This window comes from Arvicola amphibius, chromosome 7 (assembly GCF_903992535.2).
Source record: "Arvicola amphibius chromosome 7, mArvAmp1.2, whole genome shotgun sequence".
NCBI classification, from domain to species: Eukaryota; Metazoa; Chordata; class Mammalia; order Rodentia; family Cricetidae; genus Arvicola; species Arvicola amphibius.
Genome location: NC_052053.1, coordinates 34980447 through 35124625, shown reverse-complemented (window position 1 = coordinate 35124625; position 144179 = coordinate 34980447).

Below are 144179 nucleotides of genomic sequence, written 5' to 3'. Positions count from 1 at the left end.
ATATCTCTTTTTATTTTGTTGAATCATCTGACAGCCTTATTCAATCTTCATCTCGTTGATTAAAAGGTAGTGTCCAAAAGAATCTATGAAAGTGATACCAGGTGCCTATTAACACAAACTCCCCTGTAGCTGGTATTTGTCAAGACTGCAGATTATTCTAGAAATGAGGCATCTTAAGGGGATGTTAATGGATTTTGTCTTTTATCAAAGAGAAGCAATATGAGTGATGGTGGGATAATATTATATTATTGAGAAGGCCAATATATTTTTTGTATTTTGTGATAATTAAATGATGGGGTAATAAATTTCCAGTGTTGTTCTTCACAAATAGATATGTAGCAGATATCTGTAGGGCTTTATACTTTAATGCTATTCTTGACAGCCTAAGAAGTGCTCACCTTGCAACATTTTGTTCCATTTTGTTACAGTGAAGGATTCCATGTAATACACACAGAACTCAGACCCCACAATTGCTGTGTTTATTAGGGACCTTAAACAGCTAGAAGTTAGCAACACCAAAGGATATCTGCTGTCATTGTCATTTGGAATTTCTGTGTTAACCTGAAGATTTGAAAAGGTTTATGAATGTAACAAACATTTATTCTAATAGTATGAGTAAAGTTGAATGACATTCTTAATCTGGTAGTGGTCATAAGTTTGAGTAGTGATATTCTCAATGACACTTTGAATTTATATATACACATATGCACAAGAGATGTGAAGAAAAAAATTTATTTTCCCTGTTATTTTAATTATTGTTTGGCCTTCTACATTTAAAAGTTCACTTTGAAATTGCAGATTTCCATTAGTCTTGTTGGAGTTTGTTACAAAACTTCCGACCATTAGACTGTCTTGTCAAAATACAGTTATTGGATAAATAAATTTTAGTTTTCCTCTTGGAGTACAACCAGAACAGTGGCTTTAATTTCCCAATTCACAAAATTCTTGAGTTCTTTCTGACCGAATGGTCCCCAGGAAATGGGCCATAGTGGTGAGAAATGTGTTTTTCGTGGATAGTTAGACTGGTCAATTGGAATTTCTCTAGCGCTCACTTTGTGGCGGTCACAGTCAGTTCAGTCACACTTGAGAGTCAGCACTAGACAGAAAAGCCAATTCTGCCTCCTGAATTACACAGCTGAAGATTCATAATCTTAGGTGGAGTTCAGGAATCCTGCTGAGGGGGAGGAGAAAGGAGTGTAAGAGCCAGAGGGGTCAAAGGCACAATGGAAAGGCTCACACAACTAACTAACCTAGCTAGACTCATGGGGACTGAACAAGGGAGCCAGCAAGGGACTGACCTAGGCTCTCTGCATACATGTTACAGTTGTGTAGCTTGGTCCTCCTATGGGACTCTTAACAGTGGGAAAATGGGTTGTCTCTGACTCTTCTACTGGTTTTGGAAACGTTCTTGCTCATGCTGAGTTGCCTTGCTCAGCCTTAATATATGGAGAAGTGCTTAGTCTTACTGAAACTGGATTAGTCAGGTTTTCTTGATACTCATAGGAGACCTGCCTGCCCTTTTCTGATTGGAGACAGAAGAGGAAGGACTTAGGGTGGGGCTTGGAGACTGGAACAGGAAAGAGGGACTGAGAGGGGGAAGATGGGAGGGGGCTGTGGCAGAGATGTAAGATAAATAGATGATTTTAAAAAAAAGAATCTAAGGCTGAGTACCTTTGCTGAGAATCCTGATTATATCTTTGTATATATATTGATTCTTCATTCCAGACATTATCAACTTTTGTTAAAGTTTTTAAAGCCATTTATAATAATGCACTCTTTTTCCCTAGTCAAATTCGGTTTCTCTATTTATTTCAAACTGTTTTTAGTGCATTTTAAAATTAATGGTAAGTATACCTTTATTTTTTAATTTAAAGTTTAAGTATTTATTTATTATTTTTATTTTAAAATTTGTGTGTGTGTGCACGTGCACACATGTGGGTGTTTATAAATATGTATATGAATGAACTTCATGCAAGTACAGTTATTATGGATACCAGAAGAAAGTGATGGATTCCCTTGGAGCCTTGGTCATAGGTGGTTGTGAGCTGTGTTATATAAGTATTGGGAACCAAACCCAGTTCCTCTGCAAGAGCAGTATGTGCTCTTAACTGCTGAGCCATCTCTCCAGACCCCTAAACTTAAAAAAAGCATGAATGTAAATGTAGTACATAGATGAAAATTAAATTCAATATACTGTAACGATCACAGGAGATGGCAGTTTCTATCACTAGTAATGTCAACAAAGAAAAACAATAGGACGATTGTTCAATATCAGTAAGAAACAGCTTTACATGTAGGTAAATTTGGCACATCTTTGGCAACAATTAGGTGATATCTAGCTGTTTTGGATAAACTTGGCAATTTGATGTGTTCAATTTTATTTTGCTCAGTAGAATAATAATTCTCACGTATTGTGTGGTATCCTGTCTCATCTAATTTGAATATGTATGACTTATTTTGATATTTGTTGTTTTGCCTTTGCTTTCATTTTAAGGAGCCAGTGATAGAACCCAGGGCCTTGCCCCTGCCAGATGAACACTCTGCTACTCAGCAGCAGTCCCAATGCCAGATATATATGACTTAGATGCAACTGATTGTACATAATTTTGTCTTGCATGCTGGAAATGATTATTCTCAGTCATGGTAACTTGCAAAGCATAATCATAACATTAATACTTGATTAACATGCATAGTGTGTTCTAAATAATTCAAGTAAATATACTTAAAATCAGTTTTGATAATTGAGTATTTTAGTTATTTAGCAAACACAAACTTAAATGTTTTGTAAAAAACACACTACCATGCATGAAACCATGTATGCAGGCTTAATCTGTTGTAAGGTACAATTCAGGAAAATTAGGTTGATACATTAGGAGTTTCCTGCTCCTTCCCTGTTTGTTTACTTATGACTCGTTTGGAATAAAAATTATCACACTGAGCAGATATGACTTTGAGCTAGAGCACAGGGAAGTCTCATGTTTTTAGTACTTTGAATGAAAGTAAAAAGATACAGTTTCCAAACTTACCAGAAGAACATCAATATAAGCATGTACTGTGTTTACCTTGCACTGAAATACCGCAAGTCATTAGGAGTGATGTCAGAGAAATAAGATGGCCCTAGAAGCCCAAATGATGGCATATTACTATGGAGTTTCTTCCAGATGTTAAGCTAAACTCTTCTGCAAGTGTAAGAGGATAAGAACTGTCCACACTGACAAAGAAGTGATGTGGAACAGTTATTTCAGGCTGCATTTGACTCAGGAATTTAAACTGTGTTCTTTCCTAACAGCCTAGTAGTTCATAATACTATAACATATCTGATCATTTTTACATTTTGATGTCATGTTTGGCTCCATTTTGTAGCAAACTGGCCGCCTCTACCACTATCTCATTGTTTCAGAGATCTGTGCTCAGTGAAAATAGTGCATTCCTTTTCTGAAAGCGATTATGGGTTCCCTAAACCAAGATTCTCTCTGATCAGACAAACTTCAAGTACGAGTTCATCTTTGAACCAATATTTTTGTTGTAGGATGAGTGATGATTGGTCTAATGGTGATCAACACGAACAGCATCGTTCAGACCAAACCGTACACTATCTATCCAGGCACTGCTGAAAGCTAACTCAAGATACTTTCAGAACATTTGTTCTAAAAGTTTATAAAGGATTTTCTATAAAAACAGTCCCATTGTTTAACTTACTAGCACTTTAAATATTACACACACACACAATATAATATATACCAATCCGGATTCTTGCCAAAGATCCGTGAATATTATGGAAGAGGGGTAAGAAGGAAAGTAAGAGTTGGTGTTGTCAAGCCTAAGACTCTTTAGTCTTTATAGTGTCACATTTGACTTTTAAAAAGACGCCATATCATAAAAAATCTGAATTAAATACAGACATGTACTTTCTTAAATGTGCATTGCACTTTTATTCTCTGTATTTCTTATTGAATACATTTCCTGCTAGTATAGAGACTCTTCAACATACTTAATTCTCAGTAAGCCCTGAATAATAACACTGCTTAGGAAGCCCTGGTTCCTCTAAAGTGCCCACTTGCCCCCTTCTGCTTTTTTTCTGGTAATGGAGAAATGCAGCTGCTTCAGGCTGAGGTGAGTCCCTGCATGTTAACTTTCCTGTATATGTTTTTTTCCCGCACCCTTCTACTTATTATCCTTTCTTACTTTCTCTAAGAAGTAGGCAACTTTTGCCCTTTGAAAAATAAATTCCTCTCTTCAGTTTGTTTTCTCTTTTATAGCATGTATAGTCTGAAAATTGAGTACAGTCTCTGATCTGTCTTGCTTGCTTAACTAGTGTATGAAGGATCACATTTCTTTTTTTTTTTTTTTTTGTTTTTGTTTTGTTTTGTTTTTCGAGACAGGGTTTCTCTGTGGCTTTAGAGCCTGTCCTGGAACTAGCTCTTGTAGACCAGGCTGGCCTCGAACTCACAGAGATCCGCCTGCCTCTGCCTCCCGAGTGCTGGGATTAAAGGCGTGCGCCACCACCGCCTGGCAGGATCACATTTCTTAAAGAAGAAATAAGATACTTATTTCTTCTTATTAGTTGCATAAGATACTAATTGATATTAAAGCATGATGGTCAATAAAATTAAGACATTAATAGTGCAAGATTCACAATGGAAAGCACAGCGTAACTGACATCTTGTTTTGAAGTGGTTAATAAGGTAATAAAAGAACCTATTTCTTTTGAGCATTTTCAGTTATAAGTTGCATAGTCCATACTATGTAAAGAAGAAAATCAGGAAGTTTGCACTGTTTGTCTCTGCAATGAAAAGTAGTTAGATATTCATGTCAGTTAGTGAGTAAAGATACTTTGTAGTGATAACTCAATTTCAGTAGCTTGGGTGATGTCTCCTATTGCTCATGTTGAGGATAAATTACAACATGTATGAAGATTCTGCTTTGCATATTCCTCACACTGATATCCAGGCCAAGGGGCATCTGTTCTCTGGATCACTGGTGTTGGAGACAGAATGAGGGCATACAGAAGGCATGTATCTGCTTTTTCCCATTGTCACTGCTATGCAGTCTACAGTTCATAGTCAAGTCCAAAGTAACACAGAGTCTCACAACCTACTTAGAAAGAGCAGGGAAATAGTTAATGGACAAAAACAACTCCCATCTTAATGAGTAAACATCAAGCAAATTCATTGTCAAAAATATACTAAAATAATTTTTAACCTTAAGAAGCCACACATAAGTAAAATACAGAAGAAATTTTTAATGTAAATATTAGTTCTGTCTACCTCAAAATTATACATACACATGCACCCACAAATGCACACACATACTCGCACATACACACATATACACAGACATACACAGACACAGGTACTAACTGGTACTCATACACATAAACATTCACACACAAGCACATACACACAGACATACATATAGATGTAAACACATGCACGCACACAATTTCTATATCAAAGCTTCTGGAGTACAACCCTATCTCCATAGATGGCACATCTTGGCAGCCATTTTGTCCACTACCATCCTACACAAATATTATTATAAAACAATACCTAATCAAGCTGCTACAGCTTTAGAATTTTGTCTGAGGAGCTAAAGCAATGGACAAGTGGCTCCAATATTTGGGAATGTCAGCAGGTTTCCACTCAGCTTGCTGTCAAAATGCATGATAGATATTTGAAGGGTTTCCAGTGAGTTGGGTGCTGGAGGCATAGACAAAGTTTTGACTTCACTTTCACCTTCTAAGTCTCGTGAAAATAAGTAAGATAATACACCTGGGTATTGGAGTTTTATCAGAAATGGAGGCTGGCATCTCTCTAGTGATGAAATCTTTTTGAATAGGGCCTTCTGTATTCATTAGGCTCACATGGCAGGGAAACAGAGTAGAGAAGAGATACATACATCTTACAAATTTTGTTTGGAATTGTATACACATGAGGGGTGTTCTATTCTATTGAAATAGGAACAAGCTAGAACATTGGCAGCATGGGATAAGGGGAGGCTGCAGCAGCAAGCCAGCCTTTTCATAAGGGGCTTTCATGACAGGAACGTGTGAATGCTCTTTGCATCCCATGGAAGCTTCCGAGGCCTTCTATGTCATGGGAACTGCACCCCTAAGAATCTGTTGGGCAGACAGCCAAAGGAAGGAGATGAGAGAAAGGAGAGGTCAGCCATATAGTGCATCATCCATCCACAAAAACCTCAGAGACTTGGGGGCTCAGAAAAGCCCATAAAATGATCAGATTTGGATGCCTGCCACACAGCCCTTCACCAATGTTGACACCCAAGGGAAATCCAGAAATAGCAGAGAGAAAAGCAGAGAAAGAGCAAAAGCAGTGAGCACAAGCAGATTAAACCATGTTTCCTTCTCATCATGGGATCCAAGACACAAACCAAGGTATTCTACTGTGCATGTGAAATTAATGTTTAGGTCTAGATTAGATGTTAAATAGGAAAGGAATCAGACGCTTGTAGGAATTCCCTTCAAAGGCAAAGGAAAGAAAAAATTATAGGTTAGTTAGGTAGAGCAATTAATGGAAAAGCTTTAGAATTTTCCTATAGAGACGTTTTCTGTACACATCTTTTTTCCCCTTATTTTAGTGTTTCTCCTATAGTATTTGAAGAACATGATTCTATATAGAGTGACTGAACTTTCCTGGGCTTGACATCAATGTGGGTTGGAGCTGGCCTACAAGAGAAGGAGCTCAGCCAAGGTAACCTTACTTATCATGAGCCTAAAGTCAAACTCTTAGAGATCAATAAAGTTGAAGTGTTAATCCAAGATAAGAGATAAGAACAGGGCAACAGGATGAGAAATGGGAAAATCAACTCTGGCAGATGTTTCAAAGAGAAGATGGGAGGAACCAGAGAGAGAGAGAGATTTCTGAACACTAGAGTGCTGTATGCTCATTTTACTCTGATCCCCACATCTGTAACTTTTAAGGCTATTGAACCATCTTTAATGGCACCTGGCTAATAATCCTGCACTTATCAGTTCAATGTAGTACCTCAGACCACACCCTAATGGGCCAGTACCTAAAAGGCTATTGACTGAATGAATTCCCACAACACCACCCCTTTTTTTCTTTTTTCAGCACTGAAATTTTATTCATTTTCCACAAACTACTTCATACCTTCTTTCTGTGCTCCTCATGGGACGGTACCTCCCTGCCACCAGTGCCTAGTCACAAGTTGATATTTATGCTTACATATTATTGTTCCCCTTTGTCTCCACTAATTTATGTTAAAAAGAGTGACGGTAGCATTTTTTAATACACAGGAAGTATTTGGAAAGTATTTGCTGGGCGGATATGGCTGTGAAAATAAATTCACAACTTAGATAATTTTAAGCATTACTTTTTAAGTTGCACAGGAAGTTCCAGAGGACATCTACATCAATAAGTTATTCATTAAGAAATTTCATTTACATATCGACATAATAAGTAGCATGGCAAATAAGTGAAATAAATAATTCGCAATTCTCTGAGAGCAACTTTTTTTGCAAGTTCCAGAAATGAATTGATTAGCAACACACGTAGATTTTTTGTGAGTGAAGAAAAGAATAAAACAAAAAAGTAGAATAACATCAAGGTCTAACAATCAGGAAGAGATCAGAAGTTATGGGGTAAGTTTTTAATGACAGTTATTCTTCTCCATGATTTAGTCTATTTTTGCTGGGAAATGTTGACTTTAGACAAGTCCCTTTCCAGGATCCTTTTCCTCCACTCTTCCTTCTGGCTTTCCCTTCGCTTTAGCCTCCCCCCTTCCCTTTTTCTGCTTTCTTCTCCTCCTCCTCTTTTGTAAAACTAGAGTACTGAAGTACACAAGTGAGTTTCCATTCCACCTAATAGTAAACATTTTCCTGCAAGTTCTCAAGTCCTTGTAGAGAATTGGATTATTAAAAAACACTCAGTGCACATGTGGGAGGTAGGGTGCGGGTCTCAAGGTTAACATCCAATATCTTTTCAAATTGCTTATTTTTGAGACAGTCTCATTGAACCTGGAGCTCATTGATTTGGCTAATCTGGCTGGTCAATGAGCTACAAAGAGCCACCCATTTCGTCCCCCTTGAGGTTGAAGGTGTACAATTTGTCTGGCTTTTTGCTAGTATTGCATCTGAACTTGGGTTCTCACACACAAGCTGTAGACACTTTACTAGTGTCACCAGATTCTATATTTTGCAATGAAATGTTCGTTACTTATAGAAAGCTAAATTCAATGGATGTTCTTAGTTTAACAATCAAGAACAAAAGTAAGAAAATATAGCCATTCTGCTAAAGACAGAACCAGACCCAAGGTAGGAAAAGACCAGATTGGAGTCCACTTGCCATCATGCATTTTGAGGGTACTCTGATACTGATTCAGATCTGACGATTCATTATTATGCACTTGGCTTTTTCTTAACCATTTGTTTATACAATGGTGCAAGTTTAGGGTACTTTAATATGAGAACATGTCTTATGAATATCCTTTCATACTTAGGGATTAAAATAAGGCATAAGAAAACAGAAAGCACCTTCCTTGGGCAGATATCTAGAATAGGAGTGTACTACCAAGCCCCTGAAGTTTATACTTTGAAAATATTGTAGGAATACCCTAGCTTACACAGAAGGATCTTTATTGAAAAGTCAGTTAGTATACAGGTCTTCTATGTTATAAAATGTTTATTGTCTTATAAAACTTCTTTGGCCTTCTAACAGAGCAAAACCTGAGAAAAGTGGGATTTGAAAAGATTTTTTTAATGCTTTCACTTGTTCTGGCTCTCAGGATTGAGAAGGTCAGTATCTGCAGAAAAGAGAGACAAGGGACACTAAGGCTTTCCTCCAAAACTATTATTTGAAAAATTCTGTTTTGTTTGACTACCACCAAAGACCACACTTCTTTCTGCACATTCTTTTTGAAGTAGGACATACCCCAGCTTTATGAAAGTCAGCACAGAAGAACAGCTCTTGTTCTCAAGCCAATTGGAGGAGGGCAATGCTCAAGTCATCACAAATATTTTTATAAACAGAACAGTGACATTGGCAACATCATTTGATCTTGGTGCCAAGGGTGAAATTAATGTCATATGCTCACCCCAATGGCTCACTGAAAACAAGCTTTTGCAAAACACTCTTGAAAGTGGTGGTGTCCGTTCCCACTTCCATTTTACCTTTTGTTAAGTCAGACTTTCCTTAAAATGCCACTGGCTCCTGGGGGGTTAGGGATTGCAGAATAAGACAGGCAGCTAAATCATTATTTCAATTTAGAGAAATTTGGCTCTTTGAAGAACAGAGAGGGACAAACAATGAAAAGCCTCTAAAGTTATCAATATTTATAGGACACAAGGCTGCCCCTCTTCTTCCTCCACTTTCCATGATTATAAAGGGTGTTATCGAGGTCCTGAAAATGTATTGAGATGTGGGTCCTTGGAAGTTGGCCAGGTTCAACTGTGGCACATTCCTACTGTTCTCAGTCTGGATTACTGTGCATTTATCATGCTGCTCATAAAAGTTCTCTACTTCCCTTCATTGCTCTGTTATGGAGAAAAGTCTCCAGTGAACATCATGTTGCCCATCTTCACCTTCAGCTTGGAATATACCAGCCCTCCCTAAGGTAAATAAAAGGCGAGTGCGCATTTCGGTTGGATCCACATGGTTTGTGTACCCAAGTTTTCTATTTTGTGTTTTCTCCCAGGCCAGGCAAAAGCAACGTCTCAGGAGAAACTGTGCATACTCACAATGGAGAAAGCACAAGAGAGGTGCTTGTTTGGTGTGCAGGGACTTCCAAAGGGAGCTGATTAGCTGCAGAGTGTGGTGGAAGAGCTGGTCCTGCTCAACAAGCAAAGCTCAAAGACAGTGACTTCCAACTTAGGCGCATCTTCTCTGAGCCACTTTGGTTATCTGTTTGCAAACCAGCTTCCTCTGCAGGTGAAAAACAGCTGCACTGTGTTCAGCCTGTGGTAGCTATAAATTGAATTGTGCAACAACTGGCACCACATTTTGCCTGCACTGCACATTAAAATGAAATGTTCACTTGCCTTTTGGAGGCAGTGCATCATATAATTCTACAGTGGAAAGAAAGATACCAGTGTCATGAATTCTGTCATTTTGAAATTTTTAATTAAAAATACCATTGGAAAAATCTTTCCCAAAAACCCCTCAGCAGTCACTAACATCCGGGACTGATAACCACACTTGTGCATGGCTCTTCTTAAACATTGGCAGAGTTGAGGAAGCCAGCGGTGGAGCTGGAGGGATTCGTTGGAGGTTTAGGGGAGTTTCTTCTGAAGTCGCTCTGAATTAGCAGCTAATGGGGACCTTGCTTTGATAGTACTGTAATAATTAAGTGCAGCTGGATGAAAGTCAGCCTCCAAAGGAACTCATTTGTTTGTCATTACTCCTGGCTTGGTTAGCAGATGTTTTCAGAGTACCCTAGTAGCCAGTTTAATTCGTGTCTCTGCACAGTAAAGCAGGTAAACGTTGATTAATAAACCAGCAAGTACACGCCTCCATTTCTTTTCTGAAGTTTTGCTTCTGTAACTCTTAGATAGCACATATGTCAAATCCGGAACATGCAGGGATAAACACTCGGTTTCTTTTTATATATGTCAGGCCAGCTGAAATGGAGGTGTCAGTCGGCGGTGAGCTGGCTTGTCAAATGTTCATCTTGAAAGCTGCAGCAGCATCATCGTGTGTTAGTAGGCTAGTGGCAAAGATAAACACATATGGCATATACATACCCGGCTCCAGAGCGACAGCCCCGAAACGGTAATCACCATTGGTTTTCCAGAAGGTGTTCAATAATCTGCGGCAACTTGGATCCTTTATGAGTTGAAACATTAATTCATCTATTTAAAAAGGGTAATTTTGACATATCCTTTGCTTATAATAAATGCCTCCTCCACTTTAGCAGGCTTCCTCACCACCCACTGTGTTCAACACACTCAGGCTCTGCACTCTCATTCAGCAAACCCTACCTGCCTCCCTTCTCCGAAACCCCAGAGTGTACCTCCCACATTGCTTAAAGTCTCCTTCAAAATCACTCCCCTCTCTCTTCCTTTCTTCCACACCTCTATCAAGGGCAGAGTGGTGGCATTTTAAAGAATCAGTTCAACAGAGTTTAAACAACCTCATCTGTGATCCTTACTATTTTTGTCAGTGATGCAAGGCATTACTGTGACCCATGGATCTCCAAAAAGTACAAAGTACAAGTGACTATGGAGCAGCATTCATGCCAGTGTATTCTTTCCCTTTGGAGTCCACGCCTGTGTTGCCGCCTCATGTTGTGATGGCTACATCAGCTGTTAGCTGCTTCAGTGCCTGATACTGAACACTGAAATTGTCAGTGGAACTCAGATTTTTGGTACTGATGTTACCATGCCAGATATTATTGAGTTGTTAATATATCTGGAGTTTTCTCTAGATTCATGTATGCAAATGGATATTTATGTCTAAGCTCATGTTCTAACCACTTTGCTGCACAGATGTCAAATAGGCTAATGCTGGCAAAAGATATGAAAAAAAAAAAAAAACATGGCAAGATCTAGTTCTCTGTAGGTAAGCACCCAAAGATGAGATGCCCTCTTCAGCATCATCTTACTTCCTGTTCTCTAAAGTTTCAGTTGATTTTGCTTTACTACTTTCTTTCTCTTCATTTCAACAAGGATCCATTGTGCAGTCCTTGCTAGCTTGGAGATCTCTGTGTAGACCAGACTGGCCTTGAACGTGAAGCGATCCTTATGCTGTCTTCAGGCTCAGGGCTTACCTATGTGTTCCAGCATGGTTGGAATGCCAGGCGATTTCTGTAAAATTGTATTTGTGTATGCTAAGGGAGACAGGAGGAGGGAGAGCTTTCTGATTGCCTACAGGCCTCAAGTCCCTTACTGGTAAAATCGGGTGCAATAGCATCGTCTTGTGATGATTATAGATAAATATCTGAAGGTCTGCACATGTAATAGTCTCAGCACATACGTCGCCAGAAAGATGTTATTTCAACAGAAGAGGAAAAGCAAGTAAAAGTGGCCACCCCTGTACTCTGTGCAGAAGGGTACAATGGCTCTCTGTGCTCCTCTTCATGATGAACAATATTCACTGTATATGGCAAATAAGCAATGAATATACCATTTCATGGAAAACTAACTTAAAATGTTGAAAGGTAACTAAATATAATTTAAAGTCCCTTCTTTGTTATGAAAAGATACACCTACCACCAATTGTCATTTAACCAACATCAACCTATCTGTGGCAGGTACTCTTCTAATTGGGTGGCTTTTTCAAAGAAGCTTCATTAAAAGCCCAGTCTTTAGAACTCCTTTGAAGTAATTGTCCATATTAGAAGTGTGAAGATAATTAGTGCAATCACAAGCTTAGGTTGGCACAAGGAGCAAGTGTATATTGCTATATTTATGTACCTTTAAAATAGTGAAAATTCAGTTGTGATTTTCCTAACCTTAGCTTTTTAAGCTCTCTCTGGTGGGAATCAGTTTTTATATTCATTTTCCTGGGGAGGGAAGTGTTTAGGAGCGGTGCGTGGTGGAGGGTCTTGAGATAAATGCAGAGGAAGGAGAGTTGAGGAGATCAAACCTGGTGTCACAGAGCTATAACGGGACTGCAGATCAGTCAGTTCTGAAAAAAATAAATCTCAGAATTATTACCCTTGAAAAAATTCTTCATTTGATCGACGATCCATATTTCTCATCCACTTGCTAGTGATAGTGTTACCTGACAACATTCAAGTGGAGGAGCATATGCCATTATAAAGAGGTGTGGCTTATGAAGAGTGTGGCAGACTCGCTGAAGGAATCTGTATGCTGATGCATCTGAGAGCTAAGCATGGTGGCTATTCCATGAGAACCAGTATTTTTTATGTTTTTTTTATATTTAAAAATTTCCATCTACTCCCCTTCTCCTCCCCATTCCCTTCCCTCCCCTCCACCCATACCCCCCTCCCTCCCTCTCCAGGCCAAGGAGCCATTGGGGTTCCCTATTCTATGTTAAGACCAAGGTCCTCCCAACTCCCCCCAGGTCCAGGAAGGTGATAAACCAAGCTGAGAAGGCTCCCACAGAGCCCATCTATGCAGAAGAATCAAAGCCCAGCACTTTTGTCCTTGGCTTCTCAGTCAGCCTCCACCGTCGGCCACATTCAGAGAGTCCGGTTTGGTCTCATGATCCATCAGTCCCATTCCAAATGGAGTTGGTGATCTCCCGTTAGTTCTTTCCCACCGTCTCCATGGGTGAACGCACCCCTCACGGTCCTGGCTTTCTTTCTCATGTTCTCTCTCTTTCTGCTCCTCATCAGGACCTTGGGAGCTCAGTCCGGTGCTCCAATGTGGGGCTCAGTCATTTTCTTCATCTACCGCCAGGTAGAGGTTCTATGGTGATAAGCAAGAAATTCATCAGTATAGCTATAGGAACTGGCCTTTTCAGGCTCCCTCTCCTCAGATGCCCAAAGAACTAACTGGGGGCGTCTCCCTGGAAACCCGGGATGACTGAGCCATCAGCTAGATGACAAACAATGCATCTAGGGCCCTCTTTATAGATATTGCTGGATCCATGAGATCGAAGTCATACTTAGAAGTAGCTAAGATTCAGTTCTGTTTCTTTAATTTTGAGATCAAGCATATCTCTTGTGTTGGATAAGGCCTAACTTTGAAATCTGAGAATATTGTGCCATATCTGGATGGAGCATCATTCTTGGCTCTCCATGTTTATTAAGGTGATGTGAATGAGCTAAAAGTTGAAAAAGAAAGCAAAATATGTTGTTAGGTGTTTTACGGGTATAATGGCTTAGATGTTGTGACTTGGGCAGTTGAAGGTTAATTATCGTCATTTAAGTGAAATGACTGTCAAAGCACCACCCTATATGCTCTTTGTTGAAAAGGGAGGTTTAGAACAGATATTTCAGTTTTTGGCATTGTGTAACGGCTTTGTTTATTTCTGAAATTTTAATTTAGCTACAACATTTCTCCCTTTCCTTTCCTCTCTCTAAACCCTCCTCTATATTCTCCTTCAAATCCATGGCTTCTTTCCACCAATTGTTATTGCATATATATGTGTGTATATGTATGTATATATATATATACATATTACTAAATAAACCTTTTCTATCTGTATAATGTTACACGTATATATGTTTTCAGAGCTGTTTGGTACTGGACAACCAATTGGTGTGCTCTTCTCTAGGAAAATCCACCTCTCCTGCTCCCAGGTTTCTTCAGTTGCCTATAGTCCTTTGTGTAGTGTTTGGGCCTTGTGGGCATCTCATCCCTCGGTTTGGCGTGTTCAATTGTGCAGTTTTTGTCCAACTTATATTTGAGTAGTAATGTTTAGGAGAATGTGTGGATATTGCTTCTGATGTTACTAGAATACCCAATCTCATTTTTGTAATATTTATTATGTTCCTCAGAGTAGTGTTTCTTAGAATGTATCTAGAGAGAGATTTATAGCCTAGAGCAGAGGGGTTTCTAAGAACATTGGCATACAGAGAATTGAGGTCAGGTATACAAGGGATCCCAAGGACATTGGCAAAGGTTGTATGTTATCTGCAATTAAGAAGGCCTTCCATCGGGTACTAATGAAGGTAGATGTCTAACATCCATGTTGTTGAGCATGATATCTGGAAAATTAGGGACTATACCATGTGAGCCAAAGAGAATCAGAGCATAATGGGTATCAGAGAGAGCAGCCAGGCATGTGCAAAGGTAAAGAGCTTCTGTAGGGGGTATTTGTTCCAAACAGGCAGATCTAGCCAAGGTTTGATGCTGGCAGTGTTTAGCTTGCTCTTTGTGCTCTGTAGGGCCCGGGTCTGCCCTTGTTCCTGGGGCTCACCTTGAGGAGGGTTTCTGGTCAGATGACTAAGCAACCTGTTTGTTCCTGTGCTCCCTCTGCCCCGCCTGGTGATTTGTTGTAGGGCATTGTTGACTCTATTGTTGGTATGGTAATTTCCCACCTGCCTAGGTGGAAGTCCTTGTGCAGCAGTTAGATATGGTAATTTCCCACCTGCCTGGGTGGAATTCCTTAGGCAGGAGTGGGGTATATAAGATTTTCCCCAAGGCTAAATAAACGACATTCCGCTGATCTCCTTTCGAATGACCCAGGTCTCTTTGTGTGTTCTTTCAATCTCCAGGCCCTTGTCCGACTCGCTTAAGGCGCGCGAACTGTACCGAGGGGGTAACACAGAATCGGGTGTTACAGTGCTCCAAAGGAAAAACTGTCGAAATGGAAGAAGACTGATCCTGAGACCTATGAGTAGTACTTACAGGTGACTTCTGGTGAAACATGCCTGCTTATACCACATCAGAATCTTAGGTCACGTATTGTAAGGTGTTTCTGATCCTCTATTCTTTCTCTCTGACCTTGGAGTTATTCAGGGCACTCAGGTTGGAATGAGCAAGGAGGGGAATATGAGAGGGTTTGGAGGAAGGAAAGGGAAAGAAAAAATGTTGTAATCATATTATTATCTCAAACACAAAAATAAATTATTTTTAAGTACGCATACTTGCACACATGATGGACACTTCAAAGCATAGTGTCTATTCTTTCAGTCAAAGGTCAACGTTGCAGTGCTAATTTAAAGGATTATTTCTTAGACTTGTATTTATTTCTGATTTTTACCCAGAATCTTCTGTGAAAAGTTCAACAACAAAGGTCTGTAAAGGAAAACAGAACAGATAATGGAAACGTATGTGTCTAGTCACTGGGTCCCTAAAAGCAGCAGTAATGTCAGCGCCTTAACAGGATCATCCGTTCTCTTTGAGGCTGAGTCCATTTTTCTTTTATCAGAATTGTCACTGGTTGGTTTTGTTTATACTTCACCGAATACCTCGTGGTGTGTGGTGTGTGTGTGTGTGTGTGTGTGTGTGTGTGTGTGTGTGTGTGTGGTGTTTGTATTATAATAGTTAATAATAGTTATCATTAAGGACCTGCCTTTGTTTCATCTTACAAGCATTGCATTGACGATTTGAATAATACAGCCGACTGGTTTCCTCACTAAAGGTTGCTCCCATAATGGAGCAAATTTATGTGCTGAGGTTCTCATTTTCCTTATTAGATAATTGAACAAAATGCCGAGAAACTGCTACTAATTGAACAATCATTCTAGCTTTTGTCTCTATTGAGGCTGGACAGGTTTTCTGATGTGTGCGGAAGAATTAAAATGTCCACCAAACCTTGCAACTGGCTGCCTCACCCGGGAATGCTTTCATTAACTTTAACAGAATCCCTGGGCTTAAATGTGGCTTATCCTAGAATTTTAACACTCACCTTTTATAAGAATCGCATATTGGAGGATGTTTCCATTTTAGCAAAAAAAAAAAAAAAAAAAAATAAGTATGATCAAAGACCAGGTCATATTGGTTCCTTCCTTGTGACTTCTGGGCAAATGGGCAAGGTTCAGATCAGATGTTTTTTTGCTAGAAAAGCATTCAATAGGTAACAGTTGCCTGAAGCAGGGCATAAAAGAGTTAGGGGAAAGAGTAATAGAAACTGGAAAACCTTTGCAAATCCACATAATATTAGGTATTTTGTGAATCAGAAGTTGAAGAAATTTCATTTATAGGAGTGAGCACAAAGGCACAAATATGCTATTTCAGCAGATTTGCTGTCCCCACCACTCTACACACGCTCACAGCTCCAGTGCTGCTGCTGTGTGCTGGGTCTTCAGGGATAATTTTATATTCCCATAAAGGAATCTTGACCTTCATGAAGTCTGAGTCTTTCTGATGGCTTACAGATTCATTCTCATAAAGTATATTTCTTGAGCCTTGTGGTGCTTTGAATAGCTATGGTCCCCATTGACGCATGTGTCTGAATGCTTGTCCCATAGGAAGTGGTACTGTTAGGAGGAGTGGCCTTGTTGGAATAGATTTGGCTTTTTTTGGAGGAAGTGTGTCACTGTGAGGGTGGATGTTGAGGTTTCACATGCTCAAGACACCACCTACTGCTGCCTGCAGATCAAGATGTAGAATTCTCAGTTGCTTCTCCAGCACCATGTTTGCCTGCATGCTGCAACGCTTCTCAACATCATGATAATGGAGTAAACCTCTGAAACTGTATGCCAGTCCCAATGAAATGTTTTTCTTTGTAAGAGTCAAAATGTCTCTTCACAGCAATAGAAACCCTAACTAAGGCTGGGCGGTGGTGGTACCTGCTTTAACTTTTAATCCCAACACTAGGGAGGCAGAGGCAGGTTGGATCTCTGTGAATTCGAGGCCAGCATGGTCTACATGAGCTAGTTCCAGGACAGGCTCCAAAAACTACAGAGAAACCCTGTCTCAAAAAAAGAAAGAAAGAAAGAAAGAAAGAAAGAAAGAAAGAAAGAAAGAAAGAAAGAAAGAAGAAAGGAAGGAAGGAAAGAAGGAAGGAAAGAAGGAAGGAAGAAAGGAAGGAAAGAAGGAAGGGAGGAAGAAAGAAAGAAAGAAAGAAAGAAAGAAAGAAAGAAAGAAAGAAAGAAAAAGAAACCCTAAGAGAAACTTGTTACTAATAAGTTGAAAAGAAGTCAACCAGGGGCTAGAAAGAAGGCTAAACAGTTAAAGCACCTCTTCCATATGACAAAGGTTCTGTTCCCAGCACCTACGTGATGGCTCACATCTGTCTATAACTCCATTTTAGGGGACCTGACTGCTTTTTTTAGGCCCTTGTAGGCACCATACACACAGACACACATGCAAACAATACAACTATATATGTAAAATAAGAAAACCAAATCCTTTAATCTAAAATAACAAAACACTAGCACATAAACTGATCCTTTTAAAGCCTGACCTCTTTCAGAGCTGTTTGCTGGTATTTATGGTGCACTGATATTCCAGCTACACTTGGGTTTCTCCTGCAAACCCATTTCCTTGCTTCTACATCTGTGCTCATTTGTTCCTGAAGCCTGTGCTCTGAGCCTTTGCATTTCTACAAGTGGGAATTGTACCTGACCTTCAAGATATACTCTGGGATTTGGCCTTTGAAATACTTCAGTTATCTTACCTTTCGCATTCAGGCCATGTGGAGTCTTCTTTCTGGATAAGGGTGGAATCTAGTGACTATTTTTTAATGTTTAAAGTTCAGTAACATAGATGGGATGTCACTTCTTGGGTTAGATTGTGTAGACTGTGACTTAGCAGGATGGTTGTTCTCAACAGTCAGTTTGATAGAATATAAAATATTCCAAGGAGGTGGCTTTTGAGCACACATGTGGTGTAATAGGTTACCTTGATTAGGCCAATGGAGCCGAGAGACCTGCTCACTCTGGGTGTCACCATTCTCTGGAAGGGTCCTGGACTAAATAAATAGGAAAAGTAAGCTGAGCATCAGCATTCGACATTCACTTGGTGCTGGACTACCTATATTTACGCTCTTATCTCTCCAGCTCCCAGCTTTTCGCAGTTGCCTATAGTTCTGAGCATAGGGTAGGAGGAATCATGGATTTTTCCAAGTCAACTTTGGTAAGTCAGTTGGTGTCTTCCTTGCTCAGCTGATGTTTGGACAGTCATGTTGGTAATACTTAATGGGTATGGCTTATGATTTTTAAAGCTAACTTTCAGCATTAAATTTGCATTAATTATCTATACTTCCTAATAGTAAATCTAAGCTATTCATAGAATTGATTTCTGCCACCCAATTCAAATGAAGCATAACTGGATACAAATGCCCCAATATCTTTTAAAAACTTTTTCATCAAGAATACTGACTTGGGTTCACTATCTTCTAAAGAGTCTCCTAAGGGTCTGCTCTGTTTTAAGTCACTCATGAAGCTCTTCATCTACTAGTTGGGACCTAAATTCCTCATTGATCATTGGTATATAAGCCCCCTCAGATCCCTGTCAACTAGAACTTTCAATAAAAATAGTGCTCCCAATAAAGAAACTTGCTTTTCCTTAGAGAATAATAATTAGAGGGTGAGAGAAGAAAAAAGAGGGGGAAAAGGAGATAATAGATGATATATAGATACATATGTAGATAAACAGATGATAAAATAGATATGGATGGATGGATAGGTAGGAAGGTAGATAAACAGATAGTAGACAGACAGACAGAGACATGGATATGTAGAAGACAGATAAACAGATGATAGATAGATAGACAGACAGATAGATGATAGATAGATTGATTGACGATAGATAGAAGATAGATAGATAGTAGATAGATAATAGGTAGACAGATGAGATAGATGAGATAATGACATTGTATCCAGCATCAGAAGAATGTTGACAAAGAACCCTTAATAATTGTCCTACCTTGATTTAGTTTCTGTTTTTTCCCCTTCTCTAATTGTATGGCCTTGGATGAGTCATTTAATTTCATTAATTATCAACTGTGAATTTGGAGGTGTAATAATGCCCATTAACACTTCTGGATTGGTTATGTGTGCTAATTGCTGTGATACTTAAACTGTTTAATATAATTTAGTTATCATGCTAGCCTGATATGCATAAATCCGGTTCAATAAGTTTCATCTATTTAGAATATAATGAAGAAGGAAGAAATTCATAAATTTTTCAGTATATCCATGAATCTCTTTATCCTCTCTCTTCAGACTAATATTTTATATATTCATGTACACATATTTACTTAATAGGAGTGAATATATCTTTCCATACATATTTATGATTTTTCTAATTAGTCTTTAGTTATATTCAATATTTGTTCAATATTTGTCAAATGCTTGCACCTGTGTTTGGATGTGTTTAATAAATGACAAATAAAGCTTACAAAATAAGAAATTCCGCAGTGGTCTGGGCAGGATCTTTGAACTTTCAGACACAGGTTGCAACCATGGCAATACTTCCAATACTTCTCCTGGCTCATCTTCATCCTGTAATTGTGCCTTTCTCATCCCCAGTATTTTCATGTATACAGTGAGTTTTGTGGGTTTAAATGAGAATGGCAAGTGAGTACATAACTTTTCTATCTTGCTTTTCTCTGAAGTGCCAGGGACCAAATCTAAGGCCTCAACTGAGTTGCAACCTCACTCCTCAATAAAATTTTAGTGATTGATTTTTATCTGAGTACATAATGAGCCTTCTATTTTCAATTAGTAAGTATAACTTTTTTTGTACCAAAAAAGTACTACCTATTCCTGTTTCATACTTAAAAATAACACATATTTTACCAAGGACAGTTATTTACATAACATTTTGAGGTGTCAGTATTAAGGTAAATTAAATTAACCTTTACTATGATAGTGCATACTATCACCTCAGTACTTAATTAATATCCCTCCTCCAGGAAAAGAATGAAAATTTGCTGAGGTGCTTGCTGAAATGGAGGAAATACGAGATGGGGGATAGAGGAAGATAGTTATAAATACCAGAAAAGGCCACGTGACCAGTTGCAGAACCAAGGATTATAATTGACACAAATATTTCAGTCCTATTTTGCTAAGAGTGTGTTTGTATTACTGTATCTCTATACATATGTAACAGATATTGTGTTTTCTTTTCTCTGTCTTTGTCACATTGTGATAACCGAGATAAGAATCAGTGGTATTCAGCTTAAGTTACATGACACTAAAAGAATGTTCCTCCAGGTACACCGCTACCTATTCTAAAACATATTAATGTGTTTTTAGTAGCATGTTTGGTAGTTGCATTTATGGTTGTACATGGTCGTATGTATTAGAAATAATTATTACTTGACCGTTGTTTTTCAATTGAAAAGTAAATATGACATAGGGAGATATGAATGTGTGTCAAGCTGAACTTACGATGGCTAATATTGATTGCCAACTTGACTACATTTGGCAGTAACTAAACCTAAGCAGCTTGGCATACCTATGAGGGACTTTTCTTGATTGGATTATTTGAGTGGGAGACCCACCCTAAATCAGGATAATTTGTTATCTGAAGACCCGCTCTGTATCTGGGCTACACCTTCTTGTGCCATACCATATAAAAGGATATGAAACAAGGGTCTTTCCTGTCTGCCTGCTTACCCTCACTCTTACTAGCAAGTTCATCTACCTCGTTACTGAGCCTTTCCTTTGCCGGTGTTAGAACCCACTTCTTCAGGATTCCAATGTGGACTGAAACTTGGCATCTCTCTAGGATTTCCTTGGTACTCCAGGGCCAGATTGAGACAGTTAGCTGAGACATCCAGTCTTATCAGTTCCTTGGAGACAGCTGTTGTTGGATTACTTGGACCACAGCCTGTAAGCCACTCGAAACAATCCCTCATGAATGCACTAGTCCTGTTCCTTTACAGAACCCTAACTGATCTAATTATTCTACTAAATAAAAGAAAACTTTGAAAGGAAATGAAATAGTCTTGAACTTTTTATACATACACAAGTGATGCATACGTTGTGTTCTTAGTTCACTTTCCACAATATGCACACATTTTTAAATGTCTTTGTGTTCTAGCCCTTGTAGACTTGAGCTGTCCCTGAAAAGATGACAGGAATTTACTCAAGGCCTGTTCTGGCTTCTTTGAAATAGGAGGCACAATGTCTTCTTGGCTTACCTATTCCTTCTATCTTATCTCCTCAAGGTTGAACTTCTGTGCCTTCCAAGGTTACAACCATTTTATTAGGATAAGATATCCATGTTGTTAGATAAGGCTGAAGGCAGTTTCCAAGGCCTTTCTTCTCTTTCAAAGTAACATAGTCTAACAGTGACCTCTAGAAGTTGAGAAACTTACTTTTGTTTTTTTGACTAGTTTCCTAGATACAGAAACATTCATGTTATAGAGGCACAAACCTTTGGGAACTATGTTGTGGGTGTGTGGCTCCAGCAGTTAGTCCTGAATCATGGGAGAGGGAGCCACTTCTACTCATCACAACAATATGAGCCTACAGATCTCCCTGATGACATCAAAGCATTCAACATTGTTTGAAAACACGTTCTAATTCCTACAGAAACTGGATTTTCTTCTTTGATAACTGCATCAAAAGAAATGGGTGATTTCAGCCAAATCTCCAATCTTCTATTTGGCAATAGTGAGATTCGTTCTTCCTAAGTATCTGTATCATTTCCTTCTTACGGTACATAAGCCTGAATTATCAAAGAGTTAATTAAGATGTCCATGAATGATAAGCCCTGGTAGGTAAGATGATCGATTTAGTGGATATTAAACCCACCATGTAGACTCCTCAACAGCTGAGAAAAATACCATACAAAGGGGATCTTTGGGATTGTTCTCTGCATGGACACAGGATGAACCTTCGAGCCACAGTAAATTGAAATGATGACTTGGTACCACATAGTTTTAAATAGTGGCTATTAGCAAAGTTTGTCCTGTTAGCTAACTCTAGCACTTTGTGCTGACGTTCAGGAATGTCTCCTTTGTTTCAATGTATTTATAAGACTGATTAGAGTAGATGACATTTTCAGGTCGTTCCCACCTTCTTTTAATTGGCTGTTAGAACATCCCTGTCTTCCATGAGCCACATTCTTCTTTCATAAATCTTGTTTTTTATCCCATCACAAAAGCACCGATTAACTTCTAGATTTGCTTTCTAACTACATAGGAATATTTATATCAATTTATTTTATAATTTTAGTTGTAAATATAAACAACCACCTGGCCCTAATAATATGAATGGCTCATAACACAAACTTCTAATTGGTTTAAGAGTCTTCCCCTGTCTCCAATTAGAGACATCACCAGCATTGACTAAACCTTACTCAGATCAATATAGTCCTTGAGCATTTGATTTTCAACATCTTCACACAAGCAATTCTGAGTCTTTATACCCTGTGTTCATCATTTATAGGTAAAGTATTATGTTAACTTATTATAATCAATATAAAATGCATAGCAATTGGTAGTGTTGAAAATATTTGAAAGATATCAGAAATATTTAGAAATATTTAGTTTATTTTTCTTTTCAAATAAATTGCTATAAATTCGTAGAGAATTCCATCTTCTGAGTTCTCCTCTGAAGGCCAGTGTCCTCAGATGTGGCAAACTGTAATACTCTTCCACAGGTTTATTTCAACATCTAGAAATTACAAGTATAAAGAAAGGACCAGAGGGTTGAATGAGGCCATGTATAAATATCAGTAACTAGAAAAAGAAATTAAAAAAAATTGGACATTGTGTTTTTAGATACATATATAATATAGTGTTATGGCAATCAATTACAGCTAAATAATTCTGTACAACAACAAATTGTATAACAATTTGGTCAATCGTAGAACCCATATATATACATATACATATATATACACAATATATATACACAATATATATATATACACAATATATATATATACACAATATATATACACTATATATATATATATATATATATATTTCTTACAAGACTATGACAGAGATGGAAGATTCTGAGTTTTTAGTAATTTTATAGTGGTTTCTCTGTGCCTTATGTGAAAACGTAGGATAAAAATAGAATTAAATAGAAATACTATTTTATTTCAATGCACTACACTGTTTTTGTAGCATGCTATATGTTGATGTGGCATAGGGCTATAGCTGTCTATACCATTTGAGGCTTCTGTAAGTGTAGTGCATGATGTGTGCACAAGGATGGTGAAATAATTTTCACAAGTTTATGAGAATACGTCCCTGTAATTATAAACTAACAAATCAGTTGTGATGTTCAGTGTGATCTTAATGCATTTTCTAGGCTGTGAATGGCTTGTTCAAAGGCAGGAGTGCCTCAGACCTACAAGTATCACAAAATGTCCATGCAGTTTGTGTTTCTACAGCACCCTAACACAAACCCAGAAGATTCAACTGTAAGAGAGAAATATATTGGGTTTTTGTTTAACTTCCTCTCAGACATAAGAAGTCTAAATTCAGAATAATTCCAGATAATAAGACCTACATTAATTACCAATATCATATAAAGAGAAGCAACTAGATTTCAAACACTAAAGAAATCACTAGAAGTAAATATTCAGTAAACTTGTTTGTAAATTTAGCATAAATGTATAAAGCATTAAACAAAAACAAGTTTATACATTTAAAATATTATATATAAATTCTTATAAGTATTATATATATAAATTATTATACTGTAATACAGTAAAATAAATCAGTACAACCAAGTACTACTTAAAAGTAAAAATACATAAACAGACTATTTTATGGAAGTCTGAAAAAAGATTTGATGTCTTAAAAATTATCCTGTGGGACTAGGTGCAACAATTCGTATTTAACCTGTGAGTATGCTTTACTAAATATTTTCAATGCTTGAAAAAAATCTTTTTGAACGTATGTCAGTTGAAGAAATGTTGAACTATTATACAATATAATCAAACATGTTCCTCTCATTATCTTAATTTCAAAAATATCATTTCTGTGATGATCTTAAGGGAACATTATGAACATTATTTTCCTGGAACAACATCCAGCTCATTCCTCATCTTGTGTAGCTTGCCTTAAATGAAAGCATTTGGAGGTTCATCTTTGCTTTCTCTGTTTTCATCGCATATGGAGCATAGATGTAGAAATCAGTGGAGTTGTCACTTCCTTGTTTTTGTCAGTTTATTTTCTGCCTCCCTAGAGGCTTATTCTTTAGACACCTTTATATTTGTAATTTTAATATTGGATATAAGCCTCTGAGTGGAGACGATGTTCACTCAACAAGCAGCTTCACCACTACAGATGGCTATTGATCTTGATTTGAAGGACTTTTACATTTGTCCTGTTTATCCTTACCAGACAACTTTGGAAGTTTTCATTGCTTTGAGTTATGCTCTATAATCTTTTAATATTGCCTTTTTTTCTTATTTTTGAGATCATGATATAATCAAAGCATTTCTCATTTCCCGTTTCTTTCTCTACACCCTCCTATATATCCCTCCCTACTCTGCTTTAAATTCATGGCCTTTTCTTTTACTAATTGCTATTGCATGCATATTTGTATTTTTATATACACATAGTTCTTAAGTACATCTTGGTCAGTCTATGTAATGTTATTTGTATGTACATTTGCAGTGCTAGCCATTGGGCGCTAGGAGACACAACCACAGAACAAACTTCCAGACCCTCTGGCTCTTACAATATGTTCACTTCTCTTATGTAATGTTCCCTGAGTGGAATCGTGTTTCATAAATCTCACCATTGGCACTGGGCTCTACAGCTCTGAATTCTGATTGGTTATGATTTTCTGTAGTGGTCTCTATTCATTGCAAAGAGAAGTTTCCTTGATAAGTGGTATTTCTTATATTGTTAATACACTCTTTCAAGTTTTATTTATTTAGAAATGTCTTCATTTCTCCCTGTTTGAAAGACAGTTCTGCATGAAAAAAATAATTTTTTTCTGTACTTTTAAGTATACATCATCCACCAATCAATTGGTTAATTTGCTGATACTGATAATCAATGTGCAAGATCTTTTTTTTTTGTACTTTGAAGACTATCTTTATTCTACAAGTTTATTGCATTATTGGATAAGCATTGTTATATAATGTTGGGATATCTTAGGGCTGTGGTTGAATTTTTTTATTTTTTATTTTTACTCTTTATGGGCCAGCCACCCAGCTTCCAAAGAAATACATGAAGATTTATTCTTACTTATGAATGTTTAGCCTTAGCTTGGCTTGTTTTTAGCTAGATTTTAAAAAATTGTAACATCTTCCTTTTGCCTCTGGGCTTTTATCTTTGTTCTATCTACCTCTCTTTCCTTCTTATTCCATGGCTGTGTGACTGGGTGACTGGCTCCTGTTATCCTCCTCTCCTACTCCTTTTCTCACTCCACCCCTCTTCTCTTCTTTCTCCTTCTATATTTTCTCTCCTAGCAGCCTACCTATCCCTCTTCTCCCTAGCTATTAGTCATTCAGCTCTTTCCTAGACCAATCATGTGTTTAGATGGTAAAGTAACACAGCTTCACAGAATTAAACAAACACAACAATAAAAGAATGCAACAATCTTTGCACCATTAAACAAATATTTACAGCATAAACAAATGGAATACATCTTCAACTAGTATTCCACATTTCCCCCTTTTTGTCTAAATAAAGCTGAAAGGGTTTTTACTTAAACATAGTGTGATTATATGCAATATAAGAACAATTATCAAGTAAGGATTACATATACAATGATCAATCTATTTGTGTCTGACAAATTAAGAGAAAATACTCCAATATCTATCTTCTCTTAGTGATTCCAAAGTTATAGCTAATATACTTTCTGTCATAACTAAGAAAATCTATATTTCTAACCTTTAGTCTTTAACTCCATCAAGAACCCCAAAAGGATGTAATATTAACAAACAACAGAGACATCTGGCAGCTTAGACAGTTGCCCAAAGTTCCTTTGCAGTGTTGGGGCCTCCATCTTTGGCCTACAGCCTAGAATACCTGTCAGATTACTCACTGAAGCAGGAAATTTGAAGGACTATTGGCCTTGTGTTGTTAATGTGTGTCATTTGCTTTGTTTTGTGCTCTGTAGAATGTCTGACAGACTCTTCTGTGAAGTAGGGATTTTGAAGGACTGTATTACCTTGTCTTGGCAAAGTTCAACATTCTTTTTTCTGTGTCCTGCCACATTGAAAGCAAACTCTATATGGAGTTTCTTTGATGCCTATCACCCTTTTATGAAGTAAATTGGTGCTGCTAGGAACAGATGTGTCTCATTGTCATGAAAAACCTTAGGTTATTAGATACCTTAAGTGCCATATTCTTTAAGTCTTTGAAGTGTTTGAAAATCATTGATCCACCTAAAATGTACCTGTTTAACCTTGAAAACATACCTAATGTGACTACAAGTTTGGTTATTATAGATTAACTGCTATACTCATTTCTTAATTATATATTGCAATTTTGAATGAGCTGCATAATCACAATGCCCCAAACAAAAGTATATATATATATACATATATATATATATGTATATATATATAGTATTAAAAAATCTTTAAATTTGTATCAGTATACCAAAATTCATGCCAATGCAAAATATATGAGATTTATAGTTGTCTTTTTATCCTACATTCTTATATTCCCCTAAATATAACAAACATAGATAACCCACCAAATAACCAACAACAATCCACCCCACCTCTTGGTAATATGGGTGCTATTTTCTCTAGACTACTTCTTGCTGTATGTAGGTAAAGGCATGTATAGGGGCCCCTGAGAAAATTGAGATAATGGCCAAGTCATGTGAAGACCAACTGTAACCTTTGTTGATAAATATCACCTGTCAAGATTCAGGAGGTCTTCCTTGATTAAACTTGGTCCATATCACCCCTGAAGAAATCTATACCCTCTTATTTCCTGTGGAAATAAAATTAAACCCCTTCTCCAAAGCAATTCTTTTTCAAGTTTCTTTTTTTTTGAGAGATGGTTTCTCTGTGTAGCTTTGGAGCCTGTCCCATAAAAGCCACTGCCCAGCAAAGTTAAGGCATTCTTAAACTATGTAGGCTGGTTTATTTCAGTAGTTCTTTCTCAATTACATGTCTCTTAGCAGCTGTCACTTGCTTATCACCAATCAGGAAATTCAAAGTTAATACAGCAATATACAAGATCCAGACTCCCTGAGTATTTTACATATTTACCTGGCTTATTCTTTTATATTACCTTTATTCTCTTTAAAGACTTATTATTATTTTATTATAATTTATTAATTATAATAATTATTAATTAAAATAATAAATTATAATGTTATTTTAATATTATTGTTTTTATAATTACCTATATCCTTTCACTTTTCTTAAGCCTAAGCATATTGTTAGACTCACTGTAACCTGTTAGAGGATTTTCCATCTGCACCTCTTTTACTGCTGTTTTTTGAGCCTTTTTTTGACTGAATAACTCTTTAAATTGCTAAGTTTGGATCTGGGCTGCAGCATTGGAAGATGTTTTTGCCCACTTTTGTCCAGGAACTGCATTCAGTCCCTCAGGTGTGAAATGCCAGTTTTTTTTGTAATTATTTTTTTAAATTTAATCTCTTGTTTCTACTTAGTTTGCAAAAGGCTGTTTAAGTACTTTTTTTCTGTGGCAGAGTTTCTTAAAGGAGCTGTAACCTCCACCATTTTTATATTCTGCCTTCTCAAGCCCTACATAGAAATATGAACCCATGCTGGAACACCAAAATATTGTTCTTCTTGTTGTTATTTCTTTACTATAGGGTAGCCTGCGACTGAGCTCACAAATAAATACAGGGAGACTAATTCTTACTTATGAATACCCAGCTTTAGCTTGGTTTGTTTTTAGCCAGGTTTTCTAACTTAAACTAACCCATTTTTCTTCTGGTTTGCCTCTGGGCTTTCTAACAATTAATTATTCTAAATGTCATTCTTCCCTTCTTATTCAGTGGCTGGTTGTGTGGCTGATTGACTGGTCCTTACTGTCCTCTTCTCTTTCTCCTTTTCTTGTTCCTCCCTCTCTTCTTCTATTATTATCTCTGCCTGGCAGCCCTGCCTGTCCCTGTTCTACCTATCTTTGGGCCATTCAGTTCTTTCCTGGACCAATCACATGTTTTAGGTAGGCAAAGTAACACAGCTTTGCAGAATTAAACAAATGCATCATAAAAGAATGCAACACATATTTGCATCATTAAACAAATATTCCACAGCATATTTCACATATTTGTGGAATAAATATTCCACAAGTGTAACACATCTTCAACTAATATTCCACAACATAGACCATTTATTCATCTAATGCCTATTCTCTCTCTCCTCTTCTCTTCTCCTTACCCTCTCCTCTCCTCTCTTCTCCTCTTTTTCTTTCTTCTCTTTTGGGGGTATATACTGGTTGCTTTGGTGGCATTCCATTAATATTTAATTATCTTTCACTTTCCTTTTTTCTTACAGATAAAGTAATTTCCAATAACAAATATTATCCTGATTCTTGTGCTTGCCATGAGACTGTGACTGAGCCCAATTCGCAAGTCTTTCAGCTTATTTTTTTGTGCTTATAACTCAGAATATGTCTGTTTCTTCTATAATGTATCTAATTTCTTTATGCTAGTTGAATTCTTATTTTTAGTCTACTCATTATTCTCTCATCTCTCATCAGTCTTCTCATGTAATCAAATGCAGTTTTCGTGATTCCCTTTAACTTTTCTGTTCACCCTTAGGTCTCTGAGAATATTTTTAAGTCTTTGTACACTTCTTATTCTCTTTCATAAAGAAAAACAAAAACATAAAATGAAAATCAAAATAATAAAAAAACAAGACCCCCATCAAGATGTCAAATGAAACAGCTCACAATAGAAACAAATAAAAAAAACTCAATATGGAATTTGTTTTGGAAAACAAAGGTTCCTGGAAAAGGGGAGCTGGGGAAGGGAAAACATGATCAAAATATAATTAATAAAAGAATTAATTAAAAGAGAAAAGAAACTCCTAACTTTGAAACAAGTAGAAGGAGGTGGAAAGAAGGAAGTTTGGAAGGAGGAAGAGGGAGGAAGGAAGGAAGGAAGGAAGGAAGGAAGGAAGGAAAAAGTAAATCTTTGTCTCATAAGCCTAAAGTCTCATTTTTTTCCCATGGGCAATTTTTGAGTTTTATTTTGGATAGACCATATATTACAATTATTTTTGTATGTTATGTGATTGTTATAGAAATTTAGCATTAAAGAAAATAGCACTAGTCTCTTCACACGAGTGTAGAATAGCTCTCTGCTAAGACTTGCCTGATCACTTCGGTGTTGAGACTCCAGGTCTTTAGACTTTTTTTTGTGTGTGTGTCATCAGCCAACCTATGTGCATGTCCCGTCTAGGCTCCCTGTTTCCACGCTACATCATTTGTGGACACTGGTTGTTCTCCTTTATTCTTTTGTATTTATTGCATTGTTTTCAGTCCTCTGTGCATCTCTAGTTATGCCTGCTCTTTCTCCCAGGTTTCCTCACCCTGAGATCTGAACCCATTTTATCAGAACTTAAGCTGCATATACAGCAGACCCTCTCATACTCACACAAACAGATTATAAAGAGGCATTGACTCAATCTTTTCTTTATAGTTATGAAAGGCTTGGGGGATGATTGGATTTTTGATCTCTACACACTGTGTTAAGCAAGACTAACTACACTGCCATGAAAGTTCCAAACATTTCAAATGTGGCTTTTGTGGCTTTTTATAGTTGTTTGCTTGGCTGTTTCAGAATATTTACTAATTTCCAGAGCTCATTTAATTTATTTCACCAGTTTCTAATTTATTTAGTATTTCCTTGGATAGGTGGGTGCTTGCTGCTTTGTGGTCTATTACTCTAAATTTCCTGATTTTAAAGCTTAAAGTCCTTTTTGAATTGTACTAGGTTACTTGACACTTCTCTGGACATCCTCTCCTGTCCTGTCCTGACTTCTCCTCTCTCCTCCTCCTCCTTCTGCTCTTCCTCCTCCTCTTTCCTCTTCCTTCTCCTCCTGCTCCTCCTCCTCCTCCTGCTCCTTCTCCTCCTGCTGCTCCTCCTCCTCCTCCTGCTCCTCCTCATCCTCCTGCTCCTCCTCCTCCTCTTCCTCTTCCTCCTCCTCTTCCTCCTCCTTCTCCTCTTCCTCCTCTCTCTCTCTCTCTCTCTCTCTCTCTCTCTCTCTCTCTCTCTCTCTCTCTCTCTCTTATGGTCACCAATGTACTAGATCTTGTGAATCTTCACTACTTGCAGACAAATTTCAGGGTGATTAGGCCTGCCTTAAAAAAAATTTACTGACTTTCTTCCAAATGCAGAATGATGGACCTGATTAGGCAGAGACATTAACCTGATTCATAAGATTTTGGCAAACAGTGTGTTGGGTTTGTTGGAGGTGGGGTGGGTTGTCATGTGTGAAAGAGTTCATGTGAGTGATTTGGGTGCTTAGGAGAACTACAGGGGCAGAATAGTGAAAGAGACCAACTAGGTTACAGTTAACGATTTTCAAAAATGAGGATTAAAAACTGGAGAAGTGAAGAGGTGTGGTGAACAAATTTTTTATTATTATTATAAGTTTTAAAATGAAGTTATGGCTCTTATTCCCACAGTGTGTCCATATTACAAAATAATATGGTCAGCCAAAATAATAAACATTACAAGAACAGTCCGTGGAGAACTGGTATCTGATTTATTTATATAACACTGATTGCTAGTTGGGCATATCAACACATATTAAACAAAACTATCTGTAATATATTTTAAGATCACAATTACAAATATAAACCTATAATATGTATTATCCTACAATAACACAAGGTTCATTGTCAAACAGCATTACATGAGCTATCCAGAAACATATGAAAACTATTACAGATTGATGTACACATTAGAAAATAAAGGCTGTGTAGTTTTGAAAAAATTGTTATTTTTTCCTGGATATGCAAATATCTCATTCTTTTCTCTTGTCCATCATTCTGTAAACTAGTTGAATTGAGGAGGGTTAATTACATTCTACAGTCATTGGAACTATTGCAAATCTGGTTCTAAAAGAATGAATCACAGTGGTCTTCCTCTGTCCAATCTCATTAGGTGTTGTTTTATTTCCTCTGCCTGAAACTGTGTTTTTTCCTCATTTCTGTTCACCTTTAAGTTTGGTAAATGAGATATGAAGAAAGTAGAAGTAGTGTCCAACTTAGTGTTCTATTTTAAAACAGTGGAAAGAACACACCTTGATCATAGCACCTAAATGCTAGTCTTAGGCCATTCATTATCTTATAATTTAGTACTGTTCAAAGAAATTCATTTTTCCCTCCCCAGTCTACCATATAAGTATAACCATTTGTATCATTTAGAGAGGCATAGAGTTTGTGGGGAAAGTCACTGCAAAATTTGAACTATTGAAATTACCTTCCTTTTCACACTCTTTTTTTTTTGTTTCAATATTTTGTTGATATAAATAGCTACTTTAGAGATTTGGTGTAAATACTTGGGGGTACTACATTCTTAAGATTGTAGCTCATGAAGAGAATGCATGGTCAAAAATGAGAGTTTGTGATTAGGTCATGCCCTTCATCTCTCTTTTTCCTCCAGGGGATTTTTGATATACTTAGTAGAACACCAAGCCCTTCCTTCAAAGACTTTTATTTCTCTTTCTCCAAACATTTCCTTTCCCCTTCTTCATACCCTATCATTTTTGCTTACTCAGACATCTCAAGATCATGTCTTGCATAATGTCTACATTTTTCTGGTTCATTGCTCATATGATCTTAAAGCCTAAATAGTTTTTGCAACAAAAATTCTATTTCCAGGTAGTTTTGAGAAGACAATTCTTTCAAACTGTTCATATTTTTATAAACCATATTCTGTATCTTTCTAACACTATTTTACTACTTTGTTTTTTGCTTACATTTGTTTTATATTTGTTCTTTTATTAAATTGTACCTTATTTTAGAATGTGAGCTCCTGGAAGGCAGGTCATGTATCTGTTATAATTTCAGCTTTCTGATTTGTAATTGGCATGTTGTGGTATTTAACAATAGTTAATGCATAACTGACTGGCTGAATAAATGAATGAATGTGAGTGCATATTTGTTAAACTCTAACTAAGATTTGTGCCATGTCTACAATTCTAGAAATGTGCTATCTATTGTAGATGAAATACCTGGTCACAGTTCATAGCACTTAGCTTTTAAAAATTTTTCATAATAGCCTACTCTTTTGCTCTTACCTCAAAGGCCTGGACTCTTCTTTTAAGCCATTGCTTTAAAGGCATTTGTATATTTTTCTAAAGATGCTTAATGAGTTGGAAATAACCATGCATGAAGCCCTTTTAGTATAACCTTTACAAAGTTAGCATTTGCAATTTAAAATTCTTGTTAGATAACTTGCTAGAGGAAGATGTATTCATTTGTATTAGATTGTTTCGACTTCAGATCGTTTTGAAGTCACTTTTCAAGTAACTTAAAATATGAGGTTATAGCACAGTGGCATGTGTAGATCCTGAAAGACAAATTCAGACTTCATTTGTGGGGTGCTCTGTGGACAGTTTTGCTTGCAGCATTACTGCAGAGACAGAAGAAAGAGTATGGATACAAGAGCCAGAGACCTGGCAGTGACACGTTGAAGATGCTGAAGGACGAAAAGCTAATTATCACGAGTAGAATTTTAGAATTTAATGTCCTGAACATTTCTGAGCATCGCTGTTCCACAAGAAGAGGGGCAAATGGGGGAAAACGGTGAATTATCGCAACTGCCACAGAGTTGTGTTGGCTTTGGCTTTGCTGCCAGAATGCTGCTGAGCTTCCGATGACTGGAATAACTTTTTAGCTATAGAGTATGGCAAAATGTGCTGATCCACAGGGTAAGGCATAGAGGAGAGATGACTATAATGCTCTATTTGGTAGAGACCAAGTGCCCATAAAAAATGTACTTAAATAGAAACAATTTTTCTTCTTAGTTAAAAGTAGAACTATAGCCTAGAGGGGAAAAAGCCCTATTCTCTAATCTTATTCCTTAGTTAAAAGGCAAAATGAGGCCTGGAGAGTTTGTAAAGGTATTTCTACCTTCGAATTTATGTTTTCAACAGTGTATATATCATTAAAAACATATTTCTCTATAGACCATACCGATGCCTTCTAATAATTGAGAAGTGTGATTTTTCTGTCTGGCTTGGCTCAGAACCACTTACCCATATTTTCTTTGTTTGCTTCCTTCTTTGACAAAAGACAAACAAAAAAACTTTAAAGGCACATTAGCCTGCAATGCTGGGACTTTCTGTGCTGAGCTCAGACGCGAGGATGGACAGTGAGGCTGCAAGCCAATCAGGTGCCGCCTGTGGAGATGCTGTGGTTTGTACCACTTTCATGCATAGTCACTCGAAAAAGCTGTTCCTTCACTGACGTGGCAAAGCCGCTTCCTGCCTTGTGCTGGGATCCTGAGGTGCCACTGTGACAGGGGTGGAGCATTTGAAGTCACTTGAATCCGAAAACTAAAGCTTTGTTAAGATGGAAAGTTAAATTTAAAAATTCTTTTCCCCTTCTGGAAAAACAAAAGCAGCAAGAAGAATAAGCAAAAATAATAAAAAAAAAAAAAAAAAAAAAAACTTATGTCATTATTTTACTTTTAGGAGTTTGAGACCACTAACTCAAGTATATTTCTGTATTTCTGCAGGGAAATTCGAACACCATTACTGCTTCTTATGACAGGCAATTCATACTTAATGCTAATTGACTAACACAACTAAAGTGTAGTTACATCTTAACCTTCCTAAAACAACTTAAAGGCAAAGTGATACACACAAGCTAACGTGCTGCTAGTTATAATGGTCCCTGAAATAATCCGCATCACTCAGAGCTGACCTTGATGCTCAAAAGCTACTGTTGGATGCTCATGCAGGGATGCATGAAGACCCACTCTGTGGCCCTGACCAGTTCTGCCTCTACCTTGACCTGCTGCTTGACTGCCATGTCAGGGAAACTCATGGGGCTTCATCTTCTCCCAGCAGTAAATGAGCAGAGCAAACACTGGCCTTTTTCTAAGACTTTCTATTCTCATCCTCAAATCAGTTTGTTTAGGGAATTTTGCTACATGCCTGGGTTGGGTTTTAAAACAACATATTGGTGAAATTTTGCTATTTCTGCTTTAAAAAAAATTAAAACATTATTGGACATTTTTACCTAGTCAATGAACTTTGTTCTCATAGAGGTTAGAAGAAAACAGTTCTCAAACAAAACCCGAACATAAGCCCAAACTAACAAACTTCATTTGTTTTCTGTATTCCAACATGTTTTATTTGTGAAACTCCAGTTCCTCATGTTGTCCCTGATAGTACTTACTCTGGTCATTTGTATAATCATTGTTCCAAAGGAGTCCTCAAAAATAGTTGAAAATAATAATTAATTGTGTGGCAATATTTGTTGAGGATTTGATGGTCTATCCTTGTGGATCTTTCTCCCATTAAATAAATCTGTGTATAAAAGATTAAAATGGGAATAGGTTGGTATTAGCATCCCAAGAGGATATGTGGCCATCGATGGGCAAAGGACAGGAGAGAGAGAGCATGAGCGTTAGGGGCACTACTGAAGGTTAGATGGAGACCACCTGGAGAAGAGGCTGTAGTGGGAATGTGTGCCAGGACAGAGATAAAAGTGGCTGTAATGGAAAGGGTGGCTAAGCAACATCAAAGAGGCAACTCTTCTGTAAACAGAGTAACTATGCTCTCATTCTGGCAGAGTTACAAGTGGGTGGCGTTTGAGGGCCTCTGGTAATGGTCATCACAAAGGCTAAGGAAAGGGTTCAGATTTGGTCTAATAATTCTTTTACTATAGGTAGTCATATGCGATTAAGGCATGATAACATGAAGTAACAGGTCATACTGTAATATTCCAGTTCTTTATTTTCATGTTTCTTGCTTACATAACACTAATTGCTATTAATTTAGAGTTATTCTCCATTATAAATTTGTTACTCTCTTTGTCTCTCCGCTGACTACAAAGGCATTCTTCCTGACAGCGATTATTTTGGGGTTCTACTATTGAGTTCTCCAAGCAGAGCTCAGGTAGACCAAGGAGTGGAAAGGAAATTCATGTGATTAAAACAAAATGCTGCAATGTTTGGCTTAAGAAGAAAAAGAACATAGATATAAACATCTTTAGACATTTGTTTATAATTAATTGCTAATGATAGATTGAAAGATTTGAAAGCAACAGGAAGTGTAAATAACATAGGGAGAAAAAAGAGAAAAGAATAGTGTTAATAATAACAATTGCAGATGGTTAGCATTTCTCTGGAAAGTATTGTTTTTAACTTCTGTTAAATCTTGCCAGATCCTGAGAGATTGTTTGTTCGTAGGTAGAATATGTTACCACTGCTGCAGCCATAGTAAATGCTGCTGAAACATCTGTGAAATCTAGGCTAACACGTTCACAGTATATGCATGCACTTATATGTTTAGCTCATAGGCCTCTAAATCACCCCAAAGTTACTTTTGTATGGCTATATTTCCAGAAGAGCAAGTTGTAGTCTTTAGAGCATTCATATATTATTCATGGCTTAAAATGTGATTTTTCTTGGCTAGACAAACGTTTTCAAAACGTTCATCCATTTGCATGTTGTTCTTATGTACATACCTGCAATCAACCCCTTCTTTGACTTCCTAAACAATGAAAGCAGAATCTGAACTGTCTAAATCATCACAGTGGCAGTGATTCTATACTAAAAGATGTTCATAATATTATTTCAAAGGATATGTTTCAGGATGTTCTGTTGCTTTTCGGTTACATGGATATTGCTTTTCACCTAATTATGGATTTATGAGACCTTCATATTTATTTTGAAGTTGGAATTCTTAAAGTACCTAAAATATTAGAAAAATATAATATCTATATGACCCCAACTTGAACAACTAAATAAGAATACGGAATCAAAATTAATTGATATTAATGCATGTCTAGTGTAAGTACAATGGTTAAAAAAAACAGAAAAAAAGCAAAAATACAAGCTCAACAAAAGCAGAGTGCTACACAATGATATTAGACTTTTAGTACAGTCGTTTTGCTAAGAGGAGTTGCAGACATACATTTAAAATCACTTTAGCTCTCTAATTCGGTCTATTGGAAAATCTTAACCCCTTCCTGAAAAAAAATTGGTACTGAATAGAGTTCTGACCACTGATTTACTAAAGGTTCTGAGAATGTGTAGAAAGCAACTATGAAAGCTGCGTGAAAGCATGAGAATCTGTTCCATAGATACCCTTGGAGGTTTTGGAAGCTGATTTCACAGTTTATATTTCACAAATTTATATTCCCTCTGTGATCTGTGTGGATGAGCTCCATCTTCCGTTCAAATCACGGGTAAAGATGTCACTCCAATCAAATGCCATTCATCAGATACTCCGAACTGCTTCTGAAGAACACAGAGATCTATTTAATAAGGTAGAAAGTGCTTTTAGCCTAGTTCTTACGTGTTTAAGGCCTGTGACTCCCACAGATCGCTCTGCCCTGATGTGGTTTAATCATGAGAGGGAAAAACACGGTGAGGTTACGCCTCAGACGTTATGAACTGAGTCCAGGGAACCTCTTTCACTGGCCTGGTTGAGCTCAGGCAAGAACCTGGTTTTTTTCTTTTCTTAAAACAATGTTTTCCTTCTCTGAGAAGTTCATACAGTGTAGTTTGAGTTTTAGTCACCTTCCTTCTCCTTAGTCCTCCCATAATTACCCTCTCAATCTTCCTTCCAATTTTGAGATTCCCCTCTACTCCAGCAGAGTCCAGTTTGTGCCCAAATAGTCGGGTCCGACCTGGGCTACAGTTGACTTACCCAGGAGCTTCGGATAAAAGTAAACCAACTTTCCTTTCCCCAGCAATATCAAGTGGCAACAGCTCTTCGGGTAATGGTGGGATTTCTTGTCTACTTCCCCTTCTAAGCTGGAATTTTGTGTGAATTGAGTGTGCAGAGGTCTTATAGACTCTATCACAATCGCTGTGACTTCATATGCACAACTACCCTACTGGTGTCAGGACAACGCTTATCTTGATGTTATCCACCACCTCTGGCTCTAACACTCTTTCCTCCCCCTATTCTGGAAAGATCCCTGAACCCCTGGAGGGTTCATCATGCTTATTTAAAGATCTAGAAATAATGCAGGTAGAGTTTTTCTCAGTTAATTATTTATTAAATATTTTATGACTCTGTAATCAAAATGAAAAAGATAGTTATCAAAGTGCTGATTCCAAATCCTGCAAACATTTCTTTTCATTTTGCACCATTTTTTCTTGTCATTCTTAAAACTCCATGCTCACTATCAATTGACCAATGGTTCATATATGAAGTTGTATAGTTGCCAAAAGTGCCAAATACCTTAATAGCATTTCATTTTGAGTATGTAGGCATGTGGAATTTCACAAATGGTTTTCTTCTATTTCTTAGAATTTCCTTTTCTTTTCAAAAGAGTATGTATACTTTGGTAGAATCTCCACAAAAAACAAAACCTTTGTGATTTATCTTTAAGACCAATAATGCACCTAAGATTCAGAAAATTAGACTCCCACTTCCTTGTTCATCATGACTTTTCTTTTAAGCAGTAATTAAAGAGAGAACATGTATTTGAGAACAAACCGAAATGTGTTGGACTAAATTTGACAAAATAGCCTCTTTGCAGCAAAGAGGCTACAGGTGATCTAACTCTGTGATAAGCATTTAGACGTCACATTTGGAAAGCCCATTTGAAAAATCTAGGTTGTCATTCTGTTCATGTTATATCCACAGCCTTCTGCCTGGCACTCAGTGGGCTTTGTAACATGACCCTGATGTAACGTTCCCAGTTGTTCTTGTTTCATCTTCTTGTTTTATGTCTGATGAGATTCTGACTCTCCTATTATTTTCTAGACAGTTTTCTTGGTTATCAAATTACTTTCTTGCTCGCTTTTTATTTTAAACTTTCTCTTTCAAATTCCCCAATTTTGATATCCTGATGATTCTTTACTTAAGAATATCTTGAATGTTGTTCTCAATCTAACAGCATTTGGCTAATATTTTCTGAGGCATGCTTCACAATTTGTGCAGTCATATTTCAACCTTTAAAACTCTTTTTGATCCTTGTCCTTCTCACTGTGGCAATCATGTATTTCTATTAGACAAACATTTTAGAAGTTAAGTTGAATCATCTCCATTGATAGCTCCTATTTACATAAGACTCTAGGAAATTATTCAAATCACGGACTCATCTTGTTTGCATAGACAAAGGTGGTGTACCAGGCTCTCCCCATTATATTACCTCATTAAGCCTCATTCACCAAACATGGGTTGAACACCTAATAATTGCAGGTTGCCATGTTTCTCTGTCCTATAAATAGGATCAAATATAATTACATAATCATGTATCCGAAAATATATAATTATATACATCTCACATATTCAAAATAAATTTCTAAAATAAAATAATTATACCAACTTGCTATCAGTTACATCTTGTCTAAACAAAGACAAAATACTCCTCTTTGTTCAGTGTCGTGTAAATCCTGATAAAAAGAATTAATCCTTCCACTTGGGAGAAACAGACACTGAGACATTCATCTTATTCACTAACTTTTTCACAAATGAAGAAAAAATTGTTTCTTCTCAGCTCTTTGGTTTCTTTTTGTTTCCGAATCTCTGATTTTAGCTGTTTCTTAGAATTGCTCCTAAACAGGAGAAGAAATAAAGCTGAGGTCTCAGGAGCAGCAAACAATTGTGGAAAATCACGAGGTAATATTGTCCTTGCAACATTTCCGGCCTACTTTTCAGGACCCAGGGGACGCCGATAAGCATTAGATGCGCGTCCAAAACAAACCACAGAGGCCTGTAAGCCACTGCCCACCCTTGGTATAACTTTCACAAGCAATTAACTTAATAGAATATATTCCTTTTCCGTGGTTAAAACAACCAGAAGACGAAAGCAAGTACCTGGGCGTGTGTCATCTGACAAGTCACTGCCTTCTTGTAAATATCCAGGTGGTGCTGCCTTCCTACGATGACCACACTCTGATATGTAAGCCAAAAGACATAAGCAGTGCATTATGGGTAGAGAGTTTATTTTCGTTATTCTTTTGAAATCCTCAGCTGGTATGGAAAACAGACCCTTTGAGCTAGAAGAGCAGTTGTGCAGGTAGACTTCCTACTTTGGGAAAAGACCTGGTCTTTAGCTTATGGGAATCGAGCCGAGCAGATGTGAAAAGTTCAACCAAAGGAAGAACAGATTAAATGCACTTTTGTGGTTGAAAAACCAAAACAGATGTTTTTATTAAACCACAAAAACCTGAACTCACTTAAATAGCACTAGGTGTCTGAATTTTAAATTCGTATTTTAAATAATTAAAGTCATAAAAACTAGTGTGTGCCCCTAAACTCTTAATCTTCAAATTAAGGAGCTTGTATATTAATGAAAAAAAAAAACATAAAAACCATCCGGGAACACAGTGTCACTGCCATTTGCTTGTCATCTGAAAATGAGAAATCATCTCAAATTTGTAACAAAACCTTTTAGTGAATTTTATTATTTTATTCATAATATTTGAAAGTACATTCATTAAATAAAGTCGCAACCTCTTTGCAGACTAATCCTGAAATGTGTAGATTACTGTTACTACAAGGTCAGTAGTGTGAACAGAGGGATCAAGTCAGAGAGAAGAATGGAGACAAGGCTAATAATATATGGATCCACAAGCTATTGGCCAACTTACTGGAATGCTTTCCCACTCATGACAACACCTACCACGGGAGACAAGATGATGTGGGAAAGCAAACTCAAGTCCCGCAAAGCTGTGCCTACTCATCCACATACAATTTTGCTTTTCCATAGTTCCCTGTTAACAGTCTAGTCCTCTACTTTAAACCAAAGTTTGAAAGTCTAAGTTAAGATAATTCAGAAAGAGAGTGAGTGAGAGAGATAGACAGAGAAAGAGACAGAGACAGACACACACACACACACAGATAGAGAGAGGGGGGTCTCAAAGTTAGACAACTTTAATCATTAATCTAGATATAGTTTAGTCACTGGGCCAAGAGGGATGAATTTAGCTAAAATGGACATTTAGAATGTAGTTTTTCACCTTTATTTGGAAAAATGTCTGTTACATGATGTGTAATAATCCAGGAGAGCTGGGAGGATGCCAGGCTTCTCTGTCAAGCAGTAAGTGAATATTAGGGGATAGAAGAATCCTTAATTCTTATCCAGTCTCACTGGAAGGATCCTCTTCTCCACTGTGACTTTAAAATTGGGAAATGAATGAGGGTGACTTCCAAATTGTCTGGGGATATTTTTTTTAAATTGCACATAATTTTCTTTTTATATACACTTTTCAAAAGTTCCCTGAGGTTGTCTTGGCTCCCAGCCCTCATTTCCCCGTTCTGCCCTGACCTCCCTGAGAACTACAGTCTTTATTCTATTTTCTTCTTAACACCTCCGTGAGAATGACCACTGCTTCACTTTCACAACCTACAGAATGATCAGACCATTAAATCATCCATGGCTCATGCAAGAATGCAGTGCATCGTGTTGGTTATACACTGAATTCATAACAATTTAGCTATGTTATGTAAAATAAAATGTTATTCAAACAATTCCCTTGTTTCTTTTTGTTTTTAAAATGTGACTACTAAAAAATTTAAATTTAGAATGACTTATATGACTTACATTTGTGTATTGTAAAATGTTTTTATTGCATAGTTAAAATAATAAGAGTATTTGATTGCTTAAGAAAATAATGTCTTTACTTTTAGTCAGAACAATATTGAATATAAATGAATTTCATTTAAAAAATAAGTTGTTGCCAATTTTTTTAAAATTTTGTTTTCCTGAGACAGGATTTCTTTGTAGTTTTGGAGCCTGTCCTAGAACTAGCTTTTGCAGATTAGGCTGGCCTTGAAATCACAGAGATCCGCCTGCCTCTGCCTCCCAGTGCTGGGATGGATTAAATGCTTACACCACCAACGCCCTGCTGTTGCCAATTCTTGGAATGGCAAGAGTGTTGACCAAATTGATGATGGTAGAGAATGGAAACAGCACTTCAACTCTGTGAGGGACGACCCTGCCTGGCTGTGTAAAGAACAGTTAGCTTTAGAGGGGTAAGTCACTGTCTCCAAAAAGTTGCACACATACAAAAATAAAATAAAAGTGAATCTTAAAAGCGACCCTAAAAAATATTTTCCCAATGTTAAGCAAACTGTTTCTTACTAGCCTCTTGTTCCTTTCAGAGATCCACAGCCCCAGGGCTGTTGCTTTTGGTTCATACTCAACCCTTGATCTTCATTCAATATGAACTTAGTTTTCTGCTTCAAACTAGCTGGTGTTTGATACCCAGATATACAATGTATATATTTAATGTGATTTGCATTTGCATTTTCAATTCTAGATTATTGAGATGTGTTTGTATGTTTACTCTATATTGCCAAATATGCTATCTCTTTTAATCCTATTGTTATTTTGAAATTAAATCTCTCTCTCTTTTTATCTCTTTCTGTATCAATTAATACATTTTCAAAACTGAATGAATCTAGAGGACTATAAGTGTATGTTAATATGCAACTGGTGAGCTTTGTCTCAGCAAAAAATAAACAAATGGTTATAGTTCCTTTTATGAGATGAACTTAAAGTATATTATATTATATTCCCTGAAGAATACAAACCAAGAGATAGGAGAAGCAAGAGAGGTAGAGAGAATAGGGACGACCAAATAAATGCCTCTTGGCTTTAATTCTTGCTGTGCTTCTACTTTTTATGTTGGTTTGAACATTTTGTCAAGCTGAGTGTGTGTCTGGTTTTTAAGGTTTGTTTTTGGATATTTAATATAGTTACCCAAAGAAGTCAGGCTGCTTGATATGTGTAATTGTTGAGAAACAGCTGTAGAAAAAAAATCTCACTCTGCTCTTCTTATTGAGACATGTTAAAAGAATTTAAAGGGCAATTTTGAGATCAAGTTATTCTTATGCTACAAATAAGTTATGAAAGCTTCAGCAACACACAACTCTTCTTAGCTATAGCGTAACTGCCCAGCAACAGCCAATCACCATTTTATACGTGAGTCCGTGATACATAATTTCACAGGGGAATCAGGATATATTGTTACTGTGGTATTTATTAATCTCCCAACCCAGAAACTTTCTCATAAAATAAAGTTGTCATTGAAACATGACTTATTACCTTGAATATTTGTTAGTTGGCTGGCTATTTTCTTCTTTTAGTTGTGAGCAGAAATTTTGTTTTTTAAAGCCACTTAGTTTTGCTGTGCTCTTGAGTCCTTTAACAACTGAGCAGGTATTCTTATTGACCTAAATGTTTTAGTGTGGAAGTGGAGGGCTGGGTGAAAGAAACAAAATGTGAGCCCTCTCATTTTGGGAAATAGTCATTGTCAGGTTTCTCCAACTCCATTCCTCCAGATTCTCTTTTCTCATAAAGCAAAGTTCATATAGTTTTCATGACCCAGATGAAGATTCACTATTTTCATTGAGTTTTCTCTGAATGATAATATGCTATGCTAAATTTCCCCCTCATGATATATGTATCACTGAATCATTCCTTTATTTTTTTTTTGAAAAAAGTTGCTTTGTAATTATCTGTTTATTCAGTAAATATGGATCAAGTGTTTGCCCTAGTTCTAGTATATTAGGCCCCATTATAGAACTGGAGCAAAAAAATGGATAAATAAATAAAATAAAAACTACCATGGGCCTGGTCTATTATCAAGATAGTCCACTTAAAAATGCTGTCTAGTGTAAGCAGGGAATTCCTAGAAGCACAGGGAAAATACAGATTACTCTCTCTTCAAGCTGGAGTTTCAAGGACCGTTTATAAAGCATCCATGCCTGTCTTCATGCCTGCCGCCTGATTTATGTGCCCTTTTACAGTTCTCCAGGCAATTTAAATATGCAAAAATGTCAAAGAAGCCTGAAAAGGTTATGCTTATTTTCTTAATAATAATATTATTATTGTTAGGCTATGCAAGCAGTTAGCAAGTTATAACCCTGAGAATCTTTCCCTCCTTCTGAAATCTTACAAGTCATTTAAAGAAGTAAATATTATGCCTCAGTAACCCTCAGCCTTATTAATGAACATCCTGCACTACCAAACCATGCCTAAATATTACCTCCAGGTTTTCTTCTTAAAAAATAATAATTTTCTGGATAGAGTTGCATTACCAATTTAGACAAAATGAGAAAATTTTGTGGCACCTAAGCATAGAAAATGTAGATAATTTATGTAATCACCCAGAGGTATACCCTAAAAGTTAGCTCAAAGACAATATCGTTAAAGGTATAGAGGATAACTGGAGGATGGAGTTTTCATCCTTGTACTACTGTACTTCTGCAATTGTCTATTTTCCCATCATACATCATCCTGTCTTTCTAATTTGCCATGTGAAAATACACAAAACTGATAAACAAGCAAGCAAAAACAAAAAGGAAAAAAAAAACTTCTTAACTATTTTTTTTCTTTTGTCGATGTGTATCACTACTTAAAAGACAGAACTCTTAGGGTGATAGCAATTTAAGATAGGACAGCACAATTCAAAACACACCAAAAAGATAACAGATTTAGTGAAACTGACATATGTTAGTGATTATGCAATCCTTCATTTCCCACAGATTTCTTTTTATAGGAAACTTTGGAAAATCCCAGAAGAACTGACCGAGTCATTTAAACCACAACAGGTTTCTTTCAACATCAAAACCCTGAGTAGGAGTCGGCGAGGCATAATTTAGCTTTTTCTTTTTTTTCCTCAAGGACAGGGACAGCCTGGTTCTGAGTGTGCAAAGCTGTGGCTTTGCCTCCTATGGACGCCTTCAGAGCATGTATCTGACTTCCTTCTCAAACTGAGGAGTCCTAAAAACATCCAAGCCGAGGAAGCATATTTTCTCCATGACATGAGAAAAGGGCTGCGGAGATCCAAATGAAAACGGACATTTCACTTGAGTGACTGTTCGTATCCACCTTGGCTTGTGCCTAATTCAACAGGCACTTATGGTGGCTGAAGAGGGAAATTTTTGTAAAGTGAATCCAGCTCTGCGTTGGACACAGAGCCTTTTGACAGGAGGCCGAGTTCCTTGTGCTAGCTGGCAAACTAGCACATTTCTCTTCCAGTTATTGCAGGGGTTTGAAACATACCTCATTTCCTGGCAACAGTTTTCTTTCTCCAGGAGATAAAGGAAAGGAGTCCTTCCTTCTCCACCATAGAACACTCTATATCGTTTCGGAAACTGTTGTTTCAACCCGGGCTGGATGGCTTGAAACACTTACTCCCAGCTCTCCATGGCCTCTTGACAGCTGGCTGATGACCAAACAGGTCTCAGCAAAGGACTCCTTTTCTGATTGTCGATGTCGATGGGAGTCTGTGGGCTGTCATCAGGAAGTTCATCTTACATATATGACCATGGGGGCTGTGTGTGTGTTCAAATATGTGTGTATATGGTATGGGAAGAGTGCCTAGTTTGAAGCTTTCATGCATACTCAACTGACTGAGAAGTCAGAGCTGAATGAAGGTGGCATTCACTCCTTTGTCGCTCCCTAGGAGGACGTGCTGTGAAATCTTTAGTGACAGGCCGCCTCTTATATTGATGGTAGACTGTGTTAATCACAAATAGACAACCTACCCTGGTGGCAAAATAAATTAACAAAATCGTTCTCAGTGACATTTTAGTAAAGTAAGTTGAGAGCTTTAAGATGTCATATCTGTACTTTGGAATAGGTTTTAGGTTTATACACCACAGAATATAGCAAAGATGCTGAAGTTTAAAACAAGATGTCCTAGTGAGCTTGGGTCAGCTTGGCACAAACCAGAGTCATCTGAGATGAGGATAACTCAGTTGAGAAAATACCCATAGCAGATTGGTCTGTAGGGCCTAGCTGTGAGGTTTCAGATATAAGTTTGAGAATCCCTTAAAGACTCTACAGGACCATCTGATATTTTGAATTAAGAATTCCTAAAGTGAACTGGGCATTGGTGGTATACACATTTAATCCAAGCACTCATGGAAGCAGAGGCAGGCAGATCTCTGTGAGTTTGAGGTCAGCATGGTCTACAAGGTAAGTTCCAGAATAGTCAGAGATACAAAGTGAATCCCTGTCTCTAAAATAATAATAATAATAATTACTCTTTTTTAGGCATAAAGCTTTATTAAAGGAGAGAGGGAGAGGGATAGGGAGAGGAAGAGACAGAGAGGGAGGGGGCAGAGAGAGAGAGAGAGGGGGGGGGGGAAACAGAGGCGCGTGTGCACACGCAAAGGGGCAGTGAGTCTAATAATATTTACTAAAGTGAAACTTTTGCTTTGCTGGGGAAATTGCTACTGATCAGTTGAGTCTGAAGAATCAGCTGTAAGATGAGACCAGATGATGTGGGAGAGTCTTCTGTTTGATTTCATTGGCTAATAAAGAAACTGCCTGGCCCATTTGATAGACCGCCCCTTAGGTGGGTGGAGTAGACAGAACAGGAAGAGGAAGTGAGGTAGAAGGATCAGTAAGATGCCACACCTCTCCTAAGTTAGTCAGACTGCCTTGCCTCTCAGAGAGAAGCCAGACGCAATGAAGCTCCAGCTCAAGATGGATGTACGCTAGAAACTTCCCGGTAAGGCACCACTTTGTGGTGCTACACAGATTATTAGAAATGGGTTAAAGCAAGATGTGAGTAAGAGGCTGAAAATAATGGGCCAGGCAGTATTTAAAAGAATACAGTTTCCATGTAATTATTTCAGGTAAAGCTAACCAAGAGGGAGCCGGGCGGGACGAAAAGCAGGCCTGCCCGCCGAGCTCCACACTACAACCAGATTTAAGGAACAATCTTCCATCAAGTATTTCTTCTGGGTTAGCTCTCAGAGGCCCGAATACAGAGGTAACCGAGGTCAAATGCTGTGCTAGTGGCTGAGTTTGGTGTTGTGTAAAAGACTCACAGGTGATTCTGGCATGAAGGTTCATGCAGACCAGCTAAGGGTTGGCACTGTTCCAGGCCAGGAGAGGCTGTTAGTGAAGGTGCAGCTTGGGTCACAGCAGAAGCTCCAGGACTGAAGGGGTCATGAAGAGAAGCTGAGGCCCGTGACAGTGTCAGGTCCACAAACATGTTCCAGTAGAGGCTGTTTTTGAAGCAGAAACCCTGGCCTTTTGGAGCTGTTAGTAGCATGGGACACCACTGAAGAAAGCAGGAGGTGTGGAGTGGGCCGGACCTGAGTCTATAAGAGAAACTGCATTGGTGGTGGCAGAACCAGAAAAGTAGATCCGCTCAGGTCTTTTGGGCCTCAGTAGATCTAAGTCCCAGAAGTGTCAGTGAGGTCTACACTGTTGAACTTTGGTTTTGCTTTGCTTTGAATGTAACTTTGCCCTTGTTCTTTCCTGTTGAAATGAGAAACTATGTAATTTAATTTTGATTTCACATTATCTCACAGTTGAGAGGCTATGAATGTAAAAATTTGGATATTTTAAAGAAACTGAGCTTTTAAAGTGTTTGAATTATTCTATGTGTCCTTTTTTCCTTAGATCTTTCCTCTTTTAATTTTTTATTTTTTTTAAAGAAAGCAAACTATCTTCTTTTAAAAAAAAATTAAATAACAATCCCAGTTCCCACTCCTTCCCCTCTTTCCATTCCCTCTAACCCCACTCCCCACCCACTCCTCAGAGAGGGTAAGGCACATTGCTTTGGGGAAGGTCTAAGACCCTCCCTACTATATCTAGGCTGAGCAAGATATCCATAAAATATAATAGGTTCTCAAAAAGCCAGTATAAGCAGTAGGGATAAATCCTGGTGTCACTGCCAGTGGCCCTGCAGTCTGTCCAAGCCATACAATGGTCACCCATATTCAGAGGGTCTATTTTGGTTCTATGCTGGTTCCTTCCCTATTTGACTGGAGTTGGTGAGCTCTCATGGTAAACTGTTCTAGTGAGTATCCCCATTATGATTTTGACCTCTTTGCTCATATTCTCACTCCTTCCACTCTTCAATTGGACTTTGGGAGCTCAGTCCCAGTGCTCCCACTGAGGGTCTCCTGCCTCTGTTTCCATCTGTTGCTTGATGAAGGTTCTTTGGTGACATTTAAGATATTCATCAATCTGACTACAGGCCAAGGCCAGTTTGGCCACCCACTCCTCTGTTGCTTAGGATCTTAGCTGGGGTCATCTTTGTGTACTCCTGGGAATTTCTCTAGTGTCAGGTTTCTTGCTAGTGAAATAATGTCTCTCTCATTCATAGTATCTCTTTCCTTGCTCTCACCTCTGTCCTTCCTCCATCTTGACTATCCTGTTTCCTCAAGTTCTCATCCCCCTCTCCTTCTGCCCTTCTCTTCCCCTACTATGCACCCTTCTCCCCCCCACTCTCATGCTCCCAGTTTTGTCAGACAATCTTACTGGTAGCACAGACACTGAGAGCAACAATAAATAAATGGGACCTTCTGAAACTGAAAAGCTTCTGTAAAGCAAAGGACACATTCAATAAGACAAAAAGGCAGCTAACTTAATGGGAAAAGATCTTCACCAACCCTACTTCAGAGAGAGCACTGATCTCCTAAATATATAATGAATTCTGTTGTAGGAAGGGGGCCATTTGTTGGTTCCCGGCTGCTTATCCCTGAAATAATCACACAGAAACTGCATTAATTAAAATCACTGCTTGGCCCATTAGCTCTAGCTTCTTATTGGCTAACTCTTACATTTTACTTTAACCAATTTCTATTAATCTGTGTATAACTCAAGAAATTAGACATCAAAATTCAAAGAATCTAGTTAAAAATGGGGTACAGAACTAAACACAGAATTTTCAACAGAAGAATCTCAAATGACCAAAAGACACTTAAGGAAATGTTTAACATTTTTAACCATCAGAGAAATGCACATAAACGACTAGGAGATACCATCTTATACCAGTCAGAATTGTTAAGATCAAAAACACCAATGATAGCTTATATTGGAGAGGATGTCGATTAAGGGGAACACTCCTCCATTGTTGGTGGGAATGCAAACTTGTAAAATCACTCTTAAAATCAGTATGGCAATTTCTCAGAAAATTGGGAACCAACCTACCTCAGGACCCAGCAATACCACTGTTTGGCATATACCCAAAGGATACTCAATCAAACTAGAAGAATATTTGTTTAAACATGTTCATAGAGCATTATTTGTAATAGCCAGAACCTGGAAACAACCTAGATGCCCCCTCAATCAAAGAATGGGTAAAAAAATGAAGTACTACGTAGAAGTGTAAAAAAAACATCTTGTAATTTGTGTGCAAATGGATGGAACTAGAAAAAAACATCCTGAGTAAGGTAACCCAGACATAGAAATATGAGCATGGTATGTACTCACTCATAAGTGGATACTAGTGGTAAACAAAGGTTAATGAGCCTATAGTCTATGACCCTAGAGAAGCTAAGTAACAAGGTGAACCCTAAGAAAAACATATAGATCCATCTATGTGTCTTTTATGTCATAAAAGACCTTGATCTCATTTATTTCCTATCCTTTTGCATCTACTCTCTACCCCATACCCCTCCCAAATAAAACAAAATTTAAGAGAAAAAAGGAAAAAATAAAAAGGGAAACATTAAAAGTCTCATCATGGACACTGCAGTGTGATACAATGAGTAGTGCTGTAAACCTTTATGTCCAAATATCTTTATTATCAAGTATTCATTGCAAAAAGTTTCTGATTTCTAGTATACTACTGATGTTGAGTCCTCACTAGGACTCTATGTGGGTAACCTGTTGTTGTCCTGTGTTGTGAAGATCCTGTAGTTTTATGTCTGTGGGTCAGATTCCTTTACATGCTCCATCAGGTCATAAGTAGAGTGGATATTAGGGTAGGCCAAGTCATAACCTTGGGTCTGGGCCTGGGCAGCTATAGGGTTAATCCATCAGATAAAAAATGGTGATATATCTCTTATGTTTACAACTTTAGGCTGGCTCATCCCTATCTGCACTAATAGGGTTGGCTTAACTGCTCTTATGACCATAGGACCAGCTCTCCCACCTACCCTGGGAGTTGATGGGGGCAACTCTCCCCTGTCCATGCCACCACAAGGCAGACAGAAAATGGGGACAACTCTCCCATGCTCACAGCTTTGAGTGTGACTTGATGACACCTGTGCTAATAGGGTTGGCTCTATTGTGCCTTTCTGGTGATGTGCTGGACCTGCTCTCCTGAGAGTTGTAGCTGGTAGGTGTCAGAGATGGCTTTCCCACTCTTATGACTGCAAAGTAAGCTCTCCCACATGGCCCAGGCATAGATAGGTAGTGGGAGAGGGTATGTTTTCCCTGTCTATGACACCAGAGACAGATGAGGAATGGGGCATCTCTCCCATAATCACAACTTTGGGGCTGTCTCACCCACTTATAGGGTTGGCTCTAGTGTGCTGCCTTGGAGAGGTGCAGGGCCTGCTCTACCACGTGTTCACGTGTTGCAGCTGGAGGGAGTCAGGAACAGCTCTCCTGCTCTTCTGAACACTGGGCCAACTCTCCTACTTGCCTCAGGCATTGGTGGGCAGTGTGGGCTTGGAGGAAGTGTTTGAATTTTTAAAGACCAAGGAACCTTTTAAAAGTTAGGATGCTTTTTATGTTTCGATACTGATATTAAGATGAGATCTTGGAGATAAATAACAAAGAAAATGCTATGGTTTGACATTGATATGTTTAATGAGGGATAAAATGGCCTAGGTAGGTTTTTTTTTTTTTTTTTTTTTTTTTTTTTTTTTTGCTAACTTGATACAAGTTAAAGTTATTTGACAAAAGGAAATTCAACTGAAAAAAATGCCCACAGTAGACTCATCTGTGGGCAAACCAATGGGGCATTTTATTGATTAATGATTGATGTGGAAAGACCCCTCATTATGTATGGTGGCATCCTGGGAAAGGTGGTCATGGGTGTATAAGAAAACAGGCTGAGCAAGCCATGGGGATAAAGCCATAAGCAATGTTCATCCATGGCTTCTGCTTCAGTTTCTGTCTCCAGGTTTCTATCTTGAGTTCCTTCCCTGACTTTCCTCAATGATAGATATGACCTGAGAGTTAATTCTTTCTTCCCCAAATTGCTTTAGTAATGGTGTTTTACTACAGTTATAGAAACCACAACTCAGACACAAGATAGAGAAATCATAGACAGGACAGAGAGGACTAAGAGACTTCCTAACTTTTTTTTTACCTTCTTGTCAAGGTTATTATTTTTTATTAATTTTTATTGAATTCTACATTTTTCTCTGCTCCTCTCTCTCTGCCTCTCCCTTCCGCTTAAACCCTTTCCCAAGGTCACTATGCTCCCAATTTACTCAGGAGATCATGTCTTTTTCTACTTTCCATGTAAATTAGATCTATGTATGTTTCTCTTGGGGTCTTCATGGTTGTCTAGGTCTCTGGGATTGTGATTTGTAAGCTTTTTTTTTTTGCTTTATGTTTAAAAGCCACTTATGAGTGAATGCATGTGATAATTGTCTTTCTGGGTCTCGGTTACCTCACTAAAATGATGTTTTCTAGCTCCATCCATTTTCCTGCAAAATTAAAGATGTCATTATTTTTTTTCTGCTGTGTAGTACTCCATTGTATAAATGTACCATATTTTCCTTATCCATTCTTTGGTGGAGGGGCAGTTAGGTTGCTTCCAGATTCTGGCTATGACAAACAAGGCTGCTATGAACATAGTTGAGCACATGTCCTTGTGACACAATTGAGTATCCTTTGGATATATACGGATATATACCCAAAAGTGGTATTGCTGGTTCCTGAGGAAAGTCATTTCCTAATTTTCTGTGAAACTGCCACCCTGACATCCAAAGGGGCTATACCAGCCTACATTCCTACCAGCAATACAGGAGTGTTCCCTTTACCCCACAACCTCTCTAGCATAAGTTGTCATCAGTGTTTTTGATCTTGGCTATTCTTACAAATAGTCAAAACAAGTCTTAAGCCAAAGCCCAATTCAGTTCAATGATTACACTAAATTATTGATACTATCCTTTCTTTATTTGTGTCTGTGTCATTGATTTGATATACACCTCATTATGTGGCTACCATATTGGGGTATGGTCAAACGATTTTATATAGAAGCTTTGGGGTAGGGAGGGCTGTTTTTGTAGGGCATATCTCCCTGCTGGTCTTGTTACTAAAATGTTGTTTGCACGTTTATCCAATGGGAAACAGACTCTTATTTTGTGCTGCCTACCTGGTCTTATGAGTTCAAAATAGTTGAGGAGGACATTAGCAGTGGTCATAGATTTTTTTGAGGACTATGTCTGGCCTGCATGGATATGCAAAAAGAGTTCTGTTTTCATCCTGTTTGCTGTTTGTTGCATCAGATTTTTACCATGGGTGGCTGAATTTAAAACTACTTAATAAAAAACATGCTGTTGATAGAGGTTTCTGTCCCACCCATTCCCACAGCAATTCAGTCCAAAGAAACACAGGGGCCTACATTAATTTTAAACTGGTGGCCTATTAGCTTAGACTTTCTTATTAACTAACTCTTACATCTTCTGTTAACTCATACTTCTTTTCTGTGCTAGCCATTTAGCTTAGTACCTTTATCAGTGAGGCATTTTCTTCTTGCTTCCTCTGCATCTGGTTAATGACTGCAGACTGAGACTCTTGTTTTCCCAGAATTCCCCTGTTCTGGTCACCCTGCCTATACTTCCTGCCTAGCTACTGGCCAATCAGCATTTTTTTTAAACCAATACAAGTGACAAATCTTTACAGTGAACAAGACCATTGGCCCACAGCAAGTTGCAAGAAAAATAAAACAACAAAAAAAATTTAATGCAGTGCACAAGGTTTCTTTAATAGGATATTCTTCTGTGCCCAGTGTAAAATGTTGTAAAAATTCAATAAATACTTGTTGACTGAATTAATAAATGCATAATGCTTTTGGAACACTTTCTTAATGGTATAGAATTATATATAGTTAGAATTGGTAGTTATATTTAAATAATTTATGTGGATAGTTCCTTAAATGGTATGATAAAATGAGAGCTGTTGAAGCATAAGAATAGATTTATTATCTTTTAATCTCTCCTCCCAACGAGTAAATCTCATATTGCAAATATTAACTGTGACAATGTCATACAATATCTACATGGTATCACAACCTCCTCAGGATTCAGACAGTGAACATTTCTAATCCTAAGTATGGACTATGTAAGGTAATGAGTTCTGAATAATATTTATTAACTATATTTTAATGATCCATCCTTTTTTTTTAAAACATTAAAATCTTTTAGGAGTCACTTCATAAATGTGGCTTTAATTTTTTTTACTATATTCATGGGCCACTGCTTTCTTAAGAAAAGAGATTAAGTGATGCAGGTTTAGAGAAACAAATTACCGTGCTAATCTCCCAGTGTTTCTCTTTTTGATGACCATTGATGCCTAATTGGAGCAGTATGGATCTCCTTGCAGTAGGCTTTTTATTACTGTGCTACTGAATTATTTGCTAGGGATTGGAAATCTGGTGCTAAAGGGAGAAAACCCAGAAATAGACCCACTCTTCCAAAGTAGTCTAGAGAGACAACATGGTGTTACACAAAGGTAGCAATTGTAGGCATATTCTCAGAATTCCCAGGTTATAGACCTGTATTTCTCTGTGACGTGCACCGTTGAATAGACAGGAACAGAATGGCTATCCTAGTCTAGAGTACCAATGTGTTTAGTTGAACCTTGAAGATTTCTCCCAATTAAGTGGCATTACTTGGGCAGGTTTCTGCCTTCACTTGATAAGGTGGGATCTAGTAAAGCTAACATTCCTGTCTCTCGTGGTGATAATCTGCTTATGCTGGATAGTAATTTTTTTCTTAGATGAGGCAGGTACATTTCAATTAGCCACGCTGTGCTGCCATTCCAGGTTCCTTCACAAACCTCTCTACACACTGCTTACATGGTCAGCATGGATCTCTGTCTTTTGTAACCTTTTGTCATAGTACTGAAGCCCTTACTGATGCATCCTTCTGCTATAAGGATGTTTTATAACCTGTCTCAACATTTGATCCTACAGTGTTCTAGAAAATATAATAAAATCTCAGTGGGTTTCTAAAATATTTCTGAATCCTAACTATACACAACTACATACATTTTATCTCTTTTGTTTTTAAGGAAATATGACAAGGCCTCCTAACCAGGCTTTCTAGCTACAGTCTTTGTTGCTTTTCCTATATTTTAATCTCTTGGTGCATTTACTATTTCCAAGAATTTTCCACTGTCACTGCGCAGCTGTCTGTAAGTCATACTGAATACCTCTCACAAGCTTCTGTATGAATATAGGGTAGTTGTTCTTAATGTCATGGAGCCGGGCCAAGCGCCTAATAGACAGTAGATATGTTACTCTTTCCAATACTTACGACTTTCTGTTCTTTACATTTATAATTAGGACAATTAAACAAAAAAGTGAATCATTTATTGAACTAAATATGGGATTCATATTACATATATAATAGTCAAATATTTCCTCATTCATGCATTTAGGAGGAATTATTTCCAATAAATACCAACATAAAAACGTGCTTGCCTCAAATTTCTGTTGCTGTATATGTTTCTTCTTACTCCACTGAGCCAATATTTTCCTCTTTCAGTTTCTCTATTAACTTTAATTAGACTCATGAGTTTGCTGGCCAGGTGGGTTTTCCCTAAACACTCACAACTAGGCTTTCTAGGCTAGCAATAGAATTAAGTTAAGCTGCAATTTTGAGGCAGAATCAAACATTATAAGATGTAGAAGGTTCCAGGGCCACCACAACTCATTTTTATACACCAAGGACTTCGGCAGACAGCACTTGAGTAAGCTGGGCTACACATGTTTTAGGGACTACTGTGGTTCCATTTTCTAAAGCAATATTGGTTATGATTCCACAGTTGGAATATCTCTGAGGAAATGTCCCTTCGCGTGAAAACATGCTAGGTCCATATGGTATAAGGAATACCATCCTGAGTGACCCATTCTCTGTTTTCATGTGACGTTTCAGCTACAGTGAATTTTGAAATTGTATTGTCATCATATACTAGTAAGTTTAGGTTTTGTTTTGTATCTTCTAGGAAGTATAAACCTGCCCACATCATGTGTATCCTTTAGGGTATTAACATGTATCTCTTGTGTAGTTTCTTATGAAGGTCTTTAAAAGGTACAGAACAAAGCTGAAAATCTTCCCTCGTCCTTCGGGGCATTAGATCAGCCTCAGGTACTGGCTGCTGGTTTAATAAAAGGATAGGATTTCCATTGACTTCAGCAGGCTTAATGTATTGTCTCCGGAGTTGAGACAGTCAGAATGAGTCCAGGAGCCCCCCCCCCCAAAGAATACCACTTTATAGGACACAAATAATCGTAAATTCAGAATGTCACCTTTAGGCCAGAGGCATTTTTATTATTGTTAAGTGGAGCTGGCTGAGTAGAGTTTGATGTTTTATTCTCTGAGGACTCAATGTTCCCGAGTCCTAGAGCCCTGTCTTTATCAGGCTCGGAAGGAGGGAGCCCAGCCAAACTTGCTTCCTATACTTCTCTATGATTGATAGCAGATGGCATGCTTTAAAATAAACCTATCCATTAGCAGGCCTCCGTGTTTTTACTCAAGGCATTTACAACTGTCTCGAGCAGGAAACACGTTCACTCCACAAGCAGTTTCAGTCCACAACAGCTGTACAGGTGCAAATCTCTCATTAACTCTTAAACAGTGGTGAATAAACAATGCCTCTCTCTTACCCTGTGTAGAGGCTGTATACTCCAGAGCTCTGGCGGATTCCCTCTCCTTTCAAACCGAGGAGTTTTACCAAGACACAGCTATATTACACACAATTCTAGTATGCTTGTCCTCAGAATGTAAGTGCCATGTGGATATTGTAGTTTAAAAGTTTGTGTCTATGCACACAGATTTAGTAGTACAGTACCAGTATCACAAGATGATTTCTGAAGGCTTAAAAAAAAGACTCAGAAAATATCCCTGGAAGTTCATAGGTGTCTGTTTTCCTGTGCCTAAACTTGATGTGTCCTGAGATGTTGGAGGTAAGCTAACAGCTTAATTCTAGACAGAGCATTGAATTCTTAGCCTATTGATAGATGATGTCATTTTTATAATTATCTTTAATTATCCCTTATTTAGGGGAAAAGAGTGGCCTCTGGATTTTGGATGTGTTCAAGAGAGAAAAGAAACTCCTGTAGTTTTAATCTGATTAAACTAGTTATTACTAATTGACTTTATTTTAAATATCGTTCTAGGAAGCTACTAAATGAGGTCTTTCAATCTTACCAAAAAGCTTGAAGAGAGACTATTAATGTCCTGGGTTTTAACAAATGAGAACACCACTGTGCTCTCTTTGTTATGATATAAAATGGTACCTTAACCCAGGAGTTTTTATGTCTAGAATACTTTGATGGCTTTCTGTCTCAAAATCTTCGTTTCTTAGTTTAGAATCTAAGTTTGGGCCCACAATTGTACCTGCCTAATAACACTACTGTGATGATAGAGAAATATAGTGTCTGCACGGTGCTTAGACCTGCACCTGAACTCAATAAGTTGACGTAAGCTTTAATTTTGAGTGCTGTCACCATCAGTAGTAAATCTATTAGAGTGACATTAAACACCTGAGCTTGATTGGTCCTCTCTGCTTTCCCTCTATGTCTGGGACTCTATGCTTTGAAAATGTTTTAATGTCCAAGCAAATCAATTCATTTGCTTTTATTTCACACTTTATTAATTAGATGCATGCAGACTTGCCAATCAGAGGCACTCAACAGTGTGAGGTAATACCGGTTTTCTCTTGAAATTGCTAAGACTTTGCCCCAAAGCAAAGTAATTTACACTTTACCTTCAGCAGCTTTATTATTGGTGAGTGTGTTATTCCCTTAGGCCATCTGAATAATGAAAGTGGTTAATGGAGCCCTCATTACAATCTTCCATGGGTTCCCCATGGGCCACACCTGCCAATGATAGGTGAACCTGAGCCCAAAATATCTCTTCTGTGGGCCTTTGGAGAGGCAAAGCAGCTAAAGACATAAAAAAGAATTTAACCAATAATATGCCCCAAAACTTACCCCTATCCCATGGTATTTTCAAAGAGGATAGTCATGTTAAATAGAGAGTACCATTGACTTTCTTGTGCAACAATATAGATGGTTCTGGGAAATACAATGGAAGGATAACCAGTATTGTACACAGTCCTTCTACAACCCATCTGTATGGGTCTCTAGAGTCATGTGTTTGGGAAATTAATTCTGTGTTCTCTCTCTCTCACTTTTGTCTTTCTGGTTTTTGTTTGTTTGTCTTTTTGACTCTGAATCTCACCCTGTGGCTGAGCTGGCATTTAACTCAGGGTCCTCTTGAGTAGCTGGTTACGGAGGGAAGCACCACCATATCCAGTGAAACGGATGCTTTTTTTTTTTTCTGTTTTTGAGAGTTAATTCAAATAAGTTTTAGAACAAATATATCCAAACACAAGGTAAAGGAAGAAAAATGGCTAGAACAACAAAGGGATATTTAAGTGAAAAAAATCCTCTTTTAGGAATAGGATATTTTTTTTATCGATATAGATACAAAATATCAGATGATTGTATTTGCAATAACCTATGGTGGCCAGAAACATTGCATTTGGGTTTCTGAGATGTAAATTCATATTTGGTATGGTTATAGAAGGTAATGCCATGCTGAATAGATATTCCATAGCTCTTATTGTAAGCTTCAAGAGCAAATGGCACGGAACCTGAGAATACTCACGGGCATTCTGGTATACAGCTTTAAAGGAAGATGGTGCATCAATGGTTCCTCCACACTTCATTGCTAGTTTTAGTATCACAGTAAATGGGATTAAGTTGGGTAGATTTATAAACTCTAAACAGAGAGAAAAATATCTAAGTAAGGGACACTAGGATAAGAAGTAAATTTGTAACCATAAGTATTCTGCAGAAAGGAATTATTTTGGTAAGAAATAATTCATTTTTTTTCAGACAGATATTATGAGCTTGAACAATTTAAGAAGATGCTTACTCATTAAGATTTGGTAGAATGAATTGACTCTTGCTAAGATTGCATTACCATCAAAGTAAGCTATGAATTTGTTACATCTATTAGATATGCAGCCTCTTATTTTATTCAATTCCAGATAATCAGCCTTTGGAACCTAATGGTGAAAAGAAACAGTGGTGAACTGAGCATCCCTTTACCTGCTTTCAACAGGGGAAATGATTCAGTATCTTCTTCCTTTTGGATGAGAACTACAGGTCTTTATTCTTCAATGGAAGGCAGAGTATGAAAATCAAGCTGGAGATAGTGGCATCTGCTCTTTTCCTGCCTCCTCCCCTGGCATGACAGGTAGCAATAACAGATTACAGAGTCTTTGTACTGCACCAGGGTGAGGCCTCTGCAGTCTCAGTGCAATGACCCGGGCAGCTTTCCTGTCAAACTCATTTTACACAGTGAACTTGAAAGGAGATTTGGCCAGCCCTGGTAGTCCTTGATGATCACTAGTGTTCAAGTGTACTGGATCAATAAAGTTTCTACCACTGGGTAGATATCTAGACATCTGGTAAATTAAGAAATAAAGAATTCATACTTTGGTAAGTGCACTGGCTGGCTTTGTGTGTCAACTCGACACAAGCCAGAGTCCTCAGAAAAGAAGGAGCCTCAGTTGTGGAAAAGCCTCCATGAGATCAAACTGTAAAGCATTTTCTTAAGTAATGATCAATGGGGGAGGGCCCAGCCTATGGTGGGTGGTGCCAACCCTGGCCTGATGATCCTGGGTTCTACAGGAAAGCAGGATGGGCAAGCCATGGGGAGGAAACTAGTAAGCAGCACCCCACCCTCACCCCCATGGCCTCTGCATCAGTTTCTGTCTCTAAGATCCTGTCCTGTTTGAGTTCTTGTTCTGACTTTCTTCAGTAATGAACAGCCATATGGAAGTGTAAGTCAAATAAACCCTTTATTTCCTGAGTTGCTTTTTGGTCATGGTGTTTCGTCACAGCAAAAGAAACCCCAAATTAAACAGTAACTATCACGTAAATTCTGCTGTTTATATTTAATTTAATATCTGTATTCCTTTGAGGAAAAAGTCATAGTAGGAAAGTTTTGATCATTATCCCCACTTGTTCAATTGTCATCATTATGATTTTAAAAATTCTGAGTCTATTTACTTTTTATTAATCACTTGACCTCTTATTCAATAACCTTAAAATAACCCATGCTTCTTTATATCTGGTCTTTTTTCTTTCTTGACACAAAGTGTGTTTCTAGGGTTCTTTCCTATCACCATCCATCTCTTGAAAACTTGATTGTATTCTGCTAAGAATTAGAAATTTCTAAGCATAACACATGTGCTCATTGTCTTTTCTCAGTTCTGTGTCATTAGAAGCATTGGGAGTTGAAACTCATTGCTGGTTGTAAGCTGTGACTTCATCCTTTTCTATTATTGGTTCTATGAATGAGTAGACTACCCTGACTCTGCACTCCTAAATATTAAAAAGCCTTTCAAAATTAAGATACATTCAGTTTATGGAACTTTACAATCAACTATTAAAGGAATTATCTAACAGAGCAACTGTTTCTTAAACATATATTGAATTAGGCTTCATTCATTTTTTTCTGTGTCTCTCTTTTTCCTTTTTATTTTTTTTACTTTTTTTTAAAAAAACGAGGAGCTGAAGAGACGGGTCAACATTTCCAATTAGAGTAAGCTGTGAATTAGACACATCTATAGATATGTAGCCTATTATTTTAAGGAATTTCAGGACCCAGGTTCAATTAGTTATGACCCATATGAAAGCCCGTTACAATTTGTAACTCAAAAAATAGAGGATTTGATAGCTTCTTTATGGCCTCTGTGGTACGAGGCACATATACATATCTGTAGACAAAAAAGCATACACATAATAATAAATAATCTTTAAAAATTACCGGAGCAGGCAGAGAAAACTAACTAATCTAGTTCAGATTGAATTGTTGTTATGCATTTGAAAAGGACTTTATATTTGTTTCATGATTTGTGCTTTTTGAGTCCTCTTTGATCAGTGAATCATTGAGAAAATGTGGCCCTGTGAACAGCATTAGGAGTTATTATTTATTAGACACATGGTCATCCTTTGACTCTGTGAAAACAGTAAGTTTCAATGCTGTAAAATGGGTGTAATTTTACTAATTTTATTTGTGTGTTTGTAACATTGAACCAGAAGCTATTGCCTTCAACTTTTAAGAGAAAAAAAAAAAACCCATAAAAGGCATATACAGCATTAGGCTTATGCTTCTCACCTGAGTCTTTCTAACAAAGAGAAACAATGACCTTGTCTTTTTACTAAAAGAGTCATGAGATGTTAGCCAAATAGCTGGGTTGAATTTTGTCTTAGAATTACTATCGATGTGATGAAACAACTTGACCAAAAGCAACTTGAAAAGGAAAGGGTTTATTTTGCTATACTTTCACATCACTGTTCATCATCAAAGGCAGTGAAGGAAGGCAGGGCAGGAACCCAAACAGGACAGGAACCAGGAGGCAGGAGCTGATGCAGAGGTCATAGAGGGGTGTTGCTTACCCATTTGCTCCCTGTGGCTTTGCTCAGCCTGTTTCATGCAAACTGGACCACTCAGGGGTGGCGCCACACACCTGTCTTACATGAATAAGAAAAATATGCTGTAGACTATCCCACAGAAGAACTTTTTCAAGGTATTTTCTCAATTGAGGTTCACTCTTCTCTAGCTTGGGCCAAGTTGATATAAAAAGCACAAATTACAAATGTATTTGACATTTCTGTTATGCAGTTAGATTTCTTGGAGTAGTGTTGTTGTATCTTATTGTTTAAGACAATGAAACAAGCAGATTATTAAATACTGAAAATGTAAGAAGTTAGCAGTTCTAAGTTATCATCCCTAAAGGCAGTCAAAAATTGTTGATAATTAAAGTGAAACAGAATTTACTTTCCAATAAATATACTTTTAACTTGTGAGAAATATAAGCAATATAATATTAATAATTAACACATCGTACATTAGATAATATTGTAATTGTTTATGAAATTTGTTTTCTACTGAGTATTTTCAGTGGAGCAGTCAAAAAAATGAATCTGCCAGGTTTGGCAAGGCTGAGTATCAGTTTTCGTAAATGTCCGGTCTAAAGGCTTATGACTACAATTTCCTTATTGAGAAATATTCTTGTGATGATTCCCAGGAAGATTTTTTTTTTTTTAAAAAAAAAAACCACCTTAATAATAAACAAAATAGCAGTATAAGTTTTTATGGAACTTTAATTCTCAAAGATTCCCAGAATGCTTATAAACTGTTATTCAAACCATACCCAAAGCCTGCTGATGCACGGCTGTACACTGGAGCCGAAATGTCAGTTGGAGAACTCATTTCTGCCCAAAAGGGTGCGGTCTGCATGACCTAATGGCCTCCTCTGGCTCTGAGCTTTGCTCTGCTGTGTAGGTGGAATTCCTGGGCTTTGGTGTTGTGCAAGGCAAGGCTGTATTGCGGTAGAAGGTGGGAAGTGCCACAGAGGATAGCGGTGGAGAGAGAGAGGCATGGGAAATGGCAGGACAGCGTTCCAGTCTCCAGGTGGTGGTGATTACAACATAGTTAGCAGTGGTCAGAGCTCTTTGCCCTTGGGGTACATTAACTTTCCCAGGTGCTGTTTGAAAGAGGTGCCTCAGATTGCCAAATGAAAAATTCTCTTACGGAATATTTTTATTTGTGCTGGAGGAAAATAGTCACAGATGAGACTGCTTCTCATAGAGAATCACAAGTGGGATGGGCCTGAGATATTTCCCAGTAAAAAAATGCATTTTACCTTTAAGAAAAGCGTGGATCATGGAAGACCTGTGCTTAGAGCATTGCCACAGGGCATCCTCTGAACTGTCTGGTTTTCTGTGATGCGGTGATTCACCAAGAGCATCTTCTGTGCCTTCTGTAATTGTGCTGGCAGAGAGGGACTCTGATCCAAAAGAGCTTCTTCTTCTGATGTCACAGTTTCTCCTAGGAACATGTTGTCAAAATATTCAGGCTTTCATTTCTTTTATGGACATTTAGTGTCAGTTACGTGCCAGGGATGAAGCAGAGGGTCTGGATATGTAAGAGGATATCATAGTGCAGTGAGAAAGCACGTATGTGCCATGTTCTAATGCATTTACGGCTCAGCCTAAGAAGTAGAAACTGGTTTCTCCTATAGGTATGAGAAAAGAGCAAGCGGGGGGGGAGTTGCTGAATTAAAGCAGAGCTTGTGAGTGAGCTTGTCTATAGCTCTTTAAATTGCCAGCTAAACAAACCATACAGTATTATTTCAGCAATGAAGTAAATAAGATAATCTTGGTCCCATACACGAATAAATGGGTCACCCAAATTACTCATAGTGTTCACAAAAGATGTATTTTTTAAAATAGTTGTGTTATTAAAAATAGCCTTGACTGGGCTTCGAAGAGAGCCCAACTATTAAAGTGCTAATGATGTAAACATAATGAACTTACTTTGGTCCCTAGAACCCATGTTAAAAAAAATCCAGATGAGCTGTCACATACTTGTAATTTCATTACTGTAGAAGGAGAGACAGACACTCTCTGGGGCTTGATAGCCAGGTAGCCTAGACTACCCAGGGAGACTCAGGCCAAAGAGAGATCCATTCTCAAAAAAAAGAAAAAAAAAGAAAAAAAGAAAAGAAAAGAAAAGAAAAGAAAAAGAGAAAAAAGAGAGAAGTGGGATGGAGCTTGAGAAACACAACCCAAGACTGACATGTATTTTTGAGTTGTATATTTTCACAATCACATATGTTGCACATAATTGTTCTTTAAAATGCTTTCTTGATTGGTGCCTTAAGATATTTTGTTGACTTTGTGATTAGACCAAGTATTTAATAAGCATAATAGAAGTCAATGCAAAATCTATAAGCTCCTTGCCTGAATGTGCACACATACCTAATGGTTATGGTATAATGTATCAGACATAAAATATATCTAATGAAGTCTACATTTTCCATCGCTGAGCTGAAATTTCCATCTGTTAAAACTCACTTTATGGAACTTTCCATAGTGAACTTGGGCATCATATTTGTTGAGCAACATGAACGTTACTTTATTTCTTCATAAACAGTCAAAAAGAAGCTCAGAAAAGCCACCCCAAAACATCCTTAGAAATAATATGTTGTACTCTATACAGGAAAAATAGAGGAAGAAATAAATGAGATGATATTATCATTGGCTATCCTTTAAACATATTAAAAACTCTCAGAATGTACTGGAGAGCCTCATGCTGTCTTGTGCAGGGCATGTGGGATGACCTCATGTTTTTTTCATCTTTGATTCTTGTGATACTGCGGATCTGAGGATCTGAGAAGGAGACAGTAATTGCATATAGCATAATGGGTCTCTCTCTCTCTCTCTCTAAATATATATATATAAATATATATATACACATACACATATGTGTGTGTGTGTTTCACTATTTCCCTCCACCATTTACCCTCTTTCCTCCATCTCCCCTCTCCTTTCTCCATTTTTTCTCCCTTCTTCTCTTCTTCCCTTCCCTGGAGTTCATAAGAATATGTTAAAATAAACAAAAACTGTGAGAAACTAAGAGAAGTCCGTGACTGGTTCACTTTTCAGAGCAGAACATGAAAAGTATGATTTGATTAGAAAAGCTGGAAAGCAGGGGACCCAGCCATTTGTACTACAGGCAGTAGTTCAAGGCGGGTAGGGAAACTTAGCAAAAGCCAGTGTAACCCCGGGCTTTGATACAACTGGCCTTTCAGCCCCCACTTGAGATTTGCACATCCCCAAGGGAAGCTGTGGTTTGGAATAAGATCCTGCATTTAATTTCACTCAAAGAACTTATTGGACTTGGCACCAAAAGAAAGAATTTGCAGTATATTTTTGTCATGATTAGTGGTCCTCTCGCCACAACATTTGATTATTTTGGAAAGGGAAAAGTTAAATCCTTGTAAAGTTGTGATTTACAATTTGCGAGCATCCAGGTAGGGAGTGTAACTTCTGCCAACTTGATCATGGGATCCACATTTCACTCTAGCTCACTGATATGAGAAAACAAAGCCCTTCTGGAAGGGAAAGAGAAGCTGGAATGATACCCTGCATTGTCCTGGGAGATTTTCTTTCCATGTCACCTCTTCCTCAAGCCTGATGATTTTGGTCTCCCCTGGAAGTCATAGAAAGAAACTGGCACCAGGCTGCACTCGACGGTATTTTTAATCACGCGATTTGTTTGCCCTCAAAGTTATGCAAATCTTGGCAAAGGAGTTGAAAGAACTTTCTAATTTTATACCTGAAGATAATGTTCACTGAAATTTTTTCCCTCAAGCTTTATAATTAAGATAGAAGATCTTGTGGGTATTTTAGTACTGACTCAAACGTGTCCAAATATCCAGGAGGGGATTGAATGACCAACTGGGTAGGACAGTGGCTATTTTCTGGATACCTGCAGCCCTCTCCCCTACACTCTTCTGCATTATCCCTGACATTAAGAGCATTGTTTGCAGAAGTCACATTCCTTTGTGTGCTCAGCTTTCTGAAATGATGTTGCACATGACTGGAGGATGGATGTAAATTTCAGGATGTGGAAAGAGGCAGACAAGGTACCTTCTGTCCTCCTAAAACACAGAAAGAAGTGCGTAGCTCCTGGATAAATTATTAAGTGCACTTCAAGAATACATTCCATATCTTCTACTGTTTTTTGGAGGGTCTGTTTCTAGGTGGACTAGTGCTTGTGAAATCGCTGGTACGGAAGTTCTCATTCTGCTAAGTGTGAGAAAGCAAACTGCTGAAGCATATAGCAGTCAGAGGTGCTGGCTGCAGAGGAAATGACTTCTTTTCTCTCATTCTGGACTTAGGCAGAAGATAAAGATAAATATAAATCTAAGGATTCCATTCATATTTGGGTTGTTTTATGCTTGTACAGCTGAGCGTCATGGTCACAGCAAGGGGGGAGTGGGGACACAGAGTCTGAGTTCCAATTCATTTGTGGCTTTATAAAAACTGTTTATCTATCGTGTCTAAGCCTCAGATTTCCCATCTGCACCATGAAATGCATCAAACAGATCCCAGCATTTGGCTGTGAAGAGCTAGAAAGAGTTAATATAAATATTTCATGATGAGCCAATAATGACTGAGGCATAATATAAATCCTAAGTGTTAGCTGCTGAGGCTGTTTAGTATTGACCACATTCACAGATTATTGCCTGATTACTTGCTCTGGAGGTTGAACTTAATTTCTCTTCAGAGGTGAAATAAGAAATTTTGGACTTCCCATTCTCACTGATTCAAGTAACTGTAAATTAATGACAATTCTTGAGTTACCTCCACTTTCCTGCAGCTACTGAGGAACTTAAATTAAAAGTTAAATAATTTTATATTAATGAAGTGTCTTCAAAATGACAAAAATAAACTTCAAGTTTCTTTTATGTTCTCATGCTTTCAGGAACATAGACATCTATTCTTTTGTGCCATTTCTCTGCTCCCTGGCCCTTTATCTTCTCCTCCCTTCCCCGCTTTGGTTCCTTGCCCTTCCACTCCCCTTGCCTTACCCCTTCTTTAATTCTCCTCTTTCCTTTTCTAAGATTACCTTTCTTGAGGATGGATTCATTCCAAGCAGTCTGTGGCCACAAGACTGCACACATTCCTTGCTCCATAGCTGGCAATCACAGATAACAAATGCATAGATGCTTTGATGTAAGGTAGGCCACCAATGATGTCTATCTTTTACCTCAGGTGTGTGTAAGAAACGCTCAGTCACAAGTTACTGTTGTGTTCCCTTCCCTGGATATCACCCCCTCTCCCCGGCCCCAAACCGCTTTAGGAAAGAACAATATTGCAATCTCCTCGTCTGAAATGATGCCACTGTCAAGCGTACTAAGAGCATACTTATCTTTCTCAGAAGAATTCCAAACTCAACCCTGTTATTACATTGCTACAACTCGCTCAGATCCAGCTGATGATCTTTGTAATGTGGTATATGCACTCTTGTTTGGTACTGATGTGAAATTTTCACAAGCTCCTGATTGAAAGTTGAATGTATCTTCAGTGTTCCTTGCCATATATAGGTGATGGAAGAAGAAGAGTTAAATTCACTGAAATAGCCACATTTGACGGGGAAAAATGAGAACAGCTCACAGTGGTCAAGGACCCTCAGCAGAGCCTGTATTTCTTGAACTAGAACGACACAGCTTCTCTTTTGACTGGAATGGGAGGGTACTCTCACATCTCTTTACTGACAACCACATCTAGGATACAAGGTAACATTCCTCCTGCTGTAACAGAGTGGCATTAGCAGCTTCTGTTGTTCTCAGTTCTACTCCGGGGACTGATTTAGAGACTGACACTTAAGATCAGCAACCCCACAGTGGTTTTTTCAAGGATTAAGTCTGTTTCTACCACATATGAGTAGCATTAGTATATTTCCAAGGAGAGAGCTGAGACTCATATCTGACACAGGTAGCAATGGGTCTAGCCTTCTCTCCAACAAGGCATGCCAGCTTTTCGCCATTCCTGTGGCCACTTCCTTCTCAGTCAGCACTTGAGTAACTCAGAGCCGTTCTGTTCCTAAAGCCTACCTCTATCAAAGGTACTGTGGAACAATCTGTAATACATTGGTTTTACTTGGCATAAGTAAAAGTCATTAGTAGTTGGGCTTTTGTAATTATATTGATGAATTTAGTGAGAGTATTTCTCACTTAGCAGGCTGGAGTAGATTTTCCCCCTTCTTCCCTAATCTATGTCTAGTGAAAATACTACTCATTGCTGTTTGTTTTTGTTTTTTTTGTTTTTTTTTGTTTTTTTTTTTTTTGTTTTTCGAGACAGGGTTTCTCTGTTTGAAAACAAAGCTGAACTTAGAAAAATGATGTGACAAAGATTGTGGTCCAGTGCTAACTGAACCACAAAACATGATGTAGAACACTAAAATTCATTTCCTTGGTCTCATTAGAGCCTCATTGGATCAGACAGATCCTCTGGACAGGTCCTTCAAGTGGTGTTTTTAATACCCAGCCACCTCCCCAAGCAGTTCAGGACCAAGCCGTCCATCTAAACTAGATCAAGACAGGGACAGCTTATAATCATAATGGATGTAACATGATACTGCTTGATATGCAGAAGAGCTTGTCAATCATTGTTCTGTCTTTTTCAAGTGCATACATAGTTTTCATTATCACCGAAAATTTTATTGTTTGCCTTAGCTCTTATCATTCTCATATTGTAAAACTTAATATACCAAACAGATAGAAAACTATATTCCGATTGCCATCAGAGTGAAATAAACGAGATTTAATCCTACCGTCAGAGAGCAGGGAAACTGTATAAACAACAGCCACCTTATGTTATCCCAAAGCCCATGCAATCCAGTAGGCCCCTTTCTGCATTGCTAGGTACCCCCACATGCAGCCTTTGCTGTTCATTGATTTCATTTACCATCTCTTTCTGCTATGAGGTTACTTCATAACTTCAATACAATTACTGAAGGATTATAAAAACCCAATTCTAATAACTTGTTATGTATCATTTCTGTATTTATGAACTCAGAAATGATTCTAACATGAAACATAGTAATTATCTCACTATTTGCCTAGATGAGATTGAAATGATTATGAATTATTCCTTTCTATGATTTAGCAGTTCTTTTCTCTGGCCATCGAAGGAAGAATGATTGAAAATTCCAACACAGATACATTCTAAGTTGTGAACTGTTCCTTATTAGTGATATATGCATAGATTGAGTGAGTGATACTTAGGAATGTATGTGTATATACACATATGCAAATAATAAATAATAAAAAGGAGGACATAAATTTGAAAAGGAACAAGGAGGGTGTTATGGGAGGGTTTGGAGGGAGGAAAGAGAAGGGGTAAAATATTGTAGCTTTATTATTGCAAAAAAATTTAAAAATTAAAAAGATTTTTCTATAACAAAGATAAAAGCAGCTTTTTAATTCATTGAAAATTCCTAATGTTAACACTTTATTTGTGTCTTTTATATAGTCTGTGGCTTTTATTTTATAAATTTTAACTGTATTGGGTCTCTAGTTTATAAATCTTTGGCCAGTTACCAGTGGCATTTGTGTTAAACCCAAAAGAACAGAATGAAATGCTCAGGGGCTTGAGATCATTCATCTTATGGATTTCCAGCTCTCTTCATGTAAGGATTTGTGAACCCAGCAAAGAGAAAGAAGTTAAGCCTATTCCCCTAGTTGGCACAAACTTTGTAGTTTAAAATTACATACTGACTCTGGTGTAGAGACACAAGAAATTATAGAGCAGACACTGTCCAGGACAACGTATAATTTAAAATGTACTAAGAATGTATACCGCATGGCAAAGTAAGTGAAGTGCTTCTTCAAATCTAAGTGTGGATGCATAGAAAGGCAGTAATTATACCACTCCTAGAGAAATGTTTGCATTCATTCTAAATCAAATTTACTATTCATTTCTTGTGTTCAACAAAACAGGATTAACTTTTTTTAATTTTTAATGAAGCACTAAGACTACAATATTTCTACAATGTATTGTCTTGATATGAAATATTGCTAAATGGTGTTGCTATTTCGAGAAAGAGCAGTGTGAAATGGAAGGGCAATCCTATTTGTGAAATGTTACTTTGGGAACATTCAATTCAAACCCAGCCAAGCAGGGCAACCCACCAGTTCTCGAGATAACTTAAGCTGTCTCCTCGGCACGGCCTTAACTAGGATCATGCAGATGAGTTTTCTGCCTTTGTATTTCCCACTTTCTCTTAATATATACTTTCTTAACAGAATTTGGTTTCAAGTCAACTATTGCCTTTGGTCTCTGTTTCTCTCTCACATGCATACTTTCTCTCTCTCTCTCTCTCTCTCTCTCTCTCTCTCTCTCTCTCTCTCTCTCTCTCTCTCTCTCTCTGTGTGTGTGTGTGTGTGTGTGTGTCTGCCTGTCTGCCGCCTGTCTGTCTGTCTCTCCCTCCTTCTGTGTGTGTGCCTGTCTGCTGCCTCTCTCTCTCTCTCTCTCTCTCTCTCTCTCTCTCTCCTCTCTCTCTTTCTCACTCTCTCTCTCTGTGGGTGTGGGTGTGTTAGTCTCTGTCTGTCTCTCCCTCCTTTTCTCTGTGGGTGTTTTGTTGTGAGTCTCTGTCTGTCTTCTAATCTCTGTGTGTCTGTCTCTCCCTCCTTCTCTCTGTGTGTTTCCTGTTAGCAACTTTTCTATAAAAGCATTTTTTCCTGTTATAAGAAAAGACCCTTAGATCCTCTGAGTTTTCTTTCACAGTGTAATTCAAAAGAATGTCAAGCAAGCCAGGATGAGCAGATAAGAGAACAGAAGCCACGAGCACTGTCCATTTCTGGTATTTTTGAACTTATGGAGCTTATGACTTGATCATTCTGAGATTTTTCTTTAGAGATGATTACTAATTTTTTAAAATAGTAGACTTGCAGAAAGAACTGGATGGTAGAACGCTATGTTCCATTATAATCACAGAAACTCTTTTTTGAAAAGAAAACCAGTTACAGCTTTGCTGGGTTTCATGTCAGGACAGACTAACCATTCCAGTAAGTGCTCTGTAAGTGCTCACTTTCCTACTCCCTTAAGTTCTGCTCTGACTCTGGGCATAGCTTAGAACACAAGTTTCCTCGTTATTCTTGTTTTTTTCTTTTGTGCTGTTGTTATATGGGGGCAAGGTAGTTTTATCATGAGACATTTGTCTGAAATTTTCACATCTCCATGAGAGTTTTCAGGTTTTGCATTGATTGCCTTGTTTGATATTAAAATTTCAGAAATATTATAGCTCTCAGATTAGTACAATTCTACAGTCTCCTAGTATCAATTTACATGAGATCTAGAGTAAGAAAGCATACAGCTCTTTTGCTTTTTCACAGTACAAGTGCTTTTCTTAACTGGTTTGGAGTGTCAGTTGTGCAGGAGTCTCTATTGAACGTCCCTGTGCCCTTCTGCTTTTTATAATTGATATGAGCTCTATGAATGTGTTACTCTCTGGTATATACTCTGAGAACAAATAATATCATTTATATATTATATACTGTGGTTGTTGCTCTATTTTATCTTCCCTTTTCACTGACAAGGACAAGGGTGTTGCTTATAGTTGTAGAAGTAAATTGGGTGCAGAAACCCGCCCTTCGCCTTCTGAGAAAAACACCTTCTTTCTGCAGGAAATGTTATTATAAACTGTACTATTATAAATGGTGTGTTAGTTCTCAGGCTAGTTCTGTCTCACTGTACAAAGGAACAGCATGTTCCTTTAGCATCCAGTGGAGAGCACCAATGGGAGAGCAAGTGGTTAGGGCATGTTCCTAAAATCGGGTAAATCAGTGGAACACTACAAGAGGAATGGAAGTTGCCTGGAATGAACCTCTAAAGGGTCATTTTAAGAAAGAGCAACTGATTATGAATAGAACATTTACTCCAGTTCCTGGAGGGGGCCAGCAAACCCATTCTACAGCACTCCAGTGAAATGCCTAATAGTTGAGATGTTTTCTGTACAACCCACAAAGGGTAATGAGGAAGGCTTTGGTAGTTTTCAAGAAAGGCTCGGTGGCTTCTCACCAAAACATGATCACAGTGTTAGTAGCAAATTCTGGAAGACCCCAATATAAAAAGGGCCAATGACATCTAGGTATGGCTGTTACCTGGCTAACTTTGTGCAAGGAGAATCCTGATGTAAATCTGCATGTGAGGGAAAAATGAACGTAAAGGGTGTCAGAGGATAAAATCTGAGATCTCACTTACTAAGACTTTCAGAAGACATTTGTTTGAGATATTAAAATATTAAATGTCTAAATGTTAAAAAACATTTAGAATTATGTTTTTTCTTCTCTATACCAAGTATAAAATGTAAGTAAAATTAAGAGTTAACTCAATTTTTTGTTTTAATGTTATGTTTGGATAAGAAATCATTCTTTTTATTAGTTGGCATTAGTAATATTATTTGCTTTTGTATACTGAAATTTTCCTTTTATGTTACCCCCAATTCCATCAACAAATACATCATATTTTTAAATCAACATGAATGTTTAAGTATTTCTATTGTTTTGTTTTGAAGAAAGAAGTTTTATTGACTATTTTTATGGGCCTTTTGCTACTGTCAGTAAAAATATTATTAAAAAGACCTACCCCCAGTTCTCTGCTTTGACACTGAGGGTATTCACACTGACCCTGAGTTCGCAATTTCAGAGTATGACATTCATACACTGAATAAGAATGAATATTCCAGGTGAGTTAGATTTTTTCATATTCTGTGATTCAATATATGGTATCTTTAACAGTAAGGTCTTTTCATCATGTTCTGGAGGGTAGACAAGAGTGTTGGAAGTTGCCTATAATACTTGGAGGTCTATGTTACTTCATTAGCCAACAACTCGAAAAGATAACCCATCCCCTGTTTGGTTTATTTTATTTTATATGGTGGGAGTACCACGAGGTGTCTCATTGGGATGAGAAGTATTAAAGTCTGGTCAGGTATAGAAGGACAAGGCAGACTAAAAAATATGTGGAAGACTTTTGAAAAATCCATATAGAAAACTACTGTTAACACACACACACACACACACACACACACACACACACACACACACACACACACGATTTACTGGAGTTACCTTACAACTGAGGATAATATTCCAACTAAATAACTAAATTTTGTATGGAACATCAATCTTCCTTGAGAAAGTGAAACCTCCTTATCAATGAATGAAATTGACCTTGTTGGAATTCCTGTGGAAGTAGGAAGGTATGTTAACTACACTGCAAAGTCAAAGGAGTGAACAATTCATTTGAAAATCTGAAGAAATTCATGCTGGCTGAGTAAGGATCATTCAAGGCTTAGAAATATAACAAGAAAGGGAAAAGAGATTTGAAGCATTTACAATTGATTTTGAGATTATGACAGAAACTTTGAAATGTTTAAAATAAAACATAATCACAATAGGCTTGAAAATGTTCAAGTTCATTCAGCTTCAATTTATAGAGAGAAGCACAGACAGGTTAAAAGAATTTTGTGAATTTTAAAGAAAAGAAATAGTGTCATGGGTATCAATGGTTGTCGGTTTGACTCCATATTGCATCAACTCAAACTCAATGGCTGCGTACACCCGTGAGGTATATTTTTTTAATGAAATCATTGAAAGTGGGAGGGCCCACTTCTAACCCAAATCTCTTGAGGTGGGGAAATTTACCCTTAATCTGGGCCACACCTTCTCTTGGCTGACTGTATAAAGAGAAGGAAGAAGGGAATTTCATTCTATCTTTGCCTGCTGTTCTTGCTCTCCCAATGTTAGGGTTTCTATTGCTGTGAAGAAACACTATGACCAAAAGCAGCTTAAAGAGGAATGATGTGGGATTTTCCCTCTGTATGCTGTGAATACCATGGGTTAATAAGGAAACTATCTTAGGCCTGTGATGGGGTAGAGTAGAGCTAAGTGGGGAAAACTAAACTAATAAACTAAACTAAATGCTGGAAGAAAGGAGTCAGGGAGAATCCATGTAGACCTGCTGAAGACAGATGCTGGAACTTTACCTGGTAAAACACAGCCTCATTGCAATACACAGATTATTAAAAATGGGTTAAATTAAGATGTAAGAGTTAGCCAAAAAGAAGTTAGAGCTAATGGGCCAAGCAGTGATTTAATTAATGCAGTGTCTATGTGGTTATTTTGGGTCTGAGCTGCTGGGCAGCCAGGAAACAAACAAGCGACCTCTTGCAACAGAGGAAAGGGTTTATTTAGCTTACACATCCACATTGCTGTTTGCCACTGAAGAAAATCAAGGGCAGGAACTCTGCAGACAGGAGACAGAGACACGGCTCCTTTAAGAGGTTTCATAACCAATGGTATACAGAGGGGAATCCCACATCACTTATGAGGAAGACATAGGGAGGGGCATCCTGCCTACTGGATTCATTTTTCTGACTTCCTCAACCTGCATTCTTATAGAACCCAGGACCGCCAGACCATGAATTATATCACCCACAATGAGCTGATCCTTTCTTAATCAATCACTCATTAAGAAAATGCCCTATCGCTGGATCTCATGGAGGCATTTCCTCAACTGAAGCTCCTTCTTCTCTGATAACTCCAGCTTGTGTCAGATTGATACACAAACCCAGCCAGTACACACTGGCAAGTTCATTTCTTCACTGGAGCCTACTTCTTTGGGCTCCAACTGAAATACTGAAGACCATCTGAGGATTCTAGCCTGGTAGACTGAACAACTACTAGAATTTGGGACCTTCCATTCATAGTCAGCCGTTGTTGGACTAACTAGACCACACCCTGTAAAGCATTCTAATAAATCCCCTTTATTGCTATCATATATATGGATATTTTTAACATAAGTTTGCGAGCTGTGGTCAACGGAAGAGTTTCCACCACCCAGGTAGACACTGGACATGAAGTGAGAAAGCACATCAATAAGTATTTGGAGGAATTACAACTTATTGAAGGAATAGACAGTGAATGACTAAAAGTATTTTAAATATGGTTGGAGGAAAATGATCCCAGGAATATGTACGAAAAAAGGAGGCAGAAAATAATGAGCTACAGCAATCCATAGTTTTTCTATATGCAAAAGCCATGTTAAGCAAACATTGAGGGCACTGAGGATTTTGTAGGTTAGAGAAACAGAACAGATACGGAGAAACAGGTTTGGAAAATGGGTGTGAACAACATAAGTGTTAGAGTTTTGGGTGACACAAAGGATGAGTAGTATGTCGTTGAAGGACTGAGGGGTCTACTCTCCCTGCCAGTGCATGACCACAATCTCCAGTTTCCTTTCTTTAAAAGTTCAAGAAAAAAGGATTTGATTGGTCAAACCTTTCTTTAAAGCACTGTTTTATATTCTGGGGACAAAGATGCTCTTGTGTCCTATAAATTTTTATATAACTAGAGTTGACTACCATGTGATAAAACTTCATTCCAATGCAAACCTTAAAAAAACCAAAACAAAACACAACAGCAACAACAAAAACAAAACAGAAGTAGATAGGGGTAGGTGCTATGAGAAAATAATGACAAAGGTCATTAGACAAGAGAAAAAACAGATAGTTTATGCAAGATGGTAGTTATAATTGAGAAAAGAAACAGTGTGAATAGAATGATTGTGGGTCTGGAGTTCAGACAGGTGGAAGAATGCAGGAATGAACATGTGCATCAGATGCGTGGATATAGCCAGTGTGGACAAGTATTTTATGGCAGTGTAATTCACCGTAGGAAGAGGACAAATACACTTTATGATTTGGAGGCATTCAGAGTCAGGGAAAACAATTTGTTTTTAAGTAAGAGTAAGAGACTAAACTTTTTTTTTTTTTTTTTTTTTTTTTTTTTTTTTTTTTTTTTTTTGGTTTTTCGAGACAGGGTTTCCCTGTAGTTTCTAGAACCTGTCCTGGAACTAGCTCTTGTAGACCAGGCTGGCCTCGAACTCAGAGATCTGCCTGCCTCTGCCTCCCGAGTGCTGGGATTAAGGCGTGCGCCGCCACCCGCCCGGCTCTGAGACTAAACTCTTATAAGACCTTATATGCATCAGTGTCCATTTGGGGACATGTATAGAGACACTAGAATCCCTATCCTATTGAAAAACACTGGCGAAGTGCACAAATATGTAAGCAGCTTTACTTTTCCTCCTAAACCACGACTCAGTATGTAATTTAGTTGCAATTATATGCACTAGAGATGCATACTGAGGAAATAGAGAACCCTGAAGTTCCCTTTCTTCATAAGGACCCCTGAAATTGATTTCAAATGCTCATGACATAGAAGTTCCTTCTTCACAGTGCCTACCATGATACTGGCATTGAACTATGTCTATGCTGCTGAGATGCCAGAAGTTATGTTGTTAATTTTATAGACATAAGCCTTAACTTACAAGTCCTGACAAGGAATGATGTATTTTTTGTTTTCCTTTGGAAAATTTGTTGGGGGGGGGGTTATTTTAGGTGGTTTGGTATATTCTTATTATCCATTGTAGCATTTTTATGGTTACAGTCCTGTAATGAAAAAAGTGACTAAATGTGTTTTTTTCAGTTTTTTTTTTAAACAAAACTTCCATGCTCAAACACTGGGAAAAAACTGAAACCAATAATGAGTATATTTTACTGCTTTGTGTCTAAAAATGGCACTGACCAGTATAAACTATTTTTTAAATACCGGAATATTTATGCAGTTTGCCTACAAAGATGAAAATTGGTGAGCTGTAAACCCTTAAAAAAACAGAGTTTATAATGGAAACCGTAATTGACCCTTTCGTACAACATCAAAAAATACATACTATATAATACAAAGCCTAGGGCTCGGGGATCCCATGCCATCCCACCTCTGCTCTAACCTCAGACTGGCTCACTAACCCAACACCACAGAGCTAACTAATAGTTACGTTTTGAGATGTCATCTCCTGGCACAGCAAGGACATGGGTGTGTGATCCAGTAATTATTCCAGTTAAACTTAAGAGACCAGCACCCTAAGTATGTTTAATAAATTCAATACTCCAACAACAACAAAGTCACTGGCTTGCTCTAAACATAATAGGAAATTTTAAAGAAATAAGAAGAAAGAAAATGAACCTCTCTGGTTTGTGCTGTACCATATCGTGGATTTTGGGCATGGACACACACCCACAGCGTGCAATGAGGTAGAGACCAACTGTTGGAAAAGCTCATGGGATTATAGAAGAATAAAACAAGACAAAACAAAAAACTTGAAATATTAGAGCGTGTTTAACTTTGCCCTAGTTCATAGTTGGTTGAGTTTCCAACTTTTAAGCCACAGGAAGCCTTTTTGCTTTTTTTCTTTTTGGCAGGAGAGGATGCAATCTAAATTACAAAGGAGAGTATTAAAACTGACTAATATAATATCTAGGATAACTTCAAATGCTATGTATATTGAGGCAGTGGGCAAAAGAGGTATGTATGTATGTGTGTCTATGTGGTTTGATAATCTTATATATATATCTATATATATATATATATATTATAATATGTGTGTGTGTGTGTGTGTGTGTGTGTGTGTGTGTGTGTGGTACTATTTGGATATATGTAATTTTACTGTATGTGTACTTTAATATATTTTATTGATTACTTGAGTTTCATACATGTGTGTCGTATTTTTTCCACTCCTTGTTCTATTTTTTTATTACAAGGAAAGGTTTAATGGAGAATATTGTTATAGAAAAATGAAGAGATCGCTTTCTTCCCAAAGTTGAACTAAATTTGAGCATTGCCAGCTTATTTCTGTGCATGCTTCTGAAGAATTTTGTCGGCTGAAAATAGTTTAGAGTTTTCCTTTAAGAAAGACGTCATCTATTTGTACTTAATTCCAGCAGGTCTTGCCGATCAGTGGCACTTGGCAAGGACTAATTTGGTATTTTCCTTGTGAGGATTCTGTTTCTTTTGTCGCCTTTTAAGCTTCTGGTCGTGGTCAGAGGAAAACTGACAGAAATATCATGAACTCAGCTCTACATTTCTTCTCGATACCCTCTCACCAAGACCACACATGAACTTTGGAGAAAGTACTATGGAAAAAAATTGGAACTGAAATAAAGAAGGTTACTTTCTTGTGGGAGTGTTTTTCAAAGTGATATCTGTTCTGGAGGGTAGCAATTTTAGTAATGGCAATTAAAACGGCTCTTTTTGTATATTGATGTGAATAACCAAACACTTCTAAACCTTTGGACACTTCAATGAAATAAATGGTGGCATTAATACAGAGCACACCTTGACTTTTTCCTTGTCTTTCTTCAAGTACTAAGATTTGGCCAGGGTTGCTTCACTCTATTTAATTACCTATTCTGCTCCTTATTTATTATCAGAAGTAAATGCATATCATTCTAATTTTCTTTTTTTTAATTTTTCAATTATTCTTTATATTCCTCCATGTGCCAACTTTGCTTTATTTATTTATTCCGTCCATTTATTCTGTACCTTTGTTCATGAAGTAGTATAACCACACATAATAAATTATGTAGTAGGCTAAGATTTTGAAGCATTGAATTCATTTTCATGTTACTTCCTTACATTCCTTGGGTCTTTCCCAAAGACCCAGAGAAAGAAAACACATTGAAATGTGAGGGAAAATGAATATAATCTTAGCTTTTGAGCCCTCAAAAGCTGATCCTCTGGGAAAGCAGAAGAAAGAATTCAGAGCATAGGCGAAACATTTCAAGAATCATCATTAAAAATAGGCCACATTTCCCTATTACTATTAGGTTAAATCTCAGCTTGGAATACAAGGAACTGAAAAATTAAACACAAACATTTAGAGCAAATCCTGTGTTCCTCCATTAATTCTAAGTGGATGCAAAGAGGAACACATATGAGCAGGGAGATTTAGGGCATGTCCACAGAGGGTTCTGTTACATACCAATAAGCCTGAGACAAGAATTCTAGTGTAGGGTCCTGGCCAGGATGAGGTCTTTGGGATACAAAGTGACCTGGCTTTTAACAATATAATTAGTATACGTGCTTCATGGTCCTGCCTTCCCAGTCTATTCAGGACTGATAGCTTTTTTTTCTTTATCTTCTTCCCTTGCCTTACATCTCTGAATAAAATTTAGGTAGTCCCACTGGGATTGCAGGATCCTTTGAAAGACCCTCTCTCACACTTATGTGCACACACACACACACACACACACACACACACACACACTTTACCATACTTTAAGCACACAAAAGACAAAAGTTAGGCTACTATAAGAGATGCTGAACATTCTCAGAGCCCATGTAGATCCACAGGCTTTGCTACAGTTTGCAAACTCAGGCTCATCAGAACTTGGGTTCTATTTAGGAAAGGGCAAATGTCTTCCCATGCTTGAATTCTCAGCTTGTCTAGTCTGTGACTTCTAGTCTTTCCTTTCCTAGAACAGAGCCAGGGGGAGGAAGAAGCAGAAAACTAGAAATTTTTCTTTGGGATTCCCTTCTGTCTTATGTTTAAGTGTACTACTATATGGTCCTTTGGGACATTTATCTTTCTTATTTGTATGATATTTTAGTTCTAACTCCCTGAGAAATGCCTATTGTGTGAGTTTTATTTTCTTGCATCCTTACTTGAGGCTCAAGCTAAGAATAGTGATGTTCAAAAGGATTGTGTATTTTCAAAGATATGACATCATTTTCCTGAGCTAAAAATATAGATGGTATTAATTGGTTGAGTATAGAATATACAATGGCTCCAAGAAAATATACATGTTCACGTTATAAGATAGCATTCTTCTATAACAAACGATGCAGCTCTGTATTGAGTATTTGACTCACATGTTTAAAAGCTAGACTCTTCAAAGGCAAAGTCACCTTTGTGTTCATTATTTCATGCCTAGTATGTTGCACATTAATACAGTATGTACTCAACAAATACATAGTAAGTTCATTCATTGTTGGATAAATTATTATTAAATGGAGCAAACAAATAGCTTACAGCTATTCTTTTCTTTCTGCATTTTGGTTCTCCTATTCTGTCCTGAGAAGGGGTCTTAGATGGTTTATTTTATCCACTGTTCTTGAGAACTCCTGATTATAGCCAATTTTTTAGAACTTTCTCTTCACCTGGATTAAAAAACAAAAACAAAACAAAGCAGACATAAAAGAGATCCAGTAATCAGACTATTTTTAAGTCTATTTATTTTTGTGAGATATGAATACACTATTGAAGGAAAAGCACTTACTTAGAGGTACAGGGAACTCCTGGCAACAATGAAGTTGATTTCATTGCTGTAGTGCAGCTATTCCAGGAAACAGAAGGCTCACAGAAACACTGCTTTCTTTCTTAGTTCTGCATTTTATGAAAGAAGTTTTTTTAAAAGGATGTTTTAAAGTTTTCTTTCTTATTCTCAGCTCAAAACAAAGATACAAGGTGAATTAATCTTTGATTCTTCTTTAAGATTGTCTGTTTCACCTGTGAGAAGTTCCCATATTTCAGAACATGTTACTTGGATACAATCCCCTTTGATTGAAATGGAGATAAGTTTGTTCCTGAAAGCACACATTTGGTTTTGTTTTGCTTTTTTTGTTGTTGTGGGGTTTTTTGTTTGTTTGCTTTTTTTCTATTAGAGTGTGACGCAAGTCACCAAACCAAGTTCTTTCACTCTTGGACAAAGAACCATTCAGTTCTGAAAACTAGACTTTGTAACTAGTTCCTACCCTATAGGACATATAAACAAATAGATGAAAATATTCTTAAAGTCAGTAATTCAACAGACATAACTATAGGCTTCACAGATATTATCATGTGCAAGTGTGTTGTGTGTGTGTGTGTGTGTGTGTGTGTGTGTATGTGTGTATGTGTGTGTGTGAATATTTGAACAATATACATGTTTTGGATAAATGAAAGTAGCTTAAGCAGGAGCCCCCGGGAGATGGACCTTTCCAATGGATCACACAACAATCAGTGGATTGCTGCTTTGTCACTTCAACCTGGGTCTAATTTGGGCCCTCATTTACTTCATAAATGTTATTGTTGTTACTCAAGCATAGCCAGAACAAATTAAAGTTCAACTTTCAAATCCCGTAAATAGGCTGGGCAAGCAGTACATAACCCTAATCCAAGTTACTCAGAAGCTAAGGTAGGAGCAACTTGAGTCAAGGTGAGTATAGGATACAACATTAGTTCACAGACAATCTGTACAAGTTGGTGAGGCTCTGTCTTAGCAAAAAAAAAAAAAGAAAAACAAAAAAGAAAAAAATGAAAAAGAAAGGATGATTGAAGATACAGTCCCACAGTATATCACTTGTCTTACATGTGGTAGGTATTAGGTCCAATCATTAGTACAGAATTACAGTTCTAAAGTCACACTTATTTGTATCTTTCCTTGATGTAATTGAAAGCTAATGTCTTAGAAAGCCAGGTGGGATTTTGAGAAATTGGCTAATAAATTTAATCAATAGAGATATTCCACCATGGCGACTTGCTGTCTCTAAAATAATTAATTTCTACACTTCTGCCTAAGAAGATAAAGAGAAGAAACTTTTAATTGATGCTTTTTATTGATGTTTAAAGACTGAGTGATAACTCCTGAGACCTCGAAGACCATTTAACTTCTTTGAAATTCTGCATATATTTCAAAGGGAAAAATATACTATGTATTCATTCATATTTGGAATTTTTGAAGGCAGCCGTTGATTAAAAGAAACAAAAGCAGATATACAGATGCCACTTCAGTCTCAAGAAATAGATCAAATTACAGAACTGTTGGAGTCTGTGGTGGCATTGATATTTCTAAAGCAGTTACCAATGAAGCATAGCTTAAAATGCAGGTTTCAGCAAAGACCACAAACTACATATTCATATGTTAGCTTCATAGCGGTTCCCTTGTTATTGTGGGACTTATCCTTCCTTTGAAATTCTGGAGGAGAAACATTAGAATAATGTTATGTTCTTTTGAGGCATATGTTTTCATGAGTTTTTTGTTGCTTTGTAAGGTACATTATCATCTATCTATCTATCTATCTATCTATCTATCTATCTATCTATCATCTATCTACAATCTTTGATTTCTGTTGCTAGCTATATGTGTATTGCCATTTTTAGGAGAATACCTGGAACCTTTTCATGATCTCAAAATGTCACTCTGTAGGCTGACTTTGTAAGGAAAAATATGTGATTTCTAATGAGGCAGGCATGCTCCCATTAGATATTCAGCAATCCCTTGAGGAGAGCTTTGCTGATATTGGCATCAAGATATGGCAAAGCGCCAATGGTGTTAATGGACTGGAATCTCTACCAATGTGTTCACTACTTCTTTTTTTTTTAGAGATTTTTTCCTGTCTCTCTGCTACTTTGTATTCCAGTGTCCTACCCCTTTTCCAAAAATCTATAATAACCAGAACTCAATTCTCCAGTCAACATATGCCCAGGGATCTGTAAACACAATTGAACACAATCTAACTATACCTTGAACATTGTATTATGTGTCTAGTCTACCATAGGATTTGTGTTGTTATTGTGTTATTGGTTTGTTCTCTATATCAAGGGTAAAGACAGGGCCAGTTGAAACTGGGGAGCTACCAGAGAAGCTTGATCTTCTTCTAAAGATATAAAATGTTGGTTTATTCCATGTTTATATTTCTGGCAGGAATTCTATTATCCATGTGCTATGGCCTCATCGGTAATGAAGCAGAGAACACATGTTTGGGCAGGAACATAACTAAACCCCCGAAACAATGCAGCAAGCCTCATTAATATGTCCTGACCAATTCCGTTTACTAGGTCACCATTGGCAGTTTCAACGGAAGGAAGATGGTGCCAACAGAGCCAGAATTTGTACCTGAAAATTATGTTTTGGTAACAGTACAGAAAATGGCATTGAGAGTGAACTGGTACTTTTGACCAGAAGTTGTTGCCATAGCATAAGCGAAAGAGACTGTGAGGTGGCTTAGAATGATGGAAAACAGGAAGGGAAGAAAGTTGTCAAGAAATAGTATTAACATAAAATAGATTTGTAGAGAGTTAAAGAACTCATTCTACAAAATGTCTCCTTCAGTGGTGTTCTATTGATGTTCTATGGTGCCCTTCAGTGAAGCATGAAGTGCCAAGAAAGAACCCAACAGAAGGGACATCATGGTTCCTTTCACATATCAATTTTGAAATTATCAAGTGGAAATACTCAGAAAGAAGTATAATACAAAAATTGATGCTACAGGAGAGACCTGGAAAAACAGACTACAAATGTGTAGTCTTTGAGTGTGTTTGGCATGGGAAGACATCAACAATGAACAAGAAACCTATGGAAACTACAGGAAAAAAGAGAGACACACACTGCCCAGGAAACAACAGCAAAATAACGGAGAAGAGGAGGCTACAGTTGTAAACCAAGCCAAGGTCCATCATCGTGTCATTAGGGGCATCTTATGTCAGTAAAGTTGAGGGTAAAGAATTTATCCAGATGAAGAAAATATACCAAGATGAAAGCCGGGTGGTGGTGGCACACGCCTTTAATCCCAGCACTCGGGAGGCAGAGGCAGGCGGATCTCTGAGTTTGAGACCAGGCTGGTCTACAAGAGCTAGCTCCAGGACAGGCTCCAAAGCCACAGAGAAACCCTGTCTCGAAAAATCAAAAAAAAAAAAAAAGAAAAAAATATACCAAGATGAAAAGAATATACATGATACACATGACCTACTCTTAAGTCTATCTCCAGGCGGAACCAAATGTTTTTCTCACTGCTCCATGGGCTTTGTTCTTATGTACACTTAAAAACATTAATTGCATAACTCTAACGTGAGGTAGAAAAATAGAAAGTGCTATGTAGTCTGTGAAATGACAAGATGGGTGATGATTATTAGGTCCTGGTGCCACAAGCAAGCACCACGGGTTTTACCTTGAAATATTGTTCCATAATTTGCAAGTGTAAGTCTGCTAACTTTTCCTGTTTTTTTTTTTTTTTCCAGAGTCCTTGATAACTTGGAATCAGTTTCCATGGTCACGGTAGGTTCAATGATGTCTTCCTCCCTCCCAGTGTTTGTTTTCTTTAGATGCAACTTCTTTATGTTCCCTGGGTACAACACTGGCCACGCCCTTCTTTGGGGGAAACCAATGGAAGAGCGATTTCAGTGGGATTCTGAAGGATGCTTCTCAAACATGGAGAGCAATTTAAGTGGTAACATTAAAATGAGAACTTCTTGGAAGATTGTTAGCACACCTCTTGATGTGTCTGTAGGGCTTTGGGCAGGATTATAATGGAGAAAGGTCCATCCACAACATGATCTCCCATAGCCCATGAGTCTGATGAGATAAAGGGAGAAGGGAAGTTCTAAGGATGGATGCATGTGAGCTTCTCTGTTCTACCCCACCCTGAATATGACACAATGAACCTTTTGGCTAGCATAGATGTTCTACCCACACCCACAACATGTCATTGTGAAGCCTCAACCAACAGAGGTCTTCCCTCCTTTAAGCTATTTCACTTATATTTTTGTTATAGTGTGAGAAGTCATATTTGCCAATGTCAGAATCCTTTTGGATTTTATGCCAAACAAATGATAATCTATATATAGATACTCAAGGGCACTAGTTACTTAGTTACTTAAATGAAGTATTTGTGGGGAAACTCAAGTTTAAGCTGGTCATATTTTAATCCCCTTTTATTCTTGTGTTTTTTCCGTGGTAATTCATACTTTGCAATTATCAAATTTCCTTTACTCTACATCTCCAGCTGAATACCACATTTTCTACTTTCTTTCCTCTACTAAAAACACTATTTCCTTTACTAAATGCAATATTTTCTTTACTAAATCATCTAGTTATCTTCTGAGACCTTTCATACTGATGTATTAATTTACTAAGTATTTATTTAATACATAATCTGTGTCAGTCATGGTTCTAACTGTCCAGGACACTCTAAAGAACAAATATTTTTAAAATGTGCATCTATAAGGACTTCATTGCAGAAAAATAAGATAAATACTTAGTAACTAATAGTATAAATAAAGATATAATTTACGTATATTAGAGAATATATTTTTGTGATTTGGGAAAAATAACATTTGAAAGTACCATAGGAATTTGATAATAGCCATACACACTTAATCCACATCTTTTGAATTTTTATTTGACTGAGTGCTTTAGACTCTGGTTTATCTTCAGTTCCATTTAAAAGAAATAAGTTATATTTAAATAAGGACTGAGTTAAAAATTTGTTTTAGATGTGTGAGGAATTTTTTTTGATTTAGTTTTTGTTTTTGTTAGGTAGAAAATTGTAGATAGTTTCAGAGCATGCTGTCAGTTTGCCAACTCAGCTTTTACAAAGTACAATATATTTACTCCTTCCCTTCCTTCCTGCTTTCTTCCTCTATCCCTTTATACTCCTCTTCCTTCCCCTTCTCTCTCCCTCCTCCCTGTCATTTTCTTTAAGAAGCAACTGTGATCCATAAACTGTGTTGGACATTGAAGTTACAAAGCTTATCAATAATAAGGCATTGCGCTTAAGATCTCACAGTTAAACAAGAAGGAAGACATGATAATAAACGAAATGGGTCTGACACTACAGCTTGGGATAAAGCGTGTGTCTGCCTGATGTTCATGTGCCTTCGATTTGCTTCCCAAAATTGCAAAAAGAAAGAAAGAAAGAAGAAAGAAAGAAAGAAAGAAAGAAAGAAGAAGAAAGAAAAATAGAATCAGACAGTCATCCACCAATCATCAATAAATCAGTTATTTAATCATGGCAAAACATGATTATTAAAAACCTGCCAATGAAGGTACTGGATACAGTTGTATCTTCAGTGGGAAAGCTAACTCAGTCCATTCCTGGGAGTCTCAGGCTTATTTGTCTATATTCTCAGCAGGAAAGTCAAGTTAGCCTCTTTCTGGGATCCCAGATTTTCGGAAAAGCAGAGCTGATTATTGGATTTCCCTTATGGAGTTATTTTAGAAGAAATTAGTTTCTGTTTATAATGTGTATAGAATAGACCTAGCATGCAGGCATTACTTAATATTTATTTATTTTAAAACTTCAGTGTAATACAGTAAAAAAGAGAAATATATCCAGAGACAATGGATATATGTATGCATTTGTATAACAGGATTAAAAGTTATGGGTTTATTATTTGTTATTTGTAAGTTGAGAAGTGAAATCATATTCCCAGAGTTGAGATGGTATCCACTTAGAGCTCCAGAAGCGAGTGAGATTGGAAATAGGTCTGGGTGACCAATACAGGCCTGTCAGGCTAAAGGACCAAAAGTATATTTGAAATTCTGCAATATTATAGACTGAACAATAGAGAGTGAAATGGTAAAACATGTGAAAATACATATGATGGGGAAACCAACTGGCTGAAAACCTTGTAAAAACAAAGTAGAAATTTTAGTGCAGTGGTTAATGTGAGCATTATTATGTTAGCACTAATATGGTTCATTATTTATCACAAACAGTCTTAGCACCTTAAATAATAACTATTAACCTTTAGAGTGCAAATTATTGTTTGGGATGTGCAAACATGAACCTTTTAATTAAAAATAGTAGCATACTTTTATGTTTTACTATTTGGTTTTATTACATTTTATTTTAGGGCTTTCTACAAAGTGTGATGATTTCTTAACTAGAAAATGAACTTAATATTAAACTTACCAGGTATATTTTAATAATCCTAATTTAAAATTTGGTATATTTTCTAAGTGTAGAGTTTATATACTTAGCAAAATTTCCCAGGGGATTGTTGTGTTCATGAGTAGCTTTGTGCAAAGCATAGACATGAACGTTAATTTCAAGTTTATATATTACATTACTTCTCACTGTCAGTATAAGATAGGAAAACATATTTTCCTAATAATAGGAAGATGAGTCAGATATTTCTAGACATTAAGGAATCTGAACATACAAACATACAGACACATAGGTATACATAGACACACACACACAGTCCGCAAAAGAACATGCTTGTCTTCAAGGCATAAAACAGAAGTTAGAAAAAAAAGTAAGGCAAACTTGCTTGGATTTTAAATCAATATTGTATAATATATTTTCATCTGCTGCCTGGAAGAAATAAAAGCACATTACCCTTTTATGAAAAGTAAGTTACAGCAACTGAGAACATTTTCAACTGCACAATAAAGGTTTGCTTTGGACATAAACAAAGTCTTTCAGTGGTTCTGCCCTGACTTTGAATGAGTTCACAATAACATTTGCTCTCCAGAAACATTTTCTTTCTGAAAGCATAGTCCCCTGAAATTCCCCAGAGGTCTCTGCCTTTCGGTTACCATATCAAGTACTATGCCACCATGAAAAACTTACATTGGCTGATTGAGAATACGAAGAAACTTGCACAAAGTCTTCAGCTGAATTTTTCTGGAAGCCTGTGCCTGCTAATCCAGGTCCTTTGATTCTCAGCTTCTCGGCTGGCATGGAATGGGGAGAACACACAGATTTGAGCATGTTGCTACACAAGGAGACAGTATCATAAACTCTATGTAGAAGTGCATCAATACTAACTCATTTAGGCAACCCTTTTAGGGTATCAGGCATTGTTATTGGTACTAAAATACAGCAAAGGATAAAACAGAGTCATTGATCTCACTCTAAGCCCAGAAGACAGATATGAATCAAAACAATATTGGAATAGGCTTAGAAATCCCAGATAAAACACAAGTGAATCAGTTAAATTTTTATTTCAAGCTCTATTATGTTTAGTTAAAATTTGTCCCATACAATATTTTAGAAATTGATGTAGAAACTATATTTCGGAAAAATGTATGTGAAAAATGAATAATTAGTTGGTCATCTGAAGTAGTAATATATCTGAGCATTCTTTTTTTATAACTCTTGAAATCTGTCTTCCCTGCATATGTTAGACAAATTAGAGGGACTTTATACTGAGCAGTCATGAAAATCTTTTGAAGATAGAGTGAAGAAATACATGCCAAACTTAAGTAAACCAGATATTTGAATGAAGGATCTTCATTGGCATGGAACAGAAGCAAAGAGCCTTGCCATTTATAATCAGAAGTTAAAACCATATTCATAGTTGTGTTATCAATGATGGCCAGACAAAGGTAGTACTGTCAAATATCTTATGTGAAGTCTAGATGTTATCAGAATCTTAATATTAGACATATCAAGCAACCAATAAATCTTCTTTTGATTTGTGATTTATGTAGTTGGTGAATCACTGATGTTTCAAAATTCAGCCTGAAAGAATCACCAGAGTACAGGCAACAGGACTCCGTAAACCCTAAAGCATAATTTTTCTTTCACCAGAGATCTTTACTGTATGTTCTAGTTAAATAACAATGAGACACTGGGTTGCTTTACATGTCTTTCCAAATATTGAGAATATCACAAGTTAATTTACAAAATTGATTGAAAATTTGGCCAGAAAAGTGGAACACTGTTGGAGTAGGGTGCTGCTTGCTTGTTTTTGGCCACCCAGCTAGTTAGGCCCGAAATAATCACACAAAAACTGTATTAATTAAATCACTGCTTGGTCCATTAACTCTAGCTACTTACTGGGTAACTCTCACATTATTTTTATCCATTCCTATTAATCTGTGTATTGCCACATGACAGTGGCTTACTGACTAAAGTTCCCAGCATCTGTCTCCGGTATGGCTACATGGTGTCTCTCTCTACACCTTCCTTTTTCCCAGTATTCAGTTCAGTTTTCCCTGCCTACCTACGTTCTGCCCTGCTATAAGTCCCAAAGCATTTTCTTTATTCATTAATGGTAATCACAGCATACAGAGGGAAATCCCACATTAAAACACCAATTTCTGGTACTTGGTGGAAATATCAAAGGAAACATCTTTTCTTTTCTTTTTATTTTGTTACCCTACTGCCTCTGAGTTCAGGTTCTGTTAAGATCAAGTAGTTTTTTTCTTTCTTCTTCTTAATTAAAAAAAAAAAGAATTTGTCAATGCTAGGGAAACACACACACATACATACTTTGGCAATAATTTTTTCCATATTTTTAGGTAATTTATTTAAAGCAATGTAAATGAGAATGAATTTTTATGGTTTTTTTTTATTTGTTTGTTTGTTTGGCTGGTTGGCTTCTTGAGATAGGGTTTATCTGTAGCTTTGGAGCCTGTCCTGGAACTAGCTCTTGTAGACCAGACTGGTCTCAAACTCACAGAGATCTGCCTGTCTCTGCCTCCCAAGTGCTGGGATTAAATGTGTGCTTCTGAGTTTTTATGTTTGAAGTAAAATCAGAAGTGAAGAAAGGCAAAGCAAAACAAACCAACAAACATGGATCTAATTTGTATGCCAAGACCAAAAGGTCATTTTGAGTTCTGGATGTTCATTGTAGGTTGCTTTTCATAGCTATTGCCCCACCAGTTCTTGGTCTCCTCAGAGTTCTGAGCTGACTCAGGGTTAGTAGCTATGTGATCTAACAATGAACATATGTTCTTGCTATGTATGTGGCTCTTAGGTGGCAATATAAGAAATAATTTAACTCTTTCACAGCCTGGAAAACAATGAATAAGCAAAGATAAAGTCATAAAACAATGAATGTAGCTTACACATGTATTCAGTGTGCATAAAGGATATAAGACATTGATATTAGAAAAATGAGAGTTAGTAGTAATTCAAAAGACTTTCTTTCTTAACTTAAAAAACTTTTATTGTTTATTTAAAAACCATATTGCTATCCTTTATATTCAATCCTAGTTCCCACTCCCTCCACTCCTTCTATCCATTCGACTTTCTTCCCATCCTACACCACCCAATCTTCAGACAGTAAAGTTTCCCATGTGGAGTCAACAATGTTTAGCACATTGCTTTGAGGCAGGACCAAGGCCCTCCAACTCTATCTAGACTGAACAAGGTTTCCCTCCAAAGAGAAATGGTTCAAAAAATCCAATACAAGCAGTAGGAATAAATCCCAGTCTCACTGCCAGCGGTCCCACAGTCTGACGAGACCATTTCTCTGTCACTCACGTTTGGCGGGCCTAGTTTGGTCCTAAGCTGGTTCCCTCACTGTCAGGCCAGAGCTGGTGAGCTCCCATTAGACTCAGGTAAGGTCTGTTTCAGTTGGTATTCTCACCATGGTCTTGACCCTCATTTATATTCTTCACTCCCTCTTACTCTTTGACTGGGATTTGGGAGCTCAGCCCAGCGCTGTGTTGTGGATCTGCCTTGACTTCCATCAGTGATAGCTTATGCTTGGAGAGGATGTGAAGTAAAGAGAAAACTTCCGCCATTGCTGGTGGGAATGCAAATGGTAAAACAGCTTTGGAAATCAGTATGGTGATTTTCTAAGAAAATGGGATTCAACCTCCCTCAAGACCCAGCAATACTACAACTTAGACATATACTCAAAGGATGCTCAAGCATACTACAAGGACATTTGTTCAACTATGTCCATAGTAGCATTATTTGTAAAAGCTAGACCTGGAACGACGTTTCTTCATTTCCTTTAGTGCTGAAGAGTTATGGATATATTGCTCAGGCTTTGAGGAGAGTTTACTAGGGATCATTAATTAAGGTGAAGATTCACTACATACTTTATCTGAAGTAAAATATCACCATCTGGTGCAAAATTAAATGAAGCATACTCAAAATTAAGCATTCATAGGATATGTCCACTCAGCTATTTGATGGACAAAGCACAAATGTTTTGCCTATAGAATTTGAGGAAGCCAAAAACATCCATAAAATAGGAAAGTATGTAAGTGTCCTTTGAGCAAACATGTGTGCCCCTCTGTACTAGCAGGTATTCTAGAAATATTCAGAATACATTAAAATTAAGAAACATATTCCAGATATGTGCCCTTGTCATGCAAATTGGCAAATTTTGCTTATTCTGAAACAACTATAATTTTTTGTTCATAGCCTGGCTATAGGTGAAAGTAGAATGCTTTACCTGGTGGAAGACAACGGATGCAGTTTAATTGCCAATTAATTTGTTTAGTTCTTTTAATAGTTTTAAAACTGTAACTGAAAAAGTGAAAACTTCAAAATGCATTTCTAAAACAAAAGCAGAAGCAAATTTTCCTTCATATTAAAAAGGAAATATTTTGATACATGTCGGTAGATTGATAACCACAAATATTTGCTTATTAACTGATTTTCTGTTGGTGTCCTAGTTGGTTTATATTACTGTGATAAAACACTGAGACCAAAAGCAATTTGTAAAGGGAGGGCTTTATTTGACTTACAGTTCCAGGGCACAATCTATAATTAAGTGAACTTGGGAAGAAAATCAGGGCAAAAAAACATAAAGGAACCCTGAAGATGGACACTAAAAAGAAATCCCACACTAGCTCAGAATTGAGTATAATAAAGGGTTATTTATTTGGGGGTAAACTCATAGATCTCAGTCCTCTGCATGAATGGGGAAGAGGAACTGAATCCAGCAGCCAGAAGAGAGAGGGAATGTGAGGTTTACAATGGCATTTACAGTATAAGAGGCCATGCCCAAGTAGGCTGGTAACTAAAAGGCTACTGGCTGTAGGATTTCCTACAGCATCTCCCCCTTCTGTTTATTTAAGAGAGTTCTAAGCCTAATACAAAATTATTATGTGCATCAAGAACAATATTAGGTATAAAAATTAGAATTATAATCTGTAATAAATATATCAAGCAAGAAACATGTGATAAATGTTTCAATAATTATCCTATCCTAAGGAGCTTAAGGCAGTTTTGTATTATTAAATTACTTTACCAAGTCATGAGAGAAAGTAACTTCAACTATCTAGTCTTCAACCCCATTGAAGACTGTAGAAAGAAATAATATTACTTGAGTAAGCAGTAAGTGCAATCAAGCACTTTCAAAATGGCTACCTGGGCAATCGCCAATGCCTCATTTGCAATGTTGGAGAAACCAACTTGGTTAAGGCCTAGAGTAACTGACAGACCATTTCAGAGGCAGGAAATTTTTCAAAATCATTTTACCCTGTCTTGAGAAGTTTTGGCAGTCCGTTTTTCTGGATCCTGCTTGTCCTGTCCAGACATCATGCTTTTGTCCATGTCAATAGGCATGGACAGTTTTTTACCCAAAGGCCAGTTTGCCAAGAAGAAACAAGCTCTTCAATGGAGTGTCTTAAGTGCCCAACATTCTCTTGGGAATAGATCGGTACTGCCAGGAACAATAGTGTCTCTCACCTCAACTGAACCCTAAATTATTTAGATGCCATAGTCTACAGCTCTTTGAAGTGGTTGAAGATTGTCTATCTATGCAGAATACAATCTTTATCTATCTAAAGAACATGATTAGTCTAACTGAAAGCATGACAAACATGGATAACTATTGACCTATGAATTTTAATACCTATATAACTTAAGACTAAGGCTTCATATTAGAATATTAAACAGTCTTTAAACAACTGTGCAACAAATGAGGAAAATGACCTCAAAATGTAGATAATATATAAGTATCTTGATCAGAAGTAGAATGTATATTGCAATGTGATAAATATATCCCCAAATTGATTCAATATATAAGATGTCTTAAGCAGAGGTTAGAAGCATGCATACATACAATGTGAAAATTAACTTTGCCTAGATATACAATATTGTAGACAAAATAGAAACATACTCAATATAATTTAAGTTTGTATCAATAGATAGAGAAATCTATACAATGTAATTGCCTATAAGTAATAGCTCACAATATTCACTTATACTCAGTTATTATTAGTGTGAGGCTTACTCACACTAATCTGTTATCCTATGCAATTTCCCCTTTTGCCCAAAGAGATCTCTGAACCTACATAATATCCCCTCCCAACCCCCAACCCTATGCTAAATTATAATCAACCACTAAATAATGTCCCTAACCCTGAGGACAAACTTGTTGGAGAGGGGACATCATCTTCTAGAGCTATTACTTACAGCTATCATGGGGGCAATGTTCTTTTTATGGGATCCTGTGAAAGTAAAATGATGGTTAAGTTTCAAGATTATGATCTGGTATAATTGCAAATAGTTTCTGAGTATTTGGTAGGGTTTTTTCTAAGGTTCCTATTTGGAGTTCTGGCCAGAACATGTAAAAAAAAAAAAAGTACACCATTTTAGCTAACAATTGAAATCAACGTGATAGCTGTACCCCCAAAACAGGTCTTATAGTAGCACTATGGAGCCATCATGACATCATATCAACTAGGTGGAGTCATTGTTGTAGTGCCCCATCTTCTTCCTGGAAACTTCAAAGACTGCTGCATCTCTGGCACTGTTTAGCCATAGTATATGATTCAAATTTCTTTTCCTAGTTCTAGAATCCTGTCCCAAGCATTTAAAGCTGCATTGTGGCATAGGAACAGATTTGTTCATTGTAAAGAGCTTGAACCTATGGTCAGCATTAAGTGCCCTCAGCAAGAATTTGATCTTGGGAAGTCTCAAGTCCTTTTGCTTTTACCTGTTGTTCTAAAATTTTGTTTGCCTCTTCTCTGAAACTAACATTTTCACAGCAGTTGGGGGCCCGTCATCCAGGACTGCTGAAACTAACTGAAGCCAGTCATGTGGGGCATCCTTAATGTGGAATGCAAGCCGTAAGTTACTACTGCTTCCTTAATTCTTTTAGATCGTTCATATCCTATAGGTATCCATCTACCTTCTTTGGATTGTTTTTGGCATTTAGAACTTGTTGCTTTTTCAGTGTAGATTACAAGGTAGGAAGCTGAAACTTGGGTAAGACACCTCTGACAGGTCCTGGTGATGTTAAATCCTGTCCTTGTGCCTTCCTTGCCCACTCATCAGCTCCAATAATTTCCTCAATCATTTCAAATCTTTTACTACTACTTTTTTGTCCAGCCTGAATCTACTGGCCTGTATATATCTCTAGTGATTTCATTGAGGCACCAACCTCTGGTCTTAATTCTGCACATGTGATTCCAATGTCTGAAGTTTTTCCTTTAAAGATACAGCTCATCTTGAACATTATTTGTATAGCACGAAGAATGCCTTCCTGGAGAGATACTCTATCTGCTAATCTATCATAACTGTTTAAACAGATTTTAATTGTCATATTCAACAGTATGAATTCTTAAGTTAATTTTTCATTACCCTTTGATACGGATTGAATTTTGTCTGTCAAATTAATGTTATTCCTCTTTCAATAGTATTAATTTTTTCAGGTAACTTTTGATTTTCAATGGTATTATTCCTGTCAGCTAGGTGTTCATTATTAGTCTGTAAAGACTGTATTATTTCTAGAAGTGCCTCATTCTTGGGTCTGTTATAAACCATTTACTTAAGGATATATATGAAGAAAAAAAAACTAAGTCCCAATATCCAATATGGATGTATCAAAATAATCATATACCCCTTGCATAACACAATCTATAGTATCAGCAAAAGGTTACTAAAATGTTCCATGGTAATGTTTTCTGCCATTATCTAACCTTCAAGTTTATTGCTTTATTAATTAAATAAAGTATTTACCTGTATTAAGAGGTCCAGTAAATTGTTTTAAGTGTAATAATCTTTATTGTCTAGCAGGTGTCGAGGTTGCAGAGTCATGACCAGTGGCAGTGCAAATGGTGATACCAGGAATAGTTCTGTGCCACACTGGTTTTCTGCCTTGGTGCTGGTTAAATACCAACAAATATGCTTTGCTTGACAAATTAAAAGCAATAAAATTAATTCTGTACTTGGAGCAAGGAGCTTAGAACTCAGGAGCAGTGAGCACAAACCAGAAGCCGTGCAAGTTGCCACACAGCAGGGAATGTGGCAGTCTGGGGTGTGGCGAGATGTGTGTGTGTGCGCATGAGAAATATCCAAGTTGCCACATGCACTTGGCTCCACTGTGACAGGGGTTTAAACAAAAAACTGCTTAGTAGGTAACCAAGCCAAGCGGGCGGGGTGGGAGACCTTCTGCGCTGTGGACCGTTGGGTCTTTTAGACCAGTCCACTTGGAAGTGTGGAGTTCATTTCCACGTGGAACACCAGATGCACATGGATGCTAAAAAGAAATCCTACACTATGTCAGAATTGAGTATAATAAAGTGTTGTTTTTTTAGAGGTAGACACACAGATAACAGTCCTCTGCATGAATGAGGGACAGGAACTGAATCCAGTAGATAGAAGAGAGAGGAAACCTGTGCTTTACATTAGCATTTTAGTATATAAGGCATAACCCAGTGGCAAGTAACTTAAAGGCTACTGGCTGTAGGATTTCTACAGAAGAACCCTGTTGATGTCTTGTTCCCTCACAATGCATGTTCTTCCAGCGTTTTCATACAGGCTAAATATACTTGCCTAGAATTGTGCTACCCACAGTGAGCTGGACCCTCCAACATCGACTAGTAATCAAGGCAATCTCTTACAGACATTACTTTGGCCAGTTATGGATTTTCCGCATTAACCATTGCCTGCTTCAGTTGTAAGCTTTTTCGATGAATGTCAGGCACAGCAAAAGACTATGGGTATAAACTTGAATATGTCAAAAGCAGTTTGACAAATTACTGTTTTTCCTAAAAAGGTAGTGGCAGGTTCTTCTCAAAGGGTCTATGATTTTCCTAGCTATTAATTCAAAGTTTATAAACCCATTTATATGAGTTCTCTCGTGGTATAGGCTTCAAATCAACTTTTGAAAAACTGACAGATGACCTTCATACTGTCCTGTCACTATGGCACTACAGAACACCCTGTTTTGGTGGGTCATTATTGTAGCTTCTAAGAAGTATAGTTATGTAAGTGTGTTAGTATCTTTCCTCTAGCATTCTGTTTAGGCACCTTCTGGAACTATGAAACGTGGCCAGTCAGGAGGAAGCTTTGAGGTCAGCTCTGCTTATTGTGAGCAAAATGTGCAATATCTTTTAGCAATGGCTCTTACTTTATCATTCTGGATACCATTCCATAAAATATATATTTCCTGCATTCTTATTACTCCTTTCTATATGGACTTCTGATAAAGTTTATCTGCCTCAATAGCTTTAATTAGCACTGTATATGATTTGAAATTTGTTTCCAGACTATCTAGGTGATTTCCATGGACGTTGTTATTGATATTTCCGTATGGTGAATATTTCAGGATAAGAGGACAGAATCAGTTCTTACCTGCTGCCAAGTCACCACCAAAATGAGAGTTAAGTTATTTTTAATATTCTCATGTATTTTAAAAATCATCACCCTTGGGAAACATGTCAGTGTGATAAAGAGTAAAGTAAAACATCTTGAAACAGCTAATTTGATATCACCTGAACTTCTATGAATAAGATTTATTAAGGCCATCTTGGTATCATAATTTTTATTAATATATCATCACTCAATTTATAAATTGAGTTCAGATGGGGTGAGAGTCAGGGGTAAGATAAGAAAATATATTTCATATATTAATGAGTAAAGAACAAAGAAAGTACAGGACTCTGAATGTCAGGAGGACAATAACAGTTTATAACAGATTCAAAACATGAGGTCAAAGCAACCCAGTGGAAAAAGTTGGTGTACTGAATGGGCATTTCAGGAAATAGTACGTTAACACTGCGGAAAACCTACAATTCATTTACATTTAAAGAAAATATACCCATGTTATAGACTCCAAAATAAAAGTTAAAATGTTTTAGGTTAAATTTGGTGTTTTTTCTAGACTCTCTCAATCCGAAATTTGCATATCCGGCTTCCATCTTTCATGATCAAGTCAAATTTCACTGTTGTGCTTGGTCTTCTGTGAACTTCAAACCAACCAAAGAGGCCAGTTTGTAACTTGTTTTGAATCTCATTTTTTCTTGTGTATTTCTTTCATTAGAATCACTGCATGTTCCACTTACCCAATGAAAGTATAGTCCTATTATAGTGGGACATTTTGAGTCCTTTCTAATGCTTGTTTTCTCTGCATCCAGATAGATTCTGGAGCCAATTGGAAACAATGAATGTTTACTTGTGAACAATAGGGTTCTGGCGAACAATCCCAGAAATTGTGAGCACAAAGGATTACAGGTGGAGGATTCTAGTTGTTCTTTAATGACTCAGTACAAGTGGAATTTTGTCACAATATTTAGACATTTGTAAAACTATGGATGATGATTGTATTACTTTTCTGGCATATACATGATCTGACTATCTTCTCAGCATCCGTTAATATTGGAATCTGTATGCTTTATGTTTGATTCCAGTGTGATCTGTATACACTCGGTCTCCTCCTTTCTCAAACTTTTTCTTTTTCTTTCTTGTAAATGTTCCTCTGTTCCCAGGGCCTTTTTGACATGCAACAGGAATGTTGGATTGTTTTCCATCATTCCTGGATTGAATGATTATTGATGCATGGCTCACACAACTCTCCTATACCATGTATGGTTAGTGAGTGATAGGGTCTTATTTTCCTCTACTAAAAGCTTTATAATTATGAACATGCTAGTGGTACTTTGTATTTGGTGTTTGTGTATAAACAAAAAAAAACATAGAGATTTTCCTTACTAGGTTTATAGTGGTTATTTAATTATAAATCAGTGCCTTTTAAAAATCTATTTTGGGTTTTATAATTATTAGCTGAGCTGACAATTGTTATTTTAGAAATCTTAGAAAGTTCTTTGGTTATATTAAATAGTGTGTTGACCTAGAGCTATGTCCAGGAATAATTTTTGACCTCTTTTCAATTTTTTTTTACCCTGTTTATGGTTTATCTAGTTGTGTAACTAGCCTGTTAAACTTAGTTTAATGGAGAACATAAATTTTCAGAACATCACAGAGTTCATACAATGTTACCAAACTAATTATTTATTTTAATATCTTATGACCATTTATCAGATGATGACTTTATTTATATTGTTGTCAAGAACATGTACTTTGTAGTGAACATAGGTTCTGCAGTAAAGTTCTGTCTTTTGGGTCTAAAACATTTGTGATAAGAGTTTCAACTTTTTCTAAGATCCAAGGCATATACAATTAGAACAAAGACTTATGTTGGTGCTTTCAACAAAAGAAAAGAAAATGGACACAAAAATGAAGACAAATGTGTCAGAATTTATTTCTTGCTTTTAGTTATCCTAAAGTGAAGAGGCATATTTTTAAACAAAAAATCTGCTTACAAGTGCAATTGCACATTTTTGATGCTATTTATTAGGTTATAAATAATTACAGCCCCTTTTGAATTTTGGTATAAAGACAATATTTTCTATCTAAAAAAGAACCTTTTATAATTAGATTGCTTTCCCTTCATGTATATATTTTTTAATTAATTTCCACCTCTGTGATTGAACCTTTAAATGGCTTTTCTGGTTAAATTGAAGCTTTTTGAACATACTAAAAATAAATCAAAGCTCATTACAAAGTACAGAGTGGGGTTCCTGTTCTTTATATTCTGGAGGGCAACTGTACCTGAAGAATATGGATGACAACATTAACAGGAGCATCAATGGTTGTGAGGTGGAGGTTTTGCTATTGACTAGTTAGGAAAAAAGACTTGGTGTTTTCCAAATGCCTGATATAATTAGACTTTCATAATCAACCCATCACCTGTGTCAAACAAACTGGTTCTGTGACAAATAATTGTAATTAATAAAAATTGTTTGGAAGCAAGGAAAGAAAATAAATGAACATGGCTGTGGGGGCAATAGTCACGTCAGCGCTTTATGAGGATGAAAAAGGTATTTTGGCCCACAGCTCATTCTTAGATCTGTTTCACGCTTCGTCACTACGATTGGAATTCCTATCACATGGCATTTTCGAAGAACGTGTAATTTTACCTCACACAACAGTTAAGTTTGAGTCCACACATCCTTGCTTACTGCCTTTTCATTTGTTCACAGCTCGTTTTATAGTCACACATGTCAGCATATCCAGGACAGACCAGCTTAGCAAGAAGGCACGCTACAAATCAATTCACGATGCTCAAGCTCTCTCCTTTTATTGATATGATCAACTGATAGTGTGTTCGATTTTAGTTTATTTTCTTAAAATGGGCAGAATAATTAATACTTGCCCAGGGATCAGATATTATGTAGATCGTGAAACTAAAGGATAAAGGTTGCATCTTTCTTTAAATCTTTAATATTTAACCAAAAGAATCCTCAAGGCCAGCATTGAAACTGTAAAAGCTCAGATGCTTCCGTTAAATTTGCAGTTGCATGGCTAATAGGGTGAAGGGAAATGGCAGACAGTTAGGCTGGATGCAAGTTGCTGTGTCATCTCATCAAAGGAATCTAAGTAGCCTCTTTGTCTCAAGATACCCATTAATTTTCATTTACTTTTCAGCCACATTCATAATCTACTGATTACTGAATGGGCTATTATGTATATTCTGCTGTTTAGGAGCCTTAACAAGAAAATTGTCCTGAGCACAACGGTACCTGGAAGAGGCTTGAATAAAATAATGCCAAAGAAGCCTGATTCTATCTCAGGACATCTAGAATCTTGAATAGTCTGCAATTAAGGAGGAGGTAGGGAGGAGTGGTACTTGCCTTATGTAAAGGGGTGATACATAATTGAATTACACAGTGGGGGATGGGGAGAGAGCAGAGATCAAAGCTCACATAACACCAGTTCCTGTTCTTGGCAACAATGCTAATGATGAAAAGATTCTTTGTTCTTCTGCATATTGTATCACCTTCCTTAAAATGAACACACTCTTGCAGAATTTTCATCCATCCAGAGACCCTGAGTAGAATACTAAAGAACAGTTTAACCAGTGTAAGTCGTAGGAGGTTAGAAAATCTCCTAACACTTCCTACGTGGGTCTTTATGTTAGAACAGGAAAACAGCTGACAGAGTGCACACGGTTATTGGTGTCCAGCACAGAAACTGTGCAACTGGGAATTGCCTCAGGGGCCGTTTCCTGAGAAAACCTCACCTGGTGAGGTCAGAACCTCTGAATTTGAAGAGGCAAGGGGCATGCTTCACTACAGCGTGTGCTGGGAGGGAGCAAGCATCCAATCATTCTTCAGAGAGGTGGTTTTCAAGGGCTCGCTCAAGTGCTCAGACATAAATACACAAGCAGGAGGCCCTTTAGAAGGGGTTTCAGACAAGTTATAGTAGTACCTGAACATGAGCCAGGCCAAACTGTTAGGTCCTGAATTAAAAGGAAACGTTTATAGGCCACAGGGCTGCTTACCAATCCATCTTTTTCACTGGGAAGAAAAAAAATACCCTTTACTGAGGTGATGAAAACTTGTATTAAAAAGCGACACAGAAGGATAAAAGGGCCAAGCCTATTGGTTGACTATTTAAAAACAAATAAAAAGGAACATGGTTTAAACCTACGTGGGAAAGGGGGAGAAACACTGATCATTATGGTATGGTCTATGACTCATAGTACCAGGTCAAATTATAGTGACATAACACATTTAGAAAGTTCAAGAATTATACAATGGTTACATAAATCTCCACCTTTATTACATTCTCTACATGTATATGTTGATGACTTTTTTTAATGATATAAGATTTAAGATGTGTGGAATTCAAAGAGAGCCAATTAAGTAGGCACACAGTTAAACCTAAGCATTTATTTCTGAGGGAGAAGGTAGGGTTTGAGTTAAGATGTTGCTATGTAGCACCTTCCAAGACTCATGTCTTAACCTTTCCTAGTGCTGATTAGAAACACGCATCAACTTGCTCAGCTCAAGGTCATGTTTTGCTAAGACAAGGAGGAGACACTGTAGCCAAAGCACTATCTTTGAATTTGAATACTACTACTTTCCACTGGGGATATTAGTTTCAGATGGTGCTTCCACTCTCTTCTGCACACAAGGGACATAGGTAGTGAGTGACACATAGATATTTTGGTGTAGATCATATAAACATATTACCATTGTCCACTGAAGGTTGGAGCTAGAATGTATTGCAGTTTACATATATTAAGTTAATGTATTTTGGAAAAGTATCTATAGGGATATATCTTATTCTTCTTTGTTATTATAAAATAGACATGTGATTATATATGGTTCTAAGAGTGGACGGAATAATCTGGATAAAACTTAAAAGACAGAACATACTCCACATCCTCTCCAGCAAAGGCTATCATTGGTGTTTTGATTTAGCCATTCTGACAGGTGTAAGATGGTATCTCAGCGTTGTTTTGATTTGCATTTCCTGGACAGCAGTGTGGAGGTTTCTCAGGAAATTTGGATCAACCTACCCCAGGACCCAGCAATCCCACTATTGGGAATTTACCCAAGAGATGCCCAATCATATTACAAAAGCATTTGTTCAACTATGTTTATAGCAGCATTATTGTAATAGCCAGAACCTGGAAACAACCTAGATGCCCTTCAGTGGAAGAATGGATGAAGAAAGTGGTGGAATATATACATATTAGAATACTACTCGGCGGTAAAAAACAATGACATCTTGAATTTTGCATGCAAATGGATGGAAATAGAAAACACCATCCTGAGCGAGGTAACCCAGGCCCAAAAAGAGGAACATGGATGTACTCACTCATAATTGGTTTCTAGCCATAAATAAAGGACATCGAGCTATAATTCGTAAAAAATCCTAGAGAAGCTATATAAGAAGGTGAACCCAAAGAAAAACATATAGTTATCCTCCTGGTTATTGGAAGTAGACAAGATTGCCGGAAAAAAATGGGAACATGGGGGTGGGGTGGGATGGGGGGATGGGGAGAGAAAAGGGTGAAGTGGAGGATGGGAAGAGCTTGGGGGAATAGGATGGTTGGGGTATAGGAAGGGTGGATATGGGAATAAGGAACTATATATCTTAGTTAAGGGAGCCATTCTAGGGTTGGCAGAGAACTTGACTCTAGAGGGGTTCCCAGGTGTCCAGGAAGACGACCCAGCTAGTTTCTAGAGCAGCTGAGAGAGGGTGCCAGAAATGTCCAGATCCTATTGTCATACTCATGAATATCTTGCATATCACCATAGAACCTTCACCTGGCATTGGATGGAGGAAAATGACAGAGCCTCACATAGGAGCACCAGACTGAGCTCTCAAGGTCCTGATGAGGAGCAAAAGGAGGGAGATCATGAGCAAGGAAGCCAGGACCCGCGAGGAGTGCTTTTACCCATTGAGACGGTGGAACAGATCTAACGGGAGACCACCAAGTCCAGTCGGAATGGGACTGATGGAACAGGGGACGAAACCGGACTCTCTGAATGTGGCTGACGGTGGAGGAGGACTGAGAAACCAAGGACAATGGCAATGAACATGACCCTACAGCATGGACGGGCTCACTGTGAGCCTTGTCAGTTTGGTTTGCTCACCTTCCTGGACTTAGTGGGAGCTGGAGGACCTTGGACTTAACATAGTGAAGGGAACCCTGATGGCTCTTTGTCTTTGGAGAGGGGTGGAGTGGGGGTATGGGTGGAAGGGAGGGGAGGGAAGGGGGAGGAGATGGAATTCTTGAATAAAAAAATGAGAAAAAAAAAAAGACAGAACATATTGTCCAAGTGCTGGCAGACATTTTCCACCAGTCAGCTCCTTCCACAGTTAGGCAGTTTCTGTCAATTGCATCTTCTTCCCATACAAGGGAAATTGTAGACTCCAGAGAAATCCTGAGCATTTGACTGAAGTTTGTCTGGGAATCCATAGTTGTCCAACCCATGTCATCACCTTGACATATCAAAACACGTTCTTAATGTCTGCCTCCAGAGAAACTTACCTAAGACGGGGACTATATTAACAAGGTTTTAAGTGTTTTCATTTTTCTTTTACAAATTGGGCAATTAAACTTCAGAGGATAGAGAGTTGACTCGTTGAATCACAGACTGCTCACTTATTCTAACTGTGAGGGACTTCCCAGGAATACAAAACAGTGCATTAAAATTTTAGTTCTCTGGGCAAGTAAAATATAGGCTCTCAAATGAATTCATTTATGCTATATTTACACATAGAGAATTTAAAGAATTGAAATACTAGAAGACTGAAAGTAAATGAAAATTGCCCGAGTTTCTACTTTTCTCCTATTTTGTCAGTAGAATTTTGTAATCGGAAAGGGATCTTGGAAATTATAATGTCTGCTGTGGTTTGAATGCTCTGTAGACACGTTGAAATTGCACTTCCAGCATGAGGCATTCAATTCAAAACTTTACTATTGTATTTGAAGGGGGCATCTTCGCGATGAATCAGGACAGAGGTGAAACCTAATATGACCAGGGTGGGAGTTTGAAAAAAAGAGACATGAGATAGGACATTAATCTGTTATATGATAATTCTCAGTGCTCTGGGCTCTGACAAACCTCCCTACTTCATCTCCAACCAAGAAAGAACTTACATGATGTGGTCACCAGACTTCAAACTTTCTAGTTTTAGAACTATGAGACAAATTAATTTTTTCTTATAAATTACTCAGTATATTATATTAGTTATCTCTTTAGAGAATTAACTTGCTCCAATCTAAACTTTTCAATGTTATGTAAGCAGAACATAAAGAATTATTATTTTAAATTTGAGAAGTGGACACAAAAATTATGGATTTTTGTATTTAGGATCCAATGTGGCACATATACAAACAAACACAATATTATTCATCCATAAAAATGAAATTCTGCCTTTGGGAATGAGATAGATGGATCTAGATATCACTATGTTAAGTGAAATAAACCAGACATAGAGAAAAATCACCATATTGTCTATTCATACATAAAATCTAAGAAAGTATATCTAGTTGAAAAGGAGAATGGAGGTTGCTGAAGAGAAGGGAAAATAGAGATAGTAGTGAGGGAAACTGCAGTGGGTACTGAGATGCAACTGGAGAGGTGCAAGAAATTCTAGTGTGCTACCGTATAGTGAGATGATTATTATACCAACAGTACACTGTAGGTTTCAAAAGGCACAAAAAAGAATTTTTAAAAAGAAATTGTAATTAGACCATTTTCTTTTTTCCTCCAATTCTTCCCAGCCCAGCCCTAGATAATACCTTGTCTCCTCTAATTATTCTTTAATTATTTTACACACACACACACACACACACACACACACACACACACACACACACACAGAGAGAGAGAGAGAGAGAGAGACAGAGACAGAGACAGAGAGAGACAGAGAGAGAGAGTCTGTTCAATGTTGATTGCTTGTACATGACTTCAGAGCTGACTACTTGGTATTGGATAAGGAACTAGGGGACTCATTCCTGGAGGATGAACACTTTAAGTGAAGAAATTATAATTTTGAATATATTTGAACTAGTACAAACATTATATAATATACACATATGTAAAATCATCACATGATATTTTATTAATATGTTAAAATATTAATTTTATCTTACTATATAGTAATTAACTTTTCTAATAAAATAATGTATAGTTAAAAACAATTATGCAAATGACCTTTCCAATTGTAATTTTTGTTTTATTCCCATTGCACTGCTTCCTCTATTTCCCCTCCAGTTATGCACACTTAGATAAAATATAGATAAATGTCAGTTATTTTTTGATAACCCCCTTTCCTCTTATCTTTTCTTGTTTTCATGGAGGATTTCTTCAACTGTGGGTTCTTATATGCTAATGAGAAAAAATGTAGACTGCACGCACTTGAAAATTTGTATTTCCACTTCAGTTTTCTTTTAAATTTCCATCATAATTGCTAAGTGCAGTTTGTTTCAAAAATTTTCACAGAATCAGAGTCATGATCCTCAGCCAAAATCCCTTAAAGATTTAACTTGGTTCCAATGCCAAGGACGTAATGTCTAATGAGTTAATGTTGTCTGATACCACTATCAATCATATCATTGCAGCAGCCAAACAGCCCCAGTTGACAAAGCAAATAAATATGGTGCTAGTACTACAATAATAAATGTGCATTATAGTGAAGATATTTTGCTAAAAGTAAGATAAGTTGGTGAAGAGTCCTTATCCAAATGGCCATCCAATTGCTGTCACCATCCCCATCTGCGCCAGTGTCATGGAATGCAAGCAGGAAAGACTGTAAATGACAATAAGATTACCTATTTCTTGGACATAGTGAGTATTAGGAATGTCTTACCCCTCACCTCATCTTTGAATATGTGTGGCCAGAGACTAGGGATAACAACCAGCTCAAACTTGGCTGCTGGGTTACTCTAATGTACAATCCACCCATCTGTCAACAGAGTAACAATTACTTACAGAGAAATGTTCCAGTCTTTCATTTCTACGATTAGAGCATTGCTGTGGCTCAGTCTTAAGCTATTTCAATGGGCATTAAATTTTTAATACAGGTCATTGAATGTCTTATTAATTGCTGCTGTTATGTTAGCTCAGTTCACCTATTCCATACTTTCAAGGCCTCACAGAAGAGGACGAGGATACAGAAGAGAACTTCCCTCTGAAGCTTCTGTAATGGTCTATATTCTAGAATTACACTCAGAGTGAAGACCGTGCCTGAAAGAACTCCAGGAAGTCACAAACGTCCTTTACATGGCCTGTTGGATCTGTGTACAATTTCCAGCATTACCTAGAATAAATATCAAGAGACTGGTGTGATTTATACAGGAGTTTATAGAGAAAAAAAACCCACCCACTAGCTCCCAAGCTGAGGATTACAACCAGGTCCCTGCTGCCAAGTGCTGTGTTTAGGTAAAGCGTGAGAAAATCTGCCATTTTTTAGAGCCACAAAAGGGTTTCTACGATAAGCAGTAAGAAGCTGAGAGCTTTTTATGCATAAAAGGCAGCTGTTCCTTCTCAGGTAATATTATTAATGAACCCTAAGGTAATGTTTGCTCCGAAACATGTCTAATTGAAATAATTTACTCTGACCCTTGGAGAATTATGAAACTGTTTTCACCATGTTCACACACAGCAAAATAATTATGAGATGCCATATGGAAAAATCATCATGTGGTGGACATCTTTCTGAATCTATATTTGAGAAATGTTTCCCACAGATAAATCAAATAGCTGATTTACTAAGAAGAGGTGAACAGTTCCATTTTTATAAGGCGATTTGATGTAAAATGTTTGTCGTTCTGGAATATTAATGAGAGTGTTGACATCAGTAATTATTTCAGTTATCAAACATTGTTTACAAAGTATTCCGAGAGCAATACTTGTCTGTGGGGGAGGGTAAGCGACTTTGTATGTAGCATATGAAATATGGAAACATTGTCAGTCCCAGAAAATTGTGTGGGCATGTTGGTGACTGAAGATCAGTTTGCTTTTAGTATAAAATTGTCTGGAAAGTTCCAACAGTTCCCACTAAGATAGCTCATTTGGCAAGATGTGGTATGTAAAGGACTTGTGGGAAAACTTGTTGGCTTTCACAGGGAAGGGTCCAAGTGTTTATGGGAACTATGAAGTGGTGTTGGGTGACTCTCAGAGGGATCTGTGGGGTCATCTGGGATGGGAATTTGAAAGCTTTTTGATTGAAGCTCTTCTGAACTTATCAGTACGGTTAAGAGTCTGGCTGACATTCTCATGAGAGCCTACTTTCTTGTGAAATTTCTGGTATGGTACTTTCCTGCTGGGGTGTGAATGTCGTGGAAGATAGATTTTTCTCATCGCCTTTTCATTCCTGAGCTCAGTGTCCCTGCTAAGCCCAGGAAATGAAGAGGCACAGCAGTCAGAACTTCAAACTTCTGGGACAGTAAGACCAGATTCCTTCAAGGTCACATTGTTTATATCAACTTGCCCTGTTTCTTAATGATTCCCCCACGACTGCCATCACGAAGAAAGCAGGCATTACAAGCAAATGCAGAAAGAAGGAATGATGAGAACGGAAAAAATAAGATTTTAAGAAATAGTTCATTCTTTTACATTTCACTGGGTTTCCACTGAGTAAATGATACAATCTTTTCCTCCCTCTTCCTTTGTGTTCCCTAATCTATAGATGTCTAAGCATGTCAGAGAAGCTATGATGACATAAAGGTTTCCCATGATGGTCTACGTTCATTCAGTTATCATTTGATTCCTGGATAACTGTGTGCATTCATGTGCAGATATTTATTTCTACGTGCGATGGACATCTCATTGATATGCAAGAAGAAACTGAAAAAGTAATGTAGAAAAACAAAATAACAATAAGAACAAACAAGCAGCAACAAAACTCAAGCCACAAACAAACAAACATAAAAGTGCTAAATTCATTTCCTTAATTCTACTGGGTTTAAAACAGCTTCCCTCTGATTCAGACTTTCTTCAGGAGTGGTACTACCTCTGTCATTGCTAGCACTGGGGATAATTCGAGGGATCCCTGTGACCAAGCATCCTCTCTTGGGTTTAGAGAATTTTGCATTAGTTGAATATTTTCTTTGTCTACAAAGCTCTTCTCAGGCAGACCTTGAGAAGCCAGTTGTAAGTATGGCCACTCAGTGACATCCTCAAACTTAGCTAATAGTTGGGACATTGAAACCAGAATTCCAGTGCCCTTGGGTCCTCCCTAGAGCCTCACTTTAGTTCAGGCTTCCACTTACAGCATTCAATTACCCTTAAAATTTCAAAAAAAGCTAATTTTCATAGGGACTTATATATGCATCTTTATTTCACAAATATTTACATGATCATTTTAGAAACCCGTGAATGATTTCCCCTCATTCTTCTAGTGCTGCAGCCCTACCTCATAAAACTGAGGATGTATTTACAAAAGAAACAGAGAAATGCGAAATCAGAAACTCCACAAAACCATTAGGCTGCTTGCTGTTGCTTTCTAATGTGCCCGGCCAGCTCCTTGCATTCTCATTGTTAAATAACTGCTAAACATATTTTTTTTTTAGATCTACTAGACATCTCTATTATTGGTGAGTACTATTTCTAGCTATTGATGGTCTTAAAATAAGGTAACAGTTCCCTCAGTGTGACTTTTAGTCCGGCATTACCACAGTGCAAATTGGGAATGTATCCATGAAGTTTTGTGAATGCTTGTCTTAACTTTTACTCAAGGGACGGAGCAGTGGTGAAGCAGCTGGGCCTGCTGGGTGCTCCTCTCTTTCCTAATTTGCCTTCTCTGGTGTGGTGTTTGTAACCAGACTAAATGTTTGTCTTGCATTGTCTGCCATATCATATGAATCCCATAGTGAGCTTCTCTCACCCTATAGTCTTTCTGATCATGTCTTCAAAAGGAAAGAGTGGTCGTTTCAGGAATTTAGAAAATTGCTAACTTTCATCTTTCAACTCAAACGTGAACATTGGCAGCATTTATATTTCTTCTGCTGACAGAAATAGGGACAACTGGATTAATGAGACTGTCTTATTTTTTTGAGAGTTTTTTTTCCCATTGGCAATGGACAATTGAAAATGAAAGTCTTAAGTTTCATGAAATTTCTTAAGTACAGCTTAAGTACGGGCTCACTGTGAGCCTTGTCAGTTTGGTTGCTCACCTTCCTGGACTTAGGGGGAGTTGGGAGGACCTTGGACTTAACATAGTGAAGGGAACCCTGATGGCTCTTTGGCTTGGAGAGGGGCGGAGTGGGGGTATGGGTGGAAGAGAGGGGAGGGAAGGGGGAGGAGGAGGGGAGGAGATGGAAATGTTTAATAAAAAAACGAGGGAAAAAAAAAAAGAATGGGAAGCACCATTCCCTATATGTCTCTATTTTTCATTTCTTGCCTACATCCTACAAAAGTTCAGCCATCAATGGTACACCTGGTAAATAATTCTATTCTCACCCCTCCAACACACAGAGTTAATGTATATAGCAAACATATAAAAAAAGGTTTGTCATATAATTTAACTTCTAAGTTATGCTAGTTTTTAAGTTCTTTGGAAGACTTTAGTGAGCTGCACAAGGTTCCAAGAATGTAAGGAAGCTAGCATTCAATGTATCAACTTTAAGAAAGATAATGTGACACTGATTTTGTTTTCAGAAATGTAACAGTGATGCTTCCATGCTTTCTTACACTCTCTTGTTTATGAATAGCTCCTGCTACTGATTGTATTTATATATGACCATCATTGTTAATCAGTTGGGAACAGAAACATAAAAATATGGCAAACCTCACAAAATGTAAAGCTGTCTAGTGATTCTTTCTCATCTCTCTAACAGGAACCAGTACTTATAAAATCTTAATTTAGATCTGAGCTTTTTAGGTCAATAGTTACTTTCCTCATATTTTTAATTTGAGGATCTGTGACTGAAATGAGGCAGTAGGTTGATTATTTCTAAAAAGAGAAGGTTCCCTGAGGGCACATCCTCAACCATTTACCTAGCTTACACATCTTAAGATCAGGTAATGCTCTTGGTCGTGAACTTCAGCTGTCAGCACATCATTTTGCTTTTTTTGGAATTTAGCTGAAAATGAAGTGTTCCCAGGAATTCCACTCCCCCACGTAAGACTAAAACAGCCAGAGGAGCTGCTAACTAACTGCTCACAAGGTCACATAAATGGGAGAGAGAGCCAGGAAAAGAAAAATGAAGAAAGCTCAAAGTTCCCACCCACCTCAAGCTTCTACAAAGTAGAGAAATCTACGTCTTTTCTTACAGATACGCCACAATAAAAACATCGAAAGAGAAAACTTAAACTATTTCAAATCAAATGTTTGTTTTGAGAAATCCATTATAAAAATGTAAAAAATGCATCCATTCACAATTGCCACTTGATTATTCTAAACACAAATACAACACATAGTGTTTAAGTCAGAGTCAATGCATTTATCTTCCCCAACATTTTTATTTATATATGGTGAGACTTTCCGATACTTTCTTATGACTCCCTTGTACAGTGTGTCACTGTGAGCCACACCATATATTGTGCAAAGAGCACACAAATTCAGGTCTTCTTACCCTATCTGCCTGTAATGAGATTCCCAGTAATTTTTCAAGTTTTCTTTTTTTGTTTGGTTGCATGGTTTCTGATCAGTGTCTATTTAGCTCTGGCTGCCCTGGTTTCACCGTGCAGGCCAGACTGGCCTAGGGCTCACACCAATCTTCCCAACTCAGAATCCCACATGGGCCATATTTTCACTTTTCATCACATATTTCAAATCTCCAAGATGCCTTAGTAGGTAATATAGTATATATGCATCTTTGAGTTAAAATGTAAGTAACTGTCATAGTACTTAGTATGTACTTAGCATTAGCTCTTCTAAATATTAAAACGTATTTCCTAACAGCTTCATTCTTTTCCTTAATAAAGTGTAACCCAAACACAAGAGAAGAGGCACTCACGTCTCCATTCAAAAGTGACAATATAAGGTATGTACACTAGCTGTTGGCTCTCAAAGTCCAATGTGTTTGACAAAAACTTTATTGTTTCTAGATGTGGTTCCTTGGGGTATAGTGAAGGCTGAATTAAGAAACATGCTCAAGCATTATCAGTGTTGACACACACATGCAAGTACATGTATACACTATATATGCATATATATACATATACATACATACATATATACATAAAATGATTAGTTGGAAAATAACGAAAGAAATATAGAAAACATTTGTTAATATATTTATTAATATGTAATTGCTAATATATGCACAGTAAAATAGGTAAGATTGAGATGACCTTTATCTGTGTCTGTAACAAAAACCTGTAATAAAAACTGCTTCTTGGTTATGACCCTCTTGCGCTCGACAAGGATTTCTATTAGTGGAAGAAAGTCTTGGTGCAACTAGATCCCTTTACTCAAGGCTCTGCTGAGATATGAGTGTTTGGACTTTGTCCAGTAGCCATTGAGGTGTTTATTTGTGAGCTTGGAAGTATAAAGGAAGGATAACAGAAATAGAATTCATAGCAATTGAGTTGATAGTGGAAAACATCTTTTAAAGCTTCCAACAGACACAGCTGATTTGTGATCCTGAAATTTATCATGAAAAATGGAAAACATCCCCAAGACCCTATAGAAATTAGGAAAATATTTTTCTTTCTCATCCTTAGTGGTCAACTTTCATCTTTACAGTGTTTTAGGATAATTTTTCAGGGACTACTGGTATTCATAGTATGTACATAGGAAACTTTACCTTTGAAAACAGGGGGGTACCAATCCAAAATTATACCCTTAAAATGAAGCAATTATAGATAGAAAAACAAAATTTTCTGTAGCTATTTGATCTGAACTATACTTAAGCCTCTCTTGAAAGTAACCAAGTGATTTTAATATACTCTATAAAATATTACTTACATTAATATACTTGGAAGTATTTAGGGTAAGAAATATTTTAAATTCATCATGACAGAAATAATTTGTCACAATTACATCATCAACACATATATGTTACAGACATGTCACCTTGACTTACAGTAACCTTAGAGGAAATTTGGAGGTTTAGCAAATCCCTTCTAGAAACACCCACAGCACTGAAAACTTATCCTATTTCTTGGTGGTCTCTTACCCATCCAAAGCTCCTAAGGACCGTAAAACCTATTGGTTTCTTTCCTAGAGTGCTGTAAAATGCATCCTGTGGGGCCCAGGGGAAAAATCTTTCTGATGCTGAGCACTCTATGAAGGCTTCATATTCCATGTTTTTCAGTACAGCTAGGAGTGGAAATGGATTTACTTCTCAGAATCTTGTTCATAATTGCACGTATAAAAAATAGAGTTCAAAAGAGAATGAAATACAGTGGAAAAGGAAAGCCTTGATTTTACTTGTAAAATTTCTTTACCAGATGGGCGAACCATAACTTATGATGCTACTTAAAACTAAACAGCAATGATTAAGCTGTGAAATACAAAACTTTGGACTCCCGTGTACTCTTTCCTAGAAAGAAGACTATTGCTTGTTGATATAATCAGGTGTTCAACTATTATTCACATGTTCACTTGGCACACAACACACTTCATTCATGGCTGATGCTCCTAACAGTTATGAATTCATCAAAGACAGCAGTGATGTTAGTGACCACCATACAGGTTTGATTTATTTTTTCCAGTTATCTTGACTCATAACCTCTGAAATATTCAAAACTTGCTTAGACGTTTAGGGGAGAAGGGATTTTAATACTTATCACTTGAACAATAATGTGCATTTTCACTGGTTATCGAGAGCTGTTCTATAATTGTCATGTTGCACTCACAATGCTGCATGCTGTCTTCCAATAAAACAGGAGAATTTCTATGATTCATTTGCTTTCCATTAGTAAATCCTTCAGATATAGAATATGTGCCTTTTACACTTAATTCAATATCTCCACAAAATGATCCATCAGTCACTCTTGGTTTGGCCATGGGTTACAACGACACAGTTACTCATCATGTCAAAACTGGATTAAGTAGGCCTTACTTTAGAGGAAATGTTATGTAAAATCAATATTTGAGACTCTATCATGTGTTTTTTTTTTTATAAAAAAACTTCCTAGACTTCTTCTGTTTATTTGTTATTAGTTTTCCTCTTGAAATCCAGACTTACCTTCATTCATTCAAACAATGGTCATGCATGATATTCCTTACTATGTTTTAGTCTTGATGCGATAAACAGAAGTTGATGGAGGGGACTGAAGTATTGAGATGAAAGAAATGTTGAGAATTTCTTCTGTGCTGTTCAGTTCTTTGCTAGATACATAGTTCATACTTCCATGGTCAGACCCTCATGAAGGAAGTCAAATCCAATTTATAATCAAGTTATATGCAAATTAAAGGGCAGCAGACAATACTTCACTGATGGAGTCTGCTGTGGCACTGTCACCCACAAGGACAGGTGTGCAGACGCTCTGGTTGAAGCTGAGAGGCCATAGGGTCTGAAATAGTTGGTGTGGACTCAGGTAGAGGAAATGACAAATAAGGATAAGGCTCTCACTAAATTAGTAGTGTTTTCATGTGTATGTTCCTCAGGCTGCTGTCCTAGTAAAGATATTTAATCTCATTTTTTTTTATTTGTGAAAGTAAGGAAATTCTTGTTCATTTTCTTAGCAAAATTCACAAAATTATATAACTGTGTCCTTTCTATTTGTAAGATTTCTAAAGTGTTGAACTTTTCACGTGTTAGTCATAACATAAATCTAAGAGAGAGACAGATGCTTTGTCTCCATTTGTTTCTCCTTGTACCCTAACCTTTATCACTGTCTGATCCAGTCACAGAAAATACCAGGAGCCTCACCAAAAATAGCATCTATTGGTTTTCTATGCATTCTCAGTGGTAAATTTTTCTGAAAATTATTTCATGAAGATCAGATGGTCCAATCAACTCATAAATTTCCTGAAACAATTGGAAGCTACTATAAAACAATTCACAATATTTTGCCAGGATCTAATTAGTTTGATATAATAAATGGCCTACTTATGTGTTCAGAATATCCAGAGCAGCTAGGCCATCCTGAATCAGGTGTGCGAATCAAGTCATTATTTCTTTCATGACATTCCTCACCTCACAATCCCCGACTCTGAGAATCCTGAGGAAGAGAGAGGAGTGGGACTTGAGAGTACATCTATCTCCACTTTATCAATTTCAGCTAAGCATCTGATAAGAAATGATTGTTCTCATCCACCTCTTCAGCCATGAGGAAAAGCATTACTTTTAAGGTCTGTACAACTAACTACGTAACCATTTTAATTTAGTGAACCATAGTTTATATTTGGAGCTCAGATGGATTCCCAAGTGATCACTCATAAATTCTCAGTCCATGACACAATAATGACCCTCTTGTATAGTTAACTAGTTAATTCTTATCCATCAGCTAATTAATAGAGAACAAAACCTATGGACCACCACTTTAATTAAGAATGGGAGTGCAACCAATAACTAGGTTACCCCCATTTGCTGGCTTTCCTATAGAGTTCCTGAATATGAGAGTCATCTTTCCTTCACAGTGATCAGTAGCCCCCTCACTTTGTATTGTGCTGTATTAGGTAGCATTGCATTACAATGGCCCTCCTTTCTCTGTGCTCTTTCTGTCTACCTTCAAGGAAATCAGCCTTCAATGCAATGTTGCATTTCTTGGTTGTCATGCACTTGCTTGTTCATTCTTGCTACACACATGCATGAGCCTAGATATTATACTACTTTTAACTTCACAAAACAGGTATCATACATTTCTATTCTCTTGAAATTTCCACTTCTCCACTGAATTCTTCATAAGTTTCAAAAGTTAGATCATGCTTATGTCCTTGGAGCTTATTCATTCATTCAATTTTTCTCTACTATCGTATATCCCATTGTGAGTAATTTCTTATTTCCAGGTAATTATTATACACGGATTGTTCAAATTTTAGGCTATTATAACCAGTTTTGTGCTGAACAGATTCTAAGATAATCAATTTCAGCTACAGCATCTGAGAATGCTGAGATCACATTCAGAAATTTCAGTTGGAGGTGTGTGTGTGTGTGTGTGCGCGCGCGTGCAAGTGTGCATGCAAGCATATGCTCATGCTTACAGCATATAGTCAGTGAATGCTCAATTTAAAAAATAACAGTCCCAAGGGAAATTATGAAGAATGAGCATGGGTTTGTTTCTTGATCTGAGTGTTAATTGTAGACATAGGTTAAATTTGAAAATCTGGAGGGCTGGGCTATTATATGCAATTTAGTATTACATTATCACTATGTAGTTTAGAGGATGATGTCATTTTTCTCCAAAGTAATTGTACCAATTTAAGGTCCCAACAGCCATGCACTTAGCACAGCCCTGTAAAGGACATTGTAATAGAATATAATATTATCAGTAATGTTATCAACAAAATACACTTTAAAAAGTTTTCCTATCTGTCTTACTATTTTTGGTAGCCCAAAGTGTTAGAGACTTTGAGGGAGGGAGAGGGAGAGGGAGAGGGAGAGGGAGAGGGAGAGGGAGGGGGAGAAGGAGGGAGGGGGGGAGGGAGGGAGAGAGAGAGAGAATAGAATGAGGGCTGGACAGATAAGGTTGCAGTTAGTTGAATACATATATGCAAAGATAATTTGCAAATGCAGCAATAAATTAATTTGACTTTTAATCATAGCACATAAATATGGCTAGATTCTTCTTCACTAAATTTGAAATCTGTGTTTAAGATAATCTGACTCCAAAATGTAGTTTCTTGGCATGTGAGAAAGGCCTCTAAAATCCATACAGTTTCACAAAGAGGGATGCAATTACTTTCAAGGAGAGCTAGCTCATTTGAGGCTAACTGAAAAAAAAAATATTGCACAGTAATGCAGGCATCTGTAACAGAGCAAACTACCGGAGCTTTGGGCACATTTAGAAAGTCTGGGTTGGTGATTGCACAGCTCCTCATGGGGCCACCTATAGTGCAGTTTCTTCATTCTGTTCACTTGAGTTTCTGCTCAATACCCTGCTTTCCTTCCACCCTGTCTTCCTTCACGCCTCCGTCTCATGGTCTCTCTTTTCTTTGGAATTCTTCCTGCTCTGTTCTGATTACCTTCCCTTCACTCTATTGCTTTCTCCTTAAGCGAGCTTTTATTTTGCTGGTGATGTTCTTAACTTTGAAAAAGTTGCATGTAGCCCAGGCTCACCTCAAACTCACTCATGTAGCTGAGAAGGACCTTGGACTTTTGATGCTTCTGAATCTGGTTCCTGAGTGAAGGGATGACAGGTCCATGCCTCCATATCTGGTTTATGCATGCCTGAGGATTGAACTCTGGACTTCTTGAGTGTGAGGAAGTACTCTACCAACTAAACCACATACCTAGCCCCTAAATAACGCTCCTGTGTTCCCTTTCCTAACTACTTACACTGGGTTTATTCTTTCAAGTTGGTTTCTCTCCCCCCTCCCAATAAATCACTATTCTGAAATCAGACCTTTTAGCAGCTGCTATTCCGAGTTTTTTGTCTCATTTTGCAAATGATACAATGGCATATGGACTTGATTAAGCATGTAGCCTGTATGTTATTTAAAATCCCCTTCATTCTTAAGCCACCTATCAAAGTCATCATCAAATCTCAAAGAACTAAAGCTATTGACACACCTGAAGCCTGTCCAATTCTTTCCCCCCTTGTATGCTCATTTTCCCCTCATCATCGATATGCCTTTGTCACCAGGGCTAATGAAGTATTTTCATTTTGACTTTCTCTGGCCTCCCTGTTTGAATTTGAATACTTGTGCTCTTTAATCCATTGCTGACTACAACCATTAAGGTCTTATCAAGAGGCAAGTGTGATCATAGGGTTTCCCGGCTCAAAATCCTGAAAGGCCTTATTCTCATACAGCATAAAATTTTCAACATGTGCTTTACAGACCACAAGCATCCTCCTGATCAGGCCCATTCTACACGTCCAAACTCTTTATCCACTCCTCCTCCCATTTGTCTCATTTTACTGGTACTTTCATCTTCCTAAGATGTCTCTAGTTTATCTTTGTTAGTTATTTCCTACTTTCCTGTTGGTCTCCAAATGAAAGTCAGTTGCTCAATAAACAAATCCTCACCCTATTACCCCCAATTGTACACTAATCTCCAATAGGGCCCCTCCTAACATACCAAGTCATTCCACATGGGTATTGGTGACTCTATGATCATAGGCTCTATATCGCTTTCTCTTTATGAAATATGTTTGTTACTTAATGGCAAGGAGAATGACCTTTAAAAACTTAGGCCCTCTAGATAATTACTAAAATTTACCAAGTCACTGAATAGTCAACTATATATGTATTTTCTTTCCTGGAGTAGAGAAATAACCTTGAAGGGAGAAGAATACAGGCTGAAAATGGGGCAAAATTCCTAAACCATCAAATCTCTAAACAATTGGAAGGGAGAAGAAGGCAAGATATGCAATCAAATACTAAAATGTGGGATACAGTAAAATTTCCAGAAGACTTCAGAGAAAGGATACTCTAGAGCTCCCATGTGTAGGACATCCACGCTAGAGATTTGGCCACTTCATATAGCAGCTATATGTTTTTGCTGATCTATCTGTGAGCCTTAGTTACAACAAAGACTGGTTTTCCTGCAGCACTTCTTCTGCTGTTTTAAAGGCCCACATAAGTATGCTATTATTTAAAATTCTTTTTTTTTCATCTTAACATACTCATCTGTTTCTCCACTTCTAGTCCCATCCCATTGGCTTGAGTGACATGCAGAAATGCTGCTTTTGCCCCAGAGAGGCTGTCCCAAATCGGAGCCCTCAGAAGGAATGGTGTTCATGGCACCAAAGCCACACTACCCCACCCCCCAACAGCAGATGAAATATTTCAAAGGGGACATCTGCCACCACCACTGAGATTTTATGGAGTACCCACACATGTAGACTCACTAAAGTGGGCATGACAGCTGAAAAATATTAAAAGTGTGTGTGTTTTTAAAAACAACTTATGGTTAGGAATTAAGAAATGACTTTTAAATAAGAACAGAATTTATTTTTTTGCAAGTGTGTGTTTTTTTTCTTTTTCATTTTTTTTTTCTGTGGAGACCCCACACTTGCAAAGATCTTTTAGGTCATGTGTTTGCTTTATGAAACATTTGGCAAGTAATAGGTGCCATGGGAATACATCCACTCCATCTGGCAGCGGCAGCTCGTTCTCGTCTCGCTGTACCTGAATTGCCATCAGTCCTGATGCCTCACAAATGGTTTTGTTTTCTTTCTTTAATAAATTTTGGATGCAACAATTAGGTGGAGGAGCCCGGCCAAAGTTCTTCCTTAAGTCTTGTGAGGCAAATTTCAAGTAAAAGCCGCGCATCTTTGACAGTTTGATGTTTTCACACATGACCTGCCCAGATTATAATTAGTACTTTACTCTGCCGAATGTTTCCTTTCGTAACGGAGGACAAGTGGACTCGTGGTGTTTGCAACCTAGTCCCTCTGACCCGCTCTTCGGTAGAAAGTATTTTAAAGGTATTTAATTCCATTGAGATACTCACAAGCGATGGGTCATGTTGTCCTAACTTTCTTGCTTCCCTGAAAAACAAGACAAATATTGAAACTGGAAAAACAATTTATCTGATTAGGTTCCTGTCAGGGCGAGATGGTTTCTTGACGCGTCGGCTTTCAGTTGTCATCAGCTGAGGACATTTGCTTCACTTCACAAGAAACCCTGTGGAGTTCCACTAATTATATTGTTTTGCTTGATTTTACTTTATTTTATTTTATTTATTTGATTTTAGGAAGTATGCCATGGAGGAAACCAGGCTTATAAGCTCACAAACACAGCACCCCTGCCTCATATTTGGAGCTCACTTCTTTAGTTTTGGCAAGAAGTACTGTGGGAATAAGTGTCTCTGCCAAGTACCCGTTATTTAAATATTTCATTACTTCACAAAATAAGAAAGAAGGGAGAAGAAGAGGGTCTCTCTGAATCACTTGGACAAAGACAAATCCTTAATCTATGTGAAAGCTACACATCTCCCCTTTACTTAGAATAATATTATAAAATTAAAAACATCCATTTTCTCATCATACTATTAAGTTAATCAAATGGTCATAGTTGATCACGAGTAGACAGTTTTTGATATCAACTAACTATTTTTACTATAAAACAAAACCAAGATAAAAGACATTATATCCAAAATATAATTAAAAGGTACAAAAATGCAAACCTAAGTCTGTCACTAGAAGGCAGGAAGCAGAGGCACACAAGTAAATGATTTCCACTGACCTTTAATCCATGCATCATTGTTTTGCATATATCTAATTAAAAGCTCTTGAAGGGTCAATAGTCAGAGAGAGAACTTGTTATGTAACAAAAACTAAAATACCTTCCTAAAAGCTTTACTGTTTGTGCTAGGATTGCAAAGTAGATCATTTTGATCATTGAAATCAATAGAAATCTCTGTAACTCCAAGGAGATCTGATTTTAAACTTTAAAAAGAGGATTTTTTTCATGTATTGGACAAGAAACATATAAATCCTCTTCAGTTAAGCATAGTCTAATTGTATATATATTTAATCTACCACTGATATATATATATATATATATATATATATATATATATATATATATAGTAGACTTGGTATATTTAACAACAAATTATAAAATGTGAGTTTTAAAAGAAAAAGTCAAAGAGAAATGTACTTTTGCCAAATGACTCTGATGAAAAGAATATATATATATATATATATATATATATATATATATATATATATATGGCAGACATTGGATTCAATAGTCCCTCTTTTGGATGCTGTTCAAGGGTCTTAATTATAGATAGTTTCAGAATGTTCTTGACTCTAATCCATGTCAGACATCTGATAAACCATTAACACAAGTGTAAAGGAAGCATATCGTCGAGTTCCAATATATTATTATTTAATTATATTTTAATTTCCTACTGACAGATGGAATCCCCTTTATAAGCCACCCTATTGCTCTCTGCCTCATCTTAATATTCTGTGTTGAAGTAAGATGAATTTCTATATCTTTGTCCTAAATAAGTGACTTCTGGATGAAGAAGAATGAGCCGTCGGGAGCTGGATGCAATAAAACCTCTTAGGAGAGAGTTCTCAGTGCAAACTTGGACATAGTTTAAAACCAGTAGATTATGCTTGTGATGTGCATGTCAGATATGAGGTTCTGAATTTGAGACATGACATGAAATGGTAATTTTAAGCATTACTATCTAAACATGAACATATTCATTATATACAATTTTTACTTTTTAAGTGTGCCTATTCTCTAGAGAATTGTCCTATATAGGGAAAGAATATATAATGACATTAAAAATTTAGTGTGTACTGGTCATTATTGATACTTGTGGATACTGATAGGGTGTCTTTACTAATGATTATTTTTAAGGCTAATTCTTTAAGATGTAGTTGTGATGAAATGATTTTGAGCATTTCTACATCCTAAGAGTTGGAGGGGACTTCAGGAAAGACTGTCTCTCATGATCTTTGATGGCATATAATATTAAGTAACATAAACAATATGTACACATCAGAGTTTATTTTATTCATAAAATAGTTTTTAAATGCCATGTTCATTTATTTGTACAACGTTAAACATAGTTTATTCTGTGGTGCAATGACTTATGCATTCTACGAAAATAAATAAGACTGTGAACTTTTCCTTCCTAAAAAAGTTTCAATAGTTTCTAACACTACTTGTCTGGAATATCTTACCATGGTCTCGTGCACATACATGTACAAACACAATTGGCCTCCAATTAAGTACACCTAGTTTTCATTTGTTTTTTGACTGATTATAGGATTAAAAATTGTAGGTTGTGGTCAGAGGTAGATAAAAAGCTCTGAGAACTCAAATAGATAAAGTTTTCTTGAGAAAATTGCAAAATCAACAATATACTAGTAGGTAAACCAGGCTGGAGAGGTGCCTCAGTGGCCAATGTGTGGGTTGCTTTTACCAGAAGATGCAGGTTCAATTTCTGCCATCCACATGGTTGTGAGTACAACCATCTGGAAAGTCCCAGAGGGATATAATGCTCTTTTCTGGCCTCTGCAGGTACTGCAAGATCATGTTGCATAGACATACATGCAGGTAAAACATCAATATACATAAAATAAATATAAATATATCTTTAAAAAGATTTTTAAGAGATAAGTAAGGAACTTGGAGTTGTGAAGCTTCAGCTATGTTAGTTACTCAGAAACAAAGCAATCAGTGAAAGAATTCAGGTAGAAGCCTTTTTAAAGCTTCAGAACCTTAGATATTTTCCTTGTTCAGTAGTAAACTTGACCTCCAAGAAGAAATATCAATGCTAATGATCAAAGATAAGTTTTATGCTATTTGGCTAATGTATTCGCTCCTAGGTCTTGTTCTCTCTCTCTCTCTCTCTCTCTCTCTCTCTCTCTCTCTCTCTCTCTCTCTCTCTCTCTCTTCCCCATTTCATGTGCCTCATTCTCCATTCTCTTACCAATTGATATATTTTCTCCCTATCCCATACCTCATGCGTAACTGTGTATTTAGAAAATTTTATTTTTATTATTAATATGTTGTGTGTGTGCATGTGTGTGCATGTGTGTGGGTGTATCCAAGCATTTGTTTGCCATGGCTATAGAACTCATGAGGGAGGGTCAGAGAACAGCTATTGGAGTTGGTTCTCTCCTTCTACCTTCAGTTCAATTCATTTTGAAAAGAAATCATCATTTCATCCCTTACCATTATTTCTGGTTGGAATATGGAATGTGTCTTAAGATTATTGGAGTAAGACAATTGTCCTGACTAGTCTGATGTTAACTTGACACAAATTAGAGTTATCTGGGAAGAGAAACCTCAATGACGACCATACCTCCATCAGATTACTTGTAGGCATATCTGAAGCACATTTTCTTGATTAATGATTGATGGAGAGAGTACCCACAATGTGGGGTCTGTGCCATTCCTGAGAAGGTAGGCGTGAACTGTATTAGAAATCAGGCCGATATAATTAAGGCTCTGGGATCACTGCAGAAAGAACGGACAGAAAGATTGTAAGAGCCAGATGAACAGAGAATTTTGGAATGTCAAAAGATATACCCACCAAGTTTCTCCAACATGGTTGCCATGAACTGAAAGAATGACAGCAGCAGGTGCAGGAGATGCTCATGAGGCCACAACCCTAGGTAAAAAAATATCTATATGCAGATAAGAAATTTTTCCTCAAACAAGAGCACACCAATTAGTTATATAATACCAAGAGGTTCATCCCTGAAATCATGTACATACAAGAAACATTACATAAACTGGAAAAGTTGTATTTATATGTGTAGGAATACACACATATTTGTAAAAATAATAAAATAAAAAGGCATGAATTTGAAAGAGATTAAAGTTGTATTTATGGCAGAGTTTATGAGGAAGAAATGAGAGGGGAAAATGATATAATTATAATCTCAAAAACTAATTAGAAGAAGAAGAGGAGGAAGAGGAAGAGGAAGAAGAAGAACAAGAAGAAGAAGAAGAAGAAGAAGAAGAAGAAGAAGAAGAAGAAGAAGAAGAAGAAGAAGAAGAAGAAGAAGAAGAAGAAGAAGAAGAAAACTAGCAAGCATACTAGCAAGCCATGAGGAAAATTCCAGTAAGCAACACTTCCTCATGGCTTCTGCTTTAGTTTCTGCCTCGAGGGTCCAGCCCTGCTTGAGTTTCTGGCTTTTCTCAGGGATGGACTGTTACCTGAAAATGTAAGATGAAATCAAGCCTTTCTTCTTCAGTAATGTTTTATTGCAGCAACTGAACATATAACTAAGACAATAGTCACATTGTTTTTATTTAGTGAAAACCTCCAATTTTCTCTTTTCTTCTCTAAAGTAACTTTTCTGAACTTACTCTTTGCAATTGATGTTTTCACATCCAACTTCGCAGTTCCATTGATGATGGTAATGGAAATGCTGAAGCAGACTTGTCATAAGGTAATCAAGGAGTGAGAGATGAGCCAGGTTGCCAGTGCTCACATAGCCACTTTCAGTCCTGAACAAATGTTCCCAAGAAGGCATGTGGTGGTGCATATTATTTTCTTTCTATAAAAAAAGAAAAAAATCAAATGGGCTTTTAACATAAGAGTTCCCCAATTTTACATGTTTGCAAATGATTCAATATTTTCCAGAACACATGGAGATCCAAAGCACATGTAACTCGTTTGTCTGTTCTAACTAATGTCCATAAACTTGTAAAGGGGTTGTCATCTGGCCATTGCTTACGATAACTGTCCGTTTTTGTCTGAGCTTGTCTGGATTTCATAGATTTTTGTCTACTGCAGCATAGGAGTGTAGAGCATATGTTAGCTGATCCATATTTCTTGCACCTATGCTTTGCTTCCCAAGGAACCAGACAGAGAAAGGAATTGAGAAATAGTGGCTGCTGAAAGGAGAATATCCGTGATCCTAGCATAGGCTGCCCTCAAAATTACTTTGTGCAAGGACTTCATCCTACCTACAAATGGTAGAATGTGGGGGCATATGTCAACATAACTTGCTTAGATTTCTAATAATTACAATTTCCCTTTTACATTCATGTTACCAAATCCACCGACTTCCATTTCATAGACTCATAAAACTGTGTTGTACATAGTCCTTGATCTCTGCATTTCGGGAGAGTTTCTGGTTACAAATCCACCTAGGAGTGCTGTGCTATTGAGGATTTTCTTATTTCAACATTAAATGTGGAGAGCAAACTGATTATACACAAAGCATTTCCTGTCATTTGGCCTTTTGACATTCCCAGTATGCTCCATAGCTGAGCCTGGAAGGGATTTTTTTTATGTAGTTTAAATAACTTGAAGAAAAAAAACAAACCATCAAGTCTGGAATCTCATTTCTTTTTTCTCTAGGGAATATCCTTGTACTAAATTGACATCAACACATGATAGAAATTGGTTACTCCCTGATACAGTCATTCAGGATTTTTTTTGGCTATTTTAAGGCCTATTATGATTTCCAGCAGTTGGTACTTCATCACTCAGCAAAATACAGTCATCGAGAACTGCCTGACATATCAGAAGTTCTGTTGCTGGCTGTAACTCCCCAGTAGCCAGCCTTGCTACTTATTTCTGCCATGGTCAGAGCAAGGGCTTGTGAATTGAAGATCCAAGATGAAATGCAGTCCAGTCTGTCTTCCTGTCTCTCCCTTGACATTTTCTAGAAATCTCGGTTTATCTGGTAGTCCTGAGCAACTTTATATAATTGAAATCAAACTGATTTTGACATCATACCTTATCTTAACCAGTTGAGTAGCCTGTATTGTGATGTTATGTGTGAGTGTGTGTGTGTGCATGCACACATGTGTATATTAAACATGGTGTATCAGAATAGTGAAGACAGCGCAAACCACAGAAGAAAGCTGTTAGACACAAAGGAACAAATCTGAGGAAATATGAGAAGAGAAATAATGTGAGACAGTAGAATAAATAAGTAAATTATATATGCAAAACCTACTTTCAGCTCACGTTTTTTCTTCAAACTTCTGAGATGATTTTTTAAAAATAGAATTTCTTAAGTTTTACATGGGAATAGTCAATATGTTTAGCTTTTATCTGAATACTTTTTTGATGTTTTGATCATTTACACTGGTTTATGACAGAATTATTCTTGCTAGTTTATAAAGCAATGCTTTCTAAGGTATAGAACGGACCATTTGATCAAATGTTGTTCCTAGAAATTCCTTTCAGAGTTTGTGAATGGACATTGTCTCAAGCCATGGAGAACATTAGTTAACTTAAGCATCCATGAGTTTCTAATAGTTTGTGTAGATGTAATCTTACATACTCTTAACATTCAAGCTTGATGTGGGATTCCCTTCTGTATGCTGTGAATATCATTGGTTATTCTGCTGCTTTGGGACTATAATAGAGATATAGGGGAACAGAGCTAGGTGGGAAAAACTAAACTGAATGCTGGGAGAAAGGAGGTAATGTCAAAGAGAAGCCATGGAGCCTCTGCTGGAGACAGATGTGCTGAAACTTTGCTGGTAGGCCATGACCTCGTGGTGATGCACTGATTAATAAAGATGGGTTAAATTAATATGTAAGAGTTAAGAAATAAGAAGCAAGAGCTAATGGGTCAAGCAGTGTTTTAATTAATTCTGTTTCTGTGTAATTATTTCAGAGCTAAGTGGCCGGGAACTACCTAGTGGCCTCTCAATGACACAATCTGACTTTGGAGAATATGTTAGCAGAACATTGCAGAGGGAAACACATGGTGTTGTTGTGAAGACTTTAAAGTAGGATTTGAAAGAGGTCATCACAAGCCATATCTATTGCATTATCAGTTCCTAGTGGGTAAGAGGGACTAATTCTAAGCTGTTGTGTGCTCAGATGACTAAGTTGTCATTTTAAATTAGCTTTATGTCTTTCTTATAAACTAATTGCTTAAGAAGAACAAGATCACTTGATGGCAAATGACAAGAGTGCTATAATTTTATTTATTAATAATTTCTGTAAACTACATAATTGCACATAACGGCATTTCTTTTTGATTTTTTTAAATGATAGAGCATATGCTTTTTGAAAATAGCAAAAGCATATATTTGCTAATGACATTAATGAAATAAGTGTGCTGTCTTGGGATTGAATATCACTGCTAACATATTTAATCAGATGGGAAGTAACATTTGTCATCCTGTTTGATTTAAATGTATTTTCTATCTTGACATAATTGCAAGAACTCCTGGGACAAGTGGCTGGGTGTTCCCCTGCAGGTAGGTAAAGGCCACAGATGCTCTTTATCTCCAAGACTATGTTGAGAATCATGTTGCATCCTTCAGTTTTCCTTAATAGTTACTGTGTACTGTGTTTAGAGGGAGGGGAAGGTTCCTGGCATGGATCAGATATTTCCTTTCTAAAGAGATTACTGTTCATTGCTTCAATAGGAAACACTCTAGGAAGGAGCAAGGCAAATTAACCACTGCATTGACTGTGATCTACAGCAAATTCCTGTCAGCATCTTTCAGGCTGTAATTCTTTAATCACCTTTTATGTGATAAAAATGTTCTATGGTATGAAAGTAATGGACAAAACTAGTATCCATGAGTCTTTTAATTTTAAAGAGAGAAAACATGAATAATATGAATAATAAATATCTAATAACAGCAATGGGTAAGCAAATAAATAAAGTAATGATATGTAAGATGAAACCTGAAGAGAGAGTGTAGGGAGGATCTGGGAGGGTTAAAGATGGCTTCATTCAGTAGATGATTATGTACAATCATTTGAAGGAAGTTAGCCACAATGAAGACAAATGAGAAAGACATCAGATACAGATCTCTATAAGTGCAGATGCCTAAGGATAAAGGGTGGAGTTAGTCTTTAAGGAAAAAACATGTTTCTGTGTTTTGAAAGACATGAGCCCAGGAAAGAAAACCAAAATCCTGCTCACAGTGGTAGGGAGAGGGGAAAGCACGGGTAACTTTGGGTAGACTTTCAGAAGGATTTTCAGTTTCACTCTGCAGGATCTGGGTGAGAAGGGAAGGTCAAATCAGTGTAATAGGATCTTTCTCATTACTCAATGAAAATGCTCTGTTCAGTACCAAATTAAAAGGGTGGAGGCAAAGATGTAGGTTGAAGCGTCATGTATGAGGCTAGTTTAAACATCCAGGCTAAGACAATGGAAATGTCTTTAATGTTTTCTGGTCACTGTAGCTGAAAACTTCCATCTATTGCATTCCCAGAGAAAATTGTTATCCAGCATAGAGAAGGCGTCCGAAGCTCCAAATATTACCCTGTTCTTTGCACTTCTCCTGCCATAGGTATGGCCACAGCCTCCTAGGCAATCCTGTAATAATTTGGCCAAATTTATAATTACATATGCAGCATCTTCATATGCTCTTTCCGGCTTGCAATTAATAGAAGCCAGATGTATGGTGAGCTGAGTGCTCTCTGAGGTGGTCCTGAGAATATAAAAACTTGTTGATTTAGAGTCCACACCTGGACTTCTTGCTGCTGTGTGCTGCCTCTGCTTCAGCCTTTATGCCAGCTGCTTAAGGAGAGGCTCAGCTTCCAAAGGCTTCTCAGCAAGAAGAACTCTAAATCAAGAAAAATGGCCTAACCGGCCTATTTCCCAACACAAGTAATAGCAGCACGTTCTTACAGGGTATCACTTGGTTATGGCTGAAGATGAATGTACAGAAAAATACAAGATCAGAATGGAGCGCGTGAAAGCTGGTGAGTGTATGTGTCATGTTGCGTGGGACCCCTGATATGAGTAAGACTGTGTCATAAGGAGTTTAAAAGAGCCACGAACAGAAACAACTTTATTAACAATACAAAAGCATAGGCACACAGTGCTTTATATGGTACAACCTGAAGTATTTTTGTTTCTTTGTTTCAGTTTCTATTTCTTCTGCTTTATGGGCTGCAAAGAGTTTTATAATCAGTGACAAATGTATATTTACAGCATTTTTAAAGATGAAATATTCAATAGTAGCTGTGGATATTAGCAATAAATGCCCAAGTTTACATATTGGTTTTCTTCAGATTTTAGTTATGTAATCCGAATAATCATTTCCAGATTTTAATATGATATTTTTAATTCCAGTAGCAAATTCATTACTAAAAAATAAGTATAGATGGCACTTGGTTTTCAAAATTTGGGGTTTTTGTTTGCACAAAAATTCTTGTTTGTATATTTGTAAACCATTCAGTTCAAGGTATAGTGATTTACATACCTAATGTTCTCAGATAATATAGAGTTGTTTCTTGAGCACTATGACTGCTGAATGCCTTATTTTAGACAGTAACCTAAAATTATTTGACAATGGGTATGGCAGAGGCAAGAAAGGGAATGGAGTTTTAGGTCAGGGTTGGAAACACACCAATGTACAGAAGAGAAATAAATGTTGATTAGAAAGCAAACACAGTCTTAATTCTACAGCCCACGTGTTGATGTCCACATAATGGAGTTTTATCTCTCAAGGTGATGGACGATATTGGGAAATGATACCTTTGACGGGTAATTAGAGCTCAGAAGGTGAGCTAGGCTGACACAATGAAGATGAGTGCCTTTTAAAAAGTAAGAAACTCCAAGAAAGCAAGCCAGCATCCCACCACTATTAGCAAACAGCAAGAAGATCTCATCCACCGAACTGAGAAGAGTGTTTTCACTGTTGCTTTTAAATTGGATTTCCCAGAACCATGCAATACATAGTATCTGTTCATACTCTGCATGGTTTATGTTATAGTGTAAGAGTTCCCTGTCTTAGATTAGGGGTACTGTTGCTATGATGAAACACCATGAGCAAAGCACTGGGAAGGAAAGAGTTTATTTGGCTTATACTTCTATATCACTGCTCATCATCCAAGAAAGTTAGGGCAGAGATTCAAGCAGGTCATGAACTTGGAGGCAGGAGCTGATGTAGAATCCAGAGAGGGGTGCTGCCTACTGACTTGCTTCTCGTGGTTTTCTCAGTCTACTTTCTTATAGAACATAGGACCACCAGCCCAGGGATGGCACTCCTACAAATGTCAATCGTTAAAGAAGAAAATGTCTTTACAGGATTGCCTGCAACCAAATCTTATGGAAGCGTCTTCTTAATTGAGATTCCCTCCTCTCAGATGACTTTAAATTGTGTTATAGTTAAAACCATCCAGCACTCTGCCTGAGCAAACTATAGCAGCACATTGGAAAAAAAGAGATGGCAAGGCTGCAACAATGCCTGGACTGTGAATGCAGCTTGGAACCGACTAAAGTTTAGAGACTAGATGTCTTTGGAAAAACACTGAGGGGAAACAAATAACAAACAAATAAGAAAAACCACTGTGAACAAACTGTAGGGTGGTTCTGGTGAGGGCTTAGAAAGGGAAGAGAGCTACTGAGAAAAACTCTCCTGACTAGAACGCCCATAGAAATGTGGATAAAGACCATTGTGATGCCAACTTGGGTGAAAATGGGGAAGATGCTGAAGGACTCTGGAGCAAAGGCAAATCTTGTATGAGATGACAGTGACTCTGAGGACTTGTATTTGTGTCTCAATATTTTGTATAAGGTAAAGTTGATGGGTGGGGGAACTGGGGCACTCAACACAGGGTAGAAGATGAGGCCTGTCTTCTGCTACTTCCCAGAGTAAAATGAGAGAGGAGAAAAATGAGTTAAGAACAAGACTGCTAAACAAAAGAGATGCAGAATTTAACAATGGTAACTTGCAGAAACCCCCACCCCCTGGGAGAGATTAAGGTGTATCTAAGTGACAGCTTGATAAGACAGTTAGCATGGGCCTGGCATCTTGATGCATCCTTTTGCCTCAAGACTGAAAAATAAGAGTTTTAGTGCCACCCACTTCTCTTCATGGTGTAGCCATGGGCCTGAGAAGAATCCTCAGCTCTACTACGTCTTTTTAGTGTTATGGGCTGATATAAACTGAATACTGTGTTCTTTCATTTCCTTTTCTAATAAAATGTAATAATAGTTTCTTCCAAAAATATGAATAATGGTGAAAATGAATTTGTTTTATTTTTTTAATCTTTGGACCAAACAAATGATTTAAGGGCAAGGAAATGTCTGCTTTTTCCTTTTTTATTTTTTAAGAAAATAAGAAAAAATTAATTTCATTTGAAGAAACCCAGATGTCCTCAAACTGGGTTCTGTCTGCCAAAAAGAGTCTTTAGAAATTCTCTGATGAGTCAAAATTCCAAGGTTCTTTCCTGAATTGACCAGCAAAATTCCCCAATACTACTCTGGGGTAGGGCATGCTGATCTAGGATCTCTCAATAAACTGTTCCTACAATCTTCTCAGTTGTCAGTGGGCTCCATGGATACATCATTTGTTCACTCTTATTCCATTTAGTCATCTTTCACTTCTCAGTGATGTTAGAGCGCGCACACACACACACACGCGCACACACACACAAACAATGAAGGAAATATTTGTGCAATGGCCGATTGATTCAAATACTAATTGTTAATATATGTGTACAGCATTTTCCCTAACCATGTGGTGTATTTAAGTTAACTGGTCTTATGTTCAGAATATCAGGTATTATACATTTGAACAATATTTGCTGTGCTTTGTTTAATTATCTTTTATAGATTATCAATATCAATAAAGCACACTTTAAAAATGAATAAAAAGTGTGTTCTGAGTGATGTTCCATAACTGAATGAATGCGTGTAATTTTCTCTGGGCTAAAATTTCCCAGAGACCCTTCCCTGAGCAACCATTTAATGATAGTGATCTTTGGATAGAACTGTTCGGATTAGATAATAAGGGTATGACTCATAAACATGTCATTTAGATCTGGGAACAAGTAACTAGAACACATCCTTCAAGCCAAAAACCTCTCATTTTTATGGGTTTTCCATCCCCACATGAATGGCGTACACCTCCAGTTTTTAAACTGGCAGGTTTTCTTAGAAAAATGGCCCATTCTATGATGAAGAGTACCTAAATCCCACAAGGGAAAGAAGTAGCCTGTTATTACTTTTGTTCAGCACATGAAAAGTAGAAGTATGTGAGAACCAGACACAACCTGTAATTTGGTAGCCAAACAACAGATCTCTGCTGTAACAGGAAAAATAAAAATATAGCTTTACTTTGGGATCCGTGGACTGGATACTGGCAGGAGGGCTACTTTGCTGGCTCTCTCCAATTCCAGACAATATTCTTCTTTGCTTACTGTAGCAGATGCATACACGGTGAACTCTGCTTGCACCCTTCTAAGGACTGTGTAGAAATATAAAGGTTTTCCTCTACCATGTGTAAGTCCTTCCTACACACAGACACAGACACACACAGAAACACACACACACAGACACGCATCCCCCCCACACACAGACACACACACAGACACACACACACACAGACACGCATCCCCCCCCCACACACAGACACACACAGACACACACACACACACACACACACTTTCTTGAATGGATTCTAGATTTGAGGGCATAAATATTTAGGCTTTCTTTTTATTCCCTTTCAAATAAAGAATCTGCTCTCTGCTCTCAAAAATATATATAAGGTATAATCCTAACAGTTATTTATATCTATGACTGACCTCCAGTTCTGCCCCCTTTAGCCTTTAATAGAAGTAAAAGGCAGTTAATGACATGTTTTGTCTACCAATGCTGTACTGAGCTATTCTTTTCAGCATGATAAAAATCATAATTAGATAAAATTCATATGCATTCACATAGGTATGCATATGTAGAAGGAGGGCCACTTGTTGGTCTTTGGGCACTTAGCCCTGAAATAATATCACATAATCTGTATTATTTAAATCACCATTTGGCCCATTAGCTCTAGCTTCTTATTGGCTATCTCTTACATATTAATTTAACCCATTTCTATTAATCTGTGTATTGCCACACGGCTGTGGCTTACTGGGTAAAGTTCCATCTGGCTCCAGCAAGGCTAAATGGCTTCTCTCTCTTACTCTTCCTTCTTCTTCCAGCATTCAGTTTAGTTTTCCCCACCTAGTTCTGCTCTACCCTATCATGGGCTCAAAAAGTTTCTTTATTCGTTAACCAATAAAAGCAACACATAGACAGAAGGACCTCCCACACTGTACATACACATATATGTATGTATGTATGTATGTATGTATGTATGTATGTATGTATACATGTGTATACACACAATATATATATATATATATATATACACACACAATTATATTTATAAAACACATAAACACAAACACAGAATACATATATCACAAATATGCCTTAACTGGAGTTTTTGTTCCTGTGACAAAGACTATGACCAACAGCATCTTGGGGAAGAAAGAGTTTATTTCATCTTATACTTCCCAGATAAGTAAAATCACACAGAGGGAAGTAAAAACAAGAATTTAAAGCAGGAACTTTGAGGCAGGAACTGAAGTAGAAGCCATGGAAGAGTGTGGCTTACTAGCTTGCTCCTAATAGTTTGCTCAGCCTGTTTTCTTATACAATTCAGAATCACTTGCCAAGGTGTGGCAATGCCCAGAGTTTCCTGGGTCCTTCCATATAAATCTTAAATCAAGAAAATACCCTACAGACTTGCCTACAGGAAATTTGGTGGAGGTATTTTCTCAACTGAGTTTTCCCTTCTGGAATAACTCCAGTTTATGTCAAGTTGGTACACACAAGATGAAAACCAACCAAGACAATACACATAGCTGTATTACTTTAATTGGAAATTCTCATATTTGCTACAGTCTCTATAACAACTATAAAAATACTATCACTTTATAATTATTGCTGAAAGTCAGACTTTTGGTCAGATTTTAATCCCTAGGAGTCCCAAAAACATAAATTATCCCACGAAAGTGGTGAAGCATTAAAACTCAAATGGGATGCTTGATCCCTTGCTAATCATTTTTTATCTACTATGTAATATGGAGGCCCATTAGAATTTTCATCATTGGCCAGTAAATTCCACTTTTTAAGGCTATCTTGTATCTAAGATGTTTATACACATAGTATTAGTTTATTTAATATTTAGTGTTCCCTTTCTTTCCCTTGTCTTTTAAAATCAATTAGTTTATATTCACTAACAGAACTTCAGCATCTTAAGTCCTCAGCAGAGCTATTTCTATCTATCTGTAGAATTGTTTGGCATCCCGATGAAATGTCATACATGACAGATGACAAATGTTTTTCATGATAGATGCAAAATCTGAGCAATATTTGGTAGGTTCATGTATTATGAGATAAAATACACTTAATTCCTCTTAACCTTTATTTTTTTTATAATACTTACAACAAGAGGAGACAAAAGCAGATCTGCTCACCATTTCCTTGGTCTCAGAGTAAGCTCCTTGAAGAAACCTCTGTATTTCTGAGGGGCTGGCTTGTTGTCACTTCCCCATCTTACTCCTCAGCTAGGAAAGGAGTAATACTGAAGGCATAGCGAAGAACCTTTGGGTTTTAAGAAGGTGGCAGAGATGAACCAGTGTCTTGAGTTAAGGAGTCAATTTCACAAATTATTTGGAAAAGAAGGGTATTTTAGGGTTTTCTAGATTCCCTCAAATTATGAAACACACAATATCTCCTCAGTCCTTCCATGGGAACATATTCTGAGATCATATCAATCAAGTAGTAGTGTGAGGTTTCTGAAGTCGGTGGGCTAACCATCAATAACTATGCTGATGTGCGTAACAGTGAAGATCACAATGCTTTCAGTGGAAGTCTCTCAGGATATTGACTAAGGAATAACAATGTTGGGTATGTACTGGTGACACTGATGACAGATTGTCCATCTTCAAATCTTCTAGAATGGCCCAAAAAGTAATAATGGGGAAATAACAGCTCTCTTCCAGAAAGATGGGGAAACTATCTGAGCAGATCTTTGATGAGGAAGACAAGTTTAGAAGAAAAACTTGGATGCTAAGTCAATTGCAAGATGCCAACCTAGTGCACTCGCATGGACGGCTTCTCCCTTTCTTGTCTGTTTGTCTATCCTTTAACCAAGTTTTATTTTAGGTGAGAAAGATGAGTTGAAGAAAAACACATGAAAATTATTTCTTGGCATCTCACCCAGGAATGAGTGATGAATAGAGCCTGAAAACAACTTTAAAAGCCATTTTCTTTGCTCATATGGGGTCATGAGGTTGTTCTGTGCAACTCTCCGGGCACTAGAATGAGCGAAAGTGGCACAAAACACACCCAAGGTCTATCATTGATTTAAAGTGATTGATGGCTGGTCTTGTCTGACTGTGCTATATTGTCAAACCATCCATCATTCCAAACAAACTCTCTACTCCATAGTCTAATACACAGTTATATACAGCCACAGACTTTCTTTCCTTTCCAAAAGAGCTACTGCTGATTAGGTTCATGGAAAGGAGAATATTCTTCTTTTCATGAAACAACAAAGTAGTTTTCCATTAGGAACAATGTACTCCACTTACGCATGCAAACGTCTTTCAAATTTGTGTAATGATGTGTTCATTTCCACCATGCAAATCCATATTTTCTGGATTGTTTATACCTTTCTCAGATTGTACCATCCCTGAGCTTTCTCATAAATGCCAATATTTTCCCTACTTAAGTAATCAACCATTGCTAATTCCAAGTCCAATCCTAGTGTGAGGCAGCATGGTACTTTTTGAAGAATATTTTACAAGTGGTTATTAAAACACTTTTCACCTAAAACATGGAAGATAAAGTATAAAAACCATACAGGAAATAAAAATAAAATAAAGCCATACAGGAAATTAAAAAAAAAAACATATGGAATTCCTTTTGTCTTTCATGTTTTCATATCCTCAAGAGTCCCTTCACTTTTTCCTTCATGGTGTTTCCTATACATTGATATTTGTAAGTAGTTAGCTGTAACTATGTCTTTAAATACCAAAATAAGATCACATGGCATCTATAGTTTTGCTCACTGCCCACATGTAATATTACATCCTGAGTGTTTTAGCAAGGTCCTGACTAGCAGTCTGTTAGCATCTTTTGACTCACTCTGCTGGATTAAATGGTGACTTAGTGGGATTTGGAGTTACCAAGGTGTAGTGGCATTTCATTTGTATCTTGATAAATAAAGTTTGTCAAAGGATCTGGCCAGCTTTCCAGACCAGGCAGTGGTGACACACACCTTTAATCCCCATAGCCACACTAGCTTGCCATAGAAAGAGGCAGTAGTGGCACACGCCCTTAACCCCAGCCCTAGAGAGGAATATTAAGACATAGACTGGAGGAGACAGCTCACACACCCAGTCTCATTCTGATGATTCCTAGAGGCAGGATCACCATTTTCAGACTGAGGTCGAGGTGAGAGCCAGTGGCTGGCTGCTTTTCTAGTCTTCAGGTTGAATTCCCATATCTGTCTCAGAGTTTTTATTAACCATGAATCACCATGGAAAGAGAACTATAGGCATGTCTGTGAGGGTTCATCTAGTTTAGTTTCATTCAGTTGGGAAGACCTACTCAAAATATGGCAGCACCATTTCATCTGATTGAGTCACAGACTAAAAAGCGAAACAAAGCAAGAGGAAGGCAGCCGGCCCAGAACTTATTTCTATTTCATTGCAGACTATAGATGGAATGGGACTGAGGGCTCCTGGCTTCTGCTCCTGTCTTTTCCCACAAAGATAAACTGCACCTGATAATTGTAAACAAAACAAATCTTCTTTGCTTCAAGTTGCAGGCATTTTGTTACAGCAATGAATAGAGCAACTAACACAAGTGAAATGTTTTGGTCTGGCACTGTACCATTCAAGGCCCTCCTGCACATCAATTCTAGCTTTTACAAACCTCCCTGTAATAGTTATGTCCTACTCCTCTTTTGAACTCCAAGGCTGAGCTCAGACTCTGGCTTACCCTCATACTCTATAAAAATTGCACTTAAAAATTTTCATGTCTTGTTTACTCTAAGGTTACAGATTTTAGAACTGAGCCTTTTCCTCAACTAAGCATTTGGAATCTTGTTTTACATACTAAGATAGATCAGGTCGTTTTTCCTGCATTGTGTGGTATCTCTCTAAACTCTTTTCTCTATGCCTGACCTTCTGGAGCCTACAAAGGGATTATTTACTCTTTTATATTATTGCTCAGGTTCCCAAGACATCTTCTGCTGACACTACAGTTTGACAACCTCTTAAGAAGCTTCTCTAGGCCCTATACCCAGACGGCACATGAAATGTTTGTTGCTGGCATCAGGGAGCACTTTCCTTTTGGAAAATTCTTTCCATAGTTATTTCCCTTAGCCATTCCTCTGCCAGTATTAGATCTAATTCTTACAAATCCATGCAGGATGGTAGCTTTAAGCAAGTTGGTTGTATAAAATCTTCTAGGTTTCATTGTTTACCACTCTCTTCAAAAGTTTATGGCTCACTGGAACTGTTTGGCCAAGTCAGGGGACATCTTTTGGATGTGGATACTAGAAAATGCTTTTGAAACAGTAATAGTAACCAGTTACACTCCTATAGGTTACGTAAGTCAAACGATTTGCCCAAATAACAAAGAATTAAGTAACTTAAATACAAGTAGTAGCAAAGTTAAGCAATATTGCCTTAAGCTGTACATATCAAAGCTGAGGAACAAATCTTGGCTCTGGACATGTGCATCTTCCTTCTCTCCTCCTTCTCCATTGCACCCACATAACTCATCATTCTTATAGAGATTATATTGAATCATTGAAAATAAAATGTTAAGTCTTATGAAAAACAACTGTGCATCATTACATGAAAGGTGTTAATGGAGTCTCTATAAATAAGACAAAGTTTCCATGCTCCACAACTTTCAGGTTTACATAAAAATTGGAATATATTCACATATGAGTACTTAACATCCATTTTGGTGTACTTTGACAAGCATCTGTCCAAGTAATTAATTTCATGGAATATGGCTACTCCTGGCTTCTTCCCATCCTTCTAACTCTCAGGAATATCTTCAATTTTGGAAATGCACTCCATACACAAAAGCCTGAGTCAAACTGAATTAACAGCCAGAAATAACATATAAAATATGCCAAGCCAGTAATTTCATATGGAAGCCAATCTCCTGGTACTGCCAAAATTCTTATCTGTTGATACCCTTCACTTCACCTAATAATTTATATGTTCTAATGAGTGGGAAAATGAAACAAGTCAGGTCCTTTCTCAGCACAATGTACTTTTACTCTCTATTACCATGGTCTCCCCTTTTGCTCTGGTCTTTTCCTTGTCTATGTAACTAACTCTAGCTTTTCCCTCAGACTACTTTTCTTGAAATCCTCTTGATGTCACTTCCCTCTAGTATTTTTCCTATGTTAAGAAGGTTGTAAATCGTAAGCTGACACAATTCAAACGACTGGGCATGGAGAGGAAAGGATTTCACATCTGTCCAAGATAGAGAGCCTTCATGGCAGAGGTGGTACTGGGTGGAGGACATAGAAAGAGGCAGTTATAGCAGGAAGTTGAGGCCATACTTGCAATGAAAAGTCATGTGTTTTTGTTGGAGTGGAGTGGGTATGAGAAGGATCAGTGAGTAGAGTCTAAAAAGCAGGTTTAAACCAGATTATCACAAGCTTTGAATTCTCAAGCTAAGAGTTTGGGCTTTATTTTATAGGCAATAAGGACCCATCAAGTTGAGTGTGTTATAATCAAAACAACACTATAACAGAATTGCCTTGGCAGCCACTTGAAGAATAAGAAGCAGCATGGATTTCATACTCAGAAGAACAAATGTATTTTGTAGGATGATCATGTATAAACTGAATGAACTAAATAGGTCACCAGGTTCTGTTATCCCTTTTGATCATCTATGAACTCGGAATGCCCATTCATGCTCTGCAATATTGACATAGACTGGAAAGAATGAGTTTAAGGTACCAGCACTTAGCATTGCAGACTCAATATGTGTTCAAAACATTGGAAGCAAAAATTGAAGAGCGCTGCTCAACAGTATTAGGAAATTCTCCAATGCTGAAGAAAAACAGAAGTGACATGAGGGAAAATCTATAGAAAGATGCCCTAGAGCTTGAAAAAGTATCAAGGACAGAACAGAAGATGAATAACAGGAATTATTATACTCTATTAAGAATAATAGGAATAAATGGAATGGTGATGTCATTTCAGGAAAAGTATGTGGGTAAGCTGGTATGGGAAGTCTTTCTGTATATATGTTGCTTCTATTTGTTAATGAATAAAGAAGCTGCTTTGGCATGTGATAGGGCAGAGTAGAGATAGGTGGGAAAACTAAACTGAATGCTGGGAGGAAGAAGGTAGAGTCAATGGAATGCCAGGTAGCCACTGCAGCAAACAGATAAACTGGAATCATGCCAGTAAACCACACACCTCATGGTAAAATATAAAATAATGGAAATGGGTTAATTTAAGATAGAAGAGCTAGCCAATAAGAGCATAGAGCTAATAGGTCAAGCAGTGATTTAATTAATACAGTTTCTGTGTGGTTATTTCAAGTTTGGGATGCTGAGAAGGAATGAGCAGACTCAGACAATAAGTAATTGGGTACATCACACAGACTTTGGCCCCATAGCTGATTGTTTCTGGAAATATTAGTGACAATGGTAGCCATGGAGTAAATACACGTAATCCACATATTAATATACATGAAAATATTATATTGAGGATACATATAATCTCTATTTTCAACTTAGAAAATTGAACCACTGAAAGAAAAATAATTCTTAAGTTTAAAAACTGTAATGTGCTAAACCAGACATCTATCTCAGAAATGCTGGGTCCATAATTAGTAGCTTACTCTCTCTGTTACACTAAATTAACAACCTAGAAGAACATCTGAATGGCTGAACCTTTTTGAAGGACTGGCTGATTCTAATTGTTGCACTGTGGAAATCATTACAGAATATATGTCACTGACTTTCTAATGCTATAGATACAAATTTTAGCCATTAAACTCAAGATTTTAAAATATGTGGGACTTCATTTTTATTTTAAGAGACAATTCAATAGAATGAAAATAGTTTTTCAGACATTAATGATATTTTTTAACAGAGGTATAGTAGTAATTCATAGGACTTGAGGGAAACCTAAATGTTGACATATCTCCTAGTCATTACTCAAAAATCCATATCACAATTAATTGAGATGCCTTTCATGGCAGCTCACAAAGGCAATTTCAGACATAGAGTCTCTGCAGCTCACGGGAGCTCTCCACCATTTTATTCCTTGTTGCTGTATTTTAAGAAATGCTCTACTCTCATGTCCTTCATAAAAATGTCATGGATAATTGTCCAATGAGTTTACCTTTGCAAATAATATTCAATGTCTCTACCTTAGAAACATGGAAATGCAGGTCAGACCAATACAGCAGGTTTGTGTAGCAGTTTATATATTTCTCTGAAATATATTTTAACCAAAGATTGCTTTACTGATTAGCTCTCTCATGAAATTAGTACTAATTCTTTATGTACTTTCCCTAAAATTAGACCAAGAAAAGCTATTTCATCACTCACAGCCTCCTATTGCTGACAGTCAATAAATAAATAAATATCAGAATAAATAAATAAAGTTATACAGAATAACTTTCTTTTTTTTTTTTCTTTTTTTTTCCTCATGGTTTATTTTTTTTTATATTTAAAAATTTCCATCTCCTTCCCTCCTCCTCCCCCCTCCCTCCCCTCCTTCTCCCCTTTCTCTCCCCTACTTCTCCCCCTTCCCTCCCCTCCCCTCCACCCATACCTCCCCTCCCTCCCTCTCAAGGCCAAGGAGCCATCAGGATCATGCGACCAAACCGTCTCTCTGAGTGTGGCCAACAGCGGGGGCTGACTGAGAAGCAAAGGACAATGGCTCTGGGCTCTGATTGTTCTTCATGGACGGGCTCTGTGGGAGCCTTCTCAGCTTGGTCGATCACCTTCCTGGACCTGGGGGGAGTTGGGAGGACCTTGGTCTTAGCATAGAGTGGGGAACCCTGATGGCAGAATAACTTTCTTACACAGATAAAAAATCCTTGACAAAATGCTGGAAGGTTGTATATAAGATATTAAAAATATATGATCATGACTGAGTGGGAATCATTAGAAGTTTGTTTAACATCTGAAATCAGCAGAATGTCCATAAAAGACAAAGCAATCCGATTATCTCAATAGATACAGAACAGCATTTGACAAAATCCAACACTTTACCATAACAAAAGCAATTAATAAACTAGGAAATAAAGTGAATTTTATTAGCTTGTTAAAGGGTAGCTACAAAACCCTCAGTCATATGTATGTAAGGCTGATTATATATAATATAGTCACTTATAAGCTTCATTTTCTAGTAAGAACAATTCAGCAGGAAAAAGAGATTAAGGATTCCTGATTGGAAAAAAATAATTATATATATATATATATATATATATATATATATATATATATATCCATACATATATGGATAGTCATGATCTGATATACAGAAAACCCTATGTACAATGTAGATTGAATTGTAAGCTTTGATATTTACAAATGATTTACAATAAGGTAGCCAGTACAGCTCATTTTTTATTATGTAGTCAAATGATCTTTTTTTTCCAGTTTATTTATTTTTTATTAAAAATTGCCATCTCCTCCCCTCCTCCTCCCCCTTCCCTCCCCTCCCCTCCACCCATACCCCCACTCCCTCCCTCTCCAAGCCAAAGAGCCATCAGGGTTCTCTACACTATGTTGAGTCCAAGGTCCTCCCAACTCCCTCCAGGTCCAGGAAGGTGAGCAACCAAACTGACAAGGCTCACACAGAGCCCGTCCATGTCGTAGAGACCAAGCCCATCGCCATTGTCCTTGGCTCCTCAGTCAGCCTCCACCATCAGCCACTTTCAGAGAGTCCGATTTGGTCGCATGTTCCATCAGTCCCATTCCAAGTGGACTTGGTGGTCTCCCATTAGTTCTGTCCTGCCGTCTCAGTGGGTGAACGCATCCCTCATGGTTCTGACTTTCTTTCTCATGATCTCTCTCCTTCTGCAGTTTACAAAGCCATGGATACCCCTCCAAAGAAGATACATAATGTCTGTGCAAATCCATGGAAAAGTTTATTGCTACCTATCAAGGAAATGAAAATCAGACATAATATATTGTTTTATATTCACTAGGATTATGGCAATAACAACGCAAATAAAGGGAAAACTAGAAACTCATACTGGCTTTTTTTTTTTTAGTAAGCATATGTTATACCATGTGTGGCCATTCTGAGGATTATACTGAGTAAAAGAAGCTAGTAACAAAAGTCTGCATATTATATATTTATGAAATAGGTTTATCTATAAAGAAAGTAACACATTAGTTAAGGGCCAATAACAACTTCTATATATGCTTTTTGTTTTAGTTGTGAAACTCTGTGGATAGATTTAAAATCATGGAAAGTCACTCCAGATACATGAATTTTAAGATAAGTTGAGTTGCAATATGAAAAATTATTTGAGGCCACAGAACTGCTACCACCTCTGGGAAGAAAAGGAAGGGAATGACAGGGAAACTGGAACCAGAATCTTTTTTTATTTATTAGACTTTTTTTTTTAAAAAAAAAACAATCCAAATTCCCACTCCCTCACTTCTTCCCATTCCCTTCACAAACCATCCTACCCCACCCCCATCCAGTCCTAAGAGAGGGTAAGGCACATTGCTTTGTGGAAATTCCAAGGCCCTCCCCACTATATCTAGGCTGAGCAAGGTATACATCCAAAGAGACTAGGATCCCAAAAAGTGGAATCAGAATCTTAGGAGAAGTAGTAGATATATAATCTGCCTCTTTTGTCCTCATAGTGTTCTGCAGGATCCCCAAAGGACTCATTTTGGAATTAGTGGAATCAAATGGAATGAAATGTTTTCTGGAGTTCAGAAACTGAATATTTTTGTCAGTGCAGAGAAAATGTTAGCATTTTTCTTCTCTGCTTCATTACACTTTCCTAGTCCTTCCCCCATCCTGGCCCCACAGTCAACCACCTGGTCAGTCTCTGGGAAGGGTAACTGTTGGCTGATTTACTTGTGCACAGAGGTACAAACTTCCTATCTAATCTTGTTCTGAAATGAAAATTGCCCCATTGAAAGGTTATGATCTGGGGAAATCTCAGAAGGATTGCACCACCTCTGGAGACAGACAGACTCATCCAAGTACCGTGTTACCCATGACTGGAATTTAGGGCAAGGGGTACAATTTAGTAAGAGGGATGAATTGCCTAAGCTCCAGCAATAAAACGACACTCAGGACAGTAAGTTAACTATAAAGTGAGATCATTAAAAGTTATCTCCTGAGCCACAGTAGATTGGTTCTTTATGGAGAGTGGGGTGTTTTAGTGATGATTTAGAAAAAGTGGAGAACAATTAGAAGTATTACATTTGACAGTACTAAAAGGAATGTGTTATTTCCAAGAAATCATAATGAGAAAAATTGTGGTGCCCAGAGCAGGCAAGAAGAGAACAAAACAAAACCAGTAGTTAATCTTAAAATATATGAGACTGAAGGAAATTAAAGTCGGGTGAATATGAGGGGCCCGAGTTTGTTTTGGAATGGAGACTTGGTTAATAATGAGGCAATTGCCTAGGCTGCAAAGAAATGTTTGAGGAGAGAAGAAGAAACGTTTATAAAGATCAAATTTATTGAGCTCCTAAAATATGCTCCTGAAGAAAATTTCAGAAGTTGTGATTATTAAAACTGCTTACTATATAGTTCTTGTCATTTTTATCTTGCCAAATCCTGCCTATTTAAGAGTAGAATTTAAAGAAAAGAACACAAACTCACTAAATGTCTCGAAAAGCACCCTTAATTAAATGAAATCACTTTTGCCTGTCTTTCACGTGTTATTTTGGTCTCAAATGAGTACAAATACCATACATGTGTTATGGGGGGGGGTGGGGGACGCTAGTAAGTTGCTACTGGCAATATTGCTGATACTTCCCTGAGTAAGGATACATGAGACACTAAGCTCTGCCTTCTTCCATGTAGTCTAGCAGCTACAGTTCACACCTGTTATAGGATCAGAAAGTACCAATGAAACCATGAACTAAAGGGGTGGCTTGATTAGTTTAACGTTTGCTGTACAAGCGTATGGGCTGAAGATCTACCACACCTGTGTAAGAAGCTAGAAGCTGTCGGGGTGACGGCATGTGACTGTAATCCAAACACTGGGGAGGCAGAGACCCGAGGATTTCCTGGCACCCACTCACGAGTGAGCTCTAAGTAGGTGAGAGACTGTGTCTACACCGATAAGGTGGGGAGCAACTGAGGAAGACATCTAACCTTGGACTCTATGTGAATAGGCACACATGTGTGTGTATCCTTTCCTACATCTGTACACAGACATACAAAAAACATACATATACATCGCCACACACCCATGGTGTCCGAAACAGCTGTTTCTTCTTCTGAGAAAAAATTAAAAGCAGATGGCTTTTAGATTTTAGTGTGAGAGAAAATAGTAAGCGATTAGAGGGATGGAGAGGCAGGGCGAGGCGGTATTCCTGGACAATGCACTGGGAAATTAGCAATGAAAAAGTTAACCCTAAGCAGTTACATACAAATGTTTCCAGCAAAGGATATTTTCTCTGACACTGTCTTTGAAAGGACAGCTACTATGCTCCAGAGTAGGGCCCAAGGAGGTCAGCGGGTTCAAGGGGTAAAAGTGCTAAGGGCTTTCGCCAGACCTGGCTTCAGGGGAGATAAGCTCATCGCCATCTCTGGCTGGCCTGCCCCAGGAAATCTTGCCATTCCCTGCAAGGTTGTGTTAACCTAGCTCAGCAGCAGGTCCTGATTGGTCATGGGAGTATGGGGGCTAAATGCTATACATTTCCAATGATGTAAAAGCAAATTAGAGAACAGGGCAAGTTATTACACCAGAGAACGTGAGGCAATGGGGAATAATAAAAATCAGGCTACTCTAATTTCCTTTGAACAACTAAATATATACAGGTCATTATTTCTTGTAATCTGCGGGCCTCCCAGCACAAGTCCCCATCTTGTGCTAAAGCCTCTGAGACAAAAACAACAAAACGCAGTGTGGGGAGAAATGAAAAAGGCTATCATAGCATGCTGTTTAAAGAATGGATTAAGTACAGCTTACAGACGCCTGCTTTCTTCCTATGTTAATGGTAAGTTAGGCCACAGAGGAGGGAAACTCACCTTGTTTGGAAATTCTCCTGTTTTCTGAACAGCAGTCTCGTTCCCAGTCTCTAGAGCTTGTTCCCACACCTTCCTGATGTGGCCGAACTACAGTTTAACGTAACTTTGCCAAGCATGGACCATAAAAGGAATTATGGTTTCTGTCTTAAATGAGGCTTAGGTTATACTTAATGTTGTTATATCTCTGGAACTGGTCTTACCCCTTAATTTCAGGTCTATGCTAAAATTGGTGTCTTTTCCTGGGATGTCCACCATGCTGTTTTTACAGGAGAAAGGGAGATTGTCTTCTCATTTCAGCTTTGCACTCCACTCCGATTGAAGAGTCCTGATGGTATTGTTTTGCCTATGGACTGATGTCTTGTTCACCAACTTCTCACTGAAGGACTTCTGGCTCTCTGGGACTTGGGCCATGGAAGAGGGGCCTTTCTAAGAGCTTTGACAGTTTATACAGGAGCCACCAAAACCTCACCTGGTCATGGCAATTCTGAAAGTGCATAGTGATGACAGGCTTGAAATGAGATGCCAAGAAGCTTGCAGAGGGGATCCAAGATATCAAACGGACAGGATAGGGAGTATGCAGTAGAGAGAGGAGGAAGTATGGTCAGCACAAAGGCTAGTACTAAGCCTGTTTCTTTATCATCATCATCAAATGATGATGATGATGATGATGATGATGATGATGATTCCGATCAGTAGATTTTATGGGTCCCATTTTACCTATGATTGGCACCATGTAGACTATGTTCCTCTGGCTTACCACTACTCTTTCATCCAAAAAGCTGTTCAAATGTGAATGCAAAATCATACAGCAAAATCTCACCTTTCTATTCCCTTTCCTAGTTTTCAAAGGACATTATCTGGGGATAGTTCTACGGGGATTTCCAAGTCGCATGAAGGCTCTGCCTCCATTGCCTACCCCTAGAATTAGTTTTAATAATCCAGGTGAACCCCATGGATACTGAGACGGTCAAGGAGAGAAACAAGGCCTACAGCTGGTACTGCGTGTGGATCTGAGCAGAGACGAGAATGGTGTTAACAAGAAGGACTATGATGAAAAATCTACTCGGGTCAAATGCACAATTTTCTTTCAGGTTCTCCTGGTGCAACCAAGAACACTTCACTCTTAATAGTTACTAGTCTTTTTTTTTTTAAATGTTTGTGATTCAGAACAACTGATATATTTAGAAAGTATTTCTTTTAACTTATTGTTTAATATTATTGCTTTCCACGATTATTAAATGACTTAGCAAATAAGATGATTTAATTCTAATTAATGTTAATGATGTCTCTAAAAATTTTTTTCAAGTATTTTCTCCTGCCATATTAGGTAATAGTCTAAATGTTGCTAATGCTTTATGAAAATATTTTACCTTTTCAGAAAATTTATCCTCAAATCAGAAGATTTGACACAGTCAGTTTTTTTTTTTTAAAAAAAGCAATTGCTATAGGTTTTTATTAGACGTAGGAGTCAGAAAATAAAGTTAAGCAAGAGCTAATACTTTTTTTTTTTAAAGTTTAATAGAACTGAATTCCCTCCTCGCTGCCAGAAAGTGTCTCTGAGAAAACAAACATACCCCTTCCAAAAAGAAAAAAGTGAGAACAGGATTTTTTTTTTTTAATTTTTCACTTAATTCTCTGTTTGTTTCTAAAAAAAAATAAAATTCCACCCCCACATAGGTCACTTGGATTTCATTTTGTCTACATCCTGGGGTGCACGTAGGGAGGCAGAGAGAAAAGGCCTGGGATCTGGAAAGAGGTATGCATCAGGGCATGGGAATTGTGATGTTGTGGTGGACACCAGAGCAGACTTTAGCTTTTCTTAAACAAGCAAGCACCCTTGGACCTCGGGAAACCCAGTACATTTGTGCGGCTGTTGGCCACCTAACACTTACTGACCTTGGGGAACAGCACGTGAGTTGTCTCAGGTCTGGGCATCTTGTCCAGAGTCTGCCATGCCGAGCCGTGCTGCTGTGACAGCCCCTTCCTGTATGCTCACCTCAATAATTCAACAGTTCCGAGATGCCTAGGCTTCTGCATTGTCAAGAGAAATTCAAGGCAGCCTTTTTGCCTAACACTGAAATCAGGGGGTGTTTGGGTTTAATTGCTTTAGCTGGTGCCTGTTCATTAATTTTCCCAATCATGGGAGGCATGCTTCCCGCCAAGATTGGCAATGGGTTAAAGAAGTTATTAAGGCAAGGCATTTCAAAAGAAAGGCATCCGATCTCTGACAAAATCACATGTCTGAGATTTCAATCAAGTGCCCTGGGTTCCAGTGGCAGCCTCACTTCATGAAATAAGACAGCTTGTCAGTCCACTGGCACCCCAGCTCTCTCAGGGATGTGGGCTCAGCCCCCAGAACCCAGCTCCAAAAATGCTGATTCTGAACACCGGAAAAATAGCCCACTCGTTCTGAACTCTGAGTAATTGACTGGTGTATAACTTGTTAAGTCTCAAGACCTCACTCACTACTGCTCAATGAGGCCTCACCACCTCAAGGCTTCAAGAAAAACAAAACAAAACAAAACAAAAAAGCAATAGAATATAGTTAGAGAAACCAGTAAATTTGCCATTTTTTTGCTACTTTAGCAAAAAGGTTAATATTTCAAATTTTTCTTAGAAATGTCCTGGAAACTTTGCTTATTTTTCCCATTGGGGAGCTTAATGTGTACCTTACTTCCCCCTTTCATTATTGGCTTGGCCCTTTTCCTAGTTCTCCCCAGCTGCCTCTGGCACTACCCTGGTTATTTTGCGGTCCAGGCTGACTCTTGGTCATTCAGTCATGACTGTGGCCTATAAATGTGTCAAGCTAAATGCTATGGTTTCCTATACTCCTCCTGACAATGTTCATGTTTTTCAGAAGTCCTCACTGGCCTCCCAGAATCTGTTACCACCTTTCTGCTCCATGAATCCCAGGAAGGTCCAACCTCCATCTTTAGTCTAAGTGAAAACATCAAAATCCTAGTGCTTCCCAGCTACACCAATTTTAATATACATTTTCAATAGTTACACATAGACTTGAACAAAGCAAAGGCATTTCCTGCTGGCCTTTTTCAACCATAAGGACACAGTTCATCCTTCGTGAATTAACCCTCAGCTGGTGACAGTGTTTGCCGATGTTCTAGGAGTAAAGCAATGGCTATGATATCCCAGTTTTATCTGATGGGTTATATTTACTTTTTAACTAGATGAGCATTTGTATACAGAAGACTATTCAGCTTTTGTGATGTCACTTATATGTCGCCTATGGTTCCTGTGCTTTTTGACAGTTCTACAAGAGTCATATGTGCATTTTTCTGAGACAGATGAACTGAGATCACATTTCATTCTTGCCTAACGTTACTTGTAAATTTTGGATATAAGAGACACAAACTAATTGCCATTTTCTCATCTGTAGATAGATGAATTTTATTTATGTGCTTCTATTGCCTCATAGGCAGTTTTTGTTTTTAATATTTAACTATGGGTATTGGTGTGTGTGTGTGTGTGTGTGTGTGTGTGTGTGTGTGTGTGTGTGCAAATACATATTCCACTGAGGCTAGAAGAGATAGTGGGAACTTCTGTAGTAACAGATGGTGGAGAGCTGCCTGACTTAGGTGCTGGGCACTAAACTCCAGGCCTGTGGAAGAGCAATAAGCATTCTTTCTGTTTTTTGTTTGTTTGATTGATTTTGTTTTGTTTTGTTTTTGGAGACAGGGTTTCTCTGTGTACCTTGGCTGTCCTGGAACTTGCTTGGTAGACCAGTCTTGCCTTGAACTCACAGAGGTCCTCTTGTCTCTGCCTCTGAGTCCCGAGATTAAAGGCATGGGCTATCATGCCTGGCATGCAGCAAGTACTCTTAACTACTAAGCCATATTTCTTTCTAGCCCTATTGGAAGGTTTTTCTAACATGGATTCAAACTGGACAGGGTGCAACATCACAGCCTGGTCTACAAAGTGATGTCTAGGCCAACCAGAGCTGTATAGTAAGACTCTTTCTTAAATAAAAAAGAAGGAAAGAAAGAAAGAAAGAAAAAAAGAAAGAAAGAAAGAAAGAAAGAAATGAAGGAAGGAAGGAAGAAAGAAAGAAAGGAACAAAGAAAGAAAGGAAAACAAAACATAAAAACTCAATCAGCAAATAAGCAAAACACAGATTCAATCTCTTTGTTCATCTCAGTATATAACTACAATATCTCAAACAAAATACTCAAAAAAAC